Raw genomic sequence first — 122168 nt, 5'->3', positions numbered from 1 at the left:
GAATGAGCAGTGGCAGGAGCAGACCTCTCCTCAGGAAGCACCAGCCCAGCCCCACCCCGCCATCTGCTCTGGGTGCCCCTCTGGGTCCTGCTGGCTGCCACATTACAGACACCCCAGGGAGGCTGTCAGCACATCTAGGCAAAGCCGGGATTCCAGGAGGAGAGGGTGGGGTGGCGGAGCAGGCGCAGGAAGGGAGCGGCTGATGCCCCATGCTGAGCAGCCTGCTTCCCCTTTGCGCCCTGTCTGCCCTCTTCTCAAGTCCTGTGCAGTTTGCCTCTGACTCCCTTTAGTCCACCCCTTCCTTCTCTCTGTCCTCCGTGACTAGGCTGCCATCTCTCATCAGGACCATATCTCGGCAGCCTCCCGGCACGTGCCGAGTCCTCACCTCAGGAAATGGTTACCCAGCAGTCACCTAGCTGTCTAGACTCCGAACTGCGGACTCATCAGTGACCCTTCCTACATCCAATCCATCAGCAGAGCCCGTTCACACCATCTTCAACAGTGATCCAGAATCTACCACTTCTAACCCTCCCTCTGTGAGCATGTCCTGGCTGGCCACCACCCCATCTGGGTTGTGACAGGGCCTCCTCACAGGCCTGTCTGCCCACCCACATCCCTGCAGAGACTCTGTTGCTTGCCATCCTCTAATGGTTCCCTATGACAATTAAAGCCCACCGTGCTTGCCCTTGGCTTACAAGGCTCTACGTGATCCAGCCATCATCTACCCTGCAGCCCTTGTTCCGGTGAAAGGAAGGGGATCTGTTTAGAAAGATCTATTGCTGCGGGACACACCACCCCAGTACCTAGTGGCTTAAAATAACAGTAGTCACTTATTTTGCCCACGAATCTGCAATTGGGGCAGGGCTTGGCAGGAAAGGCTTGTCCCTGTTCCACCAGGTTTCTGCTGGGGCAGCTCAATTAGGGCTGAAAGATGCAGTTCCAACACACTGCATTCAGATGGTGGCACGTGGTACCAGCTGGTCAGAGAGTTCAGCAGGAGCTGAAAATTGGAGTCCTCAGTTCCTCTCCACAAGCTGCGTGGGCTTTCCCATAGAGTGGTGGCCAAGTTTGAAGAGTGAGTATCACAAAACAAAAAGTGTCCCCAAACACAAGAAGTAGAGGCTGCCTTAAGATGGGGCCCAGAAATTGTCACAGCATCATCGTCACCAAATTCTACTGGTCAAGTAGTCATGGAGCCCAGAGTCAAGGGGTAGGGACACAGAGCCTGTCTCTCCATGTGAGGAGTGCCGCAGATGTTTTTAAAGCACCTTGGACCTTGTCTCCCATCCCTGTCCTTCTCTTTACTGGGCTCTAGCCACACACTTTCCTGCAGCTCCCAGCGTGAGGAGCATGTTCCCACCCCAGGGCCTTTGCATTCACTCTTCCTTCTGCTGAAATGGTACCCCCTCCAGACACAGGTCCTTGCTCAGACAGCCCCTCCAACCCTGTCTAAATAGCAGCCAGCCCTACCCACCCTGCTGGAGGCCCAGCCCCACCTCCTCTTCAGAGTACAGGCGCTGGCTGCGGAGTAGGACACCTGTCAGCCTGTCACAGTGCCTGGCCCAGGAGCACTCGGGAACCAGTGGCTGAAAGGTCTCCCTCTCTTCTCAGTTACTCTAATCCTTCCTTTCCACCGCCAGAGGGTTCTTTCTAAACAGATCCCCTCCTTTCATCCCACCCCTCAGATGGCATCCTCTGCCTCATCTGCCTGACAACGGCTACCCATCCTTTAGGACCAAAAGCCACCTCCTCCTGCAGCCTGATCTCAGGACCGGGTTAATCTCCCTCCACCAGCCCCTTTGCATCCCAATATCTGATACCTGTGCTGCAGCCCCATACAGCACACAGTCTGCATCCCTGAGGCAGGACCTCCTATCTGAGCCCCAGCATTGGCCAGGTAAACAGCAGGTGCTCAGCGGATGTTCATGAAGGACCGAATGGCCAAATCCTTGAACCTCAGCCTCTACCCACACCAATTGTGAGGAAAAAGAAACAAAATTCTTTATTGATAAATAGCTTACAATGAAATAAATAGAGCAGTGGTTTGTTGAAGAATAAAAACTAGGGCAGAGGCTCGGTCTCTCTTCGCCCCTGCCTCTGGCCCTAAGCTTCAGCCCTCTGGCTGGACACTTTGGATGATGAGGCCTTGATGGGCAGCCCAGCCTTTCTCGGGCCCTTGGGGGCCTCTGTCTTCCTGGACAAGTGTGCAGGTACCACCTTGGACCCACTGCCCTTAGCAGGAGCAGCAGCCTTGGTGTTTGCTTTAGGGGCTTTAGGGGCCTTGGCCTTGGCCACCACCTTCTTTTTGGTCGGGGAAGCAGCACCATTCTTGACCTATACGAAAGCAAACCAGGAGCAAAGAGACAGCTGGGAAGGGCTGAAACCCCAGCTCTGGGTGGCTCTGGGTACACAACATCACCCTTCTAAGCCTTAGTCTCTTATCTGTAAGATGGGGATGGCAACACCCCCAGGGTGCCGGGGGACCAGAGAGAAGGTGGTGGACTGTGCTTTGTAGGAAAAGAAATTGAGCCCCATCCCTGGCTGACCCTTCCAGGGGCTGAGTGTGGGATGCCCAAGCTCTGGCCTGTTCAGGGCAGGCAGCCAGGCCAGGAAAGTCATGCAGGCACCTACCTTGCTGGCCGTGGGTTTTGAACTCTTACTCTCAGCTTTGGTTTTCCTGTAGGCCTCAGCATCTCCTGGAATTTGATGGAGGAGGTTTTATAGGGGAAGAAGGAGGAACTGCTGGTGGAGCAGGAAGTTTCAGGGGCTCTGGAACCCCCATTCCTCCTGGGTCCTAGGTCTTCACTCAGCTATGTGACATGGGGCAAATCATTTAGCCACTCTGAGCCTCAGTGACCTAGTTTGAAGACTGGGAATAATAGCATGCCCCTCACAGAGTGGCTGGAGGGTTAAGGGAAGCACTTGCTCTATGCAAAGCACTAGTGCTCCAAGCCCACCAAAGCCAACATCTAACAGGCCTGTCAGCTCGAGCCTTTAGTTTGTCTTCCACCTGGCAGCCAGGATACTTTTTTTTACTTTTAAGACAGGGTCTCACTCTGTCACTGTGCTGGAGTGTGGTGGGACGATCTCAGCTTACTGCAGCCTTGACCTCCCAGGCTCAAGTGATCCTCCTGCCTCAGCCTCCCAAGTAGCTGGGGCAACAGGTATGCAACAGCATGCCAGCTAATATTTTTATTTTTTGCAGAGATGGGATCCTAGTATCTTGCCCGGATTGGTCTCTAATTCCTGGGCTCAGCACTCAGCTGTGTGACAGAGCAAGAGCCTGTCTCCAAAAGAGACAGAGGAAAAAAAAAGAATAACTCTAGCCCTAGCTGCTTCCTGTCAGAATCCTTCCACAGCTCTGCATTGTCCTCTAGATAAAGCCCTGATTCCAGCTGCCCTTCACAGATTCTCCTTGCCAACACTGCAGGTAGACCGAAATACGTGCAGTTCTTCAAATACTCCACCTTCTTTTTGTGTTTTGTTTTGAGACCGAGTCTCACTCCGTCACCCACGCTGGAGTGCAGTGGTGTGATCTCGGCTCACTGTAACATCTGCCTCCTGGGTTCAAGTGATTTTCCTGCCTCAGCCACCCAAGTACCTGGGATTATAGGTGTACACCACCATGCCCAGCTAATTTTTGTATTTTTAGCAGAGACGGGGGTTCACCATGTTGACCAGGTTGGTCTCAAACTCCTGACCTCAAGTGATCCGCCCACCTTGGCCTCCCAAAGTGCTGGGCTTACAGGCATGAGCCACCATGTCCGGCCTAAAAACTCCACCTTCTTTATGCCTCCAGGCCTTTTCACAGGCCCTTCCCCTACTTGAGACACCTTCCTCCAGGAAGCCTTCCCTGACCCCTGCCTCAAGAATGAGTCAGGCTCCTGGTCTCTGCTTCCCCCTTCATAACCCTTGAAATGTCTGCCTCCTTCCCCCAACCAGCTACCATGAGTTCTCTCTCTCTAGGTCAAGCCCAGCACTCAGGACACACGCACTAGATAAGGAAACCCCTCTCCAGAGCTGGCTCCCCGCCCCCACTCCAGTGGCTGTCAAGACCCCCATCCCCACACCACCCGCTACGAGTCACACAGCTACCTTGGCTGCTCCTGCTGCCTTTGGCCTTTGCCTTCCTGCTGAGCCGGCCGGTACTGGAAGGTGCCCGCATGGCCTTGTCTGGCTTGGGGGGCACCTTCCTGGCCTCTCCTGACTGTGCCCTGGTGTCCTTGGCTGCGCCGCCTTGCTTGCGAGGCTTTTCTGTGGCTGCGCCTGGCTTGGGAGGAGCCTTCTGCACCTTTGCTGGCCTCTTGGCTGCCTTTTTCACCTTGCCCACGTTGGGAGGGTCCTCCTTGGCCTCACTTGGTTTCTTGGGGCCCTTCCCCTTGGCCTCGCCTGCTCTCCTGGGAGCCGTCGGGGGAGCCATCTTCCTGGGCTGGATTTTCCCCTTGTGCTTGGGAACTAACTGGAGAATGACACGGGGTGGGGCTGAAAGCAGAGCCTCAGGTGCCTCACGCCCCCCACCCTCCGTAAGACTCCGAATGGGAGGCCTTGTTCCAAACAGGGGGGCTCCGCAGGCAGTGAGGGGCAGGGAGAAGTCTACTGTGATTCTAGGATCTCAGGATCTCTCAACCACCCGCCCTAGGCCTGCCGCTTTCTCACAGATTGTGCCTCTGGACTCCTCCCCCCGGCCACCCTGAAGCACTGCCCTGCCTCATGCCCCATGCCCCCGCCACCTCGCCCCTTGACGCTCAGCAGAACATGGGCTGAGGTCAGATGGCTCTGGGCTCACAGCTTCCTCCGCCCTCCTCCAGCCGTGTACCGCAGCCACGTCTTCTCGTCTTTACAGCGGGACCATCACCAAGGGTGTGAGCGGCAGGGAATGGAGGGCTCCCGGCAAGCTGTTTCTTTCCTGTCCCCCAACCCTCAGGGCTCCCCATCACCGAGACTAGAAACTACCTTCCCCCCTCAACTGCCAGCACACCGCATCAGACACCCGATGTCCCTCTGGCTCTTCACCCTGCCTAGCCGCCTGGTCCTGCTGTGACGCAAGTCCAGGCTCTGACCCACGCCCAGGAGTTCCACCAGGGTGGGACTTTCTGTGATCTGTCACCAGGTAACCACAGGGACCGGCTTGGGGTAGGCTGAGAATGTTCCCCAGTGTTCCATGGCAACTGTCACGGCAGCTGCTACATGCAGGAAGTTAGGCAAGATGCAGGGGGCCCAGCAATGACAAGTCAGGCCCTGGGTCTGGTCCCTGAGGTATTCCTGGTGGCTGATGACAGTCCTGATGTTGGGGTGCAGTTTTGTCCCAGACCTGCCTCAGCTCTGAGTGACCTGGCATGTGTCCCCTCTTGGAGCCTCCTTATGAAGATGAAACTCTCCCCTTTGAAACGGAAGACATGGCTGCTCAAGGAGGTGCCAGCAGAGGGAAAACCCTTTGCTGAGGTGAGGAATTCCAGGAAGGGGCTACGTGCCCAGGACCCAGAAGTTAGCACAGCTGACACAGGCCCTGGGATCCCAAACATGCAACAGTTCACCTGTCCTGGACACCAACAAGGTGACTCTTGCAGTGGGAGCTCAGAGACGGCACACTACCTGCCTTCCTGGAGGAGAGGGCATCTCGGCTGAGACCACAGGAGGAACAAGGACAGGGGACCGGAGGGGAAAGGCCTTCCAGTAGAGGCCACAGCACTCACAGAGGCCAGGACCACTGCTCCAACCCTGGGCTATGTCCTCCCTCAGGGGTGCTTACTTTGAAGCTGCCAGTAGCCCCCCTGGCTTTGGAGTTGAGGGGCCTGGCGAGGAGGCCACGGCGCATGCCAGTGGCCAGCGCCTGCTTCAGCAGGTACTTGAAGCGGAGGACGTCCACTGTTGGGTACTTGTGCAGGATGTAGAGCTTGATAGCCGCCACCGATGTGCCCCGGCGCTGCTCCCCCGCCTGCAGCGCCTCCAGCACCATGCGCAGCACCGGGGGGTGGCGGCGTCCCACCGGGAGGCTGCTGTGGCTCGGGCCTGAGGAGAGATGGCAGGCCATCACCCGGGGCCCAGTCACAACTCAGCGGCAGGCATCAGCTGGCCCGTGGCGGGTGGGTGAGGGTCCAGCAAGGATCAGATGCCCCCCCCTCCCCAAGACACTGACCGCTGGCATGGGAGCTCCTGGACGGTCTCCCCTCAAGGCTCATTGAGTCTCTCTCTCTTTTTTTCTTTGAGACACTGTCTCTCTCTGTCCCCAGGCTGGAGTGCAATGGCGTGATCTCAGCTCACTGCAACTTCCACCTCCTGGGTTCAAGCAGTTCTCCTGCCTCAGCCTCCCAAGTAGCTGAGATTACAGGCGCTGCCACCATACCTGGCTGATTTTTGTATTTTTAGTAGAGACGAGGTTTCACCATGTTGGCCAGGCTGGTCTTGAACTCCTGACCTCATGATCCACCCACCTCAGCCTCCCAAAGTGCTGGGATTACAGGCTTGAGCCACCACGCCCAGCCAAGTCTCTCTTTTTAAAGAATGGAGTATTCCTTCAGAAAAACAAATCTAAATTGGGTGAATTTCATAACTATGGGTTTACAGGACCTCCGGGGCTATGTGCACATTCTCAGAGGCACCCAGACTGAGAGACTCTCCAGGGCACACAGCCTGGTTTCTTCCACAAATAAGGGGGGGGGAAAAGTGGGAGGGGCACCCTATGGACTAAGGGTCCTTAGGAAACCTCTCAACCAAATGCTCATTCCCAGAGCAGGATTTGAACAATCCAACTGGAAAAAGAAAGGCAACAGATAAATGTGAGCACTGGAAGGAAATATTGGATATTAGCGATAATATTGTTTCAGGTGTGCTAATGGTATTACAATTGCTTTTTAAAAGGTTCTTATCTGTTAAAGGTAAATATTATAAAAGATATTTACAGATGAAATGCTAAATCCAGCATTTGTTTTGAAATAACCCAGCAGATGAAACAAGAGCGTCCACAAGCTGATGACTGTTGGAGCTGGATGATGGGTACAGTGGAAGGCAGTTACAGACCATTTGGTAGTCTACTTTTGTATCCATTTGAAAGTTTTTTGTTTTGTTTTATGGAGACAGGGTCTCAATCTGTCACCCAAGCTGGAGTGCAGTGCCACAATCATGACTCACTGAAGCCTTGACCTCTCTGGCTCAAGTGATCCTCTCGCCTCAGTCTCCAAAGTAGCTGGCACCACAGGCACGCACCACCACGCCCGGCTAATTTTTGTATTATTATTATTATTATTGTTATTTGACACAGGGGTCTCACTACATTGCTCAGTTTAGTCTCAAACTCCTGAGTTCAAGCTATCTTCTCACCTCAGTCTCCCAAAGTGCTAGGATTACAAGCGTGAGCCACCATGCTCGGCCCTGAAAGTTTTCATAATAAAAAGTTACCAAAAAATTCCACTCTTAGGTATATACCTGAGGGAAATGAAAACACATGTCCGCACAAAAATGTACACATGAATGTTCATAGCAGTATTATTCGTGTCGGCCCAAAGATGGAACCAGCCCAAACATCCATGATGAATGATCGACAGATGGATGAACAAAATGTGGTCTCTACCCATCCCGTGGAATATTATCCAGCCATACAAAGGAGTGAAGCCCTGGCTATGACATGGAGGAGCCCTAAAACATGCTAAGTGAAAAAAGGCAGTCAGAAAAAGCCACATACTGTCTGATTCCATTTATATGAAATGTCCAGAATAAGAAGTCCATAGATGCAGAAAGCAGATTGGTGGTTGCCAGGGCTAGGGAGTGGGGGTGGAGAGTGACTGCTAATGGGTACTGGTTTTCTTGAAGTGATGAAAATATTCTAAAATTGATTATAGAGATGGATACACAACTCTGAGTATACCAAAAGCCATTGTACACTTTAAAGGGTGAATTGTATTGTATGAGAATTATTTCTCAATAACGTGTTATAAAAAAGTTGCAAATGAAGTAGGATCAAGGGTGGGGGAAGCATGAGAAGTTGTCAGTCACCATGAAATGCATAAAAGGGATTTAAACATGAAACCGGATTTAAATGTGGTGAATGGAAATGTTGATTTCTGATCAATCTGCAGAATTTAAAGACTTAAATTCTGGGCAATATCGTGAGATCTCGACTCTACGAAAATCTTTAAAAATGAGCAGAGTGTGGTGGTGTGTGCCTGTAGGCCTAGCTACTCGGGAGGCTGAGGTGGGAAGACTGCTTGAGCCTGGGAAGTGGAGACTGCAGTGAGCTGAGATCACACCACTGCACTCCAGCCTGGGTGACAAAGCAAGACCCTGTCTCAAAAAAAAAAAAAAAAAAAAAAAAAAAAGACAAAAAAATTGGCTATATTAAAAATTTTTTTTCCATAGAAAAAAAAAAAAACATGGAACTCTATATCTAGAGCAAAATTAATCCAATTCAACCCCTGTTGGGTCCTGGCCATGACGAGTCCAGTGTAGGAATATTCATTTGGGGGCCAAAGGTGTTGAGCTGGTATAGTCCTGGGTCACTCCCGGGCTCTCAGGAGTTTCATTCTGCCCTCTAGGCCTCAGTCTTCCCATCCGTACAGTGGGGATGGGGGCCTCTAAGGAGATCTGAGCCCTCCCAGCTGCAGTGCTGCAGGGCTTCCCAAGGGTCTTCGCTTGGCCTGACCTCACGAGCAGCTCCAACCCCTCCTCTGCTTCCCCCCAGACCATGTCTGTCCCAGAGAGCCACCCCCAGGAGTCCTCCCTCAGGCCTGTCCCCTCTCACCCCAGCCCCTCATTCGGTAGCTATTCCATGCCTGCCGTATACCAGGATGTCCAGAACAGAGCTCAGCCCCCCAAACCTGCCCTTCATCTCTCTTCCAGGAATACCCCACGCCCCCACTGCCCATACCTACCCAACATCCAAGCAAGAACTGGGGGCATTCTGGGCCCTCTCCTCCCCACCACACCCACTCGAGGCCTCTCCATAGGCTTTTCTCTCCATATTCTGGCCTCTCCTCTCCAACTCCCCAGCACCAGCCTCCTCCCCACTGCCTCTTCCCCACCCCATGCATTCTCCTCGCTGCATCTCACCCCCCTCACCTCCCTGCTTGAAACCGTCCATGGCTCCCTGTTCAATATAAAAGTTGACCTAACTGAAGGCCTTGGAGGCCCTGTGTGATGGGCCCCTCCTCCCACTGCTTCCCCAGCACTGCCCTCCTTCCCAGAAGGAAGACGCAGCTTCCGAGACAAGCTGCTGGCGCGCTGGCCTCTGGGCCTCAGCCCATGCCGTTTCCTCTGCCTGGGATGCCTCTCTCCTCCCGGCCATGCAGGCTGCTCTCACTCATCCTTCAAGGCTCAAAATGCACCTTGGTTTGGACACCTCTGACTTCTGACTTCCCAGTTAACTCTGCCCTTTTACTTCTTGGCACCGGGACCCCCTCCCTATCTCCCTAGGTGTCTTGGCAAATAGAACACTTCCCCTGGCTGAGGCACACCCATCCTTCAGGGTCACCTCTTCTGGGAAGCTTTCCCTGACCTCCCAGAGTGGGTTAGGGGACTCCTCTGGGCTCCTGCAGCTCTGGATTACCGCCACTGAAGCACACATCACATTAGCAAACAGCACGGAGCCATGGGCCAGGCTTCCCCATCAGACTGGGAGGTCCTTGAGGGAGTGAACTGGGCCTGGTTTGCCTCAGTGCACCCTCATGTCCAGATAAACCCTGAGGTGTTTTTTGGTTGAAAATTGGAATGCCTAGGCCTGTATAAAATGCTCCTGCCCCAGTCCCTCCAACTAGCTGCCCACAGCTGCAGCCTGGCTATGGGCTACGGTCTCCGGCAGGAAACGGGCTCCAGCTGGAAGGCCCTGTGGCTCTTCTCTGAGCTAGGCCGGCCCCAGCCCCCAGGCCCTACCTCGCCTTGCTACCTGTATATCAGCTCTTCAGCCAAAAGGCAGTTGAGCTTAGCAGCTTGGTGCTGGGTGAGTGCTGGGTGGGTGCTGGGTGGGTGTTGGGTGGGTGCTGGGCCAGGCTGGGAAAGGACAAGGAGCGGGGGTGGAGCGTCAAGGGCAACCCAGGGAGTGGGCTCGCAGGGATGAGGGAGGGGCTGCCTCCTCTTGCTCACCTGGCTTTTCAGATTCAGGAGACCTGGATGATCCTGCTGTGGAAGTCGAGGAGGGTGAGATGTCGCTGGTGACACTCCCAGAAGCCATGAGACCGACAGGTGCAGCCAGCAGACCCCTCACCCGGGTGTGAGGCTGCTGGGCCTGCCCACTAGGCTTATATACCAGCAGCCTGCACCCCCCCCACCACTCCAATCAGCCCTGATTGGGCTGGGAGTGCTCCAAGCTGCTGACTGGGGCTGGAGGTGTGGAATGGGGCACAGCAGCCTGCCTTCTGTAGGGAGCCCCAGCTGGACTACCCGCTCCTGTGTAAGCTTGGGGGCGTCGCTGGACTTCTCTGGGTCTCAGTCCCCATGGTGCAATGATGGGAGCTGAGATACTTGATCTTGCCTGTACCCTCTGCCCACCACGGGCTGGAGATGCTGATGAGGAATTGGGGTCACCTGTGTTGTCAGGAAGGCCGCTGAGGCGGCCCTCTAATCCTACCAGGTGGGCAGTGGGCTGCCCCACGCCACTGCTGGCCTCAGTTTCTCAAAAAGTAGTGGTTGGAGGCAGCCCAACTGCTACTTTTACCCAGAGCACATGCCCCTAGATCAGAGTAGCCCCTTCTGAGGCCAGCCAGGCTCTCTGGGCCTGTGCCCTCCTTTGGTTGTGTTTTTAAAGAAATAATAAGGGAGGATGCTTCGCAAAAGTCTTCATAGATAAGGACAACATCCACTGGGACAATGGACAAAGAAGGTAAACAGGCAATTCACCAGCCTAAAGGCTGAGGAACAGGAAAATGGACACTTCCCTGGCATTTGAGAAAATTCAAATTGAAACAATGGTGAAATACTACTTTTTCCCATCAAATTGACAAAAAAAAAAAAACTTTCCAAGCAAACACCCAAGGCCTGGCTAAATCACACCCTTTCTGTAGAATATTCTGCAGCCATCTAAAATGACAAGGTGGGCTGGTGCGGTGGCTCACACCTGTAATCCTAGCACTTTGGGAGGCTGAGGTGGGCGGATCACCTGAGGTCAGGAGTTTGAGACCAGCCTAGCCAACGTGGTGAAACTTCATCTCTACTAAAAATATAAAATTAGTTGGGTGTGGTGGTGTACATCTGTAGTCCCAGCTACTTGGAAGGCTGAGGCAGGAGAATCACTTGAACCTGGGAGCTGGAGATTGCAGTGAGCCAGGATCGAGCCATTGCACTCCAGCCTGGGCAACAAGAGCGAAACTGTGTCTCAAAAATAAATAAATAAAAATAAAATAAAATAAAATGACAAGGTGGATTAAAACAAGGATGAGGAGCCAGGTGTGGTGGCTCATACCTATAATCCCAGAACTTCGGGAGGCTGAGGCAGGAGGATCGCTTGAGCCCAGGAGTTCAAGACCAGCCTAGGCAAAAAAGTGAAATCCTGTCTCTACCAAAAAATACAAAAATTAGCTGGGCATGGTGGTGTGCACCTGTAGTCCCAGCTACCTGGGAGGCTGAGGCAGGAGGATTGCTTGAGCCTGGGAGGTCAAGGCTGCAAGGAGCTGTGATCACACCCCTGCACTCCAGGCTGGGCTACAGAGTAAGACCCTGTCAAAAAAAAAAGGGGTGGGGGGAAGAAAAGAAAACAAACAAGGATGAGGCTGTATTTCACACTCAGCAAAATGACAAAGATGTAAGTGTCTATCAATACTGAGTGACTAGGATTCAAGGAAAGTATAACTGCTGGGGGGTGGGGAGTGAGTTGGTAGCCACCTTAGAAAGCAATTCATGGATGTTTCATACAACTGAGGGGGGATTCACTCCACAACCCACCCATTCCGCTCTAGGTGTAGATCTGAGACAAACGTATACACTTACATGCAAAGATGTTTATTTCAACCTTAGCAGAAATTCAAAACAACATAAATGCCCATCAGGTGGAGAGTGGACAAGTAAACTGTGGCCTATTCGCACAGTGGAATAGTACACAGTAGTGAAAAGGAGTGAACCAGAATGTACTGGAGAGTACGCCCCAACTACTGAGAAGACAAAACTTGCGTGTGTGTGTGTGTGTGTGTGTGTGTGTGTGTGTGTGTGAAGGCACAATAGTTCTTTTTAATTTTTAAAAAAATTTTTTTGTTTTTTTATCTTACCAGTCACAAGCAGTAGAAAAAAGTTCTGAATGGATTCATACCAAGGTAATAGTAGAAGTGGTTACCTCTGAGGAAGGGATGGGTTTTAAACAGCGTACATTCTTCTCTAGGTAGTCTCTTTATTGTGGAATTTTTCCCAGAGGACTCTCCATCCCCAGAGATCTGGACTCAGGGAGGCTGTGGTCATCAAAGTGTTCTAAAGTGAAGTCAGATTTCACTCCCCCGCCTAGCATCCTGCATGGCTCCCCACTGCCCTTGGGTGAAAGTTCATGCTCTTCAGTCTGACTTAAGGAGCCTCCTCCCCGCTTGAATCCCACAATTCACCCACACTGCGGCTCCTGGAATGGGCCATGTGCTGATATCGGGCCCCTTTTGTCTCCTCTTTGTGTGTTGAATTGATGCAGAACTGCCCCCAATTTTTCACTTCTGCCCATTTGCAATGCAACTTTGCAACCCCTCACATTTCTTGTTTGTTTGTTTGTTTTTTTGAGACAGGGTTTCACTCTGTCGCCCAGGCTGGAGTGCAGTGGTGCAATCATAGCTCACTGCAGCCTCGACCTTCTGGGCTCAAGTGGTTTCCTACCTCAGTCTTCCAAGTGGCTGGGACTTAGGCACATGCCACTATGCCTGGCTAATTAAAAAAAAAACAATATATATATATATATACACACATATATATGTATGTGTATATATATATATATATGTATGTGTATATATATACATATATATATGTATGTGTATATATATGTACGTATATATATTAGAAATGGAGTCTTGCTATGTTGCCCAGGCTGGTCTTGAACTCCTGGCCTCAAGTGACCTCCCACCTGGCCTCCCAAAGTGTAGGGATTAGAGGCGTGAGCCACTGCACCTGGCCCCTCCCACATTTCTTAAATCTGAGTGGATTCCTTAAATCTTATGACTTGCTTTGACCAACAGCAGAAATGATGGTATGCCAGTCCCATTGCCATGTTAACTAGCCCCTAGCTAGCCTGCCAGATGCTGAGGCCTATGGCCGTCACCCCTGTTACCTGGCCATCCGAGGGTCAACCAGCCAGTCCCCAGCCAACCCTCCAGTTGACCACAGATGCTTGAATGAACCCAGCCGAAATCGACCAAGCTTGGTTCAGATCAGCAGATCTGCCTGGCTGATCCAGAATCATGAATGATATGCAGTTTGTTGTTTTAAGCCATGAAGTGTTGGGGTTGTCTGTCTTGCCGTACAAGTCAATTGATAACACTTGGACTAGAAGGCCCCTCTGTACGCACTGCCCCCCTTCTCTGGACTCTTTCCCACTCATCTTTTGGCCTCAGAGTAGATGCCGCATCTTCAGAAAAGCCTTGCCTGGCCTCTAGAAGGTTAGGGGCCCCTCCTCTGGGCTCTGCCAGGCCCCAGCCTTGCTCCTGGAGAGCCTCAAGCGCTCTGAATCGCAGCTCTTCTTCCGTGTCTCCAGGCTTTGCGCTCTGGGGGAGGAGCAGGGCTGTATCTGTCTTGTTCCTGGTGGTATCCCTGGTGCCCAGCGCAGCACCTGGCACACGGTCAGTGCTCAGTACCCATTACTGTGATGCCTGGAGGTCCCAGTGCTGGAGGCCTGAAAACCATCTTCCGGGACTATGCTGGAGCAGGAGACGAAGCAAAGAGGCAAATGGAAGTTGGCACAAGTGGGGGCAGCAATTTTGATCACATTTATGGGACACTTCCAAGAACTGAGAAGTAGAGCAACACTCAGCGATAGAAACATTCCCACGAGCTTCTTCCGAAACCCTGCTCCCGGCTGTGCCAGGATCGAGTTTCGCATTTGAAGGGAAGAAGCTCTAAAATGTGCTGCATGATCTAAAAATTCCTCTAGAGGATTGCCTTTTTACAGGGAAATGGTAATTCTGAGCATCAGACTGCGGGGACGACGGGCCGCTTGGTGAGCTTCTGCGATTTTTTACTGAGGCCTGTATGAAATGTAACTTCTGCTGAGAACTAGTTATGAAACACTGAATGGGGTCGGCCTACATGTGAACTGTCCTACAGTTCTGAAGATCACAGTTCTGAACTTTTGGAAGCAGTTTTAGGGTGTCTGCTTTGTGTAACTCCAGCCCCTGTAACATCAGGACATTTGTGACTTTTCTTTCCTGACTTTGAGTCAATAAATGTATAAAGGGCGGGGTAGAAATAGTAACAGCTGCCACATTCGACATCCATGTAAATATTTTATATTCACTATTTTATTTATACATGGAGAAGCTGAAGTTCAGAGAGGACCTGCACTTCGATCTTCCTAAGTTCCTGGGCTGCAGCCTGGAAGCCCTTTGTTTTAGTAAAGAAATTGGCTATAGGCCAGGCGTGGTGGCTCATCCTGTAATCTCAGCACTTTGGGAGGCTGAGGCAGGCGGATTACTTGAGCTCAGGAGTTCGAGATCAGCCTGGGCAACATGGCAAAACCCCGTCTCTACTAAAAATACAAAAAATTAGCCAGGCGAGGTGGTGCGTGCCTATAATCCCAGCTACTCAAGAGGCTGAGGCAGGAGAATTGCTTGAACCCAGGAGGTGGAGGTTGTAGTGAGCCAAGATCGTGCCACTGCACTCCAGCCTGGGCAATAGAGCAAGACTCTGTCTCAGAAAAGAAAGAAGGGAAGGAAGGAAGGGAGGGAGGGAGGGAGGGAGGGAGGGAAAGGAAGGAAGGAAAAGAAATTGGCTATAACTCCAAAATCACAAGTGACTTAAACAAGAAACCATGAAATTCTTCCCTCTTGAAACTCTTTAAGCATAAGTTGGCCAGGGCTGTTAAGGCAGCATGGGGGAACCATGGTGAGACACACCAGAGAACACTTTGCCATTCTCTGTCCTCAGATTCTATCTCATGATCTAATATGGGTGCGGAAGCTCCAGTCATCATGACTGCTTTCCAGCCAGCAGGAAGAAAAGACAAGAGGGAAGCTCCAGTCATCATGACTGCTTTCCAGCCAGCAGGAAGAAAAGACGAGAGGAAAAGGAGGGCACTTCCATTCTCTGAAATGCACAACCTAGAGACTGCACACATCATTTCTGAGTACCCTACAATGACTGGACCTTAATGTCCTGCCACCACAGGTGCAAAAGAAGCTGAAAGATGCTGTCTTGTGTTGAGCAACCAGGTGCCCAGCTAGAACCTAGGATGATATTATTAATAGAAGGAAAGGGAATGAATATTGGGGGCAGTTAGCACTTGCTTCCCCGCTTTGCAAGACCCCCCTCTCTGTGTTAATCTCCTTACAAGTCAATTTCCCACCACACAAGGGGCTGCCTCCTTTGAACTTAGTTCATGTCTCTGGGAAGGGAATTCACATTTATTGAATGTCTACTGTGCACAGCACCCTTTACACCATTAATCTTATTAGTCCCTATAGACAATTCTACCAAGTGGGATAATTCTCTCCTTTATAGCTGAGGGGCCTGAGTCTTGGAGCAATTCAAGGACTTGCCCAAACCAAGTGCTGTGGCTCATGCCTGTAGTCGCAGCACTTTGAGAGGCCAAGGCAGGAGGATCGTTTGAGGCTGGAAGTTCAAGACCAGCCTGGGCAACATAGGGAGACTCCATCTCTACAAAAAATAAAAAATAAGTTGGGTGTGGTGGGGTGTGCCTGTGATCCTGGCTACTTGAGAGGCTGAGACAGAAGGATTGCTTGAAGCTGGGAAGTCGAGGCTACAGTGAGCTATGATGGCACCACTGTACTCCAGTCTGGGTGACAAAAGTGAGACCCCATCTCAAAAAAAAAAAAAAAGAAAAGAAAAAGAAGAAAGAAAGAGAAGAGAAAGAAAAAGAAAGAAGGAAGGAAGGAAGGAAGAAAAAGAAAGAAAAAGAAAGAAAGAAAGAAAAGAAAGAAAGAAAGAAAGAAAGAAAGAAAGAAAGAAAGAAAGAAAGGGACCCTGTAGCCCTGAAGCTACATAGTTGGGAAGGGCACCCACTCTCTTCTTATGGGGCACCTCAGGCTTTCAGGGGTGCATGTCTCCCTTGGCGTGAGAGAGCTCTGTGGCCATGAGGCAGGCCAGGTCATAGCCTAGAGACTTGGTCTCTAGGCTCCAATTCATCTCCAAGTCCCCAGTGCATTCTGGCATGGGGTCAACTTGCTCAGGTTTGGTTGAATGGAGCTGCCATTGTACCCAAGAGGCACTCTGTGCATCTGCTGGCTGCCTGGAGATGAAGTGGGGACAAACTTGCTGCAGCTTGCAGCAGCTCCTTCTCTTTATGTATGCAAGTGCCCACGAAGCAGCTGTCAAGTCATTTGTAAATTAAGGAGGTGGAGGCTTTCCTTTCTATCAGGACAAACCAGAGAATGTTCTGGTGTTAGAGTAAAATTTTCCTCTGGACGTGAGGCTGGGGCAAATGTACCATTTCTCAGAAAAAGTGGACTGGGTTGGGGGTTGGGGCGGGGAGCTGGAATGGGCTGCCTGCAAGTCAGGACAGCTAAGATGCCACTGTCCCACCCACTGCCACCCTGGCCCAACACAGCATCCAAAACAAAGGGTGAGACCTTCGGGACCACCCATAGGAGTCTTCTCCCTCATGTCCCTGAGATGATGAGGGAGGGAGGCCTGGTCCAGCCACGTGCCCAGAAAACACCAACTTAGATTCCATTCCCTCTGGGTTGATGTTGGCTCTGCTCACCCTGCCTCCTGCCGTCCTACTTCAGGTAACAGCACCTGGGCTTTCCTTTGTGAAACCTACCTCTCCGCATTCAGCCTGCTTGGGCTGCAGGGTGAGCATGTGACCTAGGTCTGGCCAATCAGAGGATGAATCCCCATTCCAGCCATGGTGATGCAGTTAGACCTGCGTATGCCTAGTGTTCCATTATTGGAACGCTAAGCATGTGGGAGTTATTTATATCCCACTGCTCAAGGTCATCACCAAGGTCTGATTGCAAAAATCCAAAAAATTGCAACCTCAGGCATAAATGAGTTACATATGATCAGGTGACCTAGGCTTGGCCAATCACAGAATTAATCCCCATCTCAGGCATGGTGATACCCTGTGCCTGAAGCCCTGGGCTTTTTGTTCATGTGAGCCAACAATGTGTCTCTTTAGCTTCAGCCCAAATGAGCTGAATTTCCTATCACTTGTAACCAAAAGTATCCTGACTGATATTATCTAGTGAGTCAGAGTAAAGAGGGACAATGATAGAGATCCCAGCATGATGTGCCCCGGCCCCACCAAGGCACTGAGGATCTGCTATCTCATGCTCCTGTCCCCCTTTCTCACCTTGGAGGAGGGGGCGACTCTTGGGAGCTATAGCTCCATCCTGTTCCCCTTTGGGACAGGGTCTCTAGTAAGGCCAGCTCTGAGCTGAGGCCCAGTATTGCCATAGTCTCATCTGCTGCATGCCAGGCAGTAGGCTGGCCACTTAAAGTCCACAGTCCCATTTAATCCTCTTAGGATCAAGTGTTTGTTTGTTGTTGTTGTTTGTTTGTTTGGTTGGTTTGTTTTGTTTTGAGACAGACTCTCCCTCTGTTGCCCAGGCTGGAGTGCAGTGGCGCAATCTCGGCTCACTGCAACCTCCGCCTCCCAGGTTCAAGTGATTCTCCTGCCTCAGCCCACTGAATAGCTGGGATTACAGGCACACGCCACCATGCCCAGCTAATTTTTGTATTTTTAGTAGAGACGGGGTTTCACCATGTTGGTCAGGCTGGTCTCAAACTCCTGACCTCGTGATCTGCCTGCCTTGGCCTCCCAAAGTGCTGGGATTATAGGTGTGAGCCACTGTGCCCAGCCAAGGTCAGTTTTAAGATTCTCTTTTGCAGATAAGGAAGCTCAGAGAGGTGACAAAGCTTGTTTGCAGTTTTATGGGTTACCTGCACCTCTATGACCCCAAAGTTGGGGTTTTTCCCATTCCCAGGACTGCCTCCTCCACCTCTAGCCCCAGGGGACTCTGTGCTGCTTGGCTCTGCCCATTGCTCAATCCAGCCATCCCAGGGTCAGGGATCAGGTGGAAGCTGGCAGTTTTAATCTATCCTGTGGATAGAGTTTGAAAGCAAGAAAACCCACCACCGTTAATACCAACATAGGAGCTGAGCTTTTAATGGCCCAATTTGCATTAGTCTCCAGGCAGAGCTGGGTAAAGCTAGAGCTTCTGGCTTTGCTTATATGGAGAAGGGGGAGCAGTTACTGAGGCAGCTCAATTTTGACACCTCAGAGATGTGGCCAGCTTTTTGGAGCAGACTCTCCAGAATGGAGAATGGACTAGCAACTGCTGAAGATGGGCTTGTCTGGCAAGGGAAACTGGAAACTGGGGCCCATGAACATCCCCAAGGAAGGTAGGCCCAGTGGAATTTCCCACTCTTTGTTTCTAAGCTCTTTGAGATAAGGAAGACATCAGGGACTCAGCTGTTGATTAAATGTGGGTGGGTGAGCATGGCTTCTAGAGGCTCCATGCTCTAGATGCTGGGGCCCAGGTGCTAGAGCAAAAGAGCAGGTAGCTTCCAGAGGCTGAGAGAAAGGCCCGTCTCTCCATAGGCCACACTGGGAAGGGGAGGCATGGGACCTGGGGCCCCACACTAGGGGTGAGACCCCAGGCCCAATCTCACCCTCACTGGGAACTTGGCCTTCACCGTCCCCCTCCCCCAGTGTTGTTTTTTCAGGTCTGATGACTGCATTTTGCATTCCTGTGACTGTCCCTGCCTACAGCCCAACCCCCAGCCCTGGTCTGGCCTTGATGCCTAGCTAATTTTTAAAAACCTGCCCCAAGGTTGGGTGAAACCCCATTGTCTGAATGCCCAATCAGAATGTTCACTATCAGTAGGTGATAATCATACTAATTAACTAGTTACATTAATTGATGTTATTCACAACATTAACTAGAATCTGTACAGCTTCTTGCTATTTACAAAGTGCTGAAACACACACATAGACACACACACACACACACACACACACACACACACACACCTCTTTTGGTCTTCTCAGTAGCTGCGTGTCGGCAGGACCAGGGATCTGGGATTTCCATTTTATAGGAGAAGAAAGTGAGGCCCAGGGAGGGAAAAACAACTGCTCCATATCATTAGCCAAGTATGAGTTGCTGCTGCTAAGAGGGTCTGAGAGGATAGATACGTTCTCCCTTCCCATTCATTCCTCCATTCCTTCCTGCATCCATCCAGCATTTATTAAGCACCTACTGTGTGCCCCATTCTGTGCTAGACACTTATCCCTAAGCTGGGACACTTTTCCAGAAAGCAAGAATCCTCGTGTTCCTGAAAGATGAGCTGGGAGGAGGAGGGGCACAGATCCCGCTGGCCTTGGGGAACCTGGGACTCCAGATCAGTAGGTCTTGGTGGATGTCCCTTCTCAGGCTGTCCTGGGTGAGTGAGAAGCCTCATTAATTATTTCTTAAAAAAAAAAATTAAGGAGCCTATGTGACTTCGTTCATCCTGCACAGGCGCTGCTCCTGGTGGGATGGCTGTGGCTGGGGGAGGGTGTAGGGGATGGGAGATGCCTACAGTCGGCCACAGAGTCCTAGGCAGGTCTTAGGCCGGGGCCACCTGGCTGGTCTCCGTCTTGGACACGGTAGCAGAGGCCTCATCGTCACCCAGTGGGTTCTTGCCACAGCAGATGGTGGTGAGCATGCAGTTCCGGAACTGGAAGGCAAGAGGCTTGAGTCAGGGCCAGGGCTGCCCACAGTGTGCTTGGAACTGGCACGTTAGTGAGTTCGCCCCGACCCTTTCCCTGCTTCTGCCCCTCACAGTTCCAGTGCCCCATCCACTCAAATCTGGCTTCCTAGAGGGAACTTGCTAAGCAGACACTCCTCACCCCTGGAGATGCCAGGGACTGAGCACAAGGGGGCTGTGTCACCCGTGACATTTCATGGTGTCCTCTGTGTGCCAAGGGTGTTCTGTAAATTATCTCCTGTAATCCAAGAGTTTGGTGTTTTGCCCTTTCTACCTTTCTATGGATGAGGAAACCAAAGCACAGAGAGGGAAATTGACTTGCCTAGGGCCATACAGCTAGAAAATGGCAGAGCTGACTTCAGAGACTGTTTACCCCAACTGTTTACCCCTCGGAGGTACCTCTCCGAGGAACCCTTTACCCCTTTACCCTCCAGAATAAGACTTTTTAGCTCCTTATTCAGCTTTATGGAGACTGGACCATCCCATTCCCGGCTTGGGACCTTCTGACTTTGACATTGGGCTTCCAGAACTATCTGACTGGAGCTTCTCCCAACTGAGTGAGCATCTGAGCCACCTGTGGAGGGCTTGCTGGAAATGCAGGTTCCTGGGCCCACCCTGAGATTCAGCAGGTCTGAGTGGGGCCAGGAATCTGCATTTCTCACACACTCCCCATTGAGACTGCTGACCCAAGACTGCTGCCAGTAGCCCTAATGGAGCCCCCTCCCCTGCCCTGGGACGTAGCTTGTCCTTGGCAGGCAGTGCCTGTGGCCTGGGGCACTGGGGCCCTCCCACCCGCAGTAGGCACCTGCTTGTTCATCATGATGTAGATGACAGGGTTGTAGATGGCGGCGCTCTTGGCAAAGAATGCTGGGATGGTCATGAAGATGGGACCAAAGTTGGAGCCCTGGTGGGTGAAGATGTAGAAAGCCACGCTGGCGTAGGGCACCCAGCAGATCAGGAAAGCGATGACCATGATGATGACCATGCGAGTGACCTCCTTCTCTGCCTTCTGTGTGGTGGCCGACTCCTGCTGCTGGGCAGCGGCCTGCAGGACACGGGACCCAGGTCCAGACCATGGCTCCTCCAGGGAGCGGGAGCCGCAGATACATGCTGGGGGCTGGACCCTCAGAGCCGTGAGGCCACCCACCCCCTGGCCCGTACCTCCTTGACAGTGAAGACGAGCTGCCCATAGCAGAAGAAGATGATAATCATGGGGATGGTGAAGTGGACCACGAACATGTAGATGACGAAGGACTCATTGTTGACCTCTGGCTTAAGCGTGTAGTAGTCGATTCCGCACGAGCACTGCAAGCCCTCGGGGATGTACCTGAGGACAGGCAGATACGGAGACCCCGCCTGTGAGGGACTTGGGAACGGCTAAGGTGCCTGCCGAGTGCTGGCCCTTTCTGGGGCTTCACATTCCCTCCCTGGAAAAGGGGATCATAAACGTCTGCATGGCTGGGTGACAGGATGGAATGGATCAGATGGGGATGCAAATGCACCTTGTGGAATCAGTGTCACTTCATTGTTTGGTGGCTGCGTTACCAGATGACACCACCCAGCCTCTCCCTGCATGCCGAGCATCCACTGCCCGCTGAGGCTAGGGCTATGCCAGGCAGAGGGTTGGTGAGGAGGAGGGGAGAGCCCTCAGGCTCTGTATTTGAGGAAGTTTGTACAAACCGAGGTCTTCCTAGCCCCAGGATAAGAGTATTTTCCAGGCCAAAGATGGACACACAGAGTATCTAAGGGATCTTTGAGCAGCTTCTGGAAACTAGAGGCTTCCAGGGCACGTCATTAGGATGTGGCAATGGTTCCTGATATTGATGACAGTGGACTGGCCTCAGGAAACCCAGAGCGTCCAGTGGCTCTGCTTCCAGAGGATGGAACTAGGCCAGATTGGAGAAGATGGAGAAAAAGTCCAGGGGGTGGGCTCAAATTCAGCAAAGGGTAAGAAATGGACCCTAGCAAGACTGAGGAGGAAAGGGAAGTGAGAGTGGGAATTTTCTGGACACAGAGGGACATGGGGCCTCTGGGGACAAGAGTCACCAGTCCTGTTGTCCAAACCACTGTCCCCACTGTGTCTCATCTCAGCCCCATTTGGAGACAATTGCCTAGAGGCTGAGTGGGACTCAGTTCCCAGGGGCCACAATATGGCCACCTGCAATAGGAAGGTGTGGCCTCCCCTGCTGCTGAGGCCCAAGGTTAGAGGGGGCTGCCCCCGGGGTACGAGACCAAAGAGGATTGGAATTTGCGCCTAGCTTAGCTGAGGATTAGGGGCACAGCCAAGGTGAAGGGTTGGGATGTCTTGGATTCTCTTTGACATGGGGCTCAGGAGATGGGACCTGCCCTTGTAGCAACATTAGAGTCTGTTTCTTCTTCTGCCCTACACCCCTACCCTGAATGGGCATTTGGGCCAGGAGACATACAAGGTCAGTGCCTGGAACCAGACACTACTGGGTTTCAGTCCTGACTGGAGGACCCTACAAAGAGCCCCTGGAGCTTCTTCCCTTCTGCTCAGTGCCATTACCTGGACCAGCCGGCGAGGGGGGGTGCAGCGCAGGCCAGCGCCATGACCCAGGTGAAGGCAACGCCCATGATGGCATGGTTCTCCCCGAAGCGGAAGTTGCTCATGGGCTTACACACCACCACGTACCGCTCGATGGCCAGGACCACCAAGGACCACAGGGCAATTTCACCTGCAAGGCAGTCAGCAGGCGGTCAGCACAGACCCCACTGCCTCTCTAAGGAGGGCGCACTCCCGCTAGACAGGGAGAGGGTAGCTAGGAAGGCAACCAGGAGTGGGAGAGGGACTTGAGGAGGCCTTGGGGAAGGAGAGAGCTTGGCACTGGGAGGAGGGGGAAGGGGCAGAGGGACCACACGCTGAGGAGAGCTGGGCAAAGAAACTCCAGGGAATGGGGGAAGTTATTTGCTTAGCGCTCTGGGCCCATCGAATCAGATCAGGGGGCCATGATTGGACTGGGAACCCGGTAGGGAGTTCTGTGTGTGTGTGTGTGTGTGTGTGTTTAACAGAAGAATGCATCCTAATGTGGGGCAGAGTTCCTTGTTGGGAGGGAATGCAGAGGTGGTGGAAACCCAGAATTGGCAGTCCTTCCTCCCTCTCCCTTCTCGGGAGATGAAATAACCCGGGCATGTGGGGCCCTCTCCTAGGAGCCATGAAGCAATGCGCAATGTTTTGCCCAGAGGAAGAAGAGGGAAATGATGGAATTCAGACATCTGTCCTGCTCACCACCCCATGAAGTTCCATAGGGAGAGTGGCCATTTAGTTAATCAGCCAAACTGGGACATTCCTAACAGTGAAAGGGACAATATTTGTAAACTGGGACTGACCCTGCAGAGAACAACCACCCGTATGTGGCACACCCACCTTCTGGCCAGAATGGGGTGATCTGTGATTATTGAATGTTACAAACACCCAACAATGGCCAGAGATTCCCTGAGAATGGGACTGAGGCAGCAGCCTGGACCTGGGGGAGAGAGGGCAAAGCTGGCAGAGAGACGCTTGTGGCTGGCAGTAAGCTCTCCCCGTCACCCAGCTTTGCAATGGCTGCCTCTAGCGTTTCCTCCTGCATCTCAGCGGAGATATTCCTGGATCACAGCCAGGAGACCTAGGCTCTTGTGGCTGCCTGGCCACATCCCTAAATGAGTCTCTTCTCTCCCTGCCTCAGTTTTCCCCTCTGTTAAGTGGGATCTGTTATCCCTGCAGCACCACATCTGTTTTCCTGTTAAATGCAAGACATTATTCTAAAGCAAAAAGGAGCTGCTTCAGAGGGGCTGCTTGCGGTTCTCAACACCAGGAGACTTGGAGCGCGGCAGGGAGGCTGGAGGGGCACCCAAGGACAGGGGCTGGGAGGAGAGGCAGAGGATGCCAGAGGGGACCGAGCCCATTGCCCAGCACAGGGAAGATCCAATGACTGGAGAATGGAAAATCCACTTCCTACCCTGAGCTTGGGCCCCCAGAGAGGAGGGGTCTGGCTTGCCCAGCTCTCTCCTCAGTGCCCAGCCTGGGTCTGACCCAGCACAGCTGCTCCGAGGGAAATAGAGGCTTGGTGTTGCGAACATGGCCCAAGATAGATGCGGGCTTCCAACTCAACTCTGCACCCGTCCCTGTGTGATGCCCCAGCAGGGTGCTTGACTTCTTTGAGCCTCAGCTCAGTTTTCTTGCTGTGAAATTAGACAAGCACATATTGCTCCAAATAAGATCAAGGCAGCGTTCAGTGCCAGCCCTGCACAAACAGCAGCCCGGCTATCACCATGAGTGGTGTTTGTTGACTGAATATATGAGGACTTTGGATAACACTGACAGGAAAGGAGAAGGGAGAAGGCCTCTTAGCCACCACCGCCAAGCCCGGGACTCTCCCAGACCCCTCCATGCTCCCGGGCTCCTGCACGCCCCACCCGCACCCGGCTCATACCGCCCAGGGTGGCAAAGAAGCCCTCCAAGTTGCATCCTGTGGGCCCGAAGACGAAGTATCCATGCAGAGAGGTGTAGAGGGTGCTGGTGAAGCCACCTAGGACCATGAAGAGGTCAGCCACGGCTAGGTTGAGCAGGATGTAGTTGAGAGGCGTGCGCAGCTTCTTGTGCTGGACGGTGACATAGAGCGTGAGGAAGTTGATAGGGAAGCCCAGCACGATCAGCAGGAACATGTAGGCGGCCAGCATGGAGAACTGCCATGGCTCGGCCAGGTAGTACTGTGGGTACTCGAAGGGGCTGCGTACCACGCCCGTCGCATTGGAGAAGGGCACGTAGAAGTTAGGGCCTTCTGTGCCATTCATGGCTGTGGCCCTTGTGGCTGCCCCGCGGCTGCTCCCACCCAAGAATGCTGCGAAGGCCTGAGCTCAGCCACTCAGGGCTCCAGCTGGATGACTCTGGGTTCTGACCCCCCCAGACCCTTATAAAGTGACCTCCCCCTCCTAAGCTCCTGGCTGAATCAGCATCTGGGAGATTGGGGGTGTTCATAATCATATTAATCCCCGCTGCAGAAACTGAGGGCCTAATTGGCTTCCAAGAGGGGCCAAGGTGACACCAGGAGGAAGCCTGAGGTCAGGGAGGAGAGGTACTCAGGACCCAGGGAAAGGGAGGAGAAGGCCCCTAACTTCTACATGACTTTGTCTGTCCCAAGATCCCAGCTCAGTCTGGTGGCCTTGGTTTGAAAGAGGGACCATGGGCCTCAGTGCCATGTCCTCTGGACAGCTAGAGACTTTCTGGTTTATTCTCCCAGTCTCTCATCTCGTCACACAGCCCCTTACCTATTCGTTCCCCAACAAGTTACCTCTGGGGTCATCCAGTCCCCACACTCCTCTGACAGGAGGAGCTCCATGAGGGCAGGGGCTGCATCCTGCAGCTTCCGTTTCCGGTGCCAGACACATGGCCTGGGGCCCAGGAGCCCAATCATTGTTGCATGGAATTGGAATTCACTCTCTTGTTCGTTCATTAAACATTTATTTGCCGGCCCCTGGAAATACAAAGATGGAAAGAAACAGCCCTGCCCAGAGGAGCTCAAGGGCTGAGGAGGACTCAAATGTGGGAAGAAGCAGATTCCGCCCAGGGTGTCTGTGAGGTTGTGGAGACAGGGCCTGACTGCCTGGCGGATGCAGTCTGGGAGGCCATTTTTGGGCCTTTGAGAGAAGGAGCAGTTTGCCAGCTGGCTAGGTGGGGAAGACCTGGGATGGGGGCAGTTGTAATGGGTCTTGAACGCCAGGCCGGGGAACCTGGCTTTATCCAGAGGGAAGTGGGCAGTGGCTTGGGCAGATCACTGGGGTAGAAAGGTGACTCAAATGCCCCCAAAGATGGAGTGGAGGGAGGAAGGATGGAGGGGGCTACCAGAGCAGGGCAGGGACAGAGCCCTTCAGGAAACTCCAGTCTGAAGGGGAGGCTGGCCCTGGAGGCAGCAGACAGGGCACTGTTGGGGGAGGCCTAGTCAGCCACGAGGGCCTTGAATGCCATGTGCCAGGTGGCCCCACGAGGGCCGATTCCAGAACAGCAGGATGTACTGTGAGAAAGAAGGTAGTCAGAGCCTTGGGGGCAGATGGCTGGGGGCAAATGGAGGCCAACACTGGCAGGTCCCTCTCTCCCCGCTGTCCAAGCAACATGATGACACCTCCCAGGAATGAAGTGGGGTGTCTGGGGCGGCCTGTGCAAGTGCTGAGAGTGCCCGACGTGCAGCCGCTCAGTGACCACTGTCCAGCCAACGTGTGTATTGAGCACCTACTGTGGCCCAGACAAGGTGCTTGGTCCTGGGGGACACACAGGGTACACGAAAGAGCAAGCTCCTGCTCACAAGAAGCCAGTGTTTCTGTGGGGTGAGGGGGCACAGGGACCACAAACAAATAGAGGAGCGAATAACAGTAGGGACAGTTCAGTCGCAGCCACTCCCAACACAGGAGGCTTCTCTGAGAAGCTGGAGCTTGAGCCAAGAACGGAACAACAGGAGGAAGCTTCAGGGGAAGGACATCCAGGCGGAAGGACCCCTGAGAGTGCAGAGCCCTGAGGCCAGGGAAATATCCCTTAATCTCTCTCTCACCCAGTCTCTCTTCCCACCTAGGATTCCCAGATCAGAAGAGCGCCCCCTTCCTGCAGCCCACCTGGGCTCCAGCCCCCTGCCTGGCCTGGGAGGTGTTGGGTCTAACAGGGTTTGGCACACGTGGCAGGGCTAAGGCAGGGCGGGTGGGACGGGGCCTCTCGTAGTTTAAGGCGCTTGGCCTGGTGATTATGCCCAACGCTAATGAGGTTAAGGTGAGGGTTTGATTCTGACGTGGACCCTCATGGCCAGAAGGAGGGTGTCCTGGATGCCTTGGGTCAAGACTGACCCACAACCGGCCCCTCCCTGGCCGGGCTGAGCCCCCATCCCACACAGCTTAGCAGTACCTCAGCACCTCGCTTTTTGCATAGTGCTTCTGACAGCATGGAAGCTTTTTATTTGTGTTTTGTGCCCGTCTCCCTGCCTGTAACATGAGTCCACAAGGGTGGGCCTGGGTCTGTCTTGCTCACAACAGGGTTCCCGGAGACCAGCATGGTGCTTGGCCTGTAGTGGAAAGAGGTGGGATGATGTCTGTTTTGTTCATTGATGTGTCTCCAGGGCCTGGCGCCTAGAAGGTGCTCCTGAATGTTTGTTGAATGAACGAGTGAGTGGGGGAACTGACCTAGATGATCTCAGTACTTCCCCTCTGTGTCTCAGGTTCCTCCTTTGTGAGTTTCACAATTGCAACCTCGTGGAGCCCTGGTGATGGGGAACTAACAGCCATCACTGAGGTGACAGTGCTCTTTATTCTGTAAAGCTTGACAAAGAAAAAAAATTTTTGAGACAAGGTCTCTGTCGCCCAGGCTGGAGTGCACTGTCACAATCATAGCTCACTGCAGCCTCTGCCTCCTGGGCTCAAGCGATCCTCTCACCTCAGCCTCCTGAGTAGCTGGGACCACAAGCGCACACCACTAATTTTTGTATTTTTTGTAGGGGTGGAGTCTCGCTATGTTGCCCAGGCTGGTCCTGAACTCCTGGCTCAAGCGATCCACCCTCCTCGGCCTCCCAAAGTGCCAGAATTATAGGCGTGAACCACCGTGTCCAGCCCAAGAAATTTTTTTTAAACAAAAAATGCTCTTTGTTCAGGGCAACAGGCTCATAGTGAGCTGGAAGGGTCATTTGAAGTCACCTACTCTGACCATCTCTGCTATATCCATTTTGCAGATGAAAAGACTGAGGCCTAGCTCTGCAGAGTTGCTCAGGTCCCGTTACAAATCAGTGACAGCCTGGGCTATAACCCACACAGTCAACTGGGCTTCCTGGGGTATCAGCTTCCCAAACCTGGCTATGCCTCCCTCCCCTCATCAAAGACAGCTCTCAGGAAAGACCAGCCAGCCATTCACACCATGGTATAAATGACTAAAGAAAGGTTTAGCTGGGGTAATGGAAAGGCCCTAGACTGAGTCACACAGGCCTGGCGTGGGGCAGTGGAAGCCTCGAGGAGAGGAGGCTGGATTCTAGCTGGTCTTTGAGTCACCACGGTAGTCCTGCTTCCTTCCCCTCTCTGGGCCTCAGTTTGCTCAGACGAGGAAGCCTCGGTGTGGGGTAGGGGCACACCCATCTATACAGTAAACCTCACCTGCTTTCCCCATGAGAGCCTGGTTCGTGAATCTTTAGACCCTACAGCCTTGGTTTCACTGTTCTCCCTCATTGGGCAAGGCTCTTTTCCACCCACCCTTACATCTGGACTGAGGCTACACAGCCTGGGTGCAGCCAGCTCCCCCGCCCTCCCGAGAGTGTGCTTCGGTTCTCCACTCTGTAAAATGGGAATGATAATAGTGCCTACCTAATAGGATTATTGGGAGTGCTTGTAAGTGATCAATATATTTGTTGCTGACAGTATTAATCTCTTCCTGAGACTCCTTCAGGTCTCCACTCACACTCATGTCCTTGGAGAGACCACCCCTGACCATCCTACACACCAGGCACCCCCACCAGGTTTAGTCGTTTTGAGACAGGGTCTCACTCTGTCGCCCAAGCTGGAGTGCTGTGGTGTGATCTTGGCTCACTGCAACCTCCTCTTCCCAGGTTCAAGCGATTCTCCTGCCTTAGCCTCCCGAGTAACCAGGACTACAGGCATGTGCTGCCACACCTGGCTAATTTTTATATTTTTAGTAGAGACGGGATTTTGCCATGTTAGCCAGGCTGGTCTCTAACTCCTGATCTCAAGTGATCCATCTGCCTCGGCCTCCCAAAGTGCTAGGGTTACAGGCGTGAGCCACCACACCTGGCCTATTGTTTTTTGAGACAGGGTATCACTCTGTCACTCAGGTTGGAGTGCAGTGGCATGATCATGGCTCACTGCAGCCTCAACCTCCTGGGCTCAAGCGGTCCACCACCTCAACCCCTGAATAGCTGGGACCATTGGTGTGTGCCACCATGCCTGGCTAATTTATTTTCATTTTTGTAGAGTTGGGCTCTCCCTATATTGTCCAAGCTGTTCTCTAACTCCCAGGCTCAAGGGATCCTCCTGCCTTGGGAGCCACTTGGGAGGCCGTAATCTCAGCCTCCCAAAGTGCTGAGATTACAGGTGTGAGCAACCACACCCAGCCATGTTCAGTTTTTACACAGTCATTACCATCAGCGACTATCTCATTTGTCTTCTTAAAACAATTTTAAAATGTTTTTTAGAGATGAGTCTTGCTCTGTTGCCCAGGCTGGAGTGCAGTGGCGCAATCACAGCTTACTTGCAGCCTTGAATTCCTGTCCTAGGCTCAAGTGATCCTCCTGCCTCAGCATCCCGAGTAACTGGGTCTACAGGCATGCCACCATACCTGGCCTCATTTGTCTTCTTATTGACTGACTTCCCAACTCTTTCTAGAATGCAAGACCAGCCTGGCCTGTTCATCGCTGCCTCTGAGCTCACAACCCATAGGAGGTGTTCAATAAACATTTGTTGAATGAATGAACAACTCCTCCTGCCCCCTGTGAAGAGGGTCTAACTCCCCACTGACCACTGAGGAATCTGGGGTACACAGGGTCAAAGTTCCTCTGCAGAGGTGGGATTTGAACCAACAGGCCTGGCCAGCACCCCACACCTTGTGTCGGGCAGTCCAGAGAAACCCATGGTGTGGGTGTTGGCCAAGCTGGCGTGTGGGGGGCTTTCTAAGCCAAGATGGCTGGACACAGCCATCTTGGGGCACCCGAGTCCCAGCCCTCGGGAGCCCGGGTAGGGGCTTTGCCTTTGCCTCGGAGGATTAGGGGCTTAGCTTGCAGGGCACAAATCGCTCTTCAGCCTCCGCAAGAGAGGAGCTACTGTGAGAGGAGCTGCTAGGTCAGCATCCTTCTCCTCCTCCTCCTCCTCTTCCTTGGCTTTTTTTCTCCTGGTCTCCCACGTGGCTCAGCCCCGCCAGGCTGCGTCACCAAGGCTACGTGAGGCCTTCAGCGGCACTGAGAGCATCAAGGGGGAATAAGGGAGGGAGAAAGACCAGCTCTCATTCCCTCCTTCCTCTTTCTCTTTTCTACCCTAGCATTTGCCAAGCTCCTTATATGCGCCAGGCCCTGGGCCGGGCCCTGGGGACGCTGAGGTGGATCCCACACGGTTCCTGCTTTCAAGGGGCTCCCAGTCTCAGGGGGTACTGATGGGAAACTAAGCGTGAGAGATGAGAGTTTTCTCCCGGTCCCAGTGCTGTGGGAGCCCAGAGGAGCAAAAGGTGGACCAGGAGGGTCAAAAGAGTCTCCCAAGCAGGGCAGGCAGGGAGGGCCAGCTGGGCGTGGAGGTGCTGGGCCCCCCAGGGTGGCGTGGTGGGGATAGAGGGCAGGCCTAGGGGTCTGGGTGTTGGCTGAATTGCATGGGCAGCTACTGCGGGTGGCAAGCAGGGAGGGCCATGATGAGGTCTCCATACCAGGCCAGTGTTCTGGATCTGCGGGGGGAGAATCAGGGCAGCCCGGGGTAAGCAACCTGCCCAGTGGTAGCCTCTGCCGTGGGCACACAGACTCCAAGCCAGGGAAGAGACACAGAGCGACCTTGAAGGAGGGGCCTCTGCCCACCTGTGTGACAGCCACCAGGGGCTCCTGGCTTCACAGCCTTGCTGGGGACAGACGGGAAACCAAAGCCCGGGGACCTCCAGCTGCCTGAGATGCGTCTACAGTCACGTCCACCTGCGGCTTCTCAGTCTACCTCTCCCTTACTTCCTCCTTCCAAGAACACAGGCACAATGTTGAGCACTTGGAGATGAGAGATCACGACCAGTCCCAGCCAGATGGGGTCTCCCTATATTGTCTGAGCTGGTCTCTAACTCCCGGTTCAAGCGATCCTCCTGCCTTGGCTTCCCAAAGTGCTGAGATTACAGGTGTGAGCGACCACATCCAGCCATGTTCAGTTTTTACACAGCCATTACGATCAACAATTATCTCATTTGTCTTCTTAAAACAATTTTTAAATGTTGTTTAGAGATGAATGTTGCTCTGTTGCCCAGGCTGGAGTGCAGTGGTGCAATCATAGCTTACTGCGGCCTTGAATTCCTGTCCTTGGCTCAATTGATCCTTCCACCTCAGCCTCCTGAGTAGTTGGGACTACAGGCTAAAGGCCAGAATCACTGCCCCACTGTGCAGCCTCCAGCAGCCGCTCCTCTCTGGCCTGAGTGTCCTCTTAGTTCAATGGGCATCACCAGGTCCCTGTGGTACCTTCCTTGTCACAGGCACTTGAGGGGTCAACAGGATCATCACCCAGCACCGTCCACAGACGCAGACTGAGGCTGGAACCTCGGAGTCAGAGCTGGAGGGGGCCCTTTTGTGCAGATGGGGAAACAGCCTTGGAGAAAAGACTGGACTTGGTTCAGACCCAGATCAGGCTGAGAGAGAAAAGCAGCCAGACACAGGGCTTATGCACAAAGGTTGCACCCAGGTGCAACCAAATATGCCTTGGCTTAATGCATATTTGCTGAATGAAAAATAACATGACTGAGGCTCAGTGTCATCACCTGCGTAATAGGCAGCCTTGGATGATGCACGGAAAGTGCATCTGAATGAATAGGGGTCCTACTCAGGCCTCTAGAGCTGAGCTTCCCGGGGCAGCAGAGCCCAGTACAGCACACTCATTTTTGTGTTCTTCGGCTGAGGGGATGCATGCTGGAGTCTCGGCTGGAACCCTCCCCTGCCTCCAGCCAGGGACTATCTGATCTGTCACTGTGATTGACTGCTGGGTAGCTGGAGCTGTTTTCTCCCTCTCCCCTTTTTCCCAGCCATATGCAAATGATTTCAGTTCAAGTCATGCGCTAATGGAAATCCTAACACATTAATAAATGTTTAGTGAGAGAGTGCATGCATGATGGTAAGTAATTAGACACTCGACGGAGTTGTTCTGTTGGCACAACTGTCTGGCTCCCTTTCTTTATTTTCCTCCATCATCTCCAGAGAGATGCGGAGGGAGGCAGGGGAGGAGGGGCGGTCTAGGGTGGGGCAGGGGCTCTGGGATGAGGCTCTAGCTCCGACACTTCCCACTGGGGACCTCTGCAGCCACTCTCCTCGGGGCCTCAGTGTCTGCGTCCCTCCAATGGGCACATTTGCCCTGCCCTGACCCCTGCACAGGTGGGTTGTAAGGAATCAATACTGCAGCATGAGGGGAGGGTGGGTTTCAGCATGGCATGACAGCCCACACCCTCTCTCCTGCTTGTGCCCGGCTGCTCTTGGGCTTTTCATGAAGTGCTGCATTGCCACCTCTGGCAGGTGGAGTGGGGGTGAAAGGGGCAGGGCCTTGGGGCTTGACAAATCATGGGCCGCCCCTCCCAGGGCTGGAGGCAGCCCCTGGGCCCTGGCAACCCCCTTCCCAGCCCCACTGGAAATCATAACCCTTCCTTCACAGGGCTGCTGAGAGGCTTGAGACAGCATGGAACGTGGCTGGTACCAAAAACGTCCCCAATACATGTGAGCTCTCCTTAGCTTCTGTGTGCTGTTCCTTCCACGCCCTCAAGCTGTTGGACTGGACACCAGTGATGCCTGAGGGAACGGACCTTGGCAGTCTGGAATCTCAAACGGAAGCCCCCTGCTTAAGGAGCTGTTCCAAAAGGAAGGGTCTCCACTGGGCTGGGGCTGCTCTGTGGGGCTGGGGAAGGTGGACAGAAGAGGGTAGCTCCAGGGCCTGGACAGGAAGCCTTGACTGGGCTACCAAACAGGAGCCTTTTTTTAAACTCCTGCCATCTTCTTTGGAAGGAGTATTTTCTCTTGTCAAGATGGATCCCCATTAAATCAAAATAAATAAACAAAAAAACTCCCTGCTCCCCTACCCCTTTCTATATTGCCATTTTGATTAAATGTTAAGAGCACACAAATGTAATGTTCCTTTCAAATTAGAAACAGGTGCACTTTTGCATACGGAAATTAAGTTGCAGACAATAAGAAGATTTGCTAAAATGTAGATGCTGATGAAAATAAGGAGCCCTTTTGTCATTATTGAGGCAATCTGTTGGCAAAATGTACATGCTAACGGTCTGACAGATCGGCGGACTCCAGCAGGCTGCCACGAACAACTCAGAGCCATTCTGAAAGTAACAGATTTTTTTCCTTAGAAAATATATGTACATTCTCTTCCTCATCTCCTGGTGCTATTTACAAGGCATGAAATGCCATAAATAGGAATTCCGTGGTTACACAAGGCCCCCCCCACAAAACACAAACTTCATCTGGGCAAGAAACACATTCTGACAGTTTAACTCTTTATTCTCCTTCACAGCCCAGCAGACCCCAAGGCAGGCAGAGGGTGCAGGCCATCCCCAGGATGCTGGTCATGGGCCAGGGTCGTCCTTGCACCTGCGGCAGTAGGGGCAGCAGCCATGCTGAAGCACCAGCAACTCATAGTCCTCAGAATGGAACATCTGAGGGAAGACAGCCATAAGCCCAGGCTGAAGCCCTAGTGCTCATCAGCCCTACGCCTGGGGCCAGGACGCACTGCCTCTCAAGGGGAGGGGGCTTGGCAGTGGTCAGGGCTGGACACAGACCTGCAGCACCTTTGTTTGAGGGCTGGAAGGGGAGATGGGAGGGGGCTGTGGGATTTCTTGTTTTCTGAGTGAAGGTCAAAGGCACATCACACTTGCTGGGCCCCCTGGATTTGGGGAGGATGTGGACAGCGCAGGGTCCAGTGAAGTCCGCTTTAGATGCACACGGAATGCAAGTAGGGGGAGAGGACAGCCAAGCCTCTGTCCCAACTTGGAGCCATGGATGTGCCCCTCCTCCCAGGGGCCACGCCTCCCAGAGGGACATGTGGGCAAGGGAAAAGTGGCCAAGAGAAGCACACACGAGCTACCAGGGTGGCCACCTACCTGGAAGCAGGAGGGGCACATGGTAATGGAGGCGTCAGGCAGCAGTGAGCGGAAGTATTGCCACCTCAGGGGCGGGGGCCAGCGCTTGATGAGGACATCCCGGCGGCTCATGGAGCGCAGCACCAGCCGACTCACTACCACTGGCACGAACTCTGAGCCACCTTGCTGCAGGGTGGGCGGGAAGGAGGCCCAGTGTCCTCACTCAGCCACAGTGAGGCATCTGTGTGGATTATGATCCTGGAATCTTTGGCAGTGGCGAGAGAGGACCTGCTTCCTAAACCCAGGTGACCCCAACAGTGGCAAGCTCCTCCCACCAGAGCTGAAGCTGCCTCCCTGTCCACAGACCTGCGCCCTTGGCCATGGTCCCTCGGGGGCAGCCATGGCTCCCACACCCCACAGGAAGGGGTCCTGCCCCTCCCTCGTGCCACCACATCTGGAAGTTCTGGCCAATCCTCCTCCACCACTGCGCTAGCTGAGGGTCCCCATGTGCACAGGAGAAGGGATGGAGGCTGCGCTCCTGCAGGTCACCCAGAGAGGCACCCTCACCTCAAAGCTCAGCTTAGCTGTGAACGGGTCCTCATCTCCCATGGAGTCCTTGGTCTCCACTAGCCGCAGAATCTGGGAGCCTGGAGGGATCTGGTCAAGGAGGGAATCAGAAGCAGAGATGGAGACAGACCCTAGCCTCCACCCTACACCCCTGTGTGAAGACTCAAGGGCAGCCAGGCCAGTGGAACAGTTTTCCAGGTGGAGGAACAGAGGGGGCTCAGGCCAAGGAGGCAGAAGTAAGGGACTCTGCTGGCCCTGCTGCCCTCACTCATTCCCCTCGCAGGCCACACACACCATAGTTCCCAGGGCCGGTGGGAAGCACATGCGGGACCTGTGAGCCACTGCGGGTAGGCACAGAGGGGATGGGCCCAGGGATCCTGGAGAAACATTCAGTGGCGGCTGGGGGGTCTGTGGGCACTTGTGATGGAGCAGACAGGGGCGAGAGCCCCTACTGACCCCAGGGCGGGTCAGACTCACCTGGAGGTCCCCGGAAACTGCCCCTCTCCCACAGTGGTGGGGCTGGTAACAGAGGCCAGCAGAGGTCCCACAGGGAGGCCCAGGACATGGGGACTGCTGGTATCAAGTTGGAGTGGGCACAGCACCCACCTGCCAGCACCATAAGCACATATCATCTGTGGCAACTGAGGGAGCCTGGGTGGCAGAGATGGGTCCATCTTTCCTTCAGCAAGCAGCTCTCTGAGCCTCCCTCCTCCCAGTGTGGCCCCTGGGGGTGGCAGCACCTGGGAGCTGCAAGAAAGGCAGGCTCACAGCCCCCAGGCCTGCAGACTCAGTCAGTGCAAGGGAGCGAGGCCCCAGGCCACGTGTGTGCTGTTCCCTGCCAGAAGCCCCGCCCATGTCCAGCCTGCAAGTGTGGCCTGACCTGGACAACTGCCTTGGTGCATCCTCCTGGCCAAGGGGCAGGCTGAGCTGTGCCCCGGGGCTTTCACTGCCACGGCTGAGAGGAAAGCTGGCTGTTTCTGGGGGCTATAAGGCTGAGGGGATGTGGGACTGGCACTGCTCCTGACATCTCTGTGTTATGGGGGCGCCGCGGTGCTGCCAAAGAATGAAGTTGCCCAGAGGACAGTGCAGCCAAGAGAGGCAGAGCCAGCCTGTGACCGATCAGACTGAGCGCTGGGCCAGGGAGCTTCCTCTCCTGCTTGGGGCTTCCTTGCACACTCTTCGCTTGTTCAGCCTGTCAGTTTTGGACTCTGTCACTTGCATGCAAAAGTGACCTGAGTGGAAGAGCTGGGGGCCAACACTGACATCATGTCCCATGTTGGCTATGTAGGAGCTACGCACAGACAGAGGCACAGCCAGTGGCTTTTAGGGGGCAGGGGAGGGTGGGAGACCCACACGGGAAGACCAAGGTGCCACTTGCCACTTCTGGGTCCTCAGGCCCTGGCCAGCTCTCTGCCCATCTCTGGTCCCTGTCCCTGTCCCATGTGGGCCTCTCCAATCTCTCTGGGAACACAGGGCCAGGCTCAGCATGGCCTGCCATCCCCTGGGACTGGGCCCTCCTACTTCCCGCCTGTCCCCAGACCCCTCACACAGCCGCACACACAAGCTCTGGCCAAGGACATGGATACTGTTGTTTGCAATCTCTAGCTGTCTGTCATCCCGCTTGGGTCTCAGCACCTCCAGGTCGATGAGGGAGATGGCTTCTTCATCAGTGATCCCTTCCTCCAGGTAGAATTCAACCAGGTGTAGCACGTCTGGAGGGCATGGAGAAAGGGCTGAGGGGGCTGGGGCCTTGCAAGGGACTTGCCGACAGGCAGGTGGGGTGACCACAGAGTTCCTTCTCAACCCACTGGCAGCTTCACCAAAAGCAAGAAGAGGCAGCAGGGGCAGTCTCTGTATGTGTGTGCAGGAGCAGTCTCTCTGTGTGTGTGTGTGTGTGTGTGTGTGTGTGCAGGGGCAGTCTCTGTGTGTGTGTGTAGGGGCAGTCTCTGTGTGTGTGCACGAGCAGTCTGTGTGTGTGTATGCAGGGGCAGTCTCTGTGTGTCTGCAGGGGCGGTCTGTGTGTGTGTGTGCAGGGGCAGTCTGTGTGTGTGTGCAGGGGCAGTCTCTGTGTGTGCAGGGGCAGTCTCTGTGTGTGCAGGGGCAGTCTCTGTGTGTGTGCAGGGGCAGTCTCTGTGTGTGTGCAGGGGCAGTCTGTGTGTGTGTGCAGGGGCAGTCTCTGTGTGTGTGCAGGGGCAGTCTCTGTGTGTGCAGGAGCAGTCTCTGTGTGTGCAGGGGCAGTCTGTGTGTGTGTGTGCAGGGGCAGTCTGTGTGTGTGTATGCAGGGGCAGTCTCTGTGTGTGTGTGTGTAGGGGCAGTCTCTGTGTGTGCGCAGGGGCAGTCTCTGTGTGTGTGCAGAGGCAGTCTCCATGTGTGTGCGCAGGGGCAGTCTCCGTGTGTGTGCAGGGGCGGTCTCTGTGTGTCTGTGTGCAGGGGCGGTCTCTGTGTGTGTGCGCGGGCAGTCTGTGTGTGCAGGGGCAGTCTCTGTGTGTGTGCAGGGGCCGTGTGTGTGTGTGTGCAAGGGCAGTCTGTGTGTGTGTGTGCAGGGGCAGTCTGTGTGTGTGTGTGTGTGTGTGTGTGTGCAGGGGCAGTCTGTGTTTGTGTGTGTGTGCAGGGGCAGTCTGTGTTTGTGTGTGTGTGCAGGGGCAGTGTGTGTGTGCGTGTGCGTGTGTGTGCAGGGGCAATCTGTGTGTGTGTGCAGGGGCAGTCTGTATGTGTGTGTGTGCAGGGGCAGTCTGTGTGTGTGTGTGTGCAGGGGCAGTCTGTGTGTGTGTGTGTATGTGTGTGCAGGGGCAGTCTGTGTGTGTGTGTGTGTGTGTGTGTGTGCAGGGGCAGTCTCTGTGTGTGTGTGCAGGGGCAGTCTGTGTGTGCGTGTGTGTGTGTGTGTGTGTGGCCTCTGCTCAGCTCCTGGGAAAGGGCTTCTGATCCTCTGCCAACATCAAAGGAGCTGGGCCTTGATAACCTATCTCAGCCTCCTGGTCTGAATGCAAAGCCATCGGACTCTCTTCCTGGGGCATTTGGTTATGTAAAGCCCTGCGCCAGGTTCCCAGAGTGGGTGCTTCAGCTTTGGGCAGCAGTGGGTCCTATCTCTGGGAACACCGACAGTGACTCCTTGTGTCAGGCAGGTGGGCGTCAGAGTGTCCTCATTTCATAAACAGGGACATTCAGAGGCCTTTGGCCCTTGCCCAACGTCCTGAGGCCAGAGAGCAGTGGAGTGAGCCTAGCCGTCCACAGGCTGTCCCGCCCACGTGCTCAGGATGCAGGGACTCACCGTAGGAAGAGGCAGAGAAGATGAAGGGCTGGCGGCAGTTGATGCAGACATTGCCCAGGTTGTTGAGCAGGGGGTTGTTGGTGGAGCAGCGGTAGCACAAGGGCACCAACTCCTACAAAACAGCCACAGACTCCCGAGGGGCCGGGGCAGGCACGTGTCCTCCTCCCCCCTGGACTCTGGCTTTGGGCCCCTGGGGCCTGGCTGCCAAGAGGAAAGGCCACCCGGGTGGGCAGGCAGGGAAGGGGCGCCAGGCCCTGGGGCTCCATGCCACGGGGAAGCAGGATAAAGGCCTGCCAAAATACCCAAGCCCTGTCACTTGGGTCCCCATGCCCAAGAAACCTGCACAGGCAGCGCTCAATGGCACTGTTCCCCTAGAAGGAATGACAGTGGCGGCTGCCACCATTAGCCAGCCATTTACCATGCTCCGGGCACCGTGCGGAGCACGTGGCCTATGCTGGCTCATTTAGCCTCACAACTACCTGTGGGAAAGGGGGAACCCAAGGTGCAGAAAGATGGGGACAGAGCTAGGAGAGGGTGGAGCCGGGATGTGAACCCAGGTCTATCTGATGCAAGTCCTTGCTCTGAGCTTGAGGGAGGGGGTGTGAAAGAAGGAAGCTGGCTGGGTTGAAGGAATGTGGGCTGGGAGTGTGGGGTAGATTTGCTGGAGAACTACAGCCTGGTTCCAGAAAGGGCAGAGGTTTCTAGAGTAAGAGTCAGCTCTGGAGCCAGGCCTGGGGTAAAGGCAGAGCCACCTGGGCACAGAGGTGTGGGGCTTGCCTAGGGGAGGGCAAGGAGCAAGGGAGGCCAGGCTGAGGGCAGGGGCTGGGGCCGGGGGCTGTGAGCGGGCATCAGGTGGACTGTGGGGAGAACAGGAGGTAGACAGGGAAGCACAGGGGAGCTGGCATGGCCAGGCTTGAGCAGGCGGCACAGAGCCTTAGAGGGAGCTGCAGCTGTCTCTCTTCAAACGGAACGCAGGCCAGGCAAGAAGGCATGAGATGGCCTCAGGGGAGAGGAGGAGAAGCCATCTGCCCAAGGGTGCCGCATCCTCACCTCACTGTCGTGGAAGGGCTTGGCGCGGATGGTCAGGGTACCCAGCTCGATGGACTTTTGGAATCTGGCAGGGATGTACAGGCCACGCAGCTTGTCATAGGCGTGCCGGGCCAGCCTGTAGGCACCGAGGGCCTTGCTCTGCTTGGCCAAGGTGAAGAGTATTTTCCTGCCGTGAACAGGGTTAAGGACAGCAGGGGCAACACCAGGCCCAGAAGCTGGCACTGCCTGTCCTTGGAGTGAGCCCCAGGCTGGAACACAGCTCGTGCTGGTGCCGGGAGGACAGAGGAAGGACCGTGAGGAAGGCTCTGTGCACTTGTGAGAGGTGAGTGTACTTCTCGGACGGCAAGGCCCAGGAATTTTTCCAAAGATAAAAATAGTGTAGTTTCCATTAATACTTTAACCTTGCTTAGCATCTCTGGGCCTGCTGATGGCTCATCTTGTACCCTGACTAGGCCAAAATGGCTCTTCCTGCCTCACCAAACCTGCCAGCCAGGCCCTCCTAGGATGCCTGGCACAAAGGGCACTCTGCTCTTACCCTGCCAGGTGGGGCCTGGTCCAGACTCCCTGGGGAGCCACCCTCAACCCTGCTCTGAGGCTCCTGGGTGTACCCCACTCTGTCTGCACGCCCTTCCCCGAGGGCCTAGTGGGCAGTTTCTGAGCGGCAGCCTTGCCTGTGCTCTGGGGCCCCCTTGGAGCTCCTCAGCCAGAGGCTGACGAGCCTTTGTGCTCTCCTTTCAGGTCACTTCCGATGTTGGCTGCCCCCAGGCCCTCCTGCCCTTCCTCCCACATCTCTCCCAGTGTTCCTGCTCCCGCCCTCTGCAGTGCAGCCCCGTCCACTTCAGTAGTTCTGTGGAGAGTTTCCTTCTGTGTCTCCAGCATGACTCCTCAAAGTCAGGGACTGTCAGGAGCCATTTCCAGGTCCCCAGGGGATGGCACAGGGTAAGGCTCGGGGTAGGGGTTCCATCAAGCTGTTGACTCAAACAGAACTTGCTGGAAAGGATGAGTACAGGTGCTCAGCCCCCACAGGCATAGCCCTGACTGCTCCTATGGGGAAAGACGGAGACGCATGCAGCAGAGGTCTGACTCCAGGAAGGCACCCCTTGATTTGCGGGTGTTTCACCTGAAATGTAAATAACGGGCCTGGAATCCTCTAGCAAGGCCAATTCTTACAACAAGGAGCTCTGGGTCTTCTCCAGTGGAGTGGGTTTTCCTTACAGAGGGAAGGTGGGGCTGCGGCTGGGAAGGAGCTGAGTACAGTGAGATTTAGAAAAGAACAGGGACAATTATGTCTCCTGACATCCAAGACCTTAAAAATCTGGATCATTGCCTGGTAATGATCCAGTATCTGGCTGCACAGGCCCTTCAGGCACCTGCTCTGCTTATGGCACCACTGTGGCCCTCGGTGGCTACAGAAGGAGAGGAAAACCCAAAGGTAGGCTCTCAGGCCTCGGGTCCTGCTGCCTCTCCGTCCCCTCCCACCCAGGGTCCCCTCACCCCCTCCCACATGCCTTGCTTGCCTCTCCATATGCTGGGTCCTCCCCTGGAACATCCACTTGGCCATCTTCCCTGGCTGCCTCAGCTTGCATGATGGACATCACCTCCTCCAGGTAAACTTCCCTGACCATGGCCCTGACCTCAGCTTCATTCCACCCTCAGACATAGCACACGTCCACCAAACCAGACCCTAACTTGTGACCTCCCTCTTTGATGGCAGCTTTGTCACCTGGTGCCTGGCCCAGGGCTTGGGGCACAGAAGGTGCTACGTATACCTGGGCTGAACAAACACTCCCTCCTCCCCAGTCTGGAGAAGTGCCCAAGGTTCCAAGCCCAAAGGCCTGGTGCTTCTTCCATTTCAGTCACACCCTCATCTGTGGGTTCTAGAAGGGATTGGGACAGTGTGTTGGCCAGAGACCCACTGCTGGGTTCAGCTCAGAGAGCCCTGAAAACTCATCTTCTCTTGGCCTAGGCCCCTGGGCCTCCCTGCTGAGCCTCTATAGCCAAACAGCAGCGGGTGGGTGAGTTCTCTCTCTTCCCTGAGGGCTGCTGAGAGAGGAAGGTTCTGCCAGGAAAGTGCTCTAGAAGGAATTTCTTGGGGCCATTAGACAAGAACTGGGGGAAGAGGGAGGGATAAGAGAAAGGATACACTTTAGAGATGCCCGAGGGGGTGTCCTTGGGCAGGCTGTGCAGCAGGAACCTGGAGATGTTGAAAAGAGTTTCAGGACGATGGACACTGAACGGATCTTCCTGCAGTGAGAGAAAAGCAAACAGGGATTGAGTTCCTCAACTGAGCTGCTGCTGGGCCAGGCCAAAAGGCAGACACCAATAATTCTGAGTGACATCAAGAGTGGCTCTGATTATTGAGCACCTACTGTGTGCTGGGCGCCATATAGCCACTGTCTCATCTGGTCTTTAACATAATAACCTTGTGGTATGCATTTTTACCCTCACAGTACTGATGAGGAAACCGACACCTAGATAGATGATTTGCCCAAGTCACCAACTAGAACACAGCTGAGCTGCTATTCAAACCCAGGTCTGATTCCATAGCCCAAGAATGTCTTTCTTCCAAGCTGTACTGCCTCTGGAGTTGGTAATGATTCCATTTCTCTGAACTATTCAAGTTGTCTCCAATTAGCTCTAAAAGAGAAGACCTTCTATGCAGCTTAGGACATAACCACTGATTCATATAAGCCTGTCTTTCAACAGAGGCATTTAGCCCTCTCCAGCATGAACCCACATGCCTCTACTGTGCTTTCCAACAGCAGCTTGACTGATGTGCCACCAAACGAGCACACATGCAGAGTTCCTCAACTGCTGACCCATTTCCCTGGCTCCTGGCATAGGCACTAACAGGAGGCAGTTAGCACACATTAGTGATTGGTCTTCATATCTAGAGGCTGCCAGAAGCTCAGCAGACAAATAAGGAGTTTTCTATGTGAGGGTCTACAAAAGGTTAAGAATACCTTATTTTGAAGGCATCTGGCACACTGTATATAAACTGAGATTGCCCATTTCTAATAAAGCTTTAGATGGTGAGGATTACAGCAGGCCAGCAACTCCTCTTTCTTGTGAGCACTTAAGAAGGGTCTTGTGAGGCCCTACTCATCACTGAGCCACCAAAACTTAACCCCTAATTGGTCTAAACTCCTGAGGACTCACTTTGCTCTACAATTCTTCAGTTCAAAGCTTAGCATTTTCTATTTAATTCACACGTAAATTTCTATACCTTTTGTTAGATCCAAGAACCCAAGAAAACCTGAGACCACATCCTTTCCAGGGTAAGAACAAGATGAAGTCTGCCTGTGGTTCTACTGCACTAGGTAGGGAAGCTAAGTAACGTCCCAGAGAGAATAGGTAGGAGGGGAGTCCTTTCCTCTGGGAAAGATGCCATGTATCCAGGAAGGACCTGAACTTCCCTTTCCAGTCTTGCCCTGAATCAGTGCTGCTCTGCTGGGCCCTGGATGCTGAAACACAAACTACCACTCACCTCCAGGCCTTTGCACAGGCTGTGACCTTTGCCACAAACACCCTTCCTAATCCTCCTCCACTTCACTTGCCCCATTTTTACTTCTCTCCCTCCTTCTGGCTGAGGGGCCACCTCCTCCAGGAAGTCTCTTCACAGGCCTCTCAACATTTCCCCTGAGGGATTATCCTGTTTGCTAGACTGGGACTGACTGCAGGGACAATGTTTTGTTCACCACTGTGTCGCCAGGTCTCATCACAGGGTCTGTCACACAGTAGGCATTTGTTGAATGAAGGAATGGCCCAATTAAGAAGATTCAGCTGGGATAAGGGCCAGGGCCCCAGCTGGTCTGAAGCCCCTTAGCTCCTAGTCCCATGTAGGTCCTGGAGCAGAGCTCAGCTGTTAGAGACAGGAGCCCTCAGCCCCATGCCCCAGGTGAGGAAGAGGACAGGGAGTGGCGAGAGAAAAGTCTGAGGGAAGGAGCTGAGAGCCAGGCTCTGGAGTGGCTTGGGCAAACTGAGGCTGAGCTGGGCCCTGACTTCCAGCCTAAGTTGTGTCTGGGCTCCTTTTGTGGTGGTTTCTCTCCAGGTGAGCACCTGATAAAGATGAGGGACCCTGAGGGGGTCTCGTTTCAGGAAAGGCAAAGACTGTAAGGGAAGATGAGGTCCCTTGAGACCACTGACCCTGCTGTGGGAAGAGATGTAACACTAGACTGATGGCCTGCACAGAGCCTGTCAGGAGTCCTTCTTGCCAGACTTTCCCAAGAGGCAAAAAATGTGCTGAGAGGTTAGCACAGATTAGAGGGGAAGAAATGCCCAAGGTGGAAGGCAGGGCATTTGAGAGGTCAAAGAACTGCAGGAAGGCTGGGTGTGGTGGCTCATGCCTGTAATCCCAGTGCTCTGGGAGGCTCAGGCAGGAGGATCACTTGAATCCAGCAGTTTGAGGCTGCCATGAGCTATGATCATGCCACTGCACTCCACCTTGGGCGACAGAGACCTCATCTCTGAAAAAAGAGAAATGCCAGATGCCCAGCTGGAGGGAGCAGGTCAGGGAAAGCTGGCATGAAGCCTTGCCTGGAGCAGCAGTAAGGATAGCTGCCACCTAGGGTCACTCTGTGCTAGGTACTCTTCCAATATTAACTCGTCTAATCCTCAAAACAATCCCATCAAGTAGATACTGCTGTTATCTGTATTTTATAGAGAAATAAGCCGAAGGCCAGAGAAGGTAGGTAACACAGTGTCATTTGTGTGTGAGGACTCTCGAGTTTACCCACTAAACCAACATACTAGCTTGCTTTCTCTAAAAGGAGAGAGGGAGGGAAAGGCTAGGAACACAGGCTCCAGTGCCAGACTACTGAGACTCACATATTGGCTCTGGAATTTGCTGTTTGATAGTAGAATACATTCTTAAATGTGGTTATGTTATACATCATTTCAACGGGCATTTCTCGCTTTATGTTTTTTTGCTAATGAGTTATTACTTACTGTTTATTTTAGACTATGCAAATGATGTTAGACAAAAAACAAATTCAAGCAATTTTCTTATTTGAGTTCAAAATGGGTCATAAAGCAACAGAGACAACTCGTAACATCGACAACGCATTTGGCCCAGGAACTGCTAACGAACATACAGTGCAGTGGTGGTTCAAGAAGTTTTGCAAAGGAGATGAGAGCCTTGAAGATGAGGAGCATAGTAGCCGGCCATTGGAAGTTGACAACAACCGAGAGCAATCATCGAAGCTGATCCTCTCAACTACAGGAGAAGCTGCCGAAGAACTCAACATCAACCATTCAACGGTTGTTTGGCATTTGAAGCAAATTGGGAAGGTGAAAAAGCTTGATAAGTGGGTGCCTCATGAGCTGATCGAAATGAAAATATAGTCATTTTGAAGTGTTGTCTTCTCTTATTCTATGCAACAACAAAACGTTTCTCAATCAGATGTGAGGTGTGACAAAAAGTGGACTTCATATGACAACCGGTGATGACCAGCTCCATGGCTGGACTGAGAAAAAGCTCCAAAGCAGTTTCCAAAGCCAAACTTGCACCAAAAAAAGGTCATGGTCACTGTTTGGTGGTCTGCTGCCGGTCTGATCCACTACAGCTTTCTGATCCTGGTGAAATGATTACATTTGAGAAGTATGCTCAGCAAATCAAGGAGATGCACCAAAAACTGCAACACCTGCAGCTGGCACTGGTTCACAGAAAGGGCCCAATTCTTCTCCACCCACCTGACTGCACATCACACAACCAATACTTCAAAAGTTTAATGAATTGGGCTACAAAATTTTGCCTCATCTGCAATATTCACCTGACCTCTTGCCAACCAACTACCACTTCTTCAACCATCTCAACAACTTTTTGCAGGGAAAATGCTTCCACAACCAGCAGGATGCAGAAAATGCTTTCCAAGAGTTCATCAAATCCCAAAGTATGGATTTTTATGCTACAGAAATAAACAAACTTATTTCTCATTGGCAAAAATGTGTTGATCATAATGGTTCCTATTTTGGTTAATAAAGATGTGTTTGAGCCTAGTTATAATGATTTAAAATTCAGTCTGAAACCGCAATTACTTTTGCACCAAACTAATAACCTCTGAGACCCCTCTGTCTAGGGCTTGCTTCATTCTCATCTGTAAAATGGGGGTGACAGTCCTTCCCTCAAAGTGTGGTTGAAAGGAGGAAATGACTTGATACAATGAAGCCCTCAGTACATTGCCTACTAGGTACTAAGTGCTCAACATCTGTTGGGTGAGATACAGTGGATGAAGAGGCTGTTGACAACCCATCACCTGTTCCCCATTGCCACCAGAGAGATTTAAAATGGCTTTCTCAAAGGAATCAGGGAGTGACTAAAAAGAACTACTTGGGTTTCTGGAGACCAAGCCAACACTCTAGTTTCACAGAGAAGGAAACTGAGGGACGAGGGAAAGTGAATTGCTGAAGAACACACAAGTCACTGACAGGGCCAGGGAGGGATCTCGAGCCTTTGGTTAACCTGGGCCTTCGCCCTACTGAAGGAGAGGGCCTCATGGAACTCCCACCCCCCCTTGCTGGTTAATGCAGAGTTTCCCTGAGTCATCAAAGCCTGCACTGAGGAACTAGCAAGGCCCATTCCAGCTCTGGATTACAATTCAGAAGCCCACTGCTTGATGAATGGCAGACAAATAGTCAATCAAGGAAACTCAAACTTTTTCTTCCCAGAGGAGACCAAGATTCCTCAGCAGTTCACTGTGACCAGTGGGTTACATTCCATCCAGTCTGCTGCTCTTTAGATATGCCTGGGACCCCTAGCTCAGGAGATGGTACCCTCAGGTGCTGGTGACCCAGCCACCTTACCGTGTGGCGATGGATGGCATGGTAGCCATGGTACAGCTCTGCCAAACGCTGGAAGTGGTAGAACTTGCCAAGCATTGTGTCCTTCTGGGCAGGATCTGCTGTGTGCAGCGGGTGGGAGGGGAAACGTGTCAAACAGTGTCTGTGGCTGCCAACTGGCCCCAGGAGGAGGGGCCAGGCAACAGTACTTTTGCCAGCATCAGTTCTCCCACCACACAGTGTCTGTGCCAGGGTGAGGGACAAAATGTAGTGAGGGGAAAAGCACTCTGCTTAGGAGTAGGGCCACTCCAGGATGGTGAATTCTTAGGTGGACAAGGCATAAGGCCAGGGAGTTTGAGGATATTTTTTTCCAGATCTCTCACTGCACCCTCCCAGGTTATTCCCCTGGGGGAGCAACAGCTGCAGCAAGACCCCAGACGTGTCAGAAGAGCCTGCTGGGACAAGGGCGGGCAGACACCAACTGTATTCATGCTCACCTTATGCCTCTTCCCTCTGCTGCTCCTATCAGAAGCATAAGGCACTGGCCCGAACAGAAAAATGCGACCTTACACCTAGGCTTGACAATTTTCAAACTGTAAGCATGACTCTGTGAGGCTCCCAGCAACCAAAGGGACCAGGACAAGGGACTCCCACAGGACAGATGGGCATGCAGAGCTCAGGAAGCATTGTGACTTGCTACAAGTCACCTGCAGCCTCCATGCTAGTGTTTTTCCCACCCCTGCATGTGGCCTTGTCCAGTGGAGAAGAACATCTCCTTGTCTCTTCCACTTCCAGGACTCCTTCAGTACATCATGGGAAGTCTTGTGAAAGAAAGCAATATTGAAACTGTTTTCCTGACTGGGATGAGTAAGAATCTGGAGTGTGTTATTGTAAAGCCATCTCTTGTTCATCTTCTCATTTAATTAAAAAAATTTAAAACCCAGTGCTCACCCAGGTCCAGCTATGGGCTCCCAGGTAGCAGGGGAGAGATATGCTCTGAATTAGCAATGCAGGGCTGGACCTGCCAACCATACCCCCAGGACGGTCCTCATACCATTCTGATGGGCAAACTGGAAAAAGATGATACACCAGATTACGCCACTGCAAGGCAGGCTTATGGACAATACACCCAATAAGCAAGCCCAGGGCTTTAATTAAAATGTCCCAGCTCTTCTGATGTTTATCTTGGTGTCAGAGTGGGGCTTGGGAAAACAGTGGTCTGGCTGATGTTTACACACCTTGAGCTATATCGAGGCATTGCATGGACAGCATCCAGTAATAATAGGCAGCATCATTAAACCTGCTCTCTGCCACGGCATTGTTTGTGAGCTGCTCCAGCACCTGGACCGCTTCTCTCTGTCGCCCGGCCTTGTGGAACGCTGTAGGAGCGGTGGAGGGAGGAAAAAAGCACATGCTATTTAGGAAGTCACACAGGAGGCAGGATGGAGCTCTGTGGGGCTTGCACAGGGCTGCTTTGGAAGTAGGACACTCATTGGAGCATCTGCAGTGCTTCGTTGCTGGGATGGCACTTCTCTAAATAACCGAGGCTACATCCTGGAAAAAGTACAGTGAGATAAATTCCTTTTTGGCTGAGAAAAGGCGACTGACTTTGAAAAGCATGGCAGAAAGGAAAAACTGGAGGGGCCAAATTCCAGGGCAAAGTGTAAGAGTGAAACTTGCTCATCTTCAGTGAGGTTCTGCCCCCTGCTCATTCCAGGGCAAAGTTTTGTGACTCCTAAGGTGATACAAACAGGACCTGCCACTTTACTGCGCTTGGAGGTAAAATGCTTTTGTTGCTAATCACCTCACTGGATCCTCACCACAGACTTATGAAGAAGGAAAATTATCCCCCTTTTTATGAACAATGAAATGGGCTTTGCAAAATGGAGATAAAGTGTCACACCCAAGGTCCCAAAACCAAGCCCAACTCAAGTCCTCAGTTTGTCTTCAAATGACTGCTTTTCAATGACCACTTTGAAGGATCTGCCTCAGTTCTCACAACCATTTGTGAAAACAAGCAAAAAAACTCTCAATCGTTCCTATACTGTTTAACAGATATTTTCTGAGTACCTACTACGTGGCCAGCCCCTTGAGATGTTGGTGCCTGCCAGTGAAGCACTTGTAGCCATGACACTTGCCATATGAGAGCACTCAAATGATCCTAATCCTCCACCTTCAGAGAAGGAGAAGGTCTGGCCTTTGTTCCATTCTCATCTACAACCTCTTGTCTGAGTACCAAGTTACTATAGTGATGGATTCTTGGAAGGGCAGACACAGACAGATGGATAGGTTGATGTGTTTTGCCCAAACATGCAGATACTTCAGCAACTGGGTGCTCTGGAAATGCTGAAGCAGCAGAGAATGCGCTATCCTTCAATGAGGGCTTTCGGTCGAGGAGCTCCAACAGGGAGACATTTGTTCTGCAATGTGTCCGGAGGGGGCAAGAGTTACCATATAGAAGTGTAAATCAGATGCTATGGAACATCAAACATCCAACTTCAATTAGAAGGCTAAATAGGCAGCAAAACAGAAAAATCAAGTTCCCCAGTCAGAGAGGTACTGGTCCAATTCTGGCTCTGCTGCTGACTAGATTTGTGACTTGGCATGGCACATTTAGCCTCTTCATCCTTGCACAGCTGTTGGCAAGATCCAAGGTTACATAGGTTAAGTGCTCAGCCAGGGCCTGACACAGAGAGGGAAGTCAACTTTAAAAAATATGATTAATAACATCAGTGAAAGTTCTATACTTGCTTTGGCTCCTATTTCAGATGCTGTTGTATGTTGTGTGCAGCCCATTTTACCAATAGAAATCTTGAGGAGCAGAAGTCACCCGTTTATCTGAGCCAGAAATAGAAGCTGAGTTTCTATTCTCAGTAGAGGTTAGACCATGCCTCACACTGTGTGGCAGTCCTCCCTTATTGTCCTCATGGCACCCTGGCTCATTACCTCCCTGCCACTTCCTAGCTATGAAACTTCAGGCAAATTTCTTCACCTCTTTACCCTTCAGTTTTCTCATCTGCAAAATGGGAATCATAATGATGGTAGCTATACAACAGGGCTGTTGCGAGGATTAAATGGGAAGATACACTGCAGTGCACAGCACTTTGCTCAGTAACCACAGAGGCTTAGAGAGGAGGCAGCACTTCTTAAGGGCCTGTGGCAAGTGAGTGTGGCCCAGGAGGGTGTGACTCCAAAGCCAATGGTCTTTCCATGCTCCACAGTCTTTCACCACCAAACAATCACATCCCCAGGATGAAGTCATCTATCTTGGGATCTACAGATGGGAAGGGCTTGGTAGCCTTCCTGAAATGTATGTCTTGGCAGTGACTTCTCCTGCTCCTTCTAGAAGGTGACAGTCTGTGTTGCCTACCTTTCTGGGCTTCCTCAAAGCGATCGTTCTCTGCTAGCCACTGAGCATACGGCACGTAGATGTCATCCTTAAACTCAGGATGCTTCTCACCCAAAGCAAAGGCCTGGGGGAAGGAGCAAATGAAGTCTTAATAAAGCTGCCCCTGCAGCCCCCATGAAAACACTGTACTTGGCTGAATCCATTAGGGACGTCATATTTTGCCAGCCTGACAACTCAGAGGGGGAGGGTGCCCCCCCCAAAACTACCCACAGAAACGCAAAAACAAATCAGCTCTTCGAAAACAAAAGGCAATTAACAGCAATATGCAAGCGACTGGATTCAGTAACAACACAGTCTGTTTCTGGACTACAGAAGCGGCACAGAATCGGAAACATTTTATTTTGAGGGTTTGCGTGGGCTCCTGTAGTGCTGCAAACAGATTTCTTTTAATTGCGGGCGACACCTAAGGAAACAGAATTGACATTATCATCATCACCACTTCTTATCAGTTTGTCAAAGATGACTGTGGGCTTCGTGCTGTATGGACCCACTGACTGCTTCTCACCTAAGCCCCAGAACCACCTGTCAGGCCAGGAGAACCGGACATGAGCCATGGGGAGAAAGTCTGCCTGATGCACAGCGAGGTCTGAGTCATTCTAAGATGCTCTAATCTATGCTGCTTGAGAAATCTAATAAATTTTTTTGAAAAGGCACCATTGCCTCTGTCCCTAGCCCCACCTTTTCTCATGAGTGACCTCATCACCTCACCAAATGGAGCCGTTCAGAGAGCAGACAACAGTCAGACGGCTCCTCTCAGTGAAGGCTTTGCTCTCACTCTAAACTGGACCACGATGGGTGGGTGGGTGAGTCGGGGGAGGATCTTGGCACAGCCCCTAATCCTCTCAGGGATGGATTTCTCTGCAGGGAACAGGGAGCCAGTGAGCTGGAGGGTGGGGGTTGAGCCACAGAAGGGGCAGCATCAGCTGCTTCCGCCAGCCTGAGGCTGGCCACCTTTCTCGCTGGCCTGGCGAATTCTTTACAGCCCCTGACACCAGAGAGAAGTAGTGGTTGTGGGGTGGGGGCAGAGAAGGGAGGGAAAAAACTAGCCCCTGAAATGGCTCTCACAGTCTGGTTCTGGAAAGCACAGATGGTGCTTTCTGCCAAAATGCTACCCAGCAGGTTTTAAATGTCACGCAGGTGCATCTCCACATCAGCCATGTGTCTGAGCCTGTGGTGCTGGTCAGAGGCAGCTCAGCCCAACGGCAGGCACTGGAGCTGTCGTGTTCACACTCACATCCCCGGTGCCTGTCACCACCCTGGCACAGAGCTGGCTGTCAGTAACGATTTTCTCAATGACTGAATGAAGGGACAAGTGGAAAGGCCCTCCACGATTCTGTGGCTCAGAGAATTCAAGGTTAAGTTACCTGACTGCCAGCCCAATGTTCCTTCCATCGTAAGGGCAGCTTCTCTCCCTCTGAACCCCAAAGGGCCCCTGTACCCACCCGCCTGTGTCCCAGGGCCCAGGTGGGGCCCCAGCCCACGAGGCCTGCTTTCCCCTCACCTCATCCCAGCGCTGGGTCTCCACGTGCAGCTGCACCAGGGCCTTGAGGTCACCCATCTTCAGGTAGGTCTCAGCAGCATAGCCAGGGCTGTCCAGCTTCTTGAGGTAGGTAGCGCACAGCAGCAGGGGCTCACGCTCAGCCTTGTCCAGCTTGCGGGCGATGTCGATCAACCTGGAGAGGGAAGGGGCAGGTAGGAGGGTGGGCTCTGGGTCTTGTCAACGGCAAGCCATATGTCCACCCATTCTGCGGTCCCCAGTGTTGATACTGTGCCATGGCCCATGGGAGTCGCTCAGTGGGTAGTTATTAAATGCATGAATACACACTCCAGAAACATCACCAGGGTCTGGGAGAGGTGGCCTTTACAGGATCCTGTCAGCCACCTTGTGTGTCTTTCTCGGAAGTCACTGAGCTATCCAGCAGGGTATAGAAACGATTATCTCCTAATCCCCTACCAGGTACCCAGATGATGCCATGAGCCTTCTCATGCGTGAAATCAGAATCTTCACCACCCTAAGAGGTGGGCATGATTATTTCCATCTCTCAGATGAGAAGAATAAAGTCTGTGGGGAAGATGAAGCACCCAGCCCAAGACTGGGCCCAGCACTCTTTCCACCACGGGTGCAGGAATTCTCACGGAAAAGTGGATGCCAAGGCGTAAGAATACCTCAATGACTGCCCTCTAAAGGAAGAGGTGAGTGTGGGGCCTGCTCTGAGCTCTGGACAAAGGCCTGCAGGAAGTCTTCCCTGCCCTCCTGGCCAATGTGCTGACCAAAGAGGGAGGAGCTGCAGGGACCCACTGGCTCACCACTGCTTCCCCATGGTGAGCAGCCCTCCCATTGCTCATGGGGACATGAGGCCTGGATAGAATGCACTTGTTCTCTCTGGTCAGGCTGGAATTTGGAGTCAAACTAACTCTCCCAGGAGAAAGGGTTCTACCCAGGCTAGTCTTGGTGAGAAAGGAAGGAGAAGCAGCTGTAACGAATCCCTGTCTCAGAGACAGGCAAGGCACGGAGGCCTGTCAGTCTACACTTAGAATAATAATGGCATCTAAAAATAACACTGCTCAGCAGAAAAAGGACACGTTTTTAGGGAAAGGTGGCATAGACAGCCCTTACAGCCTTAGAAACCTTCCCACCCATCACACCCAACGTCCCTGGAGGAAAGACACCTTTTATAGCCACATCTGGAAAGCGAGCAGAACATGCTTAATGTGTTTCTTGAATTACTCAAGTACCCTCAGGGTAACCTGATACATAGCACTTACAAATGAAAGTGACAAGAAAAACCAGAAGAGAGAACAGAGGACCCTAAATCTGCCTGGCTCTCTTCTATATGAACCCCTTCATTTAAAGAATAATGTGGGGAACACAATCTGTGCCTCTGTCTTTAAAAAAATTACTATCGGACAAGAAAAAGATGGGGTGGTAGGACATCCACCAAGGTCCCTTTGTGAGGGGCCCACACAACAATTATTAATATATGGCAGCACTCAAGGAAACAATTTAATCATTAACCAGCCTCTTCCGTATCCCCAAATCCTGGCTGGGCCACTGCTACCTGTAAACCACAACGTTGTTTCCAGAAGAATCAACAGCCTTTAGGACCCAGCCTGAGCCACCCTCAGGAGCTTGTCCCATCATGTCCTTTGCCTACCGCAGCAGCATGTGCATGTGTGTGTGCACATGCTTGAGCCTGAAGCTCACTGACTGGGAGGACAAAGCCTTCCCCCTGAAGGTCTGGTGTGCTGAGTTCCAAGGCTGAAACCATCCTGTCTCAGTGCTGCCCCACCCCAACCCCCTCCTCTCCCTGTTGTCCACCTTGATGAATGGTGTAACCCACCAGCAGCCACAGAGCAAAGCCAGCCTGACACTCACCCCTGCCCCAACACCCTGGGATGGGTTACTTGGTTCTAACACTGCTACTTCTCTCTCATGCCCTCAGCTACCAAGTTCCCTCCTGCTCTACTGCACTAGCGAGTTATCTGGTCTCCATTCTACCTGCCTGCCTGAGGGGGTGTCTTGACTGTAGGTGGTCACTTGCTACTGGCAAATCTAAGCACCTCCATTTGGCATCGGGGGCCCTTCCAGTGTGGCCAGCCCACTTCCCCCAACCCACAGCCCATGTCCTTCACCCTCCCATTCCCACACGTCTTTTATTCCAACCAGAGCCGAATCGCTGTGTTCCTGCTGTACTTCCTGCCTGCATATCCTTTCCCCCCATCTGTATTTACCTCTTGGAATTCTTCAAGGTCCCTTCATACAAAGAGTGTCTCCTAAGAGAAGACATCCATGGTTCCTCCCATAAGAATTCTTCCCTGATGGATTTGGAAATTGTTTTGTTTTTGTTCCTACCATTACACGCGTAGTTGGCATCGACATCCACCAGATCAGAAGCTAAAGCTCAGCTCTACAACTTTCCAGCTATCTGGACTTTGGGAATAACTTGTCCCTTTAGCTTCTGTTTCATCTTCTGCAAGGTGGGCGAGGAGACACCAGCCCTGACGGCATAGGTGGAAAACCTAATGCCTGGAAGGTTATCACAGTGTCTGGGTTGTAGTGAGTGCTCAGCAAATGGCAGCTGTGATGTCCCAGTGTCTCCTCTTCCCTGGTCCCCACCATCCCTTCCCCTAGTGACTCCACAAGCTCCTGGAAGGCACCCAGGATTGCCTTGTGCAATCTCTGTGTCTCCTGAAGAACCTAGCCACTATCACATTAGCTTTAGATAATTAGAGAAGCACTATTTGTTCCCTTGTCAGTCAAGAGGTGACATGTGATGACATGCTGCCAAATGCTTCTCGGGGCAGGGACCAAAACCTACATGTCAACCCAGCCATGGTCACCACAGATCTCGATGGCCTTGACATGCTCTCCTGCTGAGATGTACATCTCCACAGCGGCTTTGGGCTCCTTGATATTTCTGGCCCAGTCAGCCTGTTTGGTGATTAGCATCTTTGTTTCTTTGGGGTCTCCAGATCCAAGGAAATCCTGAGGAAGCACAACAAACAAAAACACTCTGGATCAGAACTTCCTGTGCCAGCGTTACATCAGGCTTTTCTAGCAGTAAGGGCGGGCTCCACGTGGCTGAAGTAGGCAACCAGGAGGTAGGCAGGGCCCGGCCCTGAGGGGCTGAGTGGGGGGAGTCCCAGGTCTCGGGAAGAGTGATCTCAGGCTACCCTGCAGGTGTTCCTGGGGGATCCTGGGACAGCATCAAGGACGCTGGCCCCCAATGCTTCCTTCCCGTCTCACAAATGGGCATTTGTTCATCGGCTAAACAACACTTTCTAGACTATTTGGGGCACTGCACATGAAGTCTGCAGGGTCGGAGGTTCATGATCAGGCTGTCTCTCTCTCACATAGTTTGGTAAATACATGACTATTCCTAAACAGCAATGAGACGACCTGGTGCACAATTCCGAATATCGAGACCTATTATCTTTATTCAGATCATATGGGTTGACACCACATGCTTCAGAGTGAGGCTGAGCATGGGTTCCCCTAAACTTACACAAACAAAATGACTTACAGTGTTTGCTGGCCCTCCGTGCCCTCCATGCCCTCTCTGAGTCACCAGCAAACATTCTGTGCCCTGAACTAGAGAATCATCACATTGTCTTTGCCCCAGTTACTTGCCTGGAACAGATAACAAGCAAACCTCTCTCTGGTTAGTTGCTTCTCAGCTGAATGGTTAGGGATCCCGTGCTGAGGTCAGGTCTGCAGGGGTGAGGACCTGATCCGACAGTGGGACAGTAGGAGGCCATGGGGGGATCTGAGGCAGGGAAGGTGCTCAGGAGAGGACCTGAGAAGGAAGAGATGGCTGTGGTCCTGGAGGCTCAGGGATCAGGCCTAGGGCCTGTGTTCCTTCGGCCTCAGCATACCTCTGAAGCAGTATGCCCAGCTTCTCTGGGCTGGCCCTAGAATGTGTGAGAAACAGCCTCAGAACACCACCTCTTTTCAGGGTAGTTACCCAAAATACACACGTGGGAGTTTGCCAGAGTTGAGGCAGCTTTTAAAGGTGGAGCTTTTCAGAAAGGGAAACTGGGAACACTTACAGCCCAGGTCTATGTTACAGGTAAGAAGTGGTTTGTCTCAGGAATAACATACCCTGCAGAGAGTGCTTTGTGTCAGCCTCACTGAGAATAAAAAAAGCACTCCTTTCCCCATGATTAACAATCATGTGTCAGGAAAGTACAGTCAATGTATGCTAAAAATCCACTTGAACAATTAGCTCGCTTTTTTCCCTCATTTGCTTTCAGGGTAAATGTGCTTTTAGAGTATTAGGTCGGCCTAATATATGATATATTTTAAGAAGGGGAAGAAAGAGCATTGTTGCTGATGCTGGGACCCAATAGAAGACAGGCCCCCTGGCTGGCCTTTGGTTCTCCCTGGAGCTGACAAAGGGAAGGGGCTTGGAAAGCAGCTGCTGTCCCCGCCTAGTTTGGGCCTTTACAGACTCACCTTTCCTTTTGGCAGCTGCTGTGGCATGGATTCTCTATGCCAGCACGAAGCTGAAAACCCTGCCTACCTGGCTGGTGAAATGAGGGTGGCAGCTGGGGGAAACACGCATCTTAGGAGACTAGAAATGTCCTTCAAAGGGACTTCAGTGAGTGCTCAGGGGACTAGGGGTGACCGTGGCAAGGGTGAGAGGCTGAGAGGGAGCCATAAGCCTAGGCCAGCTGGCCACTCAGGGAGCTGTGACTTCATTGAAGCTGGGTCTAAAAGCTTCCTTCAAGGCTCAGCAAACTGGGAATTCAAAGGCTTTTTGCTTTTCTGAAGCTAAGTTACACGTTATCTGGGGCCATGGCAAAGACTTGGCCTTGAAGTGGACAGAAAGAGGCTGTGCTGAGTGATGAATGAGACTAAACAGTGTTCTCATGCTTGGTGATTTTGATAAGAACATACTACATAAGAGTTAAGGGCATTATAATTCCCTTTATCACCATATAAACATGTCACTTATCCAGAAAGCATACAATTTATTTGTACGTGGGAATGTAATTTTAAAATTTTCTGAAAACCAGATTGAATCTTGGGAAGCAATTTTCAAGTAAACAAAAACACGCCATGTTAATCAGCACTAGATCTCCCCCACCCCCCACATAATGTGTATGTACGCATTTCTCAAATTCAGACTACCAGGTGGGGGCAGGGGGGATTGAAATGGAACCAACCTCCTTGGAATAATGATCAAAAACTAAAACCAAAAACAAGTCCCAGAGTATTTACCTTCATAGAGAGACGGAGCAGATGGAGTGTGTAAATGGGCTGCAGTTCTGGTGGGAGGCTGTGGGCACACGAAGTCCACCAGAGTGTAAGGAGGGGCCTCAGAGCAGGGGCAGGAGTGGGGCCAGCCAGGGAGCGAGGTGTGAAGATCCACTCTGTGGTCACATGTGGCCCCTCTCATCTTCCTAATCTTTCTACAGGTTGGCATTTCTAATGTGCTTTCCTATACATTATTCTGTGCAAATCTCATGACTAAACTGAGCTGTGGCTATTACCATCTGAGAAGGGAAGGGAGGCTTGGCAAACTGAAGAGCCTTTCCCCAGGTCATCCCACAGAAAGAAACTGCACTCACACCAGCTCTGGGACACCAAGGCCAGGCATTTTCTTATTTATTTATTTTTGACATGGGTCTTGCTCTGTCACCCAGGCTGCAGTGCAATGGCGTGATCTTGGCTCACTGCAACTTCCACCTCTGGGGCTCAAGCAATCTTTCCACCTTAGCCTCCCAGTAGCTGGGACTATAGGCACCGGCTAATTTTTTGCATTTTTGGTAGAGACAGGGTTTCGCCATGTTGCCCAGGCTGGTCTCGACCTCCTGAGCTCAAGCAATCCACCCACTTCAGCCTCCCAAAGTGCTAGTATTACAGGCTTTAGCCACCATGCCCAGCCTGGCCAGGCATTTTCTACTGCAGCACAGCTGCTTCCTTGAGGAGGCCTCAGGGGTTCCTAACCCTAAATTCTACCTCTAGGGTCTTGATCTCTTAAGGGTTCATCCTGAGTTAAAATTTTGTTATCCCCGGAAGCAGAGATGCACTGACTCTGGTGATCTCAGTATGAATGAGTTATGAAATCTTCTAGGTGTCTTTGGTGGGGCCTGAGGGAGGGTAGGAAAGGTGACGAGGAAAAAGCAGAGGGAGCCTGAACACCCTGGGTCTCAGGTACGGAGTGAAGAAATCACTAAGGTGAAAAGACAGGCTGGGGCCCAGGAGCTCGTCCATGTACTGATGAACAATAGGTCCTGGGCAACATCACAGGCCACCAAACACACCTTCAGCCCCAGGGTCGAACAGGTGGTGGAAGAGCCCAGCCATCTTCAAGAATAGAAAAGCAGAAAAAAGTGAGGAAGATTTTCCATCTTGAACTTGTGAGCTGGAGAATTACCATTAGTAGCCCACTAATAGGTTGTGGCTGATGAGTCACTTCATAACATACTGAGAGCCACTTTTGACACTCCCGGAAAAGGCAGGTTAACAAAGCCCCTCTGTGGAAGAAAGACTGTAGTTGCTCAATGCACCCAAGCCTCTTTGAACCTTGCTTAGACTGAACTGCAAATGTCTTGACTGGTCTGGGCTCCTTAGTGCAACTCCTTCCCACAGAAGCCATCAGGAGCCTGGTCCAGGAAGCAAGCTCCTCTCCTACACCTGCCTTAAAAGGCCCAGCTCTGCTGGGGACTAAGGTTCATAAGGGCCATCCCAATGCAAAAGTGAATCTCTGCTATCACCCACTGCAACCACATGGTAGCCACTCTGCAGCTGGCAGGCGTGAGGCATGCTGCACAAACATGGGAGGGCGGAGGCTGTGCCTGACTTCCCAGAAGCCCAGTGAGAAGTCCAGGACAATCAGCAGGTGCTATGGGAAACTTGGCTGGCAGGCACCATGTCGTCCTGTATGATCGGCAGGACCAGCTCCCACCTGAAGACACCAATTCTTGGCGGCTCCTGACAAGGATTGAGAGGATTTGTGGGAGACAGCCCTGAAGCCCTGAGCCCTCAACTCAACGAAGGGATTGTGCTGGTGTAGACCCACAGCCATCCAGCTCTGTCACTGATGAAGGTCTGAACTGCCATAGTCTGTCCCCTTGGTGTCAGCCTTAAAGGTCGGTTTTAGGTGAGTTTCAACCAGTGGCTGTAGATGGGTCCTTTGTTTACCAGTTTCCCCACATCCTTTCTGAGACCATTGCTAGTTTTTGTCTGCACCAGTCTTGGGGAAAATAACTTGGACACCGCACATGAGAATACCAATGGGCTCCAAGCTGGAGCTTGGGCCTAGGACAGGGTAGGTTACCTTGGCATACTCAAACATGCAGAGGTCGGTGTACATTTCAAGCGCGAGGTTCTCGTGCCCACTCCTCTTGTACAGTTTGGCGGCCTCATGGAACTTCCCCTGGTAGGAAAACACATCTGCCAGAAACAGGTCATTGTTGGTCTCTCCCCGCTTCTTCCTCTCCTGGAAAAATTAGAAGCACAGGAAATGGCCTCTGCAGCCATGGGCAGGAAGCAGCCTTTACAAAGGTTAGATGTGGCTATTTCAAGTGAGGCCCCTGGGCCTTCCTACTGGAACCTGGGCTTGGCTCCTGGCTGTTGTCTCTCTCCCCTAGGTTCCCGCTGGGAATGCTTGACAACAAAAGCAGGCTTTTACCAGACAAGCAAAGATCAAAAAAAGATGCAAACCTTTGTTTGTTTAATGGAAATTCCTCAGGGTTGCTTTCCTGTGTATTCCAAGGCTATGACGGAATAGTTTGAATAGTGTGTGCTCTGACTCATCCATGACCCCTAAGCTCCCAAGATCTCCCAAATCCGCAGGCCCTGTTTGGCAGAGCTGTGGCTCATGGGGATGACAGAGCAGGAGAATGTTTAGGGTTTCTGCCCAAGAGGGAGACCAATAACATAGGATGACAAGTCTTACTATGTCCCTACTTTTAAAGAGAAGGTAAGAAATCCCACATGCTGAACATCCACTAGGTTCTGGGTATATAGTTTATAGACACATGGCCCCTTTATTCCTCTCAGTGACCCTCAGGGTAGGTCTCACTACCCAAGTGTTAGAGTCAAGGACGCTGAGACTCAAGAAGAGGAACAGGTCAGGGTCAGACAGAGCTGGAATTTGGACGCAGTTGTGTCTGACTCCAGATATTCCTTGTATCACATAATGTAGTCTTTTGAAGCAAGTGATGTCCCCAACCACACACACACACACACACACACACACACACACACACTTAGCACAGCTAGGATAAAGCTTCTTCCTTCTGTGTCAGGGAACATTCACTTGTCTACAGCTCGAGTATTTGTAAACACTCAGTAGCACCCAAACCCTGAGCCCTAGCAGTTTCCTTTTGCTTGTTTTCTAGCAAGAGTAGCATATCGGAGGACGATAAGACATTGAATCAAACTCTTAGACAAGCTGGTGAAAGTTTTAACAGCTGGAGGCAACATGCTTCCACACTGACAGAAATTATCATTCTAAAAACCTGCACACAGCTCGGGCTCATCAAACAGACTAACTCCTAATAGTTGGAAATGAATTGAAATCTTGCAGTGAGATAAAAGATTGATTTTGGCTGGACATGGTGGCTCATACCTGTGATCCCTACACTTTGGGAGGCCAAAGGAGGAGGATCACTTGAGCCCAGAGTTGTAGGCCAGCCTGGTCAATGTAGCCAGACCCTATCTCTGCAAAAAAAACAAAAAAGGTTTTACTAGACATGAAATTCAGGCCATATCCATTCTAGGCCCCAGGATGTCACCATGACCAATAAAAACGATCTGTGGCACTCAGCAGGTGCATGTCAACATGGGCAGGTTCTTTCCTCCCATCAGCAGGACGAGAACATCTCCCCTATCCAAAAGGCACCCACTAAGGATCTGCAGTTCTCTGGAATTATGCTGAGCACCCAGATGTGTGCAACTAAGTCCGCGGGCAGTCGATATAGAGCACACTCAAAGGCACTTTACTTTTTTTCAAGAGACAATCAGTTTACTTTAACGCATTTCCCAGCTCATAGCACATGAGGAGAGGACTACATTTTGACCCCAGTAAGATGTGACAAGTAATAGTTGGACCCCACAGCAGTTACTTTTGTAGAGAGGAAAATTATGCTCCTTGGCTTCAGGTGAAGACCCCCAGATCCAGGCCAGTGGATTTACAAGTGAGAGTCAGCAACACTGGGCATTTTGAGCAATAGCTCCGAACAAGGCCTTTACCATGCGGGTAGGTAAACCCCAGAACATACAGACGCCCCTTACAACACGCAGGTAGGGAGGGTATGTGGCCGAGAGAGCATGAGCTTAGGAAACAGACTGGGCTTGAATTCCACCAAGTTTTTGGCTATGGACCCATGGGGACATGGCATCGTCTCGCTGAGCCTTAATTTCCTCCTGCATGGAATAGGGAGAGCAATAGTACCTGCCTCATTCAGTTAATGTGAGGCTCTAGAACAGCACTCACATAAATCACGCATGTGGCACAGAGCAGCTTATGTTATGAGGCTTAGCAGGCTGTGAGCTCCTGTCAGCCTCTCTCCTCCTCAGCTCTGTGCCCACTGAGCTCGGCCAAGGGCTGGCCCATGACAGGTGTTTATTATGCAGAAATGAATGAGAGGGACAAGACATTTGCTATTTCCTCACTGTTTCCAACTGGAAATTCAAATGTATCTCACATTCCCATACCTTCACAATAAATATGTTCAGGAGAAAAAATGTGTATGCCTTTTAACAGACAGCCAGACAGCACTGAGATACACAGAAATTAAGAATAGTGTCTAAGGGCCGGGCATGGTAGCTCAAGTCTGTAATGCTAGCACTTTGGGAGGCTAAGGTGGGCTAATAGCTTGAGCCCACGAATTTGAAACCAGCCTGGGCAACATGGGAAAACCCTGCTCTACAAAATATACAAAAAATTAATCAGGCGGGGTGGCACATGCATGTGGTCCCAGCTACTTGGGAGGCTAGGTGGGAGGATCATTTGAGCCTGGGAGGTCTATGCTGCAGTAAGCCGTGATCGTGCCACTGCACTCGAGCCTGGGGAACAGAGTGAGACCTTGTTTCAGAAAAAAAAAAAAAAAAAAAAAGCATAGTGTTGACCACCACCCAGCAAATGGCATACCTACAACCAGCTTCCTTAGCACACTGCAGGCCTATTGGGTTTGGATGACAAGGTCAATATTTTCAGCCAGAAACAGTAGGGCTGGGGGTTGCTCCAGAACTCTGGGGCGCTCAGTTCAGAGCGTGGGCGTTGCTCCCTAGGTCCATTTCTGGGGAATGGAGCTCAGCTCATGTGCATTTGGGAAACTCCTCCAACACTATCAGATTACTGGAGTCTGAGAGGATGGTGACCAGCTATCTGCCACCAGGAGGATGCAAACCAGTTCCTGAGAACCTCCTGAATCCTCACAGCAGCCTGTGAGGTAGGTCCAATCCCTTTTCACAGACTAGAAACCCAACCCTGGAGAGATCCGGAACCCATGTGCCTCACCCAGCTATCATGCAACAGCTCACACTACCTGCTGCTGTCTCCCCCAGTGTGGCCACTCTGCCCCCGGAGCAAGGCTGTGGCCCAGATGCCCAGACGCCAGTGAGCTCTGCTCCCATGTCCTCAGGGCTCTTGCCTGTTAGAAGGGCTGCCCCTAAAACAGGAACCCCAAGTATGCCTTCTTGAGAAGGAAAAATGCTTCATCTTTTACCTCAATGCTGCTGATGAGCTCTAAATATCGGAGGTCTTGTACTCTGATGAAGGCCTGTGGGGAAGAAATAAAGAATAAAATAAGCTGTCTTCTTGGCTTCAAAAGTGGGTGATTGGCTGGGGGTGGGAAGTCAAGCTCTATCTAGACAGTGAGCCAGTAAGGAGAGGAAGGGAGCAAGCACAGATTAATCTTTGTGCGTGCAGGAGGTTATACCACCCAGTGAGGCATGGCTTTATCCGTGGGATTGGACCATGTAAAGAACAGCAAAGACATCCCAGTTGCATCGCTCATTTTGAGATCAGGTAAAACAAAACCGTGATGCCACAGTCTGTGGCGGTGCCTCCTTGGGAGACTCTAGACCCAAAGAAGAACAAGCCAGTTTGACACTTGGTGGGTGGGGGTGAGCAGGCAGCATCACAGCAGGAGAGGATGAGATGCATGGACTGATGAGAGACTGCCTGCACATCTTGGCAACATGGGTAGAATGCAGGGGACAGCTGTGCCTACCCAGTGGTGCCACAGACACGGGGGACCCAGAGCCCCTGGTACCACAGAAGGAGCGGAGGAGGGGAAAGCTGAGAGGGTATAAAGACAGATTCTGGAAGAAGGTGGAGGGGTAGGGAATGAATCCCACCAAGTCTGTGGAAGGCAAACACTTATGTAAATCCTAAAATTGCAGCCCTTGCCTTGAACTCACAGTAAAGCCAGAGACTTTAACTCATGGACCTCTAGAAGTTTCTGAGGAACAAGCAGACTGGTGTTAGCTAAGCTAGTTTTGCTGCTTTCAGATTCTGCCCAGGGTTTGGAGGAGCACGAGCCACCAGGTCAGGCTGCTTTCAGGTGGCTTTGCTGTCACCATTTATTGCCCCATTCAAAATGGGCTGACCTGTGCCCAGAGGAGGCAGCAGCTCCGAAGCCCTTTGAACCAAACACGCAGAGCAATCCTGACCACTTGCAGCCTCCGCTCAGCAACATGGCATCTTCCCTCCTGAAAAGACCTCAGGAGATGAGTGAGTCCCCGGCCTCTGGCTGCCTTGCAGGTGACCACAATGCAACTTCATCTTTTCATCCCACAGGACCAGGCTTCCTGTCAAGAGACTGAGGACCCAGGGAGAAACATGTCTCGGCCCCTGTCCCCCTCCACAATTCAGAGGTCCACATTCTAACAGGGAAAGCTGGTCAATTAAACAGGTCATGACACCTCCTAGAGCTAAGAGCTCTCCAACTATGAACCAGATGCCTGGAGAACACGGATGAATGGTCTGAGCATGAGCAGGGGTGGGAGGCAGTGTTAAGTGAGGCATCAGAGTCAGAACCTGGCAAACAAGTGTTTGTGAAGAGGAATTCGTAGAAAAGGGCAATGCGGGCATCACATGGGCTAAGGAACATAGGGCTAAGACTACCTGTGTCCCAAGCTCCCAAGCTGTAGGTCTTACACATCACCCTCTAGATCTGGGTTTCCTTAAAGTGCCTTGAGAGGGCAACCCTGCAAAGCCCAGCACAGTGGCCAAGAGGGAAAGGAGCATTCGAGGTCCGAGTCCTTGCTCTGAGTCTACTTCTCTGCTTCTGGGCTCCAACCATCTTCTTCGTGGAAAGGGGCCTGCTACTGACACCCTCTCAAGGGTCTTTCTAGCTGTAGCTCAGGTGTGCTAGTGTCTAGGATTTGCCCATTAATAAATCTGTTTCCGAGTTCCTTCAACCTGACACATTTTGCAGTGTCAGGGTGCCTGGTCAGAGTCACAAGGCCCCTGAATGAGCTCAGCAGAGGGAAGCCTGGGAACAGGGAGCTCTGCTCAGGGTCTGGAGGGAGCTCAGCAGCTCTTCTCTGCCATCTAGTGGGGATGGCAGTCCATCTCTAGGAACCACCCTATCCAAGCTGGTGAGCCTGAGTGCCTGGCACAGAGGAAAGAGGCGGGGGACTTGGGATTTAGATGAAATAGTAACTTCTAGCCTATCTTCAATATCATGTGGCTTTTTCAAAACAGCATGTTGTACACAATAGATATATACCATATACACTTACTTTTCAACTATAGTAAATCTGGCTGGGTGTGGTGGCTTATACCTGTAATCCCAGCACTTTGGGAGGCTGAGGCAAGAAGATTGCTTGAGCCCAGGAGTTCAAAACCTGCCTGGGCAACACAGTGAGTACCCGTCTCAATATTTAAACAAATATATATAAATATATATATATATATATATATATATATATATATGTTTATAAATATCAGCAAACACTCATATAAAACCTTGTGGCTTTTTACAATCCTTTCTATTCTAGGGATTTGTCATCTTCCTCCCTGCTGGCATTTCTGGGTGGGGCAGGAGAGGGAAGCTCCCTCCATGGAGATGCCTCCTCCCTCCTCTGAATTCTTTTTTTTTTTAAGATGGAGTCTTGCTCTATGGCCCAGGCTGGAGTGTAGTGGCACCATCTCAGCTCACTGCACGCTCCGCCTCCCAGGTTCACGCCATTCTCCTGCCTCAGCCTCCGGAGTAGCTGGGACTACAGGTGCCCGCCACCATGCCCGGCTAATTTTTTGTATTTTTAGTAGAGACGGGGTTTCACCGTGTTAGCCAGGATGGTCTCGATCTCCTGACCTCGTGATCCGCACGCCTCGGCCTCCCAAAGTGCTGGGATTACAGGCGTGAGCCACCACGCCTGGCCCCTCCTCTGAATTCTTAAAGCCTCCTCCATCTCCACTTTCCTACACTGAGGACATCTAAAAATATAATCTAGATCATTGTTACACAACGATCACTTCCCTTGTTTAGTAATGGCTAGCATCTGCACAACCACCCCTGATTTAAATTCTCCTTTACAACATTCAGTTAAGCCTCATGACTGCAGCGGACGTTCTCACCACCCCCATTTCAGAACTGGGAGGACTGGGGCTCCAAGGAAAGTGGCTGGCCTGAGGTCCCAGAGCCCCTTATATGACACAGCTCGTTCTCAGCCAGGCTTCTTAGTCCTGGTCTGGTCCAGTCTCCTCTCTCTTCATGCCTACAAGTCTTGACCTAACCCAAGGCGGGCATCGCATCCCTCTTTGCCACTCCTTCAATATCAGCCCAAGAATATGGACAAAATGAGCAGCTCATTAATTGACTGTGGGGAGATAAAGAGGGAAGGGGTAGGGGAGTAGAGGTTGGAAGCCATTCCTTCCTCCATCTCAGGTTCTAGATGGAAACACAGCTCAGGAACATACCTGGGCTTTTCCTTATGTGCAGAAAGGGGTCAGATGTTTTCAGCCATCTCTCTAGCTTTCATAGACTAGGCCAGGAAAGGGCACAACGAATCAAGTCCACGAATCCCGCCATGAAGGTACGTGGGAAGTGCCCACATTGCTGTCAGAATCAGAGACCTTGACCATCTCTCCTACCTTAGTTGGCAGATGCTAAGAAAAGCAGCATTGTATGCAGCATCATGACCAGTGACTACACCGATAATAAAAGCCGCCATTTACGGAGTGCCTGTGATGTGCCAGGCTACTAGCCAGGTGCTTCCCATACATAACAGCTAATAAGAGTGACAGCCAGAATCTGAGATGCTGCTCCTGGGTCAGACTTTACAGGCATCTTCCCACTTGATCCTCACAGCTTTGTGAGGATGCGGCCTGTCATCACCCTACGTCTATAGAGAAGCAATCTTAGAAAGGGTGTCACCTACCCAGGCCCACAGTGAGGAAGTGGCTAAGATACAAGGCCAGGTCAGCCTAACTCCAGAGACTGCTGCAGTCTATGGCCTCTCCGTGCCACCTGGGTCCCCATCTGCCTTCTTAAGGGACCCCACAAGGACCAAACTCCAGCTCCTGCTGGCTAGATGCTTACCTTCTTTGCTGTTTCAAAATCTAAACCTTCTAGCGCTTCCATGGCCAGTTCACGCCAATCAGTGTCTGTGACACCCAAGCAAGCAATCTGGTAGGCTTCCTTGAACAGTTTCCTATCCAGGTACTGGTACATGGGAGCGGACTGCAGGATTTCATCAAGGAAAAAAAGACCGTTTTCAGAGCCATGGAAAGAACCAGATGCATACAGAGCCTGCCTCCAGATGCATGGGACGATCACCCATGCCTGGGGAGCAGCCCTGCAGCCGCCAATCAGCACCCTGCCCAGCCTGCCCAGCCCACCCTGTGCGCTCCATCCTGCACCTCTCTCACGGCTGGGCCACTGTGCTCCACAGCGCAAACTCTCTGCCTATCCTCCCCTCCTTCCCACCTGCAGGCCTGCCTCGCCACAGGATGTCACCCTCGCCTGGCATGCCTTTGCCCCTCCCCACTCTCTCTCTGGAAAATACCCATTTGGCTTTCAAGGCCCTGTTGAAATGCCACCTCTTCTGGAGAGTCCTCCCGAGCCCCTCAAGCCCCCCACCCCAGGGGAAAGAGTCTCAGCTTCCTCTGCCCTTTGTCCAGATCTCAGGTTGTGCCGCATTTACAGGCCTGTTCCCACAGCAAAGCCATGCACAGCCCGTGGGCAGTGGTGGGTTGTATCGGCCTCCCTCAGCAGACCCCCAGTCTATGTTTGCTGACAGAATGAATGAGTTCATGGGAGGAAGGGGTCTGGGATGGCCTCTTCTTCCAGGGACTGAGTCCAAGAAAGGTAAGTGATTTGCTCCAAGTTACCCTGGAAGCCTCTGGAAACAGCTCTCCTGCTCCCTGCCCTGGGGACAGATGCCCTCCTACAAGATGGGGTTGCCTTGCTGTAAGTGCCCATGAATAGTTCCTAACAACTTCTCTTTCTTAGGTTTATAAAAGGCTTTTGACTGTCCCCATAGTCCTGTGCAGTAGGTATTATTTCTCCCTGGCTACAGCCCAGGAGTCCGAGACTCAGAGAGGACAACTGACCTGTCCCAGCAAAAAGCTGGCAATAGCCAGAGGTGACTGGACTCCAGGTTCTGTGCCCCTTCCTGCCACATGTATGCACGTGTGTACATGTGCATATGTGTGTGCAGGCCTGAGAATGAGTCTTGAGTTGGGCCACGACATCTTTAACAAGGAAAGGCCTTGCCCTTGTTCTAGGCCAGCCAGTGTGCTTCAGCGGCCTGCATCTCTCCTGACTTCCTGGGCAGGGAAGAGAAATCAGCCAGGACCTCTGTGCTAATGGTTCCCAAATGTGGAGCTTGAAGTATTGTGTTCTCCACTTGGGGCTTTTGTCTGTCTTTGAAATTTCCGGTCCCATTTTTTACCTTTAGAATTGAAGGAATTTTTTTTTTGTATTTTGAGTCTGTCTACTCTCAGAGCAAAACATGGCTGCTTCCAAGTGCTTATCTTCTCCACCATGCCATCTCTCCTCATTGGCACATTAAATGCTCCCTTTAGAGCGGCAGCAGGCATAGGCTAGGGAGCAGGTGACCTAGAACCCAGGCCAGGCTCAGCCACATCCTAGGCTGGTGACTTTTTTGGGTAAATCCATTAACTTCTGTTTAGATGTCCTGCCCAGCGCAGGCTACCATGGGCAAAGGAGAGATATGCTCCAAAAATGATGAAGCACTGGGCAAAACGCAGGCATGATCATTACCTTCACTGTATTTTCTCAGCACCAGCTCCTCACCATCTCCCAGGCTCTCCAGTCTTGTTCCCACCCCTACCTTTCCCTTTGTTTGAAAAGCTTCCCTGCTCCACTCTTCCTTTCCAGACCTCTCAGGGCTCAGATCAAGTTTCACCATCTCCTGGAAGCTTTCTCAAACTCCTGAAAGCTTTTCTTAAAGCACACAATGAGCTTTCCTTTCTAAAGTCCGTCAGTAAGTACAGCTTGTTGCAATTTAGTTGTGTTTTGTGGTTTTTGCTATTTTATGAGTCAGTAATAAGGAGAAATAATAATAGAAATTTGGCTTGACAAAACCTGAAAAGATGGGTATAATTAACCCCATTTCACAGAAAAGAAATGAGGCCCCAAAGAGTGAAATGAGTTGCTCTAGTTACAGCTGCTTGAGATGGCAGAGTCAGGACTGAAAGCCGGTGCTCCTTCCCCGAACCACACCAACTGCTTGCCATGCTGACTGCCCCGTGAGTGGGACAGGCACTCAGACAGGCATATCACAGCTGAGCACATGATGGATGGCTAACACTTGGACTTACTTGGGAGGCACAATTTGAGTGGAGTTTTAAAAATAGACCCACTGAACAAATACTCTCTGAGCTATACTTTTTCTTGCTGTTGGATTCCAAACATGAAGTCACCACCACCTTGAGAAGCCCTCCTAGGGCTCGCTGTCCTACTTGGCAGCCCTGACAAACCAGTTCTTGCACAAGACAATGTAAATTTCGAAAGGAAACCAAAAATTCCAAGACTGGGTCTGATGCTTTCTCCCTCCTCTCTGGGCCAAAACCACAGGATGGCCGGAGGCAGAGGCGACAGATGAACAGCCTTTGTCTTGAGAATGTGTTTCCTAACCCTTGGCAGTCCTGACCTGCTGCGTCAGCAGGATGGCCTTGGTGCAGTTAGCAAGACTTTGCTGCTGAATCTTAAAGTCCTGGCAGAGGAAACCCCAGGCTGCCCCTCTGGCTCCTCTTGGCCGGCCACAGTCAGGGAGCAGCAAACTGCATTTATTTTTGAGGTCAGGATGGCAATCTTGGGAGAAAACCTTTTAATAAGCAGAGCTAGTTTGGGGCAATTGAGGGAGATGAGTTCCTGGTGGATGTGGTGCGTGAGTTTGTAATGGGGCAGACAAGGATGACGGGGACACAGTCCAGGAGAAGCTGTTCGTGTCCCTCGTCCCGCTGCCACTTCTACCCACCTCATTCCCTTCTTCCTCTTGCTTTCTGGTCTTTTTCCTCAGATCTGAATCCCACTAACATTTCTGAATTCCACTAACATTTCTTGAATAGCTGCTCTGTGTCAGGCATGGATGATGGGCATTTCCCCAGTAAGTCTTAGAGTCATGAGTTTCGAGGGTATCATCAGCTTAGAAGAAGTGGGCTCTAGCCTGAAGCTGAGTTGTGTGGGGAAAACAGACTGACAGAGCCTAGCGGAAGGGAAACCTGGAAATTTCCCTAAAGGTCTTTCAAAGGTACACATGCTTTGACCCAGCAATTTCATTTCTAGGAATTTATGCCAAGGCGCCAAGTTGGGACAGGTGCAAGGACCTAGCTAGAAAGATGCCTGCTATTTACAATAACGCAAAAAAGCTATAAGCTTGTCCATGTCCAGTAGGACTAGTAAAGAAAGCTGTGGAACACCCACAAGACACAATAAAATGCAGCTATAAATACAAGGCAGGTGGGGACCAGGCAGTAGGGAGGGGTGCTGGCTGTAAAAAGCACAACACCAGGCACCTTGTGGTGGTGGCAGTGTTCAGTGCCATGACTGTGGTGGGATATTACACATGCCAACATGGGTGAGAAGATCACTCTAGAGCTGTGCACACTGTTACCATTGGGGGAAACTGGGCAAAGAGTATAAGGCATCTCTGTATTATTTCCTACAATTTATGTGAGTCTACAATTACCCTAAATTTTGCCATGCAGGATAAGAACATTTACCATTTACTGACACAGAACGATGCTTTAGGAGATTGCTGAGTGAAAAGGCCAGATGACTAGTGTACAGCCAGCACTTCATAGACAGTGATGGGGCTGCCATAACCAAATGTGAGGTGAAATGAGAAGATAGCCATAAAGGAAGGGATGAGAAGTCTTGTTTACAGGCCCGGCTCAGGGAATACAGTAAATCTGAGGTTCCATCTATAGGTAGCAATACATATACACATAAAAGTCATGAAAAGTATTTGCAGTGTGATTCCACTTTTGTTTAAAAATGTTCTTATAAAATCATATGCTCCTAATTGTATATTATGCATGTATTATATATACACATAGAAAAGCTCTAAGCAGATGTATTTCAACATGTTTAAGAGTGATTCTGTCCTGAAGATGGGATGCTGAAGGCTAAAGTTTCTCGCTGGTGCGTGTCTCTGTTTTATGGCAATTCTACAGTGAGCACCATCTTCCTGGGGTGCAGGAGGTGAAGGGGAGACCGGCTCGCACTCGGGAGGTCAGTCTCAGCTGCCTGTCTGTGGTTCTGCCCTCCCCCATTCTGCGGCTCCACCCTCCAGGGCCGCATTTCTGCTGTGGCTCCTCCTGGTTCAGGGGCTTGTGCAGAGTCCCATGCTCCCTTATCGGCTCACAGACCTCAGGCCTCACCCCCCACCCACTCATTCTCTCTCTCCCCTCTCTCTCACACACACATCACCACCATCACACACGTGCTCACGCACACACCCTGCCGGACTCCCGGCTTTGTTGCTCGCTCCACTCAGCCTCATGCTTGGCTCTCCACAAAACACACACTGCTGACAACACTGCATACCCCTCCCATCCCTACAGAAAGGAGACCAGGAAGAAACTGATGCTCAGGGAGGTTGAGCTGTTTGCCCCCAGTCACACAGGTTGCAAGGAGTGGAGACAGGGCTGCAGGTTCCAGGCCCAGACTGCCTCCCACAACATCACAGCTGCCATTCTTCTCTCCTTGCTATTCTCTCCCCAAAGCACCAGCAAAGGGCCCGGCTTCCCTGGTCTTGTCAGCCTTGCCAGTGCTAAGAATGGACAGGCGCCCCCAGTTACCTGTGGCACCTCCACGGCAGAAATGGAGAAGACGTGGAGGCAGAAGATCTTGGAGCCATTGTAGCCGACCACAAAGCCCTGCAGCTTCTGCCGGTGCACAGGGAAGGTGCTGGCTTTGATGTTGAGGTAGCCTCCTCCCGAGAAGCAGAGCATGTCCTCACACTGGGTGTTCCAGGCCACACTGTTGGCGTTTGGTTCCTGGGGGACAGGGACAGTGGGGATCCTGTGAGAACCACCCTGGGCTTGGTCAGCGCTCACACATTTCAGCCCAATACCCTCTTAAAGACTGAATCCCACTAAATTGCTTACAGTGGGATGGAGGGAAAAGGAGGAAAGGGGACCACAAAGAAATGAACAGAGGCAAGAGAAATGAACAGAGGCAAGCCCCTCCATGCACCTGCGTGTTGCCGGAATTTTTGAGTAAGCAAGTATTACTTTTGAAAAAAAAAATTATTCTCCTGAAATATGCTCACACCTTTCTGCCTAGGATCTTTTATAATCAGCATGGATTGTTTTTTATAATGAGAAAAAAATAAATACAGCTGTTTTATGTGTAGAGGGAGGGGCAGTGGAAAAGAGGAAAAGTCAGCAGGCAATGTTACAGCTGGGAATGCTGATGTCTCCTGGCAGGGCTGAGAATCACCTCCCCTAGCCTGCTATAGAGCCAGCAGTGGGGATGGGGCAGCACAGACGCCCTTCCATACTTGTATGATTCTAGGCTCAGACACAAGATTCACATTTGGGGCCAGCTACGCCCCCTATAGGTGGGAGGTGAGGCTGGGAAGAAGGGAGGTAACATTTCAGGCCCCATTCTGTGCCCAACACTGAGCTAGGCACTGTAGTATCTAGTGTATTCCTATAGCAATTCTGTAAGGGGCAATTACTAATTTCATTTTAGAGAAAAGTAATCAAGGCTCAGAGAGGCTCACTAACTTAAGATCACACAGGAAGGGATGCAGGCAGGACCCAAGCCCAGGTCAGCTTGAAGGCTGTGCCATCTCTTTCCCCGAACCATTCTACTCTCTCAGGGACATGAGTGAGTTGAGACTGACAGGGAGTCACCTCCGGGCTAGAGGTGGCCAGGTAACCCCTTCTAATTGACTGAGGCTGCTCCCCACTCCAGACCCCTCCCCCTATTGATTCTGCTGCTGAGAACAAGGAGGAGCCTGGTAAGGGGACTAAATCTGCCCATAACATCAGGAAACCCTGCAGTGGCCGAGGAAACCAGTCAAGAGGGGCTCCAGCTTTGGGGGGAATTTCATTCTGGAAAACCAGTCCTGACCACCTACAAAGACCTAAAGAGAGAAAGAATGGCACGAGCCCAGCAGAAAGCCAGCCAGGCCCTGGGCACAGAGCTGCTGGGCTGTCTTCTCTGGTGACACACTTCTTCAGGCCACAGGGCTAGATGACTCCACTAAACAACGCCTACGCCCCCAAAGATCCAAGCACTTTGCATTCTGCTGGCTCTTCTAGCATTCTTGTGAATTAAGTAGAAGGCCAGGCTTGCCCATCCCTTTCCCCCTTTCAGATGACAAAACATCCTGTTTCCTTCCCACGCTGTAGGTGCGCATAGACACAGGCAGGCCTGCAGCAGGTGAGACGCAGACTTCTGCAAAGGAAGTGCATCCATCGCCCCATTCACTGAGTGCCAATGTCACGCCCCCCTCAGAGTCATTGCCCCATTTCTTGTTCATGGTAAACGTTTAAGAAAGGCTCTGCTGGCTCAGAGCCTTTGGTTTCCATTGGCAAGGAAACCAAAGTTAAAGAGGCCGGTCCAGGCCCTGCGGCTTGTGCCTGCGTGGGAGGAGCAGGTTGTGGCCCAGGGCCTCTGGGACTCTGCACATGTGCTTGGCTCCTGCCCCTCCCAGAGACCTGCCTGGGCCAGAGCAGGAGAGCCTCCTGCAGGGACTGGGAAGCTAGAGGAGGGCCTCTAATCAAAGGACGATGTCCCTGGGCCCCCTCAGGGACTTCACCTGAAAAAGCAGCTCCTTGGTGTCGATGTCATACACCAGGCAAGTGTCATTTTCATCTACCACGGCCAGCTTCTTACGGGAGGCACTCATGTCCAAGCAGCGCACAGCTGTGGCCTGCTTCAGCAGGACAATAGCAAAGAGATTGTCCACGAAGATCTTCAGGATCTGGCAAAATTTCAGCAAAAACAGTGTCAGTAACCATGGCAACAAGATCCTGGCCCACTGCCAGGCCGTTGGAATCCCATGTGCTCTGCAAGAACAACTCCCACCACCTTCACCAGAAGCTCTGTGCAGGGAAAAGGACTCATCAAAAGAAAGAGGGGGGTGGGGGGCGATGGCTTATCCTTAGGAGGCCAGAAGCGAGGTTCATCAGAGCCTTCAGAAGTAATGACAGCCCTGAGACAGGCCAAGCTCACTTCAGTGTCTGTTCGGACTGGGGATTTGTTGATGACATTACCCAAACTGCAGCATTAGGAGATGCCACCTAGCAGAGATCTGAGTCACGAACTAACACAGGAAAAAGCTACTATGAACACTGACAAGACATGTGGTAGAAAATTATAATAATGATGATAATGATGATGATAGCTGTCATTTACTGATATCCCTGGTTTAAAAAAAATTTTCTTTAGAGATAAGGTCTTGCTATGTTGCCCAGGCTGACCGCAGTGGCTATTCACGGGTATAATCATATCACACTGCAGCCTCAAACTCCTGGGCTCAAAATGATCCTCCTATCTCAGCCTCCTGAGTAGCTGGGACAACAGGTACCCTCCACCATGCCTGTTTTAATACCCCTGGTGTTTTTTTTGTTTTGTTTTGTTTTTAACATTGGCTTTATCTCCCAACCTTGATGATACCTGTTTTTGACAGCCCTATGAAATATGTGGTATTATCCTCATGTAAAACCAGCCTCACAGAGGTAAAGTGACCTGCCCAGGATGACAAAGCCAGTGAGTAGCTAAATAAGAACATGACCTCAGGCCCACCTGACCCCATAGTCCATGCTCCCATTGGAAGTGAGAGCTGCCTGAGAAATAAGCAGCCCTTCCTCCCCCTGGCATTGCTGCTTGACTTCATCCACTGCTCTCATGCCCCGTGACTTCCATCCCCAGCAAAGACCTGACAAGCCTCAGCCATAAGCCATCTGCTGCACAGCTTGGCTGTCAGGCTAATGCAGCTACATTGTCACTTTCAAAGTTCCATGTAGCAGCCTACTTAGAACTTTTCTTATGCTGAGCAAAGAACACACATATACACACGTACACACATACACACAGAAATCTGTGTAACTTTGTGTAACCTGGATATCCCACATCTAACTGGCCAAAGGGCCCATTTTTCTTATGACATCTATCAGTATCTTGAGGAGCCAGCATTCTTTAGGACACATGCTGGAACGCACTGCCTTAGTCCACTCGCTGCCCTAATCAGGAGCTGACCTAGGTAACGATCTCTGCCTCCCTCTAGAAATCCACAGAAGCAGCATCTCTAACAAATCTCCCACCTTCTGGAGACCTTAAGCCACTACTCCACTCTACATGTAGCCAAAGGTTATAGCTCAACTCTGCCAAAAGGTGGGCCTGCTAGGAGTGTGAGGGCCACAGCACCTTTGGCCTGAGGCTGTCCTCAAAAAACTGAACTCAGGGCTGCTCCACAATTCACCCATGGAGGAGAGAAGCCCTTTTCCTGCCCTCAGAACCCAGCTCAGAGTCATTGCTAGACGGGTCACCCACGTGTGCATGTAGATTATCAGCCTGACAGGAGACGTGAGGGAGCACTCACCTGTCCATTCTTCAGCCCCACTAACAGGCCTTCTCTTCCAGGAGGGCCGCCGATCACCTTGATGTAACGAATGAGAGACTCCATCTGCCACTCCCGCTCCTTCACTCCGCTGAAGGACAGGCACTGCAGCCGTTTCTCCTAGGAAGCAAACCCAGCTCTGCATGGAAATTCAACAGAATAAGTGCCCCCAGACCTCCCCAAGGAGGTCTTCCTGCCCCTAAGGGATGAAAATACCTACACATTCAGTATCTATCTATCTAACCCAATGTAGACCCCATGATTGGCATCGTTAATCCAAGACTCCATACAAGGCTTCCCCACGGAGCCCAATTCAGCCTCAGATCTTCAATGCAAACCCCCACCCAGGCAGCCTAGGCCAGAGGCAGCACTCAAAAGTACACATACTTGCCACACCTATCCTGTAATTTGTAGCAACCCTAAACCACTTGAAGTTCTAGACTTTGATTATTTATTTATTTATTTATTTATTTATTTTTGAGACAGAGTCTCTCACTCTGTCACCCAGGCTGGAGTGCAGTGGCGCTATCATAGCTCACTGCAGCCTCCAATTTCTGGCTCAAGCAATTCTCCTGCCTCAGCCTCCCAAGTAGCTGGGACTACAGGCAAGCGCCACCACACCCAGCTAATTAAATAATTTTTTTTTTTTTTTTTGTAGAGATGGGGTCTCAGTTTGTTTTCTAGACTGCTTTCGAACTACTAGCCTCAAGCAATCCTCCTGCCTTGGCCTCCCAAAGTGCTGGGATTTACAGGCGTGAGCCACTGCACCCAGCCCAGTTCTAGACTTTGAGAGATTTTAATAGTATTTTACACTACAGTGATTCCTAAAGAATTCTTCTCTTTTATCACCTCCAATAGAACTATGTAAAACTAAATCCACCTCTACTTTCAAGATGCTGGGCTAGCCTTCTCTCAAAGTCTTTCCAAACTTCTCTTGGCATTGACTTAGGCACTCTCTAGGAATCTTGAGAAATTTTTTTCTATGAAAAAAAACTTTCAGGAATTAAAACTTCCTTGACAATTACTGAGTTGATACAAATTTTATGTGTTTATGCTTATCAATAAAAACTATCTTCATTTTGTACACCAATTTATGTTTTAAGTCATTAAAATATATCTAATCCCAGTATGACAAGATGTTCTGCAATAGAACAAGGTATTCTTGGCTAGACACAGTGGCTCACACCTATAATCCCAGTACTTTGGGAAGCTGGACAGGTCTCAAACTCCTGGGTTCAAGCATTCCTCCTGCCTTAGCCTCCCAAAGTACAGCCTCCCATCTCTACTAAAAATAAAAAATTAGTTGGGTGTGGTGGCATGTGCCTGTGGCGCCAGCTACTCAGGAGGACCGCTTGAGTTTGGGAGGTCAAAGCTGCAGTGAGCCATAATTGTGCCACTGCATTCCAGCCTGGGCAACAGAGCGAGACCCTGTCTGTCTCAAGAAAAATATTTTTTAAAAAATAATAAAATAAAATAAAACAAAAAAACATTCTCCAGTTTATGGCTCATGACTTGCTGATAGAGTCTGTTTCATCCAGATGCCAGGAAAATGAAAGCCAATAAGCACCACTTAGTTTGATGGAACAGACTTGTTTTCTAGTGACCAGTTTTAAAACCATAAGATGGGCACCCTATCACTGGGGGGAGCACAAATGGAATTCAGCCCAACTCCTTCAACATGCTGCTGCTCACCTGGCACAGGATGATGTGATTGGCACACACCACCAGGAGGTTGCACTCAAACTTCTTGATAATCTTCTCCTTTACCCGGTAATGCATGTCTGATGAATCCTCTGAATACAATTCATAGATGAGGATTTTCTCTGGCAGTTGGATAGCCAATCGATTTCTGTAGATGGCAATCTTCTTGACAAGCTCTTTGCATTTAATCCGAACTGTCAAAGAGAAAAATATCTAGTTCTAGCAAGAGGCTGTTATGTAACGTGGAAGGCAGAGAAATTAAAAGCCATCATTTACTTAGCGCTACTGGCAATTAAAGTGAGATACTCTCATTGAAAAGTCTTTAGAGTATCTAATACATACAATCAACTCTGCTAAACCCTGGGATCCAAAGTCCTATAGGACACAATCTTCATGGTCCAAGGCTGACAGATGAGTATGGAAATAAACTACTCACTGTTACCATCACTTGCTGGATACAAATATAAACTCCTCTGCACAGCACTAGTGGCCTCTGGTGATCAGAAGCCTGCCTAAGTAACTGACCTCAACTCTGGCCGCTCCCTGCCCACCTCCTTGACAAACGGGGAAGACACATAATTTCTGGTACACACCAGGCTCTACACTTCCACTACAGACCAGGTGGAGAAAATGTCCCTGAGGGGGACACTGTGAAGCTACCCAAGGGGCTTTGCCCCAACCACCACAGCCAGAATCTTCAAAAAGATAGGGTCCCCCAGGGGGACCAAAGGACACTCATCTGAATCTACAAGACAACCCCCGACCTGGATCCCTTGCAAAGGCACCCAGCAGTGCACTAAGGCCAGCACATCCAGATATGAATACACCTGAAGTAAGTGGATTGAGTCTATTTAACCAGCACAGCAACTTAAGTGGACAGAGGGAGAGACTGAAGTCTTAGGGCTTAGAATGACTATGCTAGGCCGGGAACCCTGATCTTCTGACTAAGCCTGTGCCAATCCAATTCCACTGCTCATCTCTGGCAGAAGGACACATCAGGAGGCAAGTGGAGACGGAGCTGAGGGAGAAGCACCCCACAGTGACTCTGACCAGAAAGGATAAAGGTCCACGAAGACCCATGCAGGTCAACCACCTGGCTCCAACCTGTCATAAATCATCCTCTCTCACTAAGGAAATTCATGTACTCCTTGAAATTATGTGCAAAATTCTGAGTTGGTACATTTTTCAGAGAGGATTTATTGCTTTCATGAGATCCTCAAGGAGACTGGCATCCCTACTTCCCCCACCAAAAAAAAAACAAACAAACAAGACACAGACCCAGTGGCTAACAGGTTTGCAAAACGCCAAGGAGAAACCTTTCCTGTCATTTCAAGTGCCCTGTCACCAGCCTTTTCCACCTGCTTCCACCTGTCCCTCTTCCCAAGGTCTGGACCTGCCTCTTACCTTTCTGCTCAGTGATCAGGTGCTGCACAATGACATCAGTCATGCTATCCCTGTACGCATAGCGATCCTTGTAAAGCCCATGGACTGTGCTGAAAATAAGCTGGTAGAAGGAAATGGTGCCGTCCTGGCAGCCAACCACCTGCAGGGTGACAGAACTGTCAATTCCCAGCTCTCTGGAGAAAGTCTGCATCCCCCATTTGTCAGACACAAACCCCAGTGATGTGACTCGAGACACGGCAGCCGCTCAGTGCCTCTTCAAGCCATGGCCCCACAGAACAAACTTCCTCTGCTTACCACATAGTTGGAATCCGGTTTCGCTTGACACGTCCACACCCAGGAGTTCTGCTCCCCAACAGTCCCAAGCCGCACTCCATCCTTGGTGAAAAGAGATACTTGCTTGTCTGAACCCCCCAGCAAAATGTACTCGCCTTTAGTAAAGTAGCTGATGCAGCAGGGGTCAAAGTTCAGTGCCCGATCCTTTCCAATCTAAGGAAAAAGAACACACACCAAGGGAAAAACCATTTCTGAATCCATAACCATTGCAATACAATTAAGGGCTTCTCTCGCCAACTTTAGAGGGAGTTGGGAAGACAGGGAGAGCTGGCCAGCCTTTTCTCCTGTGTCATCCCATGGTGAACACGGGCCTCTCTCCCTCTGCATCTCCCTACTCATCCTCCACACAGCCCAATCCTCAGCTCCTAGAGTCAGTGGCACCTCCCCTAGTCCCATCCAAGTGCTCCAGGAGTGCAGGAGTGTGTCAGGGCTCCTCAGCCAAGATGGAGACTGTGGGTGGTTTTGCTTCCAAAGGCCCCCCTCCCTCTGCAAATATAGTTCTTCCTATAGTTCAATGGGTTCCCTCAGCTTCTTTTCTCCGCCTTTTTAAAAAAGTATTTTATAAAGCTGAGTTTATTCAGTTTAAAGACTGTCCTTTATTCTGCAACTACACCCATACTACTTCTCTTTATTTAATTCTTGTTTATTTCAAGATGGGGTCTCACTCTTTCACCCAGGCTGGAGTGCAGTGGTGCAATTACGGCTCACCGCAGCCTTGAACTCCTGGACTCAAGCAATCTTCCTGCCTCAGCCTCCTAAGTAGCTGGGACCATAGGTGAGTGCCACTATGCCTGGCAAAATTTTTTTTTTTGAAAAAGGGTCTGACTCTGTTGCCCAGGCTGGAGTGCAGTGGCGTGATCTTGGCTTACTGCAACCTCCACTTCCCAGCTTCAAGTGATCCTCCTACCTCAGCCTCCCAAGTAGCTGGGACTACAGATGTGTGCCACCATGCCTGGATAATTTTTGTATTTTTTGCAGAGACGGTGTTTCTCCTTGTCGTCCCAGCTAGTCTCAAACTCCTGAGCTCAGATGATCCACCCACCTTGGCCTCCCAAAGTGCTAGGATTACAGGAGTGAGTCATAGCTCCTGGCCTAAATTCTTTTTATTTTTAAACTCTATGTTGAACCTTTTTAGGAACTGCTACACTTTTCAAAGTGAATGCACCATTTTATATTTGCATTAGCAGTGTATGAGGATTCCAATTTCTCCATTTTAGTGCATGTGAATTATCTCATTGTGGTTTCAATTTGCATTTTCCTGATGGCTAATGATATGGAGCATCATTTCATGTGCTTATTGGCCACAGAGAAATGTCTCACTCTGTGGCTTAGGCTGGAATGCAGTCGTATGATCATAACCCAAAGCAACCTTGAACTTCTGGGCTCAATTCCTCTGCCGCAGCCCCTCGCCACCCCCAGTAGCTGGGACTAGAGGCATATACCACCACACTCAGCTAGTTAAAAATATATTTTTTTAGAGATGGGGTCCCACTATGTTACCCAGGTTGGTCCTGAACTCCTATTCTCAAGTGATCTCCCTGTCTCTGCCTCCCAAAGCACTGGGATTACACGTGTGAACCACCATGCCCAGCCCTGTCTTTATAGCTCTTTATATATTCCAGATACAAGTCCCTTATCAGATATATGAGTTGTAAAACTTCTCTCATTCTGTGGGTTGTCTTTTCTCTTTCTTGATGGTGCTTCCTCAGCTTCTAGGATGAAGGTCAAACTCCCGAGCTCAGCCCCCAAGGTCATTCTCTCAGCCAAAATGAACTTGTAAGTTTCCTAAGCAGGCAATGCTTTTTCAGGCCTCCACATCCTCACAGGTGCTACACTCCACACCATTCCTAGGCCCAGCCAGGAATGCTCTTTCCCTCACTTTGTCTGCCAGGTGTCATCTCCTCCAGGAACATCTTCAATCCCCATCCCCTCATCCTCCAACAGCGCTTTGTACTCGGCTATCCCATTGCACTTCTCTCGTCTGTAGACACAGGGTTAATCAGGTCTGCCCCACTAAAGCCTAAGTTCCTTATTACCACGGGAGTTTTTTGCTGCCCCAAGGGTGTCTTTTGTGAATAAAAAGACTATTTGTGATTAACATTATTAAACTAATATTCAATTTATAAAAGAAATAACTTTAGGGAACTGGTTTCTCCTTAAGTTTTTAAGTTCAATTTACAAATATTTTCCTATTTATAAATCTAGTTAAAGTGAACAGCCAATTGACTTTGACTGTTTAAGGAATTCAATTTTGAACAGATTATAAAATCCCTTAAATATCCAGTCCCATTCAAAACTTAGTTAAATTAATTCCCTTACACCAATTTAAACTGCAATTATAAGTTTAATACAATCAAATTTCCTTTCCTGTTCAGGAATTTCAAATGCCTAGCAACCAAAACTTTCCCTAGCACTTATCTGATGCTAGAAAACCTAACAAGAAAACTAAAAATTCTTATGAATCACGACATGGAAGGCTAGCAGATTCTGGAAATGGCTCAGTAGTTCCTATCGGACCAATACTCCCACAAGTAACAACAATAAACTCTGGACCAACTATAAACAACAACCATTTCAGGGCAACCAAAAGCAGACAGGAACTGAAGACACATGCACATCTGGAAGAAGGGAACAAGCACTAGGTGAACTTCTCATTTTTTTTAAGGGTTTTTGCCTGAGGGCAGCCCTCTTCAACCATCATGTTGGGTGAATATAGAATTTGGGAGGACCACAGCACCCGGCAAGTGAAGTGGGAAATCCCAGAAGAGAGAAGCAAAGTAAGAGCTTAAATTCTGCACATAAACTCCGCTGAGTATCTGGAAACCCTTGAACTATAAACTGTGACAAGATGCCAAGCAGCCTAGCTACAGCTAAAGAACTGCACAGAGATGTCAGCTGCTGACACCACTGAAAACATGGAGTTTTGATTTTGAGCCCAACAAAGTAAACTGCCTGCTTAAACATATATACACAGAAACATACACAATAATCTTCAGAGGAACATGATGGATATGAGTCTCTATGACATATTACTCACAATATTGAGTACAATTCAAAATTCCCCAAAGCAGGAAAATGTGAACCATATTCAAGGGAAAAAAATCAATGGAGACTGAACCATGACGACCCAAATGTTAGAAATAGCAGATGAGAATTTTTGTTTGCTTTTTGGGCACAGGTCTTGCTCTGTCACCCAGGCTGGAGTGCGGTGGTAAGAATTCACTGCAGCCTTGAACTCCTCAGCTTGGGAATACTCCCGCCTCAGCCTCCTGAGTTGTTAGGACAATGGGTGCCAGCCACCTCCCTGGCTAATTTGTTTGTTTGTTTTTAGGGATGGAGTCTCTCTATGTAGCCCAGGCTAGTCTTGAACTGTTGGCCTCAAGCAATCCTCCCTCCTTGGCCTCCAAAAGTATAAGATTACAGGCATGAGCCACCATGCCCAGCTGCAGATGAGAATTTTAAAACAGTTATTATAACTATGATTAAGGCTATAAAGAAAAATATGCTTGTAATGAATAAAAAGGAAAAAAGAACCAAATGGAAATTCTAGAAAAGGAAAAATCCAATAATAACTGAAACAAATATACACTGAATGAGCTTAAGAGAAATATTGGAAGTTGCAGAAGAGTCAATGAAATTTAATACTGAACAATAGAAATCCTCTAATCTGAAGATCAGAGGGAAAAGAAGAGATTTAAAAAAATAATAACAGGGCCTCGATGACTTGGAGAACAGTAACAAAAGGTCTAATGTAAGTGTAATTAGAGTTCCAGAGGAAAGGAAAGAATGGAGAAGAAGAAATATTTCAAGAAATCATGGCCAAAATGTTTTCACATTTGGTGAAAGAAAGATATCAATGTGTAGATTCAAAAGGCTCAGTGAACACGAAGAAGAAAAATGTAACAAATTGCTTAAGCATTCCAATATTGCTTAGGAACCTTAAATAATATACACTTTAAATATAATTCTTATCTTTCCACTTAAAATCAGAAGTAGGCCAGATATGGTGGCTCACACTTGTATTCCCAGCAGTTTGGGAAGCCAAGGCAGAAGAATCATTTGAGCCCAGGAGTTTGAGACCAGCCTGGACAACATAGGGGACCCTATCTCTACAAAAAAAAAAAAAAAAAAAAAAAAATTTTTTTTTAATTAGCAGGGTGTAGTAGCATGTGCCTATAGTCCCAGCTACTTGGAAGGCCAAAGTGGGAAGATTCCTTGAGCCCAGGGGGATCAAGGCTGCAGTGAACCATGATCATACCACTGCACTCCAGCCTGGGTAACAGGGTGAGACCTTTCCTCAAAAAGTAAATAAAATCAGACATATAAAATTACTCAATACAACTTTTAAATGGTCATTGCAAGACTAATCTGACAGACATTCTAATATGGATTCTGGCACCAGTAGGCCTGGGTTTCAGAAGGGTGGACCACAGACTAAATGTGTGCCTTTGGGCAAATTATTGAGCCTCTCTGTGCTTCAATTTTCTTACATGTAAAATAGTGATGATAACGGTATTTACCTCATAGGGTTGTTATAAGGATTAAAAGAGTTAATCCTTGTAAAGAGTTTATATAATGCCTGGAATTCAATAAATGTTAGCTATTATTATTATTAAGCCAGATCCTCTTAAGTATTACTAACACTTCAGATGACAAAAATACACAAATTATACCTCAGACTAACACAAAAGTATGGGTTTGATTTACTTCATCATCCTATATTGAATTCTAAATCTTCCCAGATTGGGAAGGAAAGACACTTACCCACCAAGAAAACAATTTTACTGTCCCAAACAAATTGGGATTGCCATCTCAGCAGGTTAAGGTTGCTTATTGTGCAGAAACTTTGGGCCACAACATGAGCTCTGGGGCTGCATACATGCAAGATATTTCCTGTGGCCCTCTGCCATGTTGAGCTCTTTTCTTCTGTGGCCATAGCAATAAGACCCCATTCCCTCCCACTGCAATGTGGTTATTTGTTCCCAAGAGTCTTCAGTACCCACATCCAGTGCCTCGTACACAGTAGGTGTGCAAATAAATATCTGTTGAATGATGACGTACACACATTAAGCAGATGAATAGAGAGGGCCAGGGAAACTAGATGATAGTTAATTAAAATGAGAGTTTTAGGAAATCAGCCATGGGAAACTGAGAAAACAGTTCACTATCTGCTCCCTTTATCTTTTCTTTACTCGAATACAAAAGAAATGACCAATGGTAAGGCAGGGGTAGAAGAAATGGCCAAAAAGCTGGGCTACACACATCTAAAACTCTTCCCTCTTACATGACATGTTTTGAGGAATAAGGATGCTATGAAATTAAAGGCTTCACTGCACAGGTTGCATTTCTCACTTGCTTGGCTGTGGTGTGAAACCTGTACCCAGCACCTTTACTCTAATCCTTGGCATTTCCTGCCTACTAATAAGTCATCCTACTACCATGCTCTCTATATTTTAATCCACCCTTCATGGAAACAAGTTATTCTTCTGAAGCAAGAATCTGTGATGCCACTTCCTGCCACCTATGGCTCCTGAATACTTACAGCATATGATGTTCAAACTTCTTATTCATACTACTCAGGTCCTTTATAATCACGTCCCCGGCCAGGCATGGTGGCAGCTCATGCCTATAATCCCAGCACTTTGGGAGACTGAGGCAGGCGGATTACCTGAGATCAGGAGTTTGAGACCAGCCTGACCAACATAGAGAAATACAAACACTACTAAAAATACAAAATTACCCGGACATGGTGGCACATGCCTGTAATCCCAGCTACCCAGGAGGCTGAGGCAGGAGAATCTCTTGAACCCGTGAGGCAGAGGTTGCAGTGAACCGAAATTGCACCATTACACTCCAGCCTAGGCGACAGAGCGAGACTCTGTCTCAAAACAAACAAACAAAAAATCATAGGCCGGGGGTGGTGGCTCATGCCTGTAATCCCAGCACTTTGGGAGGCTGAGGCGGGCGGATCACGAGGTCAGGAGATTGAGACCATCCTGGCTAACACAGTGAAACCCTGTCTCTACTAAAAATACAAAAAATATTAGCCAGGCGTGGTGGTGGGCGCCTGTAGTCCCAGCTACTCAGGAGGCCGAGGTAGGAGAATGGCGTGAACCCAGGAGGCGGAGCTTGCAGTGAGCCAAGACTGAGCCACTGCACTCCAGCCTGGGCCACACAGTGAGACTCCGTCTCAAAAAAAAAATTAAAAATAAATAAATAAAAAATAAAAAATCATACCCCCATGTTCCTCTTCAGCTCTCTTTTCAGGTCACAAAATCTGAGATGCAGTCACCCTGTACAACTCACCATTCTCTGAACCGTCATATATTCTCATTCCTTCCTGCTTTGATACATGCTCATTTTTTTTCTGCCTGAAACACCATTCCCAATGTCCTCAGCCTAACTCAAAGATAGCCTGCTCAAAGATAACCTCTAACAAGACCTCCCATCTCTACCAAGTAGTGATGTTACCATCTTTTGTGTCCCTAAAGGCTGTCTATCTGTACAGCTTTCTATTGTGTCACATACCACACCACACAGGGGCTCTTTGCTATCAAGTGTGTCTCCGCCAGCCTGTGAGCTCTTGCAGGTAGAGGCTATCACTTTCCCGGCTCTATGTCAGCAGCTCCTTTATGAAAGGGCTTTCCTAAGTAGGTACTCATAAATGTTGGTTGAATGAAAGAAAGCAAATAGAGGAAAGTAAGGTCAAAACTAAGAGCTAGATTTTAAAGTCAAACCAATCTGGGTTTAACTCCTAGGCTCCACCATTTACTAGCTATGTGAGATCTTGGGCATATAATTTCACTGCTCTGAGTTCTGGTTTGCTCATTTCTAAAAAGTTGATAAGGAAAGTAGTACCCACTTCATTGGGTTTTATACGAATAAAATAGGATAAAGTATGCAAAGCAGTGAGCACAGTACCTGGTATCACAGCAAATGCTCAATAAGCAGGAACTAACAATGATAATGTATAATTAATAGTAATAGAATCTCAGAAAATGAAAATATAACAGGCATGACTGAAATTGGATTTGTACAGGGCTACATACCTGTTTTCCACTCAGTTGGTAGAAGGAAACTTTCTGTCCCCAGTCAGCCACAGCCAGGATGTCATTACGTTCCTCTCTAATCAACAGAAGATAAAAGAGGTTATGAAGGGCCACAGCCTGCTGATGAGTATAGCTCTAAGGGCTTAAACAGGAACAAGAAAGCCCTGGCCTCAGGTTGCCAAATGTTGTACAGCTTTACTGAAGCCAAAAGTTATAATTTGGCCCAACCCATCAATCAGTCTTATGGGATGAAGCAGAGTTGAGGTTCAGCCTTCCTGGGATCTGCTGTTTCACTGAGTCCCCTGCTATGAGCTTATGGTGCTGGGGACACTGCTACAGCTGAAGAAGACAAACCTCTCATTTCAGAGCTTACCGGGGGGCAACACTAAGATAGGCAAGACTGCAATATTGAGACTGTTTTTCTCTTACATACTAGAAAATGTGGGAAGATGGCAGAGAAACATCTCTTGCAGTACAAAGGCATTTTTTAATAGAAGGGAAACTTGCTTGCTCTTTCTGAAGAAAGAAAATTAACACCTAAAAATAGGTTCTCCTGCAGGCGGGGGTCCTTGCACAGGTGAAATGGTTTCTGACTGAATCTAATTTTCAAAAAAGAGCAATGGGCTCTCTGAAAACAAACAACTGTCTTTGAGAACCTATGGGGATCAGTGCCGTGGGGCTGGGACTGTAGGACCAGCACACAGGAGAAACTCCCTTGCCTGAGGCTGGAGAGCAAGCTACCTGGGAGTCTAGTTCAAGAGAAAAGCAGCAGCCCGTGACGGCTCACGCTGGTAATCCCAGCACTTTGGGAGGTTGAGGCAGGTGGATCACCTGAGGTCAGGAGTTCGAGACCAGCCTGGCCAACATGGGGAAACCCTATCTTTACTGAAAATACAAAATTAGTTGGGTGTGGTGTCCCGCGCCTGTAATCCCAGCTATTCCAGCTGAGGCACAAGAATCGCTTAGAACCCAGGAGGCGGAAGTTGCAGTGAGCCGAGATCGTGCCACTGCACTCCAGCCCGGGTGACAGAGCCAGACTCTGTCTCAGAAAAAAAAGAAAAGCATTCCTAGCCTTTGAGGCTGGGTCTTAATCCACCTAATGTTGCCTCTTTGTTTATTAATTCCAGCTTTTTCTGATCCCAGTATCTTGTGGTCACCTGGTAGCACCACTGGATATGTAGGCAGGCAAGGTAAAGCCTTGTTTGTAAAACCCAGCCAAGAGTGGCAAATGTCATAGGCACTAACTCAAAACTAAGGGAAAAGAGACAAAGACCAAGAGGTATGTTAATGAGGGAGCCTGCAGATGATCTTTGTGTGACTGGCACTGAAGTCCAAAGTCCAAACACAATCCAGGAGCCCAGCCCACCAGTGAGCCCTCTTGGGGAGGCCACATATGGCTCTGGGCTGGGCTCAGTCCCTGTGAGATGTATTAGTGATTTTCAACCCCCTTTTACCTCCTGGGGCAGTAGGATTCTTTATGAAACAAAAACTCATGTTGAAACAATCAAAGGCACTGAGATGGGGACCCAAAGCCATACCTTCCTCCTTTACTTGTCCCCACCTCCCAGCCCCCATGACCTCAGGGTGGGACTCTTCCAAGGAAACTCAGGTACCATGGAAAACAGTTTGGAAAGTCTCAAGCTAGATCTCTACTGCTCAACTGAGATATCCTGGCTACCCCAGCTTTCCCCACTCTGGCCTGCCCATGTTTTCCCTCGACTGAAGGAAGAAATCTCGACTGAAGAGAAGAAAGAATGACAAGACAGCTAGGATTCGGGAGTGAAGACTGTGGCTAAGGTAAGGGCTTCCTCTCTGATATGCATCCTAGAAAATGCAAGGTAAGGTAAGGGATAGTGTGGGAACAGGCTAAGAAACGTGTCCAGTAATAGAGGAAGTGTTGAGTGATGGGGCATCCACAAAAGGGCACACTTTTCAGCCATTAAAAATCATGTTCTTCGAAGGATTTGTAATGTTACTGGAAAGGGTTCATACTATAATGTTAAGTGAAAAAAAAAGCAGAATATGACTTAGTTAATTATATGAACACACTAAAAGACTGAGGAGAAATACACTAGATTGCTAACAGTGATTTCCTCAGGGGATGGGGTTTTATCAGAAAAGGTGAACTTTCTCCTTTAGTCTTTTCAGTATTTCCTATAGTTTTTCACAGGATCACTTTATAACCCACACACAAGTTTTAAGGGTGTGTCTCCTTTTTTTGAAGGCGCTTTCACCCACAGTTCCCCCTAGTCCCTGCACTCCCTTGGCCAAGCAGCTTAACATCTGTCCTGGCAAGTCTGTGTGGGGCCTGGGCCCTTACCAGAAGGGTTCCTACTCATTGGGACACACTCACAAGTTGTCGTCCCTGGGACTGTCGTCTTCTTCCTCTGGTTCTTCCTCCTCTGCCTCACTACCCTGACTACTGTACACTGCTGACTTCAGAGTGGAAGGGATTTCCTGAATATATCTGTTGACAATGACATCCTCGGCATCCTCATTCTCTCTGTTCATCCAGAAACTCTCCCATCGGCTGTAGACAGTAAGTAGTTGTTCAAAATTACATTGCCTAGAACTACACTAAAACTATAATTTAAAATCCTGTCAAGGAGCCCCTGGGGGCCGGGTGCAGTGACTCATGCCTGTAATCCCAGCAATTCGGAAGGCCAAGGCAAGGGAATCGCCCGACATCAGGAGTTCAAGACCAGCCTGGCCAACATGGTGAAACCCTGTCTCTATCAAAAAAATACAAAAAATTACACAGGTGTAGTGGCATGTGCCTGTGATCCAAGCTACTCGGGAGGCTGAAGTGAGAGGATTGCTTGAACCTGGGAGGCGGAGGTTGCAGTGAGCCAAGATTGCATCACTGCACTCCAGCCTGGGTGACAGAGTGAGACCCCGTCTCAAAAAAATAAAAATAAAATCAATAATAATAATAATAATAATAATTAATAAAAGGAGCCCCTGAACCCTACCTGGAGGAGGACAGCCACCAGGTATACAGGGTCTCCTGCTTCTCATGAATTAAAAATGGTAGCCTAGAGCCACCAAGTCCTCTGCAGCCACAAATCAAACAGCAGGAACTCTGGGGCCTTTGACAGCATTAGACATGCATGGTACAGCATGGGCCAGAAAAAATTATTCAGGAAGAAGCATAATAACCTTCCAAACAACCTTCTAAATCAAGTAGGCAACCATCTGTAAAATGACATTGAGCTGGTAAACAAGTAGGACCTTTCATCTACCTTCAGAGGACTCTGTAAAGGATATTGATGGTTTAATAACATTATAGGATATATAAAGAGCATATAGGGTCAGGCGCAGTGGCTCACACCTGTAATCCCAGCACTTTGGGAGGCTGAGGTGGGTGGATAACCTGAGGTCAGGAGTTCAAGACCAACCTGGCCAACATGGTGAAACCCCATCTCTACTAAAAATACAAAAAATTAGCCAGGTGTGGTGGCAACAAAAAATTAGCCAGGCGTGGTGGCAGGCACCTGTAATCCCAGCCACTCAGGAGGCTGAGACAGGAGAACTGCGTGAACCCAGGAGGTGGAGGTTGCAGTGAGCCGAGATTGCGCCATTGCACTCCAGGCTGGGCAACCGAGCGAGACTCCATCTCAAAAAAGAAAAAAGAGCATGTAATTAGTTTACTCTCAAAGTCACGTGGACATAGAAAGGAAAGTGTGTATAAAATCTGAGAAGGTAGGTGCCAATTGTTTGTGTATCTCTAGGCTTTAGGGACATCTGTAGACTTAATTTTGACTTTCTGACAAGGGCAAAAAAAGGCTCATGAAAAAGCTATTTATTAACAGGTGGGCACATATTCTGCCCAAACTTGGAGGGAAGAACTAAAAAAGGAAAGGCAAAAATAAAGCCACAGCAAAGAGCTCCACTATTGATTCATAAGGAAATGGTCCTGCTGCATCACTCACACACCACACACACACACCATACTCATGTACATGTGCACGTACACATATGTGTGCGTGCACATGTGCGCACACACACACGCCACACACACACTTTGGCCTGGCCTAAATAGCTCATCTGCTTTGCTAAAATGTCCAGGATTCATTCCAAAACTCAACTTTTGAGGAGGCTCTTAACAAATTCCATACATTCTCAGGTAGCAGGACTGTTAAAAAAAAAAATTCATACAAATGGGACAGGTTCTAAAACAGACCATCCAAGTGAGGTGAGAAGCCTTTGAATTTAGGGAGACCTGAGGAAGACAAAAAGCCCTTCTTCATGATGGTGTTTGTTCTAGAAGGAGGACAACTTTAAGAGTACCTTGAAGGGTTCCAGCAGATGGACCATATTGGCGAGAGGGAGCCCCCCGGCCGCTCGATCTTCACTTTCTCTTCGCCATTTTTGTTCCGTATGCTGATGATCCCATTGAACATGCCCAGCGCCAGGTACTGACCATCATTTGTCCAGCTGTGTACACAACCAACAAAAGGCATGGGGATAGGGGAAGCACCCCACAGAAGGTAAAACTAGTGAGGATGATGCCTTGGTTTGAAATAAAAGTCTGATGAGGCAGCAACAACTGGGATATGGTTTCATTATCGCCGGTCCTGACATAGAGGATCAAACTTAAAATGCTATTTAGTTCTGTAATAAACAGTGAGAAGTGAAGGCACCACTTGGTGCCTCTTTCTGAGCTCCCCCAGCCCTCTGTACATACCTCTATGACAGCCCTTAGCTTGTGCCTACATCTCTGGGCCAGCCACCACTTCCCACTCTCCATCTCAATCCCCTCCCACTTAAAGAGCACCTTAAGAACAGACTTGGTGTCTTCCAACCCCTAGAACAGTGCTTGCTTTGTAGAAGGTGCTCAACAGATGCTGAACGGAAGGGATATACTCCTAGAAGCTGAACAGCAAGAATAGCTACCATTTAGAGTGTCTACTGTACACCAGGTACTGTCCTGCACGCTTTACACTCATGAGTTTGTGTGCATTTCACAACAATCTCGTCAAGTCAGTATTTTTATCCCTATTTGTCAGATGAGGAACGTAAAGCTCCAGCTCAGAAAGATTTAGTAACTTTCCTGAGGTCACATGGCCTGTCAATGACAGATTCTGGATTCTAATCCAGGTCTAGCATCAAAGTGTGGGAGGGAAAGCTTTCTTCCCCACACATGCTCCTGGACAATGACAGCCTCACATTTTCAACAAGCCTCCACTCAGTATAGCTGGATGTTAAGGCTTGTTGCTAAGTAACTGCATGAAGGCAACTTGTAGTTCTCTTTTGTTTCATGATCAAAGGCACAAGTCTTTCCTATCGAGGAGACGAAAAAAGAAGAAAAAAGGAAATACAGGGGCCTAAACCAACTACTTAACACAAGACCTACCCTGCTGCATGAAATAATTGAATTTTGAGAGTCTATGTGGAAGATGAAGGAACGTAAATCTTATCGTCAGAGCTGCACTTACCTGCAGCAGATGATCTTGCTGCTTGATTTGTGTTTGGAGACAGACTTCTGTTCAGGAGACCACAACCCTTCAATGCACAATAATATAAAAGGAGATGGATTGGTTGGAATACTACCCAGCAATGAAAAGGAACAAATAATTGAAACATACAACAACTTAGATGGATCTCCAGGACTTTATGCTGAATGAAAAAACATAATCTCAAAAGGTCATATACTGTACAATTCCATTTATATAACATTCTTGAATGACAAAATTATAGAAATGGAGAACAGATTTGTGGTTACCAGGGTTTGGAGATAACTGGAGGTAAGGTGAGTAGATATGACAGTAAGTGGTAAGTGCATGGTGATGGCTTAGTTCTGTGTTGCGCTGGTGGTAATCTACACATGCGATAAAACAACAGAACTATATAATATACACACTTTGTGCCAGTATGTTTCCTGGTCTTGATATTGTATAATAGTTACATAAGATGGATCCACTGGGGGAAACTGGATGAAAAGTACATAGACTTCTTGGTACCATCTTTGTAACTTACTATGAATCTATAATTCTTTCAGAAGAAAAATAAGATAGATTGGTAAAGTTCTAGCCAACTTTTCAGGGATTTGACTCTCAAAGAAATGACAATTTCACTGTTCATAACTCTGACATTGCAACCAGAGTATAACCTAGCATTTAAAATAACAATGATGATTTCCGAAAATCTAGTTTTCTTTCATAGGTCTCAATCACAACACATGACTCTATCTGAGCTGTGCCTCTTCCATGGCACACTGGTCACCTAAGGCTTGCTCCCCCCTGTCCCAGATGCCCTGGCTCAGTGCCTCATAGCAACAAGTGTATGTCTAGACAACTTAAGCAAATTCTTCTATTTGCCAAGTTGCGAAGTACAATCAAGAAGGTAACTCCAGTGCACAAATACATGGCCAAGTGCAATATCAAACAAGTTATTTTTTGCCTTTCCCCTGGTCCAGAATGCTTCCTCCAAACATTTTGACCTGTGCACATGTTATCTGTGTTCCACTAAGCCTGCCTGGAGCCCCCAGCTGGGAAGAAACCCCTTCCTCCTGGGCCTCCTTCAGCAGTGCTTAACAGAGCAGGCTCTATATACAATCACCTGGTCTAAGGTCCAAGCCCTGGTTCCTCCACTTGCTAGCTAAGGGACCTCTACCTTTTTTTCATCAGTAGGGTGGGAATGAGAATAATACCTGACACCTCAGGGGCTGTCATAAAGCTCAAATAGAAATTCATTTCTAATCCTTACAACAGTGCCTAGCACACTGCAAGCATTCAACAAATACTAGTACTTAATATTATATTTTTTAAATCCCACTTTCCCCTAAGACCACAAGCTCCTTGAAGGTAGGGATTCTATTCTGTCTTTTTAATATTCCAGTGTAAGCACACAGACCAGTGCTTCACATGAAGAAAATGCTATAAAATGTTAAACAAATGACAGGCCTTTCTCCATGTATTTATACAATTGGCTTTCAACTCCATTCTCTCTTTTGAACCTCAGAACCAGAACCGTATCAGTGAGACACGGTGAGTAGCATGCTCCTTTTAGATAAGGGAACTGAAACACTGAGAGGGATTAGGCCTCTGACTCCTCCTCTAGTGACTTCATTGTATCCACTAGCAATGAACACAGACTGATAGAGCTGAAAACAGAATCAACCATTAATGGAAATAACCTACAAGCCTCTGCCCAATTTCACTCCCTTCCTCCCTCCAGACATTTTACTGACACCTCTTTTGTGCCAGTACTACACCAGTGCTGTAATGCTGGCATGGGACCGTGGCCAGGATGAACTCCTCAAGGTATTCAGCCCCTCAGAGAGGACAGCTACAGCCACCTGAACAAGTAATGATGACAAACTGCACAAGAAGTACAACTGCAACAGTGAAGAATTTCACATATACATAGATGGTGGGTCAATACAAAGGTGAGGACAACTGCACTGTCTCTGCCAGGGTGAGTCAGGGAAGGCTTCCCAGAGGCAGCAACACCAAGGGAAGGCTTCCCAAAGGCAGCAACACCAAGTTATGCCTGTGCCCTCCCAATCTTCTTTACCATTTCCTTTGCTGGGGCCCTTCCTGTAGTCTCTGATGTCTTACCAGAGTAAAGGTCACCATTCACTGTCTTGGTTTCCACACAATTTAAAGAATAACTGTCAGCCTCCCCTCAGCCATTGAAGGTAGAGAAGTAGTATTAACTCTCTCAGGATAAAATCACCACATTCTGAGTGCATTTCAGCATTTTTAGCCCAGATTTTCAGTTATTCCAGGACAGGACATCAGGAATCAGAACGTACCAAAGTCACTGGAGGAACAAGATGCCAGTTGATGAGTAATAGGATTGTAGGAGACACATTGTATAGCATCATTGTGCCTAGGAAGTAAACAACTGTAGATTACTATGCAGCAAACCACAAATATTTCAGTGGCTACAACTGAAGATTTTAATGAGCCCACAACCTCTGACTTTAGACCACATGCTCTTCTGCAAGTGACCAACAAAAAGCACAGAAATTAATTCTCCTACTCCTAAAGAATTAATTCTCCTTCTCTTCACCCACTGTTTTCTTATTTGTAGAGATGGGGACTCACTTTTGGCCAGGTTGGTTTTGAACGCTTGGCCTCAAGCAATCCTTCCACCTTGGCCTTTAGGTGCTTTATTTGTGGCTGTTACTCTTACTGTTTTGTGGAGGCCCAGAAATATAAGATGGAGGTGCAATGAAGACATCACAGACCAAGATCTAGAAACATGACAAATCCTTAGACAACAATGAAAGCTGAGCAAATCATGTACCATGCAAGGCGTCTCAACCCCAGTTTTAGTCCTTCACTTGTGGGTAATACTTTATTTACAACTTCACTCATTCATTCATTCCTTCAAAACTTGTTTGTTGATTTGTACACCCATGTTCATAGCAGCATTATTCATAATAGCTAAGAAGCAGAAGCAACACAAGTGTCCATCAACAGATGAATGGATAAAGAAAATGTGGTCTATATATACAATGGAATAATATTCAGACTTAAAAAGGAAGGAAGCTGAGCCCAGTGGCTCACACCTACAATCCCAGCAGTTTGGGCGGCCAAGGGAGAAGGATTGCTTGAGCTCAGGAGTCATAGTGAGACCTCGTCTTCATAAAAAAATAATAATAATAAAGAAAAAAAAAGGAAGTAAATTCTGACACATGCTACAACACAGATGAGCCTTGAGGACATTATGTGAAATGAAATAACCCAGCCACAAAAGAACAAACATTGTATGACTCTACTTATATGAGGTATGTAAAGCAGTCAAACTCAGAGAGACAGAAAGTAGAATGGTGGTTTTCAGGGGCTGGGGGTAGGAGAGAAGGGTGAGTAGGTATTTGAAGGATATAGAATTTTAGTTTAGCAGGATAAAAGAGTTTGGGAGATTGGTTGCACAACAATGTAAATGTATTTAACATTAAACTGTAAACTTAAAAAGTAGTTAATATGATAAATTTTATGTCATGTATATTTTACCACAATTGAAAAGAGGCCAGGTGCAGTGGCTCATATCTGTAATCCCAGTACTTTGAGAGGACTTCTTGAGCCCAGGAGTTCAAGACCAGTATGGGCAATAAAGTGAAACCCTGTCTCTAACAAGAAAAAAAAATTTAAAAATTGGCCAGGTGTGGTGGTGAGCACCTGCAGTTCCAGCTATTTGGGAAGCTGAAGTAAGAGGATTATTTGAGCCTGGAAGGTTATAGTTGCAGTGAGCTAGGTACCACTGCACTGTAGCCTGGGAGACAGAGCAAGACTGAAAAGGAAGAAAGGAAGGAAGGAAGGAAGGAAGGAAGGAGGGAGGGAGGGAGGGAGGGAGGGAGGGAAGGAAGGAAGGAAGGAAGGAAGGAAGGAAGGAAGGAAGGAAGGAAAATTGGTGAGTACCAATTATGGGCTAGGCATTGTATCAGGGACACAAGAGTGAGGAAAAAAATAGATGCAGTCAGGAGATCGAGACCATCCTAGCTAACATGGTGAAACCCCGTCTCCGTTAAAAATACAAAAAATTAGCCGGGTGTGGTGGTGGGCGCCTATAGTCCCAGCTACTCGGGAGGCTGAGGCAGGAGAATGGCGTGAACCTGGGAGGCAGAGCTTGCAGTGAGCCGAGATCGCGCCACTGCACTCCAGCCTGGGCAACAGAGCAAGACTCCGTCTCAAAAAAAACAAAACAAAACAAAAAATAGATGCAGTATCTGCTCTTATGGAACTTACAGGCTGATGAGCAATACTGATCAGTCACCAGAATATACCTAAAACTGCAGTTGTGAGAAATGCCTCGAAAGAGACCTGCTCCAGTCTAGAAAGGCAGGAAAGTCCTTACAAAGAAACTGACATTTGAGTCTGAGATTTGCAGGGTAAGTAGGGACCAACTAGTAGAGGAATAGGGGAAGAACACAGCAGATCCCCAATAGTAAGAGGAGGCCTGGAGCACACTGACCCCAAGTTTCTGACATTTGACACTGGTGGATATAAGGCCATTCTCTGAGACAGGGACACTGGAAGATGACAGGTTGGGGGTGGGATAAAGTCTACAATGTCAGATGAACTGAGATGAGCTACATGAAAGCACCTAGCCCAGTGCTGGCCATGCCAGTAAGTGGCCAAGAAATATTCATTAACTTATTCACTACTCAACCTTCCTATACCAACCACATACACCCACACCTTAATTTCAAGTTCAATTTAAGAGAAAAAAGTTTTCTCCTACATCTTTTCTAAGAGGCTTTTGCTGCAATTATTCAATAAGCATGAAACTCATAATACTGTACACCTAAGTTACTTACGTGTACTTCAGAATGCCTTCCAGTTTTGATGTCCAGATAATAACGCTTTTGTCAGCTGATCCAGAAGCAAAGCGCTTGCCTAAAAGTGTTTTTAAAATGGAAAGTCTTACATTTTATCTTAAACCAGCATTTCCCAGAGAGAATTCTTTAGAAAACTGTTCTTTAAGGTACTAATAAGTGTTAGCTTCTTTACTACTTCTTATCAGTACTGGGAGGCAGGACCTTGGAGTCAGAATATTTGGGTTCCAAATCTGCTTTGTCTGACACTGAGTAAACAAAGATGTATTGGGGGCCTACTACATGTAGCTGTCATGTTCTATGCTAGGGATTAAGTAATGATTAAAACACACATGATCCCTACTTTCATAAAATTCAGTCTAGTGTAAGAAGTACACATCAAATTAATCTAACACAAATACAACATGGTAAGACACGGATCCTATGAAAGAGAATAACTGGGGAACCTGATTTACTTTTTTACTTAAATTTTTATTTTTGACAAATAATAATCATATCTACGTACGAAGTACAATGTGATAGTTTATATACATACACATTGAAGAATGATTAAGCTAATTAACATATCCATCACTGCAGATACTTATTTTTTTATAGTGAGAACATTTAAAATCTATTCCTGGCTGGGCACAGTGGCTCACGCCTGTAATCCCAGCACTTTGGAGGACTGAGGCGGGTGGATCACGAGGTCAGGAGATGCAGACCATCCTGGCTAACAGGGTGAAACCCCGTCTCTACTAAAAATACAAAAACAAAATTAGCCGGCCTGGTGATGGGCGCCTGTAGTCCCAGCTACTCCGGAGGCTGAGGCGGGAAAATGGTGTGAACCCGGGAGGTGGAGCTTGCAGTGAGCCGAGATCGCGCCACTGCACTCCAGCCTGGGTGACAGAGCAAGACTCCATCTCAAGAAAAAAAAAAAACTATTCCTGTACCAGTTTTGAAATATACGCTATTATTAACTATGGTCACCATGCTGTGCAACAGATCTCAAAAATGTACCCCTTTTGTCTGACTGAAACTACCCTTTGGTCGACATCTCCTGGCGGACCTAATTGAGATGAGGGAAGGTTTCTCTAAGGATGAGATCCTTCAGTGGAGACCTAAAGGATGAGCAGAGCTTAGCCAGATGTAGAGAGGAGACAGACCCATCCACATGGATGGAACAGATGTGCAAAGGCCCTGAAGCAGGAAAAGCCTGGCATGTCTGAGGGAATGAGCGGAGTCATCATGGAACAGAGGGAAGGGTGAGGTGGGCTGTGGAAGGATCTCTTGGGACCTCAGGGACACAGCAGAGGCCTTGCTCTTTATCCTAAAGCAATGGGAAGCCAAAGAAAGGTTTTAAGCAAAGAGTGATAGACCAGATTTGCATTTTCATACTACTTGGGCTTTATGAAGGAACAGACTGGAGAGAGGCAACATATAACAAGTAATTTGTTATTAATTACACTGTTACACATTTATAAGCATTTGGAAGAGGATCACGGTACCACGGCAGCAAATAACGGTGTCTTCACCTACTCTGGTGAGAGATGAGGATTAAGAGTTAAGTATGTGCCACATTCTGTACATCTTAAGGACTTTTAGACTTTATTCACAGGGCAAGTGGAAGGTGACCTTGGGCAAGTCACTGTTTTCTGAGCCTCAATGCCTTCATCTGAAACACAGAGGAACAATATCTTCCTCAGAGTCTTTTTGTGGGAGTCAACTAAGATAGTATCTGTAAAGTACCTTTTTTTTGAGACTAAGTCTCACTCTGTTGCCCAGGCTGTAGTGCAGTGGCACGATCTTGGCTCACCACAACCTCCGACTCCCGGGTTCAAGCGATTATCCTGCCTCAGCCTCCCGAGTAGCTGGGACTACAGGTGCCTACCACCACACCCGGCTAATTTTTTGTATTTTTAGTAGAGACGGGGTTTCTCCATGTTGGGCAGGCTGGTCTCGAACTCCTGACCTCAGGTGATCCGCCTCCCAAAGTGCTGGGATTACAGGCATGAGTCACCACGCCTGGCCCTTTTTGAGATGGAGTCTAGCTCTGTCACCCAGGCCAGAGAGCAGTGGCATAATCTCGGCTCACTGCAACCTCCGCCTCCCAGGTTCAAGCAATTCTCCTGCCTCAGCCTCCCAAGTAGTTGGGATTACAGGCACACACCACCAAGCCCGGCTAATTTTTATATATTTAGTACAGACGAGGTTTCACTGTGTTGGCCAGGCTTGTCTCAAACTCTTGACCTCGTGATCCACCCACCTTGGCTTCCCAAAGTGCTGAGATCACAAGCATGAGCCACCACACCTGGCCAAGTACCTTTTACAGTAGCTGAAATAGTAGATATTAGGGTGAGCCGTATGATATTGCTGCAAATACTAAATAAACAAAGAAACTGCTCTTACTATTTCCATCACTCCTCCCTCATCCTGGTAGGAGCAGGTGATGGTGATGAAAAGCATAAGCTTTGGGCTCAGAGTCTCTGGGTCAGAATTCCTAGAGATCTCATTGACCAGCTGCATGACCCAAACAAGCTACTGAAGAGCTTTCATTTCCTTATTTGAAAAATGGATACAATGTTAGTATTTACCTCATGGCTGGTGTGAAGATTAAATGAGTGTATGTATGTGTGTACATACAGTTGACTCCTGAACAACATGAGTTTTAACTACATGAGTCCACTTTTATATGTGAATTTTCTTTTGCCTCTGTCTCCCTGGCACAGCATCACCAATCCCTCTTCCTCCTCCTCCTCCTCCTCCTCCTCGGCCTATTCAACCTGAAGACAGTGAAGATGAAGACCTTTATGATGATCCACTTCCATTTAATGAAGAGTAAATATATTTTTCTTTTTTCTCAATTAACATTTTATCTAGCTTTCTTATTTTAAGAATACAATATATAATACATATAATATTAAAAATGTGTTAACTGTTTATGTTACAGGTAAGGCTTCTGGTCAACAGTAGGCTATTAATAGTAAAGTTTTGGGGGGTTCAGAAATTACATGCAGATTTTTTATTGCACAGGGAGTGGCACCCCTAACCCCTATGTTGCTTAGAACTGGGCCTGGAATAGAATTTTAAAAATTTAGCTATTTCTATTATTTCTTCATATTATATTGTTTTTCTTGAACAAAAAAACTATGTCTTACATACTTTTATATCATGGTTGCTCATTAAATACTTATTAAACTTGAGCCAGGCATGGTGGCTCACGCCTGTAATCCCAGCACTTTGAGAGGCTGAGGTGGGCGGATCACAAGGTCAGGAGTTTGAAACCAGCCTGACCAACATGGTGAAACCCTGTCTCTACTGAAAATACAAAAATTAGCTGGGCATGGTGGCGCGCGCCTGTAGTCCCAGCTACTCAGGAGGCTGAGGCACGAGAATCACTTGAACCAGGGAGTGGGAGGTTGCCATGAGCCGAGATCGCACCACTGCACTCCAGCCTGGGCGACAGAGCGAGACTTCATCTCAAAAAAAAAACAAAAAAAACTTAATAAACTTAAGGGAGAAATCAGAAACAAGCAGACTTAAAGGGCAAAGCTGGAATTCAGTATATCTCAATCTTCAGGTCTAAGAGGAAAAAACCAGTTCTGAGGACTAAAAGACTTCTTAATCATTATACAGGTGTCATGAAGAGGCAGCATGATACACTAGAAAGAACGAGGGCTCTGCAGTCAGAGGACCTGGGTTAGGCCTGCCTCTGCCACCATCACCTGTAATTGCTCCAAGTCTGTTTTCTCATCTTTGAGCAGAGATAAGAGTCCCCTTGCTGCCTGCTTCAGAGAGTTGTTGGGAGCATCAAAAGAGATGTATGTGACAGGACTCTACAAAGTGCTGTGCAAATGCCACTACTGATGGGTCACACTCTGACATCCTCAAGTGCCTTAATGGTATTGCAGGTCAAAGAGCCCTGCTATGCTTATAAACACCAGAGGCACTAGAGGCCCAGTAGCTCTTCTGTACCTACTGGGCCTTATACTGGGCCCTGAACTGACCCACATTCCTCAACAGCCACTAGGATGAGACAGAAACAGTTCAGCTCTCCAGGCTCCCTCCTCACAGGTCTCCCTAAAACATTATTCTGAACTTGAACTCAAACATGCACACACACACACATACACACACACACACACACACACACACACACACACACAAATATGACTACCATGGTATAGCACACCAGAAATTAGTTTTGTCTTTGGGCCAATCTGCTGCATGGCCTTGGCAAGTCATATGACTTGTCTTTTTTTTTTTTTTTAGAGACAGAGTCTAGCTCTGTCACCCAGGCCAGATTTTAGGGAGCCTCACTATGTTGCCCAGGCTGGTCTCAAACTCCTGCCTTAAGCAATCTTCCCAACTCAGGCTCCCAGAGCTTTAGGATTATAGTAGCATTATAGGCATGAGCCACCGTGCCCGGCCAGTTGTTTATGTCTTTATGCAGGGCTAAAGTGAAGAGACTGGACTAATCAGACTAAAATTATATGCATGAAATTCTGCATATACATGAAGAATTTGCATCTTTCTAGAAAGTGGTCTAAAGCTTCCATCTGATTATCAAAGAGGCCCATCAGCCAAAAGAAGTTAAAAACCTGGGACTGGAATAATCTCCAAGGTTCATTCAAGCATTATAACATTACAATTTTGTGACTTCTTGGCAGTGGCTACAGAATGTTATCTCTAACGTTATCCATTTGATACATGAAGAAATCGTGACTCAGACTCAATAACCAGCTCAAACTCACAGAATTCTGATGTTGGGTTGGGGTTGGAACTCACAACTGTCTCATTCCAAAGCCCATGTTCTTCCCACTAATCCTATGCTGTGGGACAACATGGATTTATTTTAAAATAAATTTAAATCTCAGTTTCATGCACCATTTCCCTTCCTTCCCAACCCACCTGGTACCCCAACTGTAACAATCCTTCAACCCCACCAGAACCTACTACTTCTCCATTGCTGTCCTCTCTCCCTTCATTATTCAGCCAACAATTCAAGGTTAATATACATAATTATTTATCTGTATACACTTTCTGCTCCCTTGCCCTCCTACTTCATCTTCAAATGTGCTTGCAAAACTACCTCTGGTTAAATTCACCTCTTCTGCCTCTACAACTATGCAGCTCAAAATGGCTGGAGAAAAAGACACAATCACACCAACTAATCTCACTTTCAATTCATGATCACAATCTTCAAGAGGGCCCTTCATGTCACTGGGGATCTCACTACACCTCCTGGGTCCACTCACTCTCCCATTCTCTGAGGCAGTGACTTTACACTTTTTCCTTTCTCTTCAACTCTCTGAAACCTCCCTTCCCCATTGTCACTCTCAGTTGATGTTGCTTCCTATTTCACTGAAGAAAAAAAAAATGGAATTGAGAATTTCCATTAGATTCCTACTACCACATTGTCCCCATCTGCTGGCCTCTGCAGTTCCTACCATGCCCCTATCTAAAGCAAATACCCCGTCTATGCCCTAGATCCCATCTCCTCTTGCCTACTCAACAACTCTGTTCCAGCAGTTCTCTCCCCTCTCCGACATCATCAACTTTTCTCAAATTCAGCATGTATAAAACTGAATTTCTGATCTTCAACTATAACTTTTCTCTACCTGCAGTCTTTGCCATCTCAGTGACGGGGCAACTCCAACCTTTCAGTCCTCAGGTCAAAAACTTTGACTCCTTTTTCTTCACAGCCCATATCCAATCTGTCAGACAATCCAGTTGGATCCACCCTCCCATTATATCCAGAGTCTGATCATTTCTCATCACCTCCTCTGCCCCCACAGAGGTCTGAGCCACCATCACCCCTTGTCTGGATGATGCTTCCTCACACAGATGTCCCAACCCTCACCTCTTGCAGGTTGTTTCCAACTCAGCAACTAGAGGGATCCTTTTAAAATATAAATCAGATCAGGTCCCTCCTCTGCTGAGGACCTTTCAGTAGTTCCATTTTGACTGAGAATCAAAATCTTTATGATGGCCAGCCTGATCTGACCACTCCATGTCTGTTACTACTTTATCCTCATCCTCTGCAATTCCCGATTCTCTTTGATCCAGCTCCTAGCAGCCACACCCATACCTGAGGGCCTTTGCAATGGCTCTTCCTCTGCAAAGAGCTCTCTTCCCCCAGATGCCCACTGGCACAATCTCATTGCCTCCTGACTTCAAAGTCTTTTTGCTCACCTGTCCTCATCTCAACGAGCCCACCCTCACTAGTCTAATTCAATACTGCACCCAATCCCCTGCCCTGCCCAGCACTCTCAATCCCCCTCATTCTGCTCTACTTTTTCTTCTTCCGTAACAGTTATCACCTTCGAGCATACTGCTTAATTTACCTTTTCACTATGTTTACTGTATGTCTTCCCTCATACTTTCTTCCTCCCTCACTTCTCACCACCACCCCATAAAACAGAAGCCCCATAAGGGGAGGGACCACCGTTTTTTTCTCTGAAGTATCTCAAGCACCTTGAGCAGTGCCTGGAACATAGATGGCCTCAATAAATACTTGCTAGATTGAATGACCAAACTGAAGTCCTAGCAACTTCACTATCTTCTGAACTTGCAAGTTGTACTCCAGCTTACTAGAAATAATTAAAAAGTGACTAAGGAGAAAAATGAACAATGATGAGACCATTATAGAGAATGGAAACCCAGAGCAGCCTTTTACCATCCTTCGCATATGCCACACAGTACACAGTGTCTTTGTGTCCCTTGAGGGGCTGAAGTAAGGTGCCATCAGAGGTGTCATAAACCTGGCAAAAGAGACAAATACAGATTATCTATGTGATATCTATTAGTCAGAATTCCTGCAGGGTTGCTACTGCTATTTTTGTTTTTATAATAATACGTGTCAATATTCTAAATTTGTAGCCAATAAAAACTGCACTGGAAAACCAAAAACAATGTGACTTAAAGTTGGGTAACCAAGAAGTAGAGGACCCAGGTCTATGTACTATGTGACCAGGAATATACTACCAATCCTTGAGAACCAAAGGTTCAATTACTCACTCCATGGAAATTCTTTACACTCATCCTTACCTGAATTTGGATATATGACTAATCAAGGCAGGCCCTCCTAAATAAAACTAGCCCATAAAAAGAGCCAGCTACAACATGATTAAATTTTAGTGCCAGCTCTGCACTAAATCAACATAATAGATGTTTCATATTTGCTACCAAGAGTTTGAAAGTCACAGAACTCTGGGCTTTCAAGTAGGAGGGAATGTTATAAAACCCAACTGTAGGCCAGGCATAGTAGCTCACTCCTGTCATCCCAACACTCTGGGAGGCTGAAGCGGGAGGATTGCTTGAAACCAGGAGTTCAAGACCAGCTTGGGCAACTAAGTGAAACCCCATCTCTACAAAAAAAAAAAAAAAATTAATTTAATTTAAAAATTAGGTGGGCGAGGTGGTGTGTGTCCACAGTCCTAGCTACTTGGGAGGCTGAGGTGGGAAGACCCCTTAAGCCCAGGAGTTTGAGGCTGCAGTGATCTATGATTGCACTACTGCACACCAGCTTGCGCAACAGAGCATGACTCTGTCTCTAAGAAATAAAATAAAACCCAGCTGTAATACGGATTTAGGTATTTGATAGCCATGTGACATCTATCACTATGTGGAGAGTTTAAAAACACACCATCTGGCCGGGCGTGGTGGCTCACGTCTGTAATCCCAGCACTTTGGGAGGCCAAGGCAGGTGGATTACGAGGTCAGGAGATCGAGACCATCCTGGCTAACATGGAGAAACCCCGTCTCTACTAAAAATACAAAAAATTAGCCGAGCGTAGCGGCAGGCGCCTGTAGTCCCAGCTACTCGGGAGGCTGAGGCAGGAGAATGGTGTGAACCCGGGAAGTGGAGCTTGCAGTAAGCCGAGATCACGTCACTGCACTCCAGCCTGGGTGACAGAGCCAGACTCTGTCTCAAAAAAAAAAAAAACACACAAACACACACACACCATCTGAGAAATTAAGCAGAAACTTTCTGAAATAGAGTGTTGGAAAAGATAACCTATGTAGAAAAACTAATAGAGTTTGGATTGTTTACACTGGAGAGAAGTCTGCAGAACAATTTAACCATGTTTTAAGATTATGTAGTTAACCATACAAAGAATGGAGATTAATCAGTCTGCGTATCTAGAGACAACAGAGAAGAGGAAGTAGACTTAGACAGAAAGAGAGATCATACAAAGGTTTTTTGGTCAAACATAAAGGGTTCTCTGAAAATTACTTTTATATACCTGGATAGGTTCCAGAGGGAGCTTATGTTATTTGAAAATATGAAAAATAGGACAACATCCATATGGAACTGTTTAGATAGGCCAATGCCTAAAAGTTGGGGTCAGGCTATCTGACTTTTCATGGACAGAGCACCATCAGTCCTGTTGCTTGAATTTTTCTGGGGGACAAAATGTAAACTGACACCAGTCCAGTTTCAAAGGCATTGTGATTGTTTTCAACTCTTTCATGGGTGTCTCAAAGTAAAAAGGGAAAGATTAATGACCCCAAAGGAGGTATTGTTCACAGGTTCTTATCTGATAGTTTACTTGCCTGTTTTAAATAGCCCATTTCCATCCCTATTAAAAAGTAATAGGGAAGGTTTTTCCACCCTTGCCTTTTTAATCTCAAAAAAAAAAAAAGGGGTCAAATTTCAGAGTACTCACAAGAGGGAGGTTAGGGAAGCACTTTAAGAGGAAACTAAGACAAAATCCTACCAGTAATCTGCTTCCGGCAGCCAAAATCAGTTGAGTTCCATCAGGCTTAAATGCGATGTCATTTATACTGAACAGAAGACAAGGCAAAAAGACAATTAGGAACCAAAATGATGAAGTCTGCTAATGGCCAGGAAAGTAAACTTTATTTCCATTAAGAAACACTGTGTGTGTACTGAGGAGAAAAAGAATAACTAAGAATTGCATTTGTTGCAAATTCCATTCAACCGCCACACCACAGCAGCCCACTCAATCATGATCCACTCAGTAGTTAGCTCTTTGTCCTGATTTCCTCTTGTCCAGAAGCCAGACACAAGAAATTATTCAAAGGGTCGACTGTTGAGGGTATTAACTCTTCTAATAATATCATAAAGGCTAGACAACATGAGAGAATGTGTTAAGGGCCAGTAAATCCACAGATACTTACTGAGTCCCTCTTAGGTGCTAGGCACCAACAGATATGAACAGATCATAATCCCTCTCTCCCCTCAGGGAAATTACTATCCAGTGAGAAGGTGTGAATCAGACACTTTCACAAAGAACTACCATATGTCATCAATTCTAAAGCTTACATTTTTTTTTTTCACATTTTCTCACCTCTGAGGTTAGGATGTGTCTTATAATTGATGATATTTCAGTGTAACTGGCAGCATTTTTTGCTTTCTTATTGATACACAAAACAATGGTATTTTATAATCAATGACCTATTAGATTGGATGAAATACAGAACAGTACTCTGATAAAGGCTTTAAGAGATACATGAAAACAGGATTCGAAGGAGGAAGACGCAGTGATACAGGAGCTAGAAAGAAATTATTTAGCCAGATAGTGAGGGTAAAAGAGTCTTCAGCAGAACTTCCCTTTTAATAAAAAGCAGCCCAAGAAATTATTTTTTTCTAACAAAGAGCAGCCTGAAAAATCCAGCCGCAAACATAGATAGGCAAGCTGAGGCCGGGTGCAGCAGCTCACGCCTGTAATCCCAGCACTCTGGGAGACCAAGGCAGGAGGAAGACTTGAGGTCAGGAGTTCGAGACCAGCCTGGCCAACATAGTGAAACCTTGTCTCTACTAAAAATACAAAAATTAGCTGGGCGTGGTGGTGGGCGCCTGTAATCCCAGCTACTCGGGAGGCTGAGGCAGGAAAATCACTAGAACCCGGGAGGCAGAGGTTGCAGTGAGCCAAGATCATGCCACTGCACTCCAGTCTGGGCGACAGAAGAAGACTCCGTCTCAAAAAAATAAATAAATAAATAAAAAGGCAAGCTGGAAGCTTGCACTGGTGAATGCCGGCAGCTGTGCCAATAGAAAAAGGCTACCTGGGGGCCAGGTATGTTCAACATGGAGGTTCTGTCCTCCCTTTAATTTGTTACCACGTGTACAGTAAAGAAACGGGCAACATGGCGCTGGCCACGTAAATAACCATCTGCATAATAAAAGATTAGGGTGGGGGTGGCCAGCTTTTCGCACCCTATGCAAATGACACACCTAGCCCTAACCAGTTTTTCGAAAGTTATGCAAATGAAACACCAATCCAACCAATCCTTTATGCCCTATGTAAATCAGACACCACCACCTCAAGCTTATCTATAAAACCTGCATTTCACCACAGAGGTGGCAACTCATTTTTTCGAGAACGCTGTCAGCTGCAGAGAGGTCTTCTCTTTCTTTCGCCTGTTAAACTTCTACTCGTAACCTCATTCTGGTGTGTCTGTGTCCTAGTTTTCCATTGCTGTTGAGACAACAAATCTTGGATATTTACCCCAGACAATGATGCCGCTTCAACAGCATTTTAATTCAAGGAGAGGATCAGAAAAAGATTCATGAAGAAGATATTTGAAAAAGGTAGGGCTTTTGAAACATGGAGGAGGACACTGGGTAGAGGACATTTCAGGCAGAGAAAATAAAACAAGCAAAGACATGAAAGTGAGAAATAACAAGTGTAAACCAAAAATAAAATTGTAAGCCCCTCCAACCATCTGAATGGACTTCCTCCTCAACCAGAGCTGTTTGAAAATTTAACCTGGGAGACTGTTTCAGGCCATGACGGGAAGTGGGTCTCTGAAACGCCTCATTGTACCTCTCCGGCATTAACATCAACACAGACTTTAAGTATGATAAACATTTTAGGTTGGGTGCGGTGGCTCACGCCTGTAATCCTAGCATTTTGGGAGGCCGAGGCAGGCGGATCACGAGGTCAGGAGTTTGAGGCCAGCCTGGCCAACATGGTGAAACCCTGTCTCGACTAAAAATACAAAAATCAGCCAGGCGTGGTGGCGGGCGCCTGTAATCCCAGCTATAAGGGAGGCTGAGGCAGGAGAATTGCTTGAACCCGGGAGACAGAGGTTGCAGTGAGCCGAGACTGCACCACTGCACTCCAGCCTGGGTGACAGCAAGACTCTGTTTTGCAGGGGGAGAAGAAACATTTTACAACCTATTCTTTCTGAAGCCTAGTACCCGAAGGCTTCCTCTGCAAAGAAGAACATGGGTCTCCACAATCCTTTATCTTAACCCAGACATTCCTTTCTGTTGATCTCAGGTCTTTAAACAAACTCAACCAATTGTCAGCCAGAAAATGTTTAAATTTACCTATAGCCTGGAAACCCTCACTTTGAGTTGTCCTGCCTTTCTGGACCAAACCAATGTATTTCTTAAATGTATCTGATTGATGTCTCATGCCTCCCCAAACTGCACCCCAACCACCGTGGGCACATGTTCTGTAGACCTCCTGAGGGCTGTGTCACTGGCTGTGGTCACTCATATTAGGCTCAGAATAAATCTCTTAAAATATTTTGCAGTTTGACTCTTCTTGTCAACACAAGTAATCAAAATAATTTAATTTGACTGAAACATCTGGCTATGTGCAAGATGTCGCTAGAACATGGAGAAATGAGGCTAGAACATAGAGAAAAATGGGCTAGAGCCATATTACAAAGATTTTTCAAATGCCCCAGGCAGAGGATTTCATTGGTTCAGGTGACTCTAGTAAGAATGTGTCAAAAACCTGTCAAAACAGACTATTGTTAAGGTTACTACTGAAGTTGCTAAAAACAAAACAAAACACACAAAAAACAAACAACAACAAAAAAAAACAAAACCCAATCCATAGTAAAAGTTTAGCATGGGATAAACTTGCCAGTGTCAACAAAAAATCAAACTCTGTAAAATATTTGAAAAGATTTATTCTGAGCCAAATATGAGTGACCACAGCCCATGACACAGCCCTCAGGTGGTCCTGAGAACATGTGCCCAAGGTGGTCAGGGTGCAGCTTGGTTTGATACATTTTAGTGAAACATGAGACTTCAATCAAATACATTTAAGAAATGCATTGGTTTGGTCCAGAAAGATGGAATAACTTGAAGCAGGGGGCTTCCAGCTTATAGGTTGATTTAAAATTTTTCTGACAATTGGTTGAGCTTATCTAAAGACCTAGGGTCAGCCGGGCGCGGTGGCTCACGCCTGTAATCCCAGCACTTTGGGAGGCCGAGGTGGGTGGATCACGAGGTCAGGAGACTGAGACCATCCTGGCTAACATGGTGAAACCCCATCTCTACAAAAAATTAGCCAAGTGTGGTGGCGGGCACCTATAGTCCCAGCTACTCGGGAGGCTGAGGCAGGAGAATGGTGTGAACCCGGGAGGCGGAGCTTGCAGTGAGCTGAGATCGTGCCACTACACTCCAGCCTGGGCGACAGAGCAAGACTCCGACTCAGAAAAAAAAAAAAAAAACAAAACCTAGGTTCAACAGAAAGGAATGCCTGGGTTAAGATAAAGGATTGTGGCAACCCAAGTTACTGTTTGCAGAGGAAGCCTTGAGGTACTAGGCTTTAGAGAGGAGAGTTTGTAAAATGTTTCTTATCATACTTAAAGTCTGTGTTGATGTTAATGCCAGAGAGGTATACTGAGGCATGTTTGACCCCCATTTCCCATGATGGCCTGAAACAGTCCCTCAGGTTAAATTTTAAAAGAGCCCTGGTTGAGAAGGAAATCCATTCAGATGGTTGGGGGGCCTCTGAATTTTATTTTTGGTTTATACCAGTAATCTAAAAATCAAGCTTTTGTCAGTAACTTAGAAGTACACTCTCAATGACAGTACTTCGAACTCTTATTCCAGACAGCACCTGCTGAGCTCTTAAAATACATTATTTTATTTCATCTCCACAATAATTCTGTGAGGTAGGAATTATTACTCTGTTTTGTAGATGAGGATACCATGGCTCAGAGAGGTCAAGTAGTTTGCCTGATGTCATATAACTAGCAAGTGCAAGGGCCAGGATTTCAACTCAGGTCTGACTCTAGAGTCTGTGTTTGTAATTAACGCGCTATGCTGCCTTCTGCTCCCTTGAATTACTGCCGAGTATGTCAAATCTGTTATCCTTCATACTTTAATAACAGTGACTAACATTTATTGAACACATTTATTATTGTGTATGCCAGGTACAGTTTAAATGCTTTACATGTATTAACTCGTGTTAACCTCAAAACAACTATATACCTGTTTCACAGATGAGAAAACTATGGTACAGAGAAGTTAAATAACTTGCCTGAAAATAAAGTGCTACTGAATGGAAATGGAGCCAGGATTCAAACCAAGGCAATCTGTTGTGTTTTTTTGTTTTTTTTTTTTTGGGGGGTAGAGTCTTGCTCTGTCACCCAGGCTGGAGTGCAGTGGCAGGATCTTGGCTCACAGCAACCTCTGCCTCCCAGTTTCAATCGATTCTCCTGCCTTAGCCTCCTGAGTAGCTGGGATGACAGGTGCCTGCCACCACACCCGGGTCATTTTTGTATTTTTAGTAGAGACAGGGTTTCACCATGTTGGCCAGGCTGGCCTCAAACTCCTGACCTCAAGTGATCCATCTGCCTCAGCCTCCCAAAGTGCTGGGATTTTAAGTGTGAGCCACCGCATCCAGCCTCAAACCTAGGCAATCTGGCCTAAAGCCCATGTTTTAACCATTATGCTATGTGGCTGCCATTATCATTGTTAGCATATGTCAAAAAAAGGTATTATTACCTACTTAAGGGATTACATGAAGAATTCAGAAAGCTTTTAATATGGCTCTGTTGACCTGACGCTTCCTTTAATAAAAACTCTTCACAGTTATTCAATATTTAAGAATTGTTAAAGAGTGTAAACTTGGCCAGACATGGTGGCTCACACCTATAATTCTAGCACTTTGGGAGGCCGAGGCGAGCGGATCACGAGGTCAAGAGATGGAGACCATCCTGGCCAACATGGTGAAACCGTATCTCTACTAAAAATACAGAAATTAGCTGGGCGTGGTGGCGCACACCTGTAGTCCCAGCTACTCGGGAGGCTGAGGCAGGAGAATGGCTTGAACCTGGGAGGCGGAGCTTGCAGTGAGCCGAGATTGCGCCACTGCACTCCAGCCTGGCAACAGAGCGAGACTCTGTCTCAAAAAAAAAAAAAAAAAAAAAAAGAGTGTAAACTTACATTATCTTATTTGATCCTTACAAAAACATAATGTAGTAGACAGGACAGGCACCACTGCCCCGATTTTACCAATGAGGAAACTTAAGTACAGAGAGGCAAGTTGTTTGCTCCTTGTCACAGAGCTGGCTGATAAAGAAGCTGGAACAAGGATGATTATCACACTCTTTCCAGCTGGGCAAACTGAAGCCCTGAGTTTTTCAGCTTCCTCACCATTATGTGGTAACAGACCTGGGCCTTCCTTGTTTCTTACGCTTTCTTCCTCTGAGCCTTGGCACATTTCACATTTTGAGAAGCAGCATGGCGGAATAAAAAGTAGGGGGGACATGGCGCCAGAAAAGCTGATCTCCTATCTGAGCTTTCATTCTCACCTACAAAACAAGGATAGAGAGGTAGCCTCCTACTCACAGGGTGCACAAGCCAGTCTATGCAAAGCGCCTGACACTTGTGGATTGCTATGGTGGATTATTAGATGTTGGAGCAGTGTCTGCACCTCTCATCTATACTCATCCTTGGTATGTGGCCTCCTTTCTGCTTGTACACATATGAGCTCATCAAAGTGGTTCCTGTGTGACCTCTTCTTCATAAGGGTCATTTTGGGTTGAATTATCACAAAATCATTTCTGAATGTCTCATTTGAGCCAAGCCTGAACATTCTTCCTCTTAGATATAAAAATTCATTTTCTCTGAATATCTTGAAATTTGCCTTCCTAAAATATAACATATATGTCTGATTTGCCCCAATCTAAACTCTTAACATACTTAGAATCTGTACATTTCAGTTTAGCTCTGACTTATACAGTCTTCTTTACATTGTGTTAGATATTATCTTGCCTTGCCCCTTTAATTATAGTCATACACAATTTGAGAGCAATGGCCATGTTCTATATATTTGTGGACCCACAGTGCATGGCACTGTCCTAGACACATAATAAATATAATTTTGAAATCACCAGAAACTCAGAATTGGAAAGGACTCTAGACCTTGTCATGCAGTCCATCTGGCCCATCAGGGCAAGAATTCCTTATAGATGGCCATCTAGCCCCTGCTTGAACACTCCAGGGCTGGGAGCTCACTCATTTGCAGGCAGTCTATTCTACTGTAGGATGGTTCTCTCTCCACCTGCCTGTTTTTATAAAAGAGATACACTGTCAAAAGACACACTGTCAGATTCCATTGCAGAGATACAGAGGAATCCTGCAAATTGTCCTCTGACAACCCTGCACCCACCTCACTGTAAACCCATGTCCCACAGTGCCTCTCCAACTCCTGCATAACCTGACCCAGCCCCACTTACTCATTTTGTAATCGTAGGTAACTTATGTCACCTCACCTCATTAAATCTCAATTTCTTCATCTTTAAATGAGATAAAAATTCCAACCTCACGTTATAGAGATTAAACATGATAACACACATAAAGACATGTGGCCTATACCAAGTACTCAGTAAATACTAGCTGGCATGAATGGAGAGTTATAGCCGATGCTAGCCTGATTGGAATACAGTAGGCTAGCCTAATAAGGCATCCTGGTTGAGATGAACCTGGAGCTGTGCATTTAAAGGAGAAAACTAGGGAGTTCATAGAATAAGGGAGCATTTGGGAAGGATCTTCAATAAAGCTTGAGTTTTCAGCTCAACCTAAAAGTATAAATTTAAATGCTGCAAGCCTGATGGGGAGGAGGGTCAGGAGGACCCTCTAGCAAAATGCACAATTTGACATGGAAAGTAATTGGGAATCACTCTAGGTTTATGAGAAATAGAGTAACAGGATCACAGCAGCAGGTCTTAAAAAAAGCGAGTTCCTGCTGCTATGTGAAGGTTAAAATAGAAGCAAAGGAGCAGACCGGGAGACAACAGCTGATTTGGATGTGGAGGACTAATCTTTGACATCTAGGATTTTTTTAGTTCTACTATCTTTTTTTCTTTTTAAGTTTTTTGTTTTGTTTTCATTCTGGGCTATCAGCTGGCATATCTAGCAGCCATCAGGATTGATGGTCTATAGAACCCCTACATCCCTTATCCTAATAGGTTGTCTCAAACCTGTAATGGGCCAAAAACCAGACAACCAATCTTTATTCATCATTCATTCACTCACTTATTAATTCATGTATGAATACATCTACCCACAGTATTTCATTTTATATATATCTAGTATTTTATTACTATCCATAGTAACAACCACTGACCTGACTAGGCTCTAGAATAATTTGGAAATGAGTAAGACATAGCCATTGCCTTTAACGGGTTTATTAGACTTCTGAAATAAACAGATTTAAAAAATTAACTCTTACGCTCAACAGACTCTGGAAGTACTACAAGACAGAAATGAACAAAATTCTGTGCCAGGGGTTGAAAACAGAGCAAATCAGGCTGCATTTGGCCAGCAAATGTTTTATTTGGCCCACACGGTGTTGTTTTTTTTCAGAGTAGATGCTAACATTTAAAAATTAGGCCATTTCACATAAAAACCCAGATTCCTAGTTTCTGGTAAAAACAGGAAGAGCTGAGCACACTAGGCCAAATTCCTGCATGGTGGTAATTGGCAGGAGCTGAGCAGCAGCTGCCCCTTTTAGGCCGAGCATGAGCTCTGCAGTTTGCCACACTCTGTTACTCTGACATTGAAGCCAAATGTTCAGTTGCCAGCTATCATCAGCTTGTGCTATAGGTACGTTTATAATAAAGTTAAAAGTAAAATGATTTTTTAAAACTCAAATCTCTATTAAAAGTACAAATGAAAGATTCACTGATAGGGCTGTGTTTCAAGAAAAATGGGGTACAGAAAACAAGACTATTCCTAGGGAAAACATACAATTCCTAGTGTTTAAGATGCAAATAAACCTCTCCCATTTATGTTACCTGCCTGTCTCCTGCCGACATTTGAGTTTGCCACGTCTGTAACATAAGGAAAAATTAACGTAGTGGCTGAGAGCATTGATGTTGCAGTAAGGAAGACCTGAGCTTGAAAGCTGGCTCCACCCCTCACTGTGTGACGTTGGCAAATTATCCACCCTCTCTGGACTTCAGTTTCCTCATACATAAAAGAGAGGGAATTATAGTACCTACCTCAGAGAGTGGTGAAGAGACAACGAGATAAAGGATATGAAGTGCTTAGCCAGCACCTGGCACATAGTGTCAGCTACCACTAGTGCCGAACACAAAAGAGAGGACCCGTCTCCAACGTGAGCCTTGAAGGATGTTCAGGATTTCCGTGTGAGATGACGAGAGACGGCATGCTTTACACAGAGAAAGATCTCAGAAAGGACAGAACCAAAGACAAGTAACCTGCTCCAGTGGCCAGAACAGAGGCTTCACAACAATGCTGAATGATTTTCAAAGTCAGGCCAAGACCTATCCCATAAGTAAGTATATGACAAAACAGACTGCTATGTTATAGAGTTAGGCGATAACAATGGAATACGACATTAAATAACTGAATCAAAAGGTGACAAAGTCATTCCCCTCCAATTATTTTCAGACTTCCCAATTAGGAGAGCTTGTGTTTGGTGCTCATTTTGAGCACCTCTCTGATCATACCTGCCAATCTCCAGTTTTAGAGAAAAGAGATCTCAGGTTTAAAGGCTCCCTAGCAACAATAGCTAGCTACAGTTTGTTCAGTTTTGTTTCTCCCTACTTTGTTTTACTTTTACACTTACAGCAAGCGATGCTGATTTTATCTTAACACTTAGAGCAAGTGACACTGGTTTTCACAAATGGAGTAATAAAGTTTCCTTGTAAAATGTGAAATCATAATTAAAATAAATGAGACAATTTAGAGAAAAACGTCAAGAAAACAAGAGTATGGGTACTATGTGGATGTGGCAAGAACTGTGAAGCTTGAGCAGCTTCGTGCTGTGTCGTGGGTGTGAGATGAATCCAAGGGAGCGACAAGGCCAGACCGTGAGAGAAGAGCCGCCTCCACCCGCTACTACCTCAGGCGCTGCACCTCCCTTTGCCGCTCTCCAACCCTCGGGAGTTTCTCCAACCGCCAAGGCGCAGGAGGGCGACCCTGCAGTCTCCCAGGCCGGGGTTCAGTGCCTTCGGCCCAGGCAGCAAGCCCGCTGCCCCCCCTCAAACACGCTGCAGCAGCTCGCGCAATCCCCGCGGGGACTCGACCTCCCTCTCTTCGCGGACCGCCCCGCTCCTCACCAGTGCTCGGCTTTATCTCTCCACGTCAACACGGCCCTCATCACGGCTTCCCTTACGCCTCGGGCTCCTCCTCCCCGCCTCAGCGTCTGTCTCGGCAACCTCCTCACTAACGGTCGCCACTCCCCAAGCCACTTTGGCTACCTGCGTTACCCCTGACAACGTACATGCGCGGTAAGCTGAGTGTGAGGGCGCTTTGCTCCGAGTGCGCATGTCCGAAAGGGAAAGCGAGAAAAGCCGCAAAAGCAATGGTGGAACTGGAGCCCCTAAGGCGCCAGCGAAACCAGAGCGCGCGCGATTGGTCGGGGCGTGTGGGGGCGGTGCGCCTTCCTCGACAATGGATTTGATTGGTGGAGCGTGGAAATGGCGGCTGTAGCCTAGGGGTCGGCCGAAAAGCAGCGGCGGCGTCTGGGGCGCTTTCGCAACATTCAGACCTAGGTTGCAGCCCGGTTCCGTGAGCTAAGGTGGTTTCACATCTTACTCCGCCCAACACCCCGGGCGTCGCAGCGCTGGGCTCGTTGCTGCAGCTGGACCCTGCTCGATGGGCACGACTGGGCTGGAGAGTCTGAGCCTGGGGGACCGCGGAGCTGCCCCCACCGTCAACTCTAGTGAGCGCCTAGTCCCAGACCCGCCGAGTGACCTCCGGTAAGTTACTGTCCCCTTTTGGGCCCCAGTTTCACCACCTGTAAAATGGTATCGGGAGAGTGGACGGTGTGTGGGCCTAACCTTTGACAGAGGGTCGGCAGAGACCTCGAAGCCCACGGGTTTAGTTACTAGGGTCTGGAGCTCAGGTGCTCTTCCTGTGGGATCAGCCCTGGGGTGCGCCCGACTTCCTCATCCAAGATGACTAGGGAGACTGGGGGGGAGCCGGGAGGTTTTGTGCAAGAGGTCCCTTATGTTGGAGGATCCTAGGAAGTCATTAGAGTATGTGTGTGATAGGAGGTTAAGATTTACCTACTTTTTTCAAAATTTAATCCTAAGAACTACTTTGAAAGAGGCATCACCTTCTTTTTACAGAGTCTTTTACAGAGACTTTGAGATGTTAAGTAACTTGCTGCTAAACTTACAGCTGGTAGAGCTGGGATTTGAGCCCCAGTCTCTTAAGAGTTTGTGCTGATTCCACCAGGCTTCAGTATCTTTAGCTCTAAAATTGTAAACAATATCATTTCATAAGATCCATCCAGCTCCTCAAAATTATTTTACCCCAAATTACATCAGAAAACCTTGATTCTAATTCTAGTTCTTGCAGTTTCCCTATTTGTAGAAAAGAACTTGGGTTAAATGATCTCTCTAGACCCATACACCTTTCGCAATCTGTGGTTTAGTGATTAGGATACACTTTACTGAAATTTTTCTTTTTTTAATTTTAAAATTATGTTTTCGTCATAGAAGACACATTGGAACATTAATGAAGTTTTAGTGTAGTGTTTTTGTTTGTTTGTTTTTTTTTTTGAAATGAGGTCTCGCTCTGTCACCCAGGCTGGAGTGCAGTGGCACAATCATAGCTTCCTGAAGCCTTGACCTGCCGGACTCAAGCAGTCCTCCTACCCGGGCCTCCTTAGTAGCTGGGACCACAGGTATGCTCCACCACGCCCAGCTGCTTGTTGTTTTTTGTTTTGGTTTTTTTTTTTCATTTTTTGTAAAGACGAGGATCTCTCTGTGCTGCCCAGGCTGGTCTCAAACTCTTGGGATCAGGTGATCTTCCCACTTCCTCCTCCCAAAGTGCTAGCATTACAGGCATGAGCCACCTTGCCTTGCCAGCTTTTTTCAATAATAGTATGGGGGAGAAGTATTAGACCAAGATTTGGTAGACTTGGATTCTGGTGTCTGTTCTGCAAGTAATTTAACCTTTCTGTCACTCAATTTTATCAATAAATTGAGAGTAAACCTTATTGTACCAACAAGGTTACCATGAGGATCAAGAATGAAGGAGATTCAAAAATTCTGTATCAAATTATTTACCTTCTGGAGGATTACATCTGATGAAAGTGATACACACTGTCTCCCAGAAATTTTACATTATGTAAAACTTTTACCTCATTTATTTGCAGAGAAGACAGTGTAACTCACTGATTTATTTAAGCATTTTCTGGTGCTTTCAGAGCTCAGCTATTGGTTCATATTCTCAAATTTATGGTAAGTGCCCCCAGAAATCTTTATAATAGCCCTACTCGGTGATTAATCCGAAAAGTTTCTAGCTTGACTTTTTTGTTGTGCAGAGATTTCCAACACTTTTTAACCTGTGCTAGAGGGTATGGGAAGCTTTTGGAAGACAGGAAAACACTCCCATAGCACAAGACTGGTCCATACTGACTTTAATCTCTTTCATTTTAATATGGATAATTATGTGGTTCCTGCATTGTCATGGATTAAAACTGAGTAGGCAGTGGAAGATAAATTTTAAATAAGTTAATCACTTAGACTTTGTTTTTCCAGCAAAGAAGATGTTGCTATGGAATTGGAAAGAGTGGGAGAAGATGAGGAACAAATGATGATAAAAAGAAGCAGTAAATGTAATCCCCTGCTACAAGAACCCATCACTTCTGCTCAGTTTGGTGCTACTGCAGGGACAGAATGCCATAAGTCTGTCCCATGTGGATGGGAAAGAGTTGTGAAGCAAAGGTTATTTGGGAAGACAGCAGGAAGATTTGATGTGTACTTTATCAGGTAAGCATGTAAGATGGTAAAGATAGTACAGCCAAATGATTTTGTCTGGGCAGGTAGTGGGAGCATAGCAGGAATCTTAGCTTCTTTATATTTTTACCATAAAATGATTGCAGATTCTATTCTTTCAAGGTTGCTATTAATTACATCAAGTGATTGGGGGAAAATTACATACATTTTGTCCCTCCTACTGTGAATGGTTAACGGGTAGGTTGCATTTTAGTTATATTTATAAATTTATATTGTCATAGAGGAAACCATTTAAAAGTGCCATTTATCACTCTTTTTCATTTTTAAATGACAGATGCCCATGGCAACATTTGGAAATTAATTAGAAATCTGAAATGTGGTCCAGTTCTTTTAAAAGTCCCTTCTATTTACTAGTAGTAAGTTTCCTTTAATATCATTTTCTAGCCCAGAAGGACTGAAGTTCAGATCCAAAAGTTCACTTGCTAATTATCTTCATAAAAATGGAGAGACTTCTCTTAAGCCAGAAGATTTTGATTTTACTGTACTTTCTAAAAGGGGTATCAAGTCAAGATATAAAGACTGCAGCATGGCAGCCCTGACATCCCATCTACAAAACCAAAGTAACAATTCAAACTGGAACCTCAGGACCCGAAGCAAGTGCAAAAAGGATGTGTTTATGCCGCCAAATAGTAGTTCAGAGTTGCGGGAGAGCAGAGGACTCTCTAACTTTACTTCCAGTCATTTGCTTTTGAAAGAAGATGAGGGTGTTGAAGATGTTAACTTCAGAAAGGTTAGAAAGCCCAAAGGAAAGGTGACTATTTTGAAAGGAATCCCAATTAAGAAAACTAAAAAAGGATGTAGGAAGAGCTGTTCAGGTTTTGTTCAAAGTGATAGCAAAAGAGAATCTGTGTGTAATAAAGCAGATGCTGAAAGTGAACCTGTTGCACAAAAAAGTCAGCTTGATAGAACCGTCTGCATTTCTGATGCTGGAGCATGTGATGAGACCCTCAGTGTGACCAGTGAAGAAAACAGCCTTGTAAAAGAAAGATCATTGAGTTCAGGATCAAATTTTTGTTCTGAACAAAAAACTTCTGGCATCATAAACAAATTTTGTTCAGCCAAAGACTCAGAACACAACGAGAAGTATGAGGATACCTTTTTAGAATCTGAAGAAATCAGAACAAAAGTAGAAGAAGTTGTGGAAAGGAAAGAACATTTGCATACTGACATTTTAAAACGTGGCTCTGAAATGGACAACAACTGCTCACCAACCAGGAAAGACTTTACTGGTGAGAAAATATTTCAAGGTATCCAGTGCTTTCAAGCACTATTAAACATTATGTGATGAGAAATTTATAATGCTGCATCTTGTATTTGTGCCTATACATGGTTAAGATGTGAAAATAGAGCCAAGAAATAGGGCCAAATATGAGATACCAGTTGATCCTAATACTTTATCTTAAACTGATATTCAAGCAGTTTCCTATGGCAGAGAGAAAATCAGCTGACTGCTGTCGTGATGCCATGGCAAAGGAGAGTATTACTATTAACAGCTGCCGTTGTCTCTTCCTGGTGCAGCAGCTGGGACTCTTCTTCTTAGCAGTGCTTTCCCTTCTTCCCATCCTCTTTCCAGCCAGTAATCTTAAAACTTGAAGGAAAATTAAAAGCCTTCACTTGTGAAAAATTTAGGGAAGGCTTCTTATACATAAATGAGTGGAGAATAGTTGGTGTCTTCTCTTCACACCCCTCCTGATACTTACTGCTAAGTGTGACTTCCAATTTAATTTTGTATATATCATAGTCATTTTTATCTTCTTTTAATGTAATACTTCTCTAAAATGCTTTAGAGCTCTAAATAATTCAAAAGTATAATCACATAGTTCATCTATTATTTGTAATATGCTCTTAATACAGAATTCAGAACTTAGCAGTTTTGTCTTTATAATACCTCAGTGAATAAGAGATAAAAGGGAGACCTTTTGAGCAGCCCTGTATTAGTTATTCATTATGCTATTATGGTATAATGAATAACTCCTTTAAAGAATAATAATTTTACTTAAACTCCTGTGGGGAAACAGCCTGGACAAATTTGTGAAGCAGGAGATTAGGTTTGATTCTTGTTCCCAGTTCTACTCATGATTTTATGTCTTTTCTGTGCCTGGAGTTTCTCTGCCTTTAACACAAGATGGCCATATATACCTAGGAACTGCATAAGAATTCTTCAAGTCGGTGTCCTAAACACTGAGCTTCTCGAAGAAAGCTTTGAGGTTTATGTAGATTTATTGCTAGCAAAATGGGCAAATATTAAAAACTTTTTTTTGTGGTAAGAGTCTAGTTGTCAACATGAGATGAAGTACTCTTAGTACTAGGTGTCCATGAAATACTGAAGACACCTACTGGCTTAGCTAGAAATTGCCAAGTAAACCTGGCATAAAGGAGACTAGTAATTATTCATAGGAGCCCACAGAAAAAGTTGTCAAATCAGAGCAGTCAGAGCAGTTTCCTTTGTTCTTTTTTTTTTTTACTTTCTACTGGGCTTTACCTACTCAAACTAAAATAGCGAAAAAACAGTAGTCTAATTATCTGGAGACCTGGATACTTCTTCCAGTTTATAGTCAATCCCAGTATCATTTTGGGATGATTGCTTAATTTAGAAGCTTTAGTTTCTTCATCTGTAAAATAGAGGTAACCATTCTGACTAGTCCTGTTTTTCACATCAAAAATATTGTAAAATGAGAAGTGAAAAAGATGCTATACAAATGCAAGGTATTATTAACTGATATACAAATTTCAAGGGTATGGCTAAGGAGTATTACATGTGATTTTAGAAATTTGAGAAGTCTGATAACACTGGTTCCCAGTAGATAGAGATTCTCAATAAGTAGTTGTCTCAGGTGCTCTAGGGTTCAAATTGTAGGTTTTTCTGCAGATTCTGTTTTGTCTGTATCCCTTCTTTTGGTAAGCTTAAAAGTAAGTGTTCACTGCAGAAATTTTGGAAAATACAGAAAAGTAAAGAAGGAAAGAAAAATTAGCACTTGGCAACAACCATTACATCATTTTGGCTTATTTCATTCTTCTGTATTGTTATTTATATATGTTTCCCCTTTTTTATAAGATTGGGATCATATGTAGACTCTTGCTTTTTCATTTAGAAGTTAATAGGAAAATATTCACAATAGTCTAAAAAATACTTTAATGACCACATTATACAAATGCATCGTAATTTAAAATATTCCATACTGCCTTTAATTTTTCAATACTATAAATTCTGAACATAAGTCATAAAGAACTAGTGTCACAGAGTGGTTAAAGGTGAGAACTCAGGAGCCAGACTGTCTGGATTTGAATTTTAGCTGGGACACTTAGTATCTGTGTGATCTTGAGCAAGTTACTTAGCTTCTCTGTGCTTCAATGTCCTTATCTGTAAAGTGGAGATAAAAATAGTACCAAGTTCATGGGTCATTAGTTGGATTAATTGGGTATTTATGTAAAGGGCTTAGAATAGTGCCCGGCATGCTTTGTAATAGTGTTGATAATTATTATTTGCATCCCTGAATATTGCTTTAAGCTAAACCATAGACTCAATAAAGTGTTCACTTTTCCTTTTCAGAAGATACCATCCCACGAACACAGATAGAAAGAAGGAAAACAAGCCTGTATTTTTCCAGCAAATATAACAAAGAAGGTATCCCTTTCCAAATCAGAACAGCAAATTCTAATTCTATTTTGGGTTTTCAATTCTGATGCAGTATGTTTGTTTAGCTCTTAGCCCCCCACGACGTAAAGCCTTTAAGAAATGGACACCTCCTCGGTCACCTTTTAATCTCATTCAGGAAACACTTTTTCATGATCCATGGAAGCTTCTCATCGCTACTATATTTCTCAATCGGACCTCAGGTTTGGGGATTATTATCATCTTTGTCTTTGTAGAGACAGTGTGGTAAGGAGAAAGCACTGAATTGAGGCCTGGGTTCAAAGTCCATTTTGAGTGTGTCACCTGGGATAAGGCATTCCCCCTTATCCCTTAAACTCTTCACCTATGAGGAAATTAGACTAGATGACATCCAACAGACCTTTTAGAATAAAGGGGTAGATTTTATTTATTTTATACTTCCAAATTCGTTTTGATCATCATTGAAAATCAGTTAACGTTTCTCCACCCTCTTTCATGTGTGTTTAAAAGTATCTTTTTCACTGAATGTACCTTGTGTTCTATATGCTTCTACTCTCATTATCTGCTGATCTGATCATTTAAAAGCTAATCATGCAAGGCCAGTTTTCAGCATAATTTGGACTATTAGCCCAATATATTAGCAGTTTTGGCATTTGATTCTGAAAGTGGTTGCTGGTTCAGATAATGGCTTCTTGCCAGTGTTTTTTTTTTTTTTTTTTTTTTTTTTTTTTTTTTTTTTTTTTTTTTTTATTTAAAAACCCTATGGATGAGATTTCTAGATGAGAAACTACTTGAACGTGAAATCAGCCCACCTAGAGTCTTGTAATCATTCAGTTACTTTTACTTCCCAGGTAAAATGGCAATACCTGTGCTTTGGAAGTTTCTGGAGAAGTATCCTTCAGCTGAGGTAGCAAGAACCGCAGACTGGAGAGATGTGTCAGAACTTCTTAAACCTCTTGGTCTCTACGATCTTCGGGCAAAAACGATTGTCAAATTCTCAGGTATTTTCCTATACACCCAAAGGAAAAACATAATACATTGTGCTTATTTAAGAGAGCCACACCTTAAACTTTAATGTCCTCAGATACTATATTAATGGAGGTTTTTCAGCTCAAGCACCCAAGGCATTTAAAAAAGTCCACTTTCCCCAAACCACAGTCTCCCACTGACCTAAACAATAAATCTTTGCCCAGCACTGGGTCAGGCATGTGGGCAGAATTAGGGGAAGAAGTCAGTGAAGCAGAAAGCCCAGTTCTTGACCTCAAGGACGTGACCTCTGTCTCGTTAGCACAGCACAAAAGAGTGGTTAGGAATTGGCAAATGATATGGGTGCTGCAGGAATTCAGAAGGAAGAGTAATCACAACTGGGGTTGCCGGGAAAGAGCCCTTCCTGTCCCTTTCTGCTGTTCTCTCCATCCTGCCCCGTCACCACACATTTTGGGAGGGGGTCTTTAGAAGCTGACCTGATAATGTGGGATGTTGTATTCTTCAGATGAATACCTGACAAAGCAGTGGAAGTATCCGATTGAGCTTCATGGGATTGGTAAATATGGCAACGACTCTTACAGAATTTTTTGTGTCAATGAGTGGAAGCAGGTGAGGCCCACTCCCATCCATAATTCAGCACATTTGGTCTCTGAGGCAAAATAAGTCCACCATTATGGTTAAGACTGTTTATTGGATACAAATGCTATTACAGTCACAAACAATTGTGTTCCTGGCTGCGGGGAAGCGGGTGGCATGTGGGTTTTGGGGTTTTTGATCAGTAGGCACTCCCAAGTCCACAAAGACCAGTCCAGAGGCGTGGCCTCTGACTCATCTCCAGTGGTTTGTCACCTCTGGCCCTGTTCCTGTCATTCCCTATTTGTGTGCTATCTCTAAGCCCGACGTGGTTTTCCTCCTGTCAAAAGTACACCACTACAGGAAAGCAGGATGGTTTGGGCCTGCAATGTATGCTTATTGGGTATCTCTTAGTGGTCTCAGACTACTTTTGTGGTGACTGGGTCCTGCTTCAGCCCTGTTGAGTATGCCCAGCCTGTGGCATGCTGGTGGTATCCTGGCAGCTGGTGGGTGGCCTGGTACGCTGCCCACTCAGCTTGAGACTCACCCTCATGCATTCAGCCAGTAGGTCTGGCCAAGCCTGAACTGAAGGACCACAGTCCTATCCCAGCTTCATCAGAGCAATCCATTGTGACCTGAGAATCCATTTAACCTCTCAGGGTCTAGAACCTCCTTCTGGAAAGTGAGGTATTAATACTTGACTCATGTCATCGCCACCCCACACTCCAAGTCACGGTTGAGTAGTAATTTGGACAGTACTTTGTAAACTGTGTGGGATTACCTTAATATAAGGTATAACTTAAAATATTCATGAATCCCAGGAGGTTAAAGGTTATAACTTTTAGGTATAGTATCATAATGTACTGTCCCCCAGCAAACATTTAAAAAGCCAATTTTAAAAAATGTATTTCTGACTAAGTTACATTAAGGTCTCTGCCTCTTTGTATGTTGTGTTTCTTTCAGGTGCACCCTGAAGACCACAAATTAAATAAATATCATGACTGGCTTTGGGAAAATCATGAAAAATTAAGTCTGTCTTAAACTCTGCAGCTTTCAAGCTCATCTGTTATGCATAGCTTTGCACTTCAAAAAAGCTTCATTAAGTACAACCAACCACCTTTCCAGCCATATAGATTTTAATTAGCCCAACTAGAAGCCTAGTGTGTGTGCTTTCTTAATGTGTGTGCCAATGGTGGATCTTTGCTACTGAATGTGTTTGAACGTGTTTTGAGATTTTTTTTTAAATAAATTATTATTTGACAACAATCCAAAAAAAATATGGCTTTTCCAATGATGAAATCAGAAGATGAAAAATACTTCTAAACTATCAATAATACAAAGCAAATTTCTATCAGCCTTGCTAAAGCTAGGGGCCCACTAAATATTTTTATTGGCCAGGCGTGGTGGTGCATGCCTGTAATCTCGGAAGGCTGAGGCAGGAGGATCATTTGAGCTCATGAGGGCCCAGGAGGTCAAGGCTTCCCGTGATCATGCCACTGCACTCCAGTCTGGATGACAGAGAGAGACCCTGTCTCAAAAAATGTATATTTAAAAAATAAAAATAAAAGCTGACCCCAAAGACAAATAAGATTCCTCTGGCATTGTGTATTGTTGACAGCTCCACACTAGCTCTTAGGAATTGTAGATTCCACCTCAGCATCCATTTGATAACCTAATGTGAATATGGGCCTGCTGCTCCATTTCAGCTCGCTCACTCTTTTACCTTGGTCCCTTTATGAAAACTTATTTCTCATTCCATTTGGAGTTTATACCATTTGGCCAGGCACAGTGGCTTACACCTGTAATCCTAGCACTTTGGGAGGCTGAGGCAGGAGGATTGCTTGAGCCCAGGAGTTCAAAACCAGACTGGGCAACATAATGAGACCCCATCTCTACAAAAAATTTTAAAAATTAATTGGGCATGGTGGCATACACTTGTGGTCCCAGCTACTCAGAAGGCTGAGGTGGGAGGATCCCTTGAGCCCAGGAGATTGAGGCTGCAGTGAACTATGATCACACCACTGCACTTCAGCCTGGATGACACAGCAAGACCCTGTCTCAAAAAAA

At 48.3% G+C, this 122168-nt stretch overlaps 4 protein-coding genes across 51 annotated transcripts; 1 reads left to right on the top strand and 3 right to left on the bottom strand.

Moving 5' to 3' along the window:
• Positions 1 to 1978: 1978 nt before the first annotated feature.
• Positions 1979 to 10159, bottom strand: LOC129033522 (histone H1.8). 3 transcript variants are annotated; one of them, XM_054482210.1, is made up of 5 exons: positions 10021 to 10159; positions 5750 to 6009; positions 4096 to 4459; positions 2632 to 2696; positions 1979 to 2334 (listed from the first exon to the last, which is right to left on the bottom strand). In XM_054482210.1, exons 1-5 carry the CDS (start codon positions 10157 to 10159, stop codon positions 2104 to 2106), a joined length of 1059 nt encoding a protein of 352 aa, XP_054338185.1. In that variant the 3' UTR covers positions 1979 to 2103. The 3 variants fall into 3 exon arrangements, with proteins under 3 accessions (XP_054338185.1, XP_054338187.1, XP_054338186.1); XM_054482212.1 differs by lacking the exons at positions 5750 to 6009; positions 10021 to 10159 and adding an exon at positions 4979 to 5057; XM_054482211.1 differs by lacking the exons at positions 5750 to 6009; positions 10021 to 10159 and adding an exon at positions 4954 to 5054 and having other exon boundaries at positions 1981 to 2334.
• Positions 10160 to 19671: 9512 nt separating this feature from the next.
• RHO (rhodopsin) lies at positions 19672 to 24606 on the bottom strand. Its single transcript, XM_054482209.1, has 5 exons — positions 24246 to 24606; positions 22340 to 22508; positions 20974 to 21139; positions 20618 to 20857; positions 19672 to 19782 (listed from the first exon to the last, which is right to left on the bottom strand). Exons 1-5 carry the CDS (start codon positions 24604 to 24606, stop codon positions 19672 to 19674), a joined length of 1047 nt encoding a protein of 348 aa, XP_054338184.1.
• Positions 24607 to 32990: 8384 nt separating this feature from the next.
• Positions 32991 to 112427, bottom strand: IFT122 (intraflagellar transport 122). 42 transcript variants are annotated; one of them, XM_054482180.2, is made up of 30 exons: positions 112238 to 112424; positions 102649 to 102715; positions 100605 to 100689; positions 93929 to 94007; positions 91418 to 91494; positions 89097 to 89163; positions 87949 to 88095; positions 86012 to 86188; positions 83659 to 83734; positions 76571 to 76762; positions 76277 to 76415; positions 74864 to 75066; positions 73154 to 73291; positions 71369 to 71533; positions 69396 to 69593; positions 64666 to 64806; positions 60841 to 60894; positions 57444 to 57605; positions 52977 to 53143; positions 50159 to 50330; positions 48619 to 48721; positions 46487 to 46627; positions 45273 to 45367; positions 40615 to 40715; positions 38472 to 38637; positions 37422 to 37533; positions 35740 to 35865; positions 34154 to 34233; positions 33608 to 33772; positions 32991 to 33163 (listed from the first exon to the last, which is right to left on the bottom strand). In XM_054482180.2, exons 1-30 carry the CDS (start codon positions 112276 to 112278, stop codon positions 33074 to 33076), a joined length of 3726 nt encoding a protein of 1241 aa, XP_054338155.1. In that variant the 5' UTR covers positions 112279 to 112424; the 3' UTR covers positions 32991 to 33073. The 42 variants fall into 42 exon arrangements, with proteins under 42 accessions (XP_054338155.1, XP_054338154.1, XP_054338158.1 ...); XM_054482179.2 differs by having other exon boundaries at positions 45273 to 45370; positions 112238 to 112408; XM_054482183.2 differs by having other exon boundaries at positions 34154 to 34243; positions 35789 to 35865; positions 45273 to 45370; positions 112238 to 112366.
• Positions 112428 to 112459: 32 nt separating this feature from the next.
• On the top strand, positions 112460 to 121378 carry MBD4 (methyl-CpG binding domain 4, DNA glycosylase). Of its 5 annotated transcripts, XM_063662644.1 has the most exons (9): positions 112783 to 112879; positions 113695 to 113811; positions 114671 to 114901; positions 115313 to 116175; positions 118479 to 118553; positions 118631 to 118765; positions 119393 to 119542; positions 120034 to 120137; positions 121065 to 121378. In XM_063662644.1, the coding sequence occupies exons 3-9, from the start codon at positions 114687 to 114689 to the stop codon at positions 121140 to 121142; spliced, it is 1620 nt and encodes a 539-aa protein (XP_063518714.1). In that variant the 5' UTR covers positions 112783 to 112879; positions 113695 to 113811; positions 114671 to 114686; the 3' UTR covers positions 121143 to 121378. The 5 variants fall into 5 exon arrangements, with proteins under 5 accessions (XP_054338183.1, XP_054338180.1, XP_054338181.1 ...); XM_054482208.2 differs by lacking the exon at positions 113695 to 113811 and having other exon boundaries at positions 112460 to 112879; positions 115313 to 116157; positions 120034 to 120084; XM_054482205.2 differs by lacking the exon at positions 113695 to 113811 and having other exon boundaries at positions 112460 to 112879; positions 115313 to 116157.
• The last annotated feature ends 790 nt before the right edge of the window (positions 121379 to 122168 follow it).

Source organism: Pongo pygmaeus, chromosome 2, assembly GCF_028885625.2.
Source record: "Pongo pygmaeus isolate AG05252 chromosome 2, NHGRI_mPonPyg2-v2.0_pri, whole genome shotgun sequence".
Taxonomy (NCBI): domain Eukaryota; kingdom Metazoa; phylum Chordata; class Mammalia; order Primates; family Hominidae; genus Pongo; species Pongo pygmaeus.
This window is presented reverse-complemented; position numbering and strand designations above follow the sequence as displayed.

Bases quoted from the DNA above. Each gene is read 5' to 3' on its own strand.
- LOC129033522 (XM_054482210.1), bottom strand. From the start codon at position 10,159: ATGGCTTCTGGGAGTGTCACCAGCGACATCTCACCCTCCTCGACTTCC. The intron at 6,010-10,020 runs GTTGCCCTTGAC...ATCTCTCCTCAG, and splicing joins CCTGCGAGCCCACTCCCTGG to GCCCGAGCCACAGCAGCCTC. The intron at 4,460-5,749 runs GTAAGCACCCCT...GTCATTCTCCAG, and splicing joins GGGCTACTGGCAGCTTCAAA to TTAGTTCCCAAGCACAAGGG.
- IFT122 (XM_063662620.1), bottom strand. From the start codon at position 112,278: ATGAGGGCCGTGTTGACGTGGAGAGATAAAGCCGAGCACTG. The intron at 71,534-73,153 runs GTGAGTGCTCCC...AAATTTTGCCAG, and splicing joins TGGGGCTGAAGAATGGACAG to ATCCTGAAGATCTTCGTGGA. The intron at 50,331-52,976 runs GTAGGTTTTGGT...TTCCCTCTCCAG, and splicing joins GACCATGGCTGGGTTGACAT to GTTGATCGACATCGCCCGCA.
- MBD4 (XM_054482204.2), top strand. From the start codon at position 112,776: ATGGGCACGACTGGGCTGGAGAGTCTGAGCCTGGGGGACCGCGGAGCT. The intron at 114,902-115,312 runs GTAAGCATGTAA...ATCATTTTCTAG, and splicing joins TTTGATGTGTACTTTATCAG to CCCAGAAGGACTGAAGTTCA. The intron at 116,176-118,478 runs GTATCCAGTGCT...TTTCCTTTTCAG, and splicing joins TGGTGAGAAAATATTTCAAG to AAGATACCATCCCACGAACA.
- RHO (XM_054482209.1), bottom strand. From the start codon at position 24,606: ATGAATGGCACAGAAGGCCCTAACTTCTACGTGCCCTTCTCCAATGCG. The intron at 22,509-24,245 runs GTATGAGCCGGG...ACTGCCTTGCAG, and splicing joins CTTCTTTGCCACCCTGGGCG to GTGAAATTGCCCTGTGGTCC. The intron at 19,783-20,617 runs GTGCCTACTGCG...CTTGCCTTCCAG, and splicing joins ACATCATGATGAACAAGCAG to TTCCGGAACTGCATGCTCAC.